Source organism: Durio zibethinus, chromosome 3 (genome assembly GCF_047325235.1).
Source record: "Durio zibethinus cultivar Kanyao isolate XHJ-2024 chromosome 3, ASM4732523v1, whole genome shotgun sequence".
NCBI classification, from domain to species: domain Eukaryota; kingdom Viridiplantae; phylum Streptophyta; class Magnoliopsida; order Malvales; family Malvaceae; genus Durio; species Durio zibethinus.
In genome coordinates, this window is record NC_143164.1 from 3625498 (window position 1) to 3732588 (window position 107091).

General features: G+C 35.3%; 22 protein-coding genes, 1 non-coding gene and 3 pseudogenes across 58 annotated transcripts; 10 read left to right on the forward strand and 16 right to left on the reverse strand.

Annotated features, from left to right (window-relative positions):
* Positions 1-2040: 2040 nt before the first annotated feature.
* Positions 2041-4316, reverse strand: LOC111300840 (uncharacterized). The gene is made up of 2 exons (XM_022896450.2): positions 2736-4316; positions 2041-2598 (listed from the first exon to the last, which is right to left on the reverse strand). Exons 1-2 carry the CDS (start codon positions 2765-2767, stop codon positions 2328-2330), a joined length of 303 nt encoding a protein of 100 aa, XP_022752185.2. The 5' UTR covers positions 2768-4316; the 3' UTR covers positions 2041-2327.
* Positions 4317-4467: 151 nt separating this feature from the next.
* On the reverse strand, positions 4468-6378 carry LOC111300851 (large ribosomal subunit protein bL31c-like). Its single transcript, XM_089757703.1, has 5 exons — positions 6338-6378; positions 5682-5789; positions 5272-5284; positions 5054-5183; positions 4468-4965 (listed from the first exon to the last, which is right to left on the reverse strand). The coding sequence occupies exons 1-5, from the start codon at positions 6376-6378 to the stop codon at positions 4628-4630; spliced, it is 630 nt and encodes a 209-aa protein (XP_089613829.1). The 3' UTR covers positions 4468-4627.
* A 1759-nt stretch (positions 6379-8137) lies between these two features.
* On the forward strand, positions 8138-13275 carry LOC111308879 (glucose-1-phosphate adenylyltransferase large subunit 1-like). 2 transcript variants are annotated; one of them, XM_022907588.2, is made up of 15 exons: positions 8138-8456; positions 8804-9036; positions 9219-9341; positions 9541-9714; positions 9901-9993; positions 10074-10157; positions 10282-10337; positions 10567-10660; positions 10833-11018; positions 11162-11242; positions 11615-11701; positions 11778-11882; positions 12537-12643; positions 12758-12818; positions 12908-13275. In XM_022907588.2, exons 2-15 carry the CDS (start codon positions 8806-8808, stop codon positions 13007-13009), a joined length of 1584 nt encoding a protein of 527 aa, XP_022763323.2. In that variant the 5' UTR covers positions 8138-8456; positions 8804-8805; the 3' UTR covers positions 13010-13275. The 2 variants fall into 2 exon arrangements, with proteins under 2 accessions (XP_022763323.2, XP_089614220.1); XM_089758094.1 differs by having other exon boundaries at positions 8323-8456; positions 9222-9341.
* On the reverse strand, positions 13236-15834 carry LOC111309001 (mannan endo-1,4-beta-mannosidase 7-like). Its single transcript, XM_022907784.2, has 5 exons — positions 15229-15834; positions 14932-15126; positions 14487-14609; positions 13919-14121; positions 13236-13830 (listed from the first exon to the last, which is right to left on the reverse strand). Exons 1-5 carry the CDS (start codon positions 15550-15552, stop codon positions 13377-13379), a joined length of 1299 nt encoding a protein of 432 aa, XP_022763519.1. The 5' UTR covers positions 15553-15834; the 3' UTR covers positions 13236-13376.
* A 3958-nt stretch (positions 15835-19792) lies between these two features.
* LOC111300862 (putative F-box protein At2g02030) lies at positions 19793-21479 on the forward strand. 2 transcript variants are annotated; one of them, XM_089757859.1, is made up of 2 exons: positions 19793-21108; positions 21190-21479. In XM_089757859.1, exons 1-2 carry the CDS (start codon positions 20061-20063, stop codon positions 21225-21227), a joined length of 1086 nt encoding a protein of 361 aa, XP_089613985.1. In that variant the 5' UTR covers positions 19793-20060; the 3' UTR covers positions 21228-21479. The 2 variants fall into 2 exon arrangements, with proteins under 2 accessions (XP_089613985.1, XP_022752197.2); XM_022896462.2 differs by having other exon boundaries at positions 19793-21478.
* A 1251-nt stretch (positions 21480-22730) lies between these two features.
* LOC111309117 (ornithine transcarbamylase, chloroplastic-like) lies at positions 22731-25449 on the forward strand. 2 transcript variants are annotated; one of them, XM_089758095.1, is made up of 5 exons: positions 22731-22871; positions 23299-23625; positions 23804-23934; positions 24749-25037; positions 25212-25449. In XM_089758095.1, the coding sequence occupies exons 2-5, from the start codon at positions 23433-23435 to the stop codon at positions 25229-25231; spliced, it is 633 nt and encodes a 210-aa protein (XP_089614221.1). In that variant the 5' UTR covers positions 22731-22871; positions 23299-23432; the 3' UTR covers positions 25232-25449. The 2 variants fall into 2 exon arrangements, with proteins under 2 accessions (XP_089614221.1, XP_089614222.1); XM_089758096.1 differs by having other exon boundaries at positions 23834-23934.
* LOC111309055 (uncharacterized) lies at positions 24962-31451 on the reverse strand. Its single transcript, XM_022907914.2, has 8 exons — positions 30573-31451; positions 26722-30256; positions 26552-26618; positions 26353-26450; positions 26147-26212; positions 25962-26051; positions 25451-25627; positions 24962-25286 (listed from the first exon to the last, which is right to left on the reverse strand). The coding sequence occupies exons 1-8, from the start codon at positions 30896-30898 to the stop codon at positions 25251-25253; spliced, it is 4395 nt and encodes a 1464-aa protein (XP_022763649.1). The 5' UTR covers positions 30899-31451; the 3' UTR covers positions 24962-25250.
* A 2802-nt stretch (positions 31452-34253) lies between these two features.
* LOC111309295 (proteasome subunit alpha type-1-B-like) lies at positions 34254-36856 on the forward strand. The gene is made up of 2 exons (XM_022908378.2): positions 34254-34795; positions 36195-36856. The coding sequence occupies exons 1-2, from the start codon at positions 34445-34447 to the stop codon at positions 36663-36665; spliced, it is 822 nt and encodes a 273-aa protein (XP_022764113.2). The 5' UTR covers positions 34254-34444; the 3' UTR covers positions 36666-36856.
* Positions 36857-37089: 233 nt separating this feature from the next.
* Positions 37090-40430, reverse strand: LOC111309174 (uncharacterized). The gene is made up of 8 exons (XM_022908151.2): positions 40141-40430; positions 39233-39496; positions 39074-39145; positions 38912-38950; positions 38555-38662; positions 38175-38272; positions 37946-38057; positions 37090-37639 (listed from the first exon to the last, which is right to left on the reverse strand). The coding sequence occupies exons 1-8, from the start codon at positions 40303-40305 to the stop codon at positions 37391-37393; spliced, it is 1107 nt and encodes a 368-aa protein (XP_022763886.2). The 5' UTR covers positions 40306-40430; the 3' UTR covers positions 37090-37390.
* Positions 40431-41506: 1076 nt separating this feature from the next.
* Positions 41507-45193, reverse strand: LOC111309237 (gamma carbonic anhydrase 1, mitochondrial). The gene is made up of 5 exons (XM_022908272.2): positions 45002-45193; positions 44437-44580; positions 43097-43222; positions 42850-43001; positions 41507-42486 (listed from the first exon to the last, which is right to left on the reverse strand). Exons 1-5 carry the CDS (start codon positions 45114-45116, stop codon positions 42202-42204), a joined length of 822 nt encoding a protein of 273 aa, XP_022764007.1. The 5' UTR covers positions 45117-45193; the 3' UTR covers positions 41507-42201.
* A 250-nt stretch (positions 45194-45443) lies between these two features.
* On the forward strand, positions 45444-46898 carry LOC111309370 (protein RER1B-like). Its single transcript, XM_022908472.2, has 4 exons — positions 45444-45582; positions 45693-46073; positions 46251-46431; positions 46571-46898. The coding sequence occupies exons 2-4, from the start codon at positions 45724-45726 to the stop codon at positions 46622-46624; spliced, it is 585 nt and encodes a 194-aa protein (XP_022764207.1). The 5' UTR covers positions 45444-45582; positions 45693-45723; the 3' UTR covers positions 46625-46898.
* A 416-nt stretch (positions 46899-47314) lies between these two features.
* LOC149519539 (uncharacterized) lies at positions 47315-48146 on the forward strand. The gene is made up of 2 exons (XM_089758098.1): positions 47315-47558; positions 47707-48146. The coding sequence occupies exons 1-2, from the start codon at positions 47447-47449 to the stop codon at positions 47904-47906; spliced, it is 312 nt and encodes a 103-aa protein (XP_089614224.1). The 5' UTR covers positions 47315-47446; the 3' UTR covers positions 47907-48146.
* Positions 48147-49516: 1370 nt separating this feature from the next.
* LOC111299490 (putative pectinesterase 11) lies at positions 49517-52565 on the reverse strand. The gene is made up of 8 exons (XM_089757708.1): positions 52479-52565; positions 52062-52163; positions 51313-51461; positions 50619-50810; positions 50471-50486; positions 50067-50254; positions 49721-49954; positions 49517-49583 (listed from the first exon to the last, which is right to left on the reverse strand). Exons 1-8 carry the CDS (start codon positions 52563-52565, stop codon positions 49517-49519), a joined length of 1035 nt encoding a protein of 344 aa, XP_089613834.1.
* A 3387-nt stretch (positions 52566-55952) lies between these two features.
* LOC111309710 (tubby-like F-box protein 5) lies at positions 55953-59921 on the forward strand. Its single transcript, XM_022908749.2, has 4 exons — positions 55953-56797; positions 56884-56971; positions 57119-57251; positions 57335-59921. Exons 1-4 carry the CDS (start codon positions 56447-56449, stop codon positions 57999-58001), a joined length of 1239 nt encoding a protein of 412 aa, XP_022764484.1. The 5' UTR covers positions 55953-56446; the 3' UTR covers positions 58002-59921.
* On the reverse strand, positions 58457-59836 carry LOC111309616 (oxidoreductases, acting on NADH or NADPH). The gene has a single exon (XM_022908645.2). The coding sequence runs from the start codon at positions 59834-59836 to the stop codon at positions 58457-58459; it is 1380 nt and encodes a 459-aa protein (XP_022764380.1).
* An 811-nt stretch (positions 59922-60732) lies between the features above and the next one.
* Positions 60733-64628, reverse strand: LOC111309509 (uncharacterized). Its single transcript, XM_022908574.2, has 2 exons — positions 63221-64628; positions 60733-62301 (listed from the first exon to the last, which is right to left on the reverse strand). Exons 1-2 carry the CDS (start codon positions 64301-64303, stop codon positions 61249-61251), a joined length of 2136 nt encoding a protein of 711 aa, XP_022764309.1. The 5' UTR covers positions 64304-64628; the 3' UTR covers positions 60733-61248.
* Positions 64629-65123: 495 nt separating this feature from the next.
* LOC111309813 (U-box domain-containing protein 5-like) lies at positions 65124-70761 on the reverse strand. 6 transcript variants are annotated; one of them, XM_022908908.2, is made up of 7 exons: positions 70463-70601; positions 69369-69429; positions 69048-69121; positions 68205-68390; positions 67700-67807; positions 66316-67466; positions 65124-66181 (listed from the first exon to the last, which is right to left on the reverse strand). In XM_022908908.2, the coding sequence occupies exons 3-7, from the start codon at positions 69099-69101 to the stop codon at positions 65428-65430; spliced, it is 2253 nt and encodes a 750-aa protein (XP_022764643.2). In that variant the 5' UTR covers positions 69102-69121; positions 69369-69429; positions 70463-70601; the 3' UTR covers positions 65124-65427. The 6 variants fall into 6 exon arrangements, with proteins under 6 accessions (XP_022764643.2, XP_022764581.2, XP_022764871.2 ...); XM_022908846.2 differs by lacking the exon at positions 69369-69429 and having other exon boundaries at positions 70463-70758; XM_022909136.2 differs by lacking the exon at positions 69048-69121.
* Positions 70762-76439: 5678 nt separating this feature from the next.
* LOC111300873 (protein RADIALIS-like 5 pseudogene) lies at positions 76440-78373 on the forward strand (annotated as a pseudogene). Of its 2 annotated transcripts, none has more exons than XR_016338017.1 (2): positions 76440-76928; positions 78114-78373. The product of XR_016338017.1 is annotated as a protein RADIALIS-like 5 pseudogene, transcript variant X2 (transcript). The 2 variants fall into 2 exon arrangements; XR_016338006.1 differs by having other exon boundaries at positions 76454-76938; positions 78114-78367.
* A 671-nt stretch (positions 78374-79044) lies between these two features.
* TRNAA-AGC (transfer RNA alanine (anticodon AGC)) lies at positions 79045-79117 on the reverse strand. Its single transcript has one exon. It is a non-coding gene; the product is annotated as a tRNA-Ala (tRNA).
* A 901-nt stretch (positions 79118-80018) lies between these two features.
* On the forward strand, positions 80019-80729 carry LOC149519540 (uncharacterized). Its single transcript, XM_089757860.1, has 2 exons — positions 80019-80328; positions 80427-80729. The coding sequence occupies exons 1-2, from the start codon at positions 80111-80113 to the stop codon at positions 80545-80547; spliced, it is 339 nt and encodes a 112-aa protein (XP_089613986.1). The 5' UTR covers positions 80019-80110; the 3' UTR covers positions 80548-80729.
* A 930-nt stretch (positions 80730-81659) lies between these two features.
* LOC111300892 (zinc-finger homeodomain protein 2 pseudogene) lies at positions 81660-83619 on the reverse strand (annotated as a pseudogene). The gene is made up of 2 exons (XR_016340794.1): positions 83203-83619; positions 81660-83080 (listed from the first exon to the last, which is right to left on the reverse strand). The product of XR_016340794.1 is annotated as a zinc-finger homeodomain protein 2 pseudogene (transcript).
* A 1760-nt stretch (positions 83620-85379) lies between these two features.
* On the reverse strand, positions 85380-88605 carry LOC111300903 (alkylbase DNA glycosidase-like protein mag2). The gene is made up of 2 exons (XM_022896487.2): positions 87264-88605; positions 85380-85792 (listed from the first exon to the last, which is right to left on the reverse strand). Exons 1-2 carry the CDS (start codon positions 88424-88426, stop codon positions 85771-85773), a joined length of 1185 nt encoding a protein of 394 aa, XP_022752222.2. The 5' UTR covers positions 88427-88605; the 3' UTR covers positions 85380-85770.
* A 707-nt stretch (positions 88606-89312) lies between these two features.
* On the forward strand, positions 89313-95045 carry LOC111310164 (sugar transporter ERD6-like 6). Of its 13 annotated transcripts, XR_016340791.1 has the most exons (21): positions 89366-89707; positions 89932-90014; positions 90093-90398; positions 90510-90572; positions 90660-90749; positions 90834-90893; positions 90986-91051; positions 91139-91204; positions 91318-91393; positions 92069-92133; positions 92220-92312; positions 92472-92552; positions 92670-92754; positions 93136-93182; positions 93285-93347; positions 93436-93495; positions 93644-93709; positions 93788-93847; positions 94107-94292; positions 94370-94484; positions 94671-95045. XR_016340791.1 is itself a non-coding variant. In XM_089758100.1 (20 exons), exons 3-20 carry the CDS (start codon positions 90201-90203, stop codon positions 94781-94783), a joined length of 1467 nt encoding a protein of 488 aa, XP_089614226.1. In that variant the 5' UTR covers positions 89366-89707; positions 89932-90014; positions 90093-90200; the 3' UTR covers positions 94784-94964. The 13 variants fall into 13 exon arrangements, 7 of the variants coding, with proteins under 7 accessions (XP_022765242.2, XP_089614225.1, XP_089614226.1 ...); XR_016340789.1 differs by having other exon boundaries at positions 89313-90014; XR_016340792.1 differs by having other exon boundaries at positions 89313-90014; positions 94144-94292.
* A 738-nt stretch (positions 95046-95783) lies between these two features.
* LOC111310091 (3-ketoacyl-CoA synthase 4 pseudogene) lies at positions 95784-98819 on the reverse strand (annotated as a pseudogene). The gene has a single exon (XR_016340788.1). The product of XR_016340788.1 is annotated as a 3-ketoacyl-CoA synthase 4 pseudogene (transcript).
* A 21-nt stretch (positions 98820-98840) lies between these two features.
* On the reverse strand, positions 98841-102598 carry LOC111310332 (uncharacterized). 12 transcript variants are annotated; one of them, XM_022909879.2, is made up of 10 exons: positions 102455-102598; positions 102210-102281; positions 102050-102124; positions 101735-101818; positions 101238-101318; positions 100539-100608; positions 100373-100464; positions 99653-99694; positions 99478-99558; positions 98841-99056 (listed from the first exon to the last, which is right to left on the reverse strand). In XM_022909879.2, the coding sequence occupies exons 1-10, from the start codon at positions 102479-102481 to the stop codon at positions 98985-98987; spliced, it is 696 nt and encodes a 231-aa protein (XP_022765614.2). In that variant the 5' UTR covers positions 102482-102598; the 3' UTR covers positions 98841-98984. The 12 variants fall into 12 exon arrangements, with proteins under 12 accessions (XP_022765614.2, XP_022765536.2, XP_089614231.1 ...); XM_022909801.2 differs by having other exon boundaries at positions 99448-99558; XM_089758105.1 differs by having other exon boundaries at positions 99448-99558; positions 102440-102575.
* A 1303-nt stretch (positions 102599-103901) lies between these two features.
* LOC111310929 (protein RADIALIS-like 3) lies at positions 103902-105021 on the reverse strand. Its single transcript, XM_022910339.2, has 2 exons — positions 104396-105021; positions 103902-104180 (listed from the first exon to the last, which is right to left on the reverse strand). The coding sequence occupies exons 1-2, from the start codon at positions 104776-104778 to the stop codon at positions 104156-104158; spliced, it is 408 nt and encodes a 135-aa protein (XP_022766074.1). The 5' UTR covers positions 104779-105021; the 3' UTR covers positions 103902-104155.
* Between the last annotated feature and the right edge of the window lie 2070 nt (positions 105022-107091).

Below are 107091 nucleotides of genomic sequence, written 5' to 3' on the forward strand. Positions count from 1 at the left end.
CTCTAAATCTCTTCTTCGAGTTTTAGCACATATGGGTGATGGATAGGGTCCCAATTGTCAATCTGCCATTGACAAAGTACTTACAAGTTAAGAAAAAGGAACAATTAAAAACAAAATACACCTATTTTTCAAGGTAAAAAAAAAAGAGAAAGGATTCATCCCTTTACATGATCCATTTCCTCTATCATGCTTCAACAAATCCGACCCTCAAACTAATCTTAAAGAATCAGTGGTTTTAAAATTTTGACACTCAACCATTCAAAAATCAAAATGCAAAATTTTTAGTACCATCCGAACATTTGATTTAATAAGTAATGTATAATTCTTAACATTCGAAACTCTTCTTTCTCAAATTAAAAAAAAAAAATCATATGTTTTCAAAGAAAAACATGTTTTAAGACAGAGTATATTAATTTGATTTAAAAATCCCAATCTTTCATCTTTGGTAGAGACTAAAGAAAAAAGGGCTTAGGATTGGGAATAAGGATAAAATTTTAATAAAGAGAATAATTTAAGCCATCCTCTTTCCACCTTTATGATGTAGAATATGTACCACATACCCTTTAAACAAGAGTTCAAATTTATTAGATTATCCTAAAGCAAGACTGGAAAGCTAGAAAAAAAAAAATAATGAACAAAGACGCTCTAGTGGTGGAAATTCGGATTTTGAAAAAGGGGGAATGAAAGCCACTTTTCTCTAGAACCATAATTGTTATTATTCATAATGACCATGGTCAAAAGTTAATTTTATCAATGCTTTCAAAAGTAGATGGAAACAAATTATATACAGCTTTCCTCTTCTTTTTCCCTTTTATCTTTCTTGTATAACTGAACTTTCTTGCTGGAAAAAGTTCTGAATTGATCAGATTGGTTGATTAATTTGATGATAATGTTCATGAAAATGACAATTTGTAGTTGTTAATTTGGTAAAAATTTTGAAATTGAAGTTTCAACTACTTTTTCATCCATATCCGTATTCACCTTTTTGGAAAAATTTTAGCATATCAGATTTAGACATGCATGTAGGAAGGATTTCCACTGGATTTTTAATTTGATTGCCCGTAATTAAGGATGTAAATAATAATTTAAAATACAGATTGTGTGAAGGATTAAAAGATGATTGGGCACTACAAAAAAGAAGAATTATGTATGGTCAAGGATGCATGAAAGAATCCTACTTCTTCAACTTTACTAGTAATACTAACAATTTCCATCTACCAAATTCACACCAACCTACAAAAGAGATAACATATTATATTTCCAATTAGATAAAAATCAATATCTAGCAGACAATGGAAAGTTTAATTAGTTCATAAACGAGTCCAATTAATGATCAATCAAATAGTAATATCATTTGAATTCAAAATTTAATTCAATTAATTTATATAATTATCTTAAGAAGTGGTATTCAATGCATTTATAATTTTTGCTACGTAAAATGTTGACGAAAACATCTATTAATATTGCAAGAAAGCCTTCAAGTTACTCTGGATATAGGAATAGTACTCCTGAAAGCAATGTTATCCAAACCACATATACATACAAGGAGACTTAAGTGAAATGATGTATTTGAAGGAGCAACAACTATATAGGTAGTCATAAAACGTAGTATAGCTAAATGGGCTTTAATTTTGTTGAGGTTAGTAAAAAAAAATTTTATTTAATCTAAATTGATATGAAAATCCTGGTGAAATAAAGGCCCATTGGATTTGAATTAGACAATAGACAGTAAGAGGATCATCTCATAAATCTCAAACCTAGTTTCTTAACATAGAAACGATACAAACTTGAAATTTTCAAGTTTCAACTTTAAATTCTATCTAGCTTTGGAAACCATAGTGAATAGAAATTATAGTTTCCATAACTATGGTAATATGTAAATTCATTATGTAATGGTGGAACCACTCTTATAAAACTGGTGTGATTAGTAATACATAAGCTGCCATGGCTGATTGTTCTATATATAGAAGATACTAGTTGAAAGAACTTATAAACAAAACCAGCCTATTATATGTTAACAAATTAAGAGAAATCATTACGTCCCAAAATGGAAGTGTATGTAAATTTCTACCAAAATCACAAATTACATGTATTGATCTAAGACTTGTGGTTTTATTCCTGTACATTATTTTCATCAAGTACTGATCCCTCGATTCATCTCATCAAGTGATGGAATGGACAGATTGGACCAACTAATTGGAAGTGCTGATCAGAAAACGTATGCCTTCCTAGTCATGAAATTTTGTTCCTTTCAGCAATGAAAGCCTCTACTGCATACCTGAAGTCTTCATTGCTCATATCATCCATTGATCTCCATGGCGGTTCTCTCAGTGATAGCCAATTATTTGCTTATCCCTCTCTTCAATCTTCGGAACTCTTAACTGGTTATTATTTCGCTCGAAACTCTCAGAATTGTCCGAACTAACAGCCACAATTTCCCCAACAGCATCCTCTACTAAGATGATATGCTTGTCCACCAAGATCTCTTCCGCTTGTCCCTCCCCCCGATTAGATTCACCATTAACGTCGGGGCTGCCCCGATTAGATCCCACATTCTCGTTGTAAACAACGTAAGGCGGCTGGATCATCTGTTGTTGGCTAGATAGAAAGCAAAGAGCAAAGATGATTAAGTTCATGAAGATGAAAATGGACAAAGGCCTGTTTGAAACAGCGATGAATCCTTGATAAAGAGCTCTAGCGATATCGAAATGGGTGGACAAACAAAACAACAATACCAAAGCCAGGACAATCCTGCACAAGGGAACATTGTTTTTCCTGTTTTTTTGCTGCTTCTTGTATGAGTCTTCTTCTATGGATCTGGGCGCCATCTCAACCTTAAAAAGTTATCAATGGAAAGAGATTTGGAAGCTGGTTACATATAGTACTATATTTTCGTAAGCTTTGGTTTGGGGATCAATTAATGAAAAACTAAGGAAAGGAGTCAAGTTTAAGCCAAAAGAAAAGAGCCTGAAATTGGGAACTGGCTATTTCTTTATATATAGAGAAGGGATATCCATACTTCCTTGAACCTTTCGCATTTTCGAAATGGAAAATACAAAGAAAATGTTATATGGAATTCCTGTTGATTAAGGAACGTGAAGTATCATTTGAGTTTTGAAATTTTCTTGCCGGTTTAATTATTTATGTAATTTTGGTATTTTCCAACAGGTTTCACAACTATATTTAATTTGTATATATATATATACTTGTCAAATATGAAGGCTAAGCTAGGCGGTATTGCTGTGTATCAATTTGACTAAACAAGACAAGCTCAAAACTTTAACTAATAATTTTTAGGCTCCTTTAGTTGCTGTTCATTTTTTTTTTACTACTTTATATCATGATATCCATCGATTTATCATTTCAATGAATCAACCAACCATCTGAAAGATTTTCTAACCCTTCTTTTTTTTTTTTTAGTGTAGTGGAGGGTCAAAGACCCAGACAATTGGCTAGAAAATTTGCTGATCAAAAAGAATGCAGAATCCTCTCTCTTGATTGCAGCTCCGTTTAGTAATCCAATTTGCTGCCATATTTTTTTTTGGCTTGGAATATGATTAAGTGATCAATTTCAGTTCCTAGCCATATTAATAATGCTATACACTAACCTTTTTTAGATTTCCCAAAAAGGAAAAGTTTCTTTGATTTCCCACCAGCATTTTTTTTTCCTTTAATGAATTCATGTGTTTTGATGGCGTAGAACTTGTTGACTTTGAATTTAATTTGGATAATGAAATAGTGAAGGGTTTTGAAAATTGTAGGCCAAACAGGAATAAAAATAAAGAACCAACGGGTTGACAAATGGAATTAAAAGAGTTGTACTAAAAAAATTTTTTGAATTAAGAAAGAGATAATTGTGAAATCTTACTGCAAATTGATTTTCCTTTGCTTGAAAAATATAATCACCAAAAACACACGAAAGGCTGAATTTAGATTACTACTATGAATTTCCTAGCATTTACGTGGAGTTACAAATGACGCTATGAGCTTCTAGAAATACCAACCTCAAAGAATGAGAAAATATAAAAGCTAGCTCCACCGTGAATAGGTACTACCGGATTGTGGAAGTTACAGAAATTAACAAAACATTGAGTAAACGACTGCTTTCAGTTTGGGGTGAGTTGTGTTCGCAGTTCACTAGCCTTTTCTCTCGGTTGTCTTTTGAGTTACTTTAACTAGAAAGCACCCTTTCGGCTTCCGTGTTCATCATCTGTCACAGTTTTCCTTGTTCCTTTCTTTGATATGGGTGCAGAACCTAAAACTCATAAATGGAATCCTATATACAGGCTCATTCTCCATCTAAAATCTCAGTCTTGCGGCCAAAAAAAATTCAAGTCAGAAAAGAAAGAGAAGTAACAAATTGAGCATCTCCATTTGTGATAGGAGAATTACTGGACAGAAATAAGATGATTGTGCTCTAAATGATGCACTCTGCTTAAGCTGAATGATTTGATAATAGAGATTCAATTCAACCAAAGAAGAATATTAGTTTTTGTCAGAATTTCCAGTGTTCCTGTCATATACCTAACCCGATTAAGCATAATATGAAACACAAACCAAGCATTTCAATGCCAAATCATTGACAAATTCGAAAAAGAAAAAGGAAATCAAATTACTAGCAATGAATCTACTTCTTCTTGCCGCCTTTACCAGCCGACTTTCGCTTAGTGGGCAAAACAATCTCACCCTTAAGCACAGGAATCTCCATAATCTCAGACAACTGCCCAAATTTCTTACGGAACTTCTCGACCTGGTCAGCGTCCACAAGAACAGCCGACCTGTTTCCAAGGTAAAACGGATGGTTCCCCGACCAAACATCCACCACGTACTCTTTCTCGTTCTCCCCTGTTGTCATCACTAATTCCCCATTGCAATAAACTTTAGCATCCTCGTAGAATTCCGGGTGGATATCTTTCTTCCGACACGTCACTTGTGGCCTATAGCTTTCAGCCGTTGCAGTCACTGCCTATTAAGAAAAAAATGGAAGTGATTAATTTAGATGATTAAGGTGTTAAAGATTGGATTAGAGGAGGTTTGGGTTTTGGTTTATTTATCTTTCTGGTGGCGAATGAAGGAGGAAGAGACTGTTTGATTTGGAGAAATGTGTTGGAGGCTTCACTGGGTTGCAAAGGGATGGAAAGAGGATGATGGAGTTTTTCGTGATGAAGATTTTGAGATTGGCCCTTTGAAGTTCTAAATTTACAGGAGAGCCCCTGGGCTTTTCTTGTTTATTGGGCTTGTAATGAGTTTCATAAAACAGGTCAGTGGTACCAATGAGTTGGGCCTAGATTTGGTGGAAAAATTAGATATCGGGTAATTTGTATGTTTATATTGTATTTATTTTGTTAATTTATTTTGACATGTTAAATAAAAAATAATTTTTTATTTTTATTAAATTATATATAATTTTTATTAAAATTTTAAATCATACCACTTTGATATTTTCTTCTTTCTTTTTTTTTTAATTAAATTAACTATTTGTGCATTGGAATTTTTCTCATTTTTGGCAAATTGAAGTTTGTATGTTTAGGTGTATCCTTTCAAGGTGGGCAGTGAGGGGTTATGGCACTGAACAAACTTTCACCTTCGATATTATAAAAGCAAAAAAAAAAAATCTTGCTGAAAATTCAAAAACAACATCAAAATTGGTTGGTCCACCCAGCCTCTGCATTTGTGGTTACCAATTTCTATCAACCAAACTTGATTGTGGCAGAGTTGCAATGGGGCGAAATACTATGGGGGCAAAGTGTTTAATGCTCTCATCATTTATTGTGATGGCGACTTTCTCTCTCAAAATCAAAAAATTTTAAGTAAATTATATTATGTATTAATATCATCTAAAATATTAAAATTTATATATTTATATCATTTTTTATTTTAAAACTATATATTATAACTTATATTAATATAAAAAAATATTTTTTAATTTTAATAAATTTATAATTATTATTAAAATTTTAAATTATATTATTTTTATTATATTATATTTTAAATTATTAGATTTACTTTTTAACTAAACACAACGTGATTGCCTTTCCAGAAAAAATTGCATGCTTTGAGGGCTTCATCTAAAGATCAGAATAGTTTCACTTTCCAATCATATCAAACTTTCCCGTCTTCAAGGACTTCATATTTGCAATTTTTTTTTTTCTTTTCCGACGTTGTCACCTAGTGTTTGATCATTTCCCATCGTTGCAATTAAAAAATTTTCTTGGCCACCATGAAAAATATATCTTTTCTCTCAAATTGACAAGACAGAGACATTGTGAAGGTGACAGCCACATGGCAAATGTCAGCCAAGCTTCGTCAGTCCCTGTTTCTCATTCCATAATAACACCCATCTGTCACGCACGTCGCTCTCAATTCAACGACGGCCATTGACGGTTGCGTTCGCCACCACAACGTGGCTATTCCTACTTATGCCAAAAGAATCGCACGTTTGGAATGTAGTCTGTATAAATACAAATTAATCTGAACCGTAGGTTTAATGGATCGTCGCCATTTTGTTCTCTGGATATAGGAAGTGCAAAGACTGGTTCAATTCTTATTATGAAGGATTGGATTCAAGTTTGGTTTCTAAATTTTTTGACATATGAGTCCCCTTCTCTTGGTTGTTCACGTTAGATTTTTATTGAATTTAAGGAAAAAAAAACCCAATTTTTAATATATTTTATATTAAAATTTTAATTTGTTTATAAAATTAATAACATAAAAATATCATGAAAAATAATTTTAAAATATAAAAAATAAAAGAATTAAGTGTTAAAAATACAGTTTCGAAATATAAAAAAAATGGATTAAAATTAAGATGAAAGATATTTGTAGCAAGCCATATTGACAAGGTCAAAAATTTTAAATTATAATGTTAGAGGTCAATTTAAAGTAAAGATCAAAGATTTTTTTTGTGCTTTGTATTTTACTGTTTAAGTAAAAAAAAAATTAAGAAGATAGTAAAAAATTTGAATTTCTATACCTCATGTAAAGAGGACATTTATAGTTGTACCATAAAAGTGTTGGGTATGAGTGACTTGTATTTTAAAAGGCAAGTCAAGACTAACAATATTAATCTAACCTGACTTAATAGATAATGATTTAATTAGAAGGTGACAAATTTTTTTTTATTTAATAAGGAGGCAAAGCTCTACAACAAAGAGGAATGGAAGAGGTTGGGGTCGAATCCAATTTTGATGTCTTTTTAAAGGTTGTTTGATCATTAGATCAAGAAGTTGAAGATTACAAATTAATATTTTTATATGCTTTCAAGTGAAAAATTAAATTAATTAAGTTGATATGAATATCAAAACTTTAGATCATTCAACATATTAATTTAGATCAAAATGATGAAATTATTATTTTTTTTTTTTATGAATTACCTTTGAAAAGAAATAAAAAACATATGATTTTATAACCATAAAATATCTCTAAAATAGTATTAATAATAGCATTAAAATTTTGCTTATACTTTGCTTAAAAAATCTTGTATAAAAATCATGCTTATACAAGATTTTTTTTTCTTTTAATCTTTTGGGAGCATGTGAATTGTGAAGGTGACAAGTATCTACTTAGTTGACTTTATTAATACAAAGAAAATATTCTAAGTTCCAATCTTTCAACAAGTTTGGCAAGGGTGATGTGAAAACGTTCACTTTCAAGATAAGATGGATCAACACAATTGAAATTTCTTAATCTATTAAGTCCACTACTTGTATTTCTAATCGATGATTATAGGGAAAAAAAAAAAGTGAAACAGTAAAAAAATATACAATAATCAAATACAAACATATTAATTTATATATATATATATAAAGAAAATTGTAATTTAAAAAATAAAAAAATTATAAATCATAAATTTTGAATTCAAATTTATTGAATATTATTTTTTAAAAATAAATACATAAATTAATAAAATTAAACCTCAAAATTTAATATATATTATTCTTTCTTACTATCATAAAATTAATATTAAGATACAAGTTATTAGTATCATATTAAAATTTTAAAGATTTTTTAATTATTGGGGCTTAAACAAATTAAACATAGAAGTTAGAAAATGAAAATTCCTTGATTAATGCTCCAAATACACTCAATAACGTACATTTGTTGGTAAAAGATATTATAAATGGAATTTTCATTTTCTGTCAAGTGCCATAGAAATCTGGGACTCTGGAAAATCAGAGTCTCATCAGATTGAAGAGCAAAGAAAACGAAATTATACTCTCATCTCATGTTCATGTGACATTAAAAAAAACCGAAGGAAAAAGAAACAATCTCTGTGCTTCTCGTGACGGCTCACAAGCCAATGTACATGAAAAGTTGAATATCATTACTCATTGCTGTCTAGGCCACTTACTTATTTCCACTTCAACCAAAATAGCTTTCTTTTAAATCTTTGATCACATTTTTTAATTGCCCATTTCTCTTCTCCCCACAAATTTTTGTGATCCGAGCAACTTCAGGTAGTGCGTTAAAAACCAAAAAACAAGGATCAATTTTGCATATGGGTTCTTCGGTTTAGAGTTATTCTCGGATCTGGGTGTTTCCAATTTTGGATCTTTTTATTTTTTTTGTCTCAGCTTTTTAATCTCGTTTTGATCAGTATTCTCGTGGTTATATTTTGGCCATGAAGTTTTGGGACGCTAACAAAGTAGTTTTGCCTTTTGTCTGATTTATTTTTTTTCTTCTTTCTCTACTAAAGATTCCATTTTTGTTTTCATTTTTTAGAACTTGTTTCTTTTTTCTTTCCCTGTTAGAATCTTCGGAGAATCACCTGGTTATTTTGGTTTTTGTTGATTAATTAATTCAGCAATGCAATCTTGCTGCATGACACTCAACGTTAATGCCATTCCAATTAATTTTAGCAAAGGTCGTAGTAATGGAGGCAACGTTTTCTGGGGAGAGAGTAGGAGGGGAGGTCTTAAAAGCAGGGATTTTGGAACACAGTTATGGAAGAGTTTGAGAGCTAAAAATGGTGTCAAAAAAGTTAAGCCTGGAGTGGCTTACTCTGTTCTCACCCCAGATATTGACAAGGAGACTATGGTAAGTAAAAGAAAGCATTTTTAATGTTATGTTTGTTCCAAGGATTAAACAAGTAGCATTAGATTTTTATAGTAAGAGCTTGTGATTTATCTGATAAACTGATAAAGCATCCTTTTGTTTTTTGTTTGTTTTCAATGTGGGCATTTGATCATTATTAAGCACTTGAATCTTTTGATTCTCAGAAGTTTCAGGCACCAATCTCTTACACTCCACAAGCAGATCCAAAAAATGTGGCTTCCATCATATTGGGTGGCGGTGCCGGGACACGCCTCTTTCCTCTTACTAGCAAAAGAGCCAAGCCAGCAGTAAGAAACCACTGCCCTTTGAGAGTTGAAACTTTTTCTTTTTTGAAAGTAAACATTTTTTCTTTATTGAGATACTTAAACTGAAATGAATGAAGTTTGAAAATTAAACCCAATTATTAAATTTGAAGTCTCATGATTGGTAGGACAAACTGCTTAAACTTTTTAGGTTTAAGTATTCTATGATTTTGTTTGGTTTCAGGTTCCAATTGGAGGTTGTTACAGGCTGATTGATGTTCCAATGAGCAACTGCATCAATAGTGGCATAAAAAAGATATTTATCTTAACTCAATTTAACTCCTTTTCCCTCAACCGTCACATAGCTCGAACATACAACTTTGGAAACGGTGTAAATTTTGGAGATGGTTTTGTAGAGGTAAGCCCATGTTGGTTTAGTAATACTGGGAGAGATATTCGAAATTATGTTATATTACTAGTTGAAGTTTGGCATCTCATTTAGAAATGTATGTTTCTGTGTGGATCATGACTTTTTACTATTTTCGTTCTCATGAAATTCGATTGTTTCCTGAAAGGTTTGATGAAGCTATGTTGCCTGTAACAGGTTCTGGCGGCCACTCAAACACCAGGAGAAGCAGGGAAAAAGTGGTTCCAGGGAACAGCTGATGCTGTGAGGCAATTTGTTTGGGTCTTTGAGGTTAGTTACTAGGATTTTGTATATGAGCTGAAATGGTCTGCCTAACCCCTGAAGTTCACCAAATATGATTTTACTACCAGGATGCCAAAGCCAAGGATGTGCAGCATGTACTGATATTGTCTGGTGATCATCTTTACAGGGCAGACTATATGGATTTTGTGCAGGTACTTAGTCCAATTGCTATGAGCTGCAATATAGCATTCAAAGCCTCTTCTTTTTTCTTTCTCATGCATGAATACCGTACCATGAAAAATCATTCTGGCTAATCCACAGTTACTGTTCTTGCAGAAGCATATTGATTCAAATGCTGATATCACAGTCTCATGTTTACCAATGGATGACAGGTATTTATAATGGCTATAATCTTTATAAATGATTCTCTTACCATGACATATGAGCTACAGGGAACTGAAATTTATTACTATCAAGTTTCTGAATATTTCAATGCTGATCCTTTATCTGGCTTTTAGATTCTTTTTATATTGCTTATATGTTTATTTTGCTCAGAACATTAAGAATATATCAATGATTGTTTTCCTTCAGAATTTGGGAATTAACTTTTTTTTTTTCCAGCCGTGCATCAGATTTTGGATTGGTGAAGATAAATGAAACAGGATGCATCATTCAGTTTGCTGAGAAGCCAAAGGGCCCCAATCTTAAAGCTATGGTACATACTTTTACTGCTTATGTTACTTCTTAAATCTTAACCCACATTTCCATAATTTTGTTGTTTTCAAATATTATTTTTTTCCTGATAATCAAAGCTATATGTGTACTTTTACTGGCACCAGTAATTTCCTCTAAAGATTGGTCTTGCTTGTTTCACATTTGTACTACAGCAAGTTGATACCTCCATATTAGGGTTATCAGCACGAGATGCTGCAAGATATCCATACATTGCATCAATGGGTGTGTATGTGTTTAAAACTGATGTCTTGTTAAAGCTTCTGACACGGAGCTGTCCATCATGCAATGACTTTGGCTCTGAGATTATTCCATCAGCTGTGAAGGAACACAATGTACAGGCAAGATGACTTTTACAAGAACTTTTACCTTTAGTTTTCTCTTTGGATGTTTCAGTAGTAATCAGATGATATTATTTGCAATAATGAGGACTTCTAATCTGGTGATCAAACTGCTGAGTTTCTGGCTGTTTGAATATTTGCAGGCATATTTGTTCAATGACTATTGGGAAGACATTGGGACAATAAAGTCCTTCTTTGATGCCAATTTAGCCCTCACAGAACAGGTTGCTCTCACTTTTATATAAAAGTTTAACCTTTTATGTGATTGACTAATCAACACAGAAACTAAATCCCCATTTTCCGCTCACAACAACCCAACAAGTATAAGATCTTAAAAAAGCAGGCTGCAGTAACAAAAGTTTGCATATTTTTTGAAATAGTTCTGCTAAATAAATAAATAAAGATCCTCTGATTAAGATGCTGCCATGTCATTTTTGCATATACATATGCAAATCATTGCATCATTACTTCATCTGGTATGTTGCACTATGGGACACATCACTTATCTCACCTATGTACCTGTACCCCTCATAATCCTAAACATGGCATTTTGTATCCATTTCCTGAAAACTGATTGTTTTGTGTTCTTCATGCAGCCACCAAAGTTTGAATTTTATGACCCAAAGACACCTTTCTATACATCTCCAAGATTCTTGCCTCCTACCAAAGTTGATAAATGCAGGGTATGACTTCAAGCTTTAGTTTATAACTTGATTGATAATTTGGTTGTCTTATCTCATGGCTAATTGGTCCTTGCAGATTGTTGATGCCATAATTTCACATGGTTGTTTCTTGCGAGAATGTAGTGTACAACACTCTATAGTTGGTGTGCGCTCACGTCTGGAGTCTGGCGTTGAGTTTGAGGTGATCCAACATCTTCTCTTTCCCATAAAAAAGTATCTAATAAGGGCTTAGAAGTACATCTTTTTTATGATAATCTGCATTTTAGAAGCAGAGCTCACTTTCTGGTCCTATACTTTTTTAACCCCCCTCTGGTCCATCACTAATTGGATGATTTAGAGTTAGTAATGCCATTCACTACACTCTGAGAAGATCCTAGACAATTCACATGGCACCACAAGAGGCAAATTATGGAGATAAACATATTATGCGAGGAAAAATTTAACTGGGTGTGGAGATATTTCTAGTTGCCTCAACAGTGCTAAATGGTTGTAGCAATTAATTTAGATTTTTCTGCGGCAAAAAGTTCCAAAACGACCTAAATGATGCATAAGAAGTGGAGAACATATCTGTGCATATTGCATGATTAACCAGTCAAGCAGTGAGCAGTAGCAATAAGCCCATGATAATTACTGGCTCTGAAACAAAAATACAGGTGACCATTGTTAGTCTTCATCCATTGTGCCAAGCCAACTAGACTGAACACATAATTTTAAGCTTGTTCTATTTATAACAGATTTCTTTTAAAGGTGTTTACATTTTATTCTATCTAAAAGGTTTACAATTCATCCTCTTATTTCTCAAGTGAAAAATTATCTTCATATGTTTTCTTTGCAGGATACCATGATGATGGGAGCAGACTACTACCAAACTGAGTCAGAAATAGCATCTCTGCTTGCAGAAGGAAAGGTTCCCATTGGAGTTGGACAAAATACCAAGATTAGGTGAGATTTAGATCAAAATATTCTAATTGATCATCTCCATTTAGGAGATATTTTGTCTTCAAAATAATTCTTTACCCCGATAACTAAACACTTCTTGCTGTTGTCTTTTGGAAGGAATTGCATAATTGACAAGAATGCCAAGATAGGAAAAGATGTGATCATATCAAATAGTGATGTAAGTATTGCTTTCCTTGCTTCTATGAATGTCTAGTATATGTAGAATGCTTGTTTCCTTGATAATTCTAATTTGCTTTGACCACTCAGGATGTTCAAGAAGCTGAAAGACCAGAAGATGGGTTTTACATCAGGTCTGGGATCACAGTCATAATGAAAAATGCAACAATTAAAGATGGAACCATCATATAAAATTTTTGAATTCTTCCAGAGGCCCTTCTGTTCAATTGAGCCGGTGACGGAAAGCTGAGAACCCTAGTCTGCCATCTTCTGCTGTTTTGCAGTGAACATATAGGGGTAATGCTTTGTTTATGTAAATTATAAGTTCCTATGCGATTTTCAATGAAATTCATAAGCCATTTGCTTGAAGTTCATTTAGTAGTGCAAAACACTATTGTAGCTTACAGCACAAATTAAGTTGGTTCATCAAATCAGTACTCAAATCACATAATCTGTTACACTTTAGCTTCAATCATTACAATTCATTTCTCGGAGAGAATTCACTTTACTTTTTCTTTAACACATAACTATTCTATAATACCATGACAAGTTTTCTTTCTCAATTTCCTGAGTTACTACTGACATTTTTTCCAGCCCACCGTTCTGCCCTTTTGATATCCCTTGCTTTCTTCCATTTCTCAATGTTCTTCAACCTTACATACATCTTTCGAATCCGATTAAGTTTTTGAGACTCTTGAGTAATGATGTTGACAGTTGAGGTGCCTTCGCTCATGATTACCTCGTAACCATCTCGGAAAGAGTCCATTCCTTCAGCAAAAAGTTGCCAGAATAATCCACCGACGGCTGCACCTCCACCCCTAGCTGATGAGTAAATTGCGGTGTAGACCGTGTTGAACAGCTCGTCTCTTTGGTTAGGACCAGAAATTTTCAATGATTTTCCAAACTCCGCAAATAGCAAAGGCTTCTGAAGGATATTCTGAGCATCTTGGATGTGATTGTACAGCCAATTATTCAAGAAGGCTATTTGGGTTTCATCACTTGAGCTTTGTAACCTGATCAACAAGCGAATTATTCAGGTTCAGGGAAGGATTGGATACAATGGCTTTAGCTTCTAAGTGGAGAATTGCTATTGAATATTACCATTGATCAGGATACGAATGAACTGTAGCAAAGTCAATGCCCGGGATCTGATTGTTTGCAATGAAATCAGTTCCTACTTGAAAGTTAGGGTTATATTGCTGCTTTTGAGACGATGATGGCCCATAAAACCCTTCCAAACCAGCTTCCAGTAAGTGATTTCCATCAATGGACTTCACGTGAGAAGCCATCTCTGTAATCCAGGCCTATTCAACAAACACAATCACCTAATCGGGTTAACCAAACTCAAATAATGACTAGGTTCCCAGTCCCACCACCACAAATTTGAACATGGGAGACAGGTAAAGGCTAATTCATCTAACAAAAAGCCACTTTAATGGCTATCACGGGAAAAGCAAAAAGCACTAACAATACCATTGCATTAAATTCAAGAGAGTAAACTAAATTGTCTCAGGAATTTATCAAAAGATATTGTATTGAAAAGCCATTTTTAGATGGAAAAAAAATAGAAGAAACATGATGAAATTCCGGATATAAATAGGTTTTGGAAAAATGAAACCAAAACGAAGTAGCAGTGAAGCAAAGGGGCTTGAGGATATATATCCCTTGCCTGGATGGTCCGTCCTGATGGATCTGAGAGGCACCTGGGTTCATTCATAAGCTCCCACGCCATTATTGTTGGTTCATCTTTGTAAGCCAATCCAGTCAGGCTGTTATGTCTTGTAAGAACAGCCTATTACACACAAAAAAGATAGATTATCACGAGTTAAATGTAGAAAAAAATTTAGTATTTTTTTTCTAATTATTTAGAAATTAACCTAAAGGCTTGATGTAGAAAAGCAAAGTAAGAAATCAGAAGAGGAAAACAAACCAACTAAAGTAGAAAAAGTTTTAATTTCACCAGCCTGCTGCCATTTCTATAACTGTCAGTCACATTCACAGAAAGAAGAAGAAAAGATGAAAGAGCAAGCATTTAAAACGTTTTGCATCAGAGACAGAGTCAGAGGCAGAGACAGAGAGAGTGAGAGAAAGAGATGGGGGAAACAGTGACTAACTTTGATATGGTTCTTGTAGTATTCCTTCACAACGGAGTTTGTAAAGAAATCATCATCAGAGCCAATGGATTGTCCTTGATTTCTTGCCCAGTTCACATACTGTTTTTTCCCTCCAAACTGATCATAGTTATTCACAAAACTTAAAACTAGCTTAATCCCATATCTCTTTGCCTCAGATACTACAAAATCCAATCCCTTCAAGGAAACAAAAAAGAAAAAAGTAATCAGAACCCAGATCATGGAGTACAAGACAAGAACCAAACTTTTTAACCTGAAAGTTTTTTTTTTTTTTTAAACCTGGAACATTTGCTCATTGTAGGAGCCAGGTGAGTACTGAAGAGGTCTGTCTCCAGCATCACTGAAAGCCCAAGTTCTGGCTATGTTGAGGCCGTGCTGTTTAGCTTGTTGAAATGCAGTTGAGACTTTGCTTCTCTGAGATGAATCAGCAGCCATGTACATGAGCCAATAAGCATTGAATCCATTTGCATAGAATGGGCTTCCATTCAACATTAGTTGCACCCCTTTGGTTTTAACAAACCCATCATCAGCTTTCACATGCAGCAAAATTCCTTGCTCTTGAAACAATAGAAAACCAAACAAAATCAGAACCCAATGCTTCATTTCTCTCTTTTTTTCTTTTTAGTTTCTCTCCAAATGCAGCAAAGAAGCAAATAAAACAATATTAACTCAAAAAGAGACTTTGGAGGTTTATATAGGCCATAGAGGTAGAGTTTCCCTATATTTTACCTCTTTTTTTTTTTAAAGTAATTCTTGTAATAGATATGGTTGAGCTATTCCTACCATGGTTGTTTTATTCAGTAAATTACCTATGAGCACAAAAAAAAAAAAAAAAAAGAAAAGGAATTTAAAAACCTTTAATGCCCTTATTTGGGGCATTACCCCAAAAAAAAGATGGGATTGGTATGTCTTATTGATACTTGGCAAGGCATGGCGGAGAGGACAAACTTAAATGTCAATAATGGCCGTCCATTTCATTTTCATTTTAGCGGTGCCCATTACGTTCTAGATCCCCCTCGTGAACTTGAAGCTGTCAAAAGGCAAACGCTGATAATGGTGGGTAGTTACTGCTGTACTTCAATCCATGGAGACGAAACAACCGCGAAATTTAACACGAACGAATTTAGTTTAACTTGTTTGCAAAGACTGATCAATTTTTATGTTCCCCTGAATCCTCACAGGCCACGGTTCCAAGAGTTCAGTTCTATGATAAAAAAAAAAAAAAGAATTTGCAAGTGACACTCAAATTTGTAAGCCAGATTTTGATGGAAAAAGTAAAAAAACAAAATGGTCAATAATTCTTGGCGTACATCACGGCGGCATTTGGAATCAAACAAAAAGCTTTGAGCGGGGGAAAAATTCTGACCATGCAAAAGCCGTCTATCAAAAATGGTGACGAAGCAACACCTGGCATCAAATCCAGTATCTTAATCATCAATCTTGACTCAAAAATCTAGTACTACACATTCATTCCTGCAACGTCAAGACGTTGGATTTTATTATAATAAATGTTCTTTTACTTGTGGAGGTACTTTTTGTTTTTTCAAACAAGAAATGGAGACAAAAATAATAGATTGGAAATCACGACGAGAACCCAAAGGAAGAGGCAAAGAATAAAGGGAAAAAAAATCTTCCAATATTGAATAAAGAGGGTAAAAAAGAAGGAGATGTGGTCGCTTTTGTGGGTCCTCCAATATTTCTCCATTTTCCCACCCAAAGCTCCATCAAAATGGTTTGGAATTACAGCCTTCGTCACCATCTCCGCTTGCATAAAAATGTGGTTCTTCTTTTTATGACACAAGGCATTATGTTTTCTTTATCAAAATATATTTATAAATGAAGTTTTTTAATTTTATAAGTGGGTAATTTATATTTTTAATGTATTTTAAAAAATAAGATAATATATATATATATATATTATGGCATCTTATGGTCTTTCCTTTTCAATTACAACCCTCCTATTGTTTTATGCTATATTAAGAGAAAGCATTTGATGTTGAAATCTCAAGCACAATAATTATTTAAAAAATTAAATAATTTAATTATTAATTTAAACTTCATTTTAAATCGAAAAGGACCCCCTCACATGCCTAGAGAATAAGAAATTTCTCCATGATAAAACCACTCCTTTTGCAGTCCACCTTAATTTTTAATTAACATCATAAATATTGTTTGATTGATGGGAAAATCTTCTATAGATTTTGACTCACCAAGTTTTTTTTTTTTTTTTTTCGTTTCCTAAGAAAGTTTTCAATTATCAACATTAACAAGTCTTGATATGCCAAAATTACACCATACGAAGTTTCCGAATCCTATTGACATTGTTTTGTTGGGAATCATGTTGATCTTAAAAATGTATATATTTTCATTTTTATGCTCAGAAAAAGAATCTATCTTCTGGTATATGTACCTTTCACTACGATTAAGCTATCCGCTGATTGCAAACCAATGGTACAAAGGATGATTAAGAAAAAAAATTATTGGTTTAATTTCTTGTTGAAGATACCAAGCACCGACGCCGCACCCCGCGTGACGTGATTGCATATTCCAAACATAGTGGCGTGATTTACTGATTCATGGCTCCCAGACCCCCAATGCACTGTTCATGGAAGTCCCAGGACCTCATGCTCTTGTCTGCTTCTTCTTTAACTCATCCACAAACTCATTTCATGCAAATTTTCGTTTAAATTAGTTGCTATGTTATTTGAATCAACACTAATAAATTATGAGTTTAAAAAAATTTATGCGTATAATATCTTTTTTAATCAAATAAATAATAAGATAGAAGTTTATATATCTTTTAAATTGTGTTTCATTTTTCATTCCACTAACAAGAATTTTTCTTTTTTTATTGTAATTGAGATTTCCAAAATTTAAATCTTGATTATTAAAACTTAGAATTTAACATTTTATCAACATATCATATATATTTTTTATAATTTTTATCAATCTATTTTTAACAAAATAATTTCCATGTTCAATCATAAAATTACCTCACATTGCGATGAGAATCTTTTCACCTAACTTTTAAATTAACAGTGTGTTTTGATTGAAGGGAGAGAAAAAAAAAGAAAGTAAAGTAAAATAAAATAAAGAAAACAAAACCCTCATTTCTTTATTTGGATAAATATTTAATTTAAAGAAAGGAAAAGAGGTAACAATCAAATAACCTTTGATTTTTCTTATAAACTCAATTTTTTTAATACCTCAATTTGGAGGAAAAGCTTAGGAAAGAAAAGTTGAAAAAAAAAATTTATAAAAAGATTATTATGTCTATCTTTTTATTAATACTAAAAATCAAATAAAAAAAATCTAAGCAGATCACAATCATCCTATAATTTTTTTAAAGCCATTTTTTTTCAAGTAAGTTTCATATATATCTTTCAATATAAAATTTTTTTATAATTTTTTGATGATTTGATTTTGATGAATGGTTGAATATAAATAGATATATTTTTTGGGTTTATGAGATATCAGACTAACTCAAAATTCATCAATGTATATTTATAAAACATATTTCTGTTTCACTTTATTAAAAATCATTAATATAGTAACAATTGTGAGGTCAAACAAGATAGTAAACATATTATAGTTCAAGAATACTCTAAAATCACGAGCAATGAAAGTTTATAATTGAAAAAAATTATTATAATGAATTATTTTATTTTTTTTACTCTTTATCTAAATAATGATTATTAGAATTTCTTTTATTTTATTTATTTTATTAATTTTAATTATCCAAATAAAAATTACATATATTATTTTAAAAAAAAATATTAATATTTATCAAAACATAACTTAAAGCCTTTTTAAGTTAACTAGCACAAGATTTCTATTTACCTTGGAGCCTTTGATGCTGCAACTGCCACTGAAAGTGTGATGTTTACTAGATATTGTGAAATTGAATCAGATCTTTGATCGGACTACTGGAGAAGAAGATAGAAGAGGAGGAGGAGGGCCCATATGGATATGTTGCTACTGGCAGCTGCTGATGTAAGGGATTCGTATAAGAAACCTCGCACCCTAACAACCCAAATGCATTGAAGAAGGATTGATGGTGAACAATGTTCATACAGGGGCAGGATGGACCCCCAAGGCTGAATATGTTCATTTCTCTAGCTTCTACCTTCCCCATTCTTGGCAAGTGTAGATGGAGAACTTGAGCCCAAATCCCTCAATGCTACACAGGTATGACTTGTCGAAGGGACTTATGGAAAGTTGTTCTGTGGGCGCAAGAATCACATGGTTTACGTAGGAGCCTAACAACTTGAACTCAACATTTTGGACCGAAATTCATCAAATGAGCCCGAATTCTAGCGTTAGGGATTATATCTATGAGCTATGTAGCCCTTTCAATGGGTCTATTTTTCTCACCGCTACCTCATCGGCCTAGACCCAGGAAATATCAAGTGATTCAAGTCACATCTCCATAAAATTCTTTCACCCGTTAACGGAACAAGTGATTTTTAAATTATAATAAAATATTTAAATTATAAATTTATTAATTTATATATATTTATTTTTAATTTAATTTGTTTTAAATGATAATATATAATAGATATATAATTTTTTAAATATTATATTAATTAATAAATTTATAATTTAATTATTATATTAAATATTTATAAAATATTAAATATTATATTTAATATTTTAATATTATTAGTGCTATTCATTGGCATTACCGTAATTTTGATTTAGGATTGATATCGTTAGGTACTATAGGGGGGTCATTTTATCTTGACTCTTTTATTGTCGACCATTGACAGATTGAATTACTTTTTGAATGCCATTTATCGTTTCCCCGTTCAGGATTGTGGCTCTCCATTAAAATTTGCAACTGTCTATTAACAGAGTGGTAGGCTAGGTTGATGAAAGTTTTAAAAGCACCGAACTGGGAAAAAATACAATTCACTTTTTTTTTTTTTCTGCTTTTCTTCGGTCCAACAATTAATCATGTGGCGATCTGAAGAAAACAGTTGATTTCCATTCCAAGTAAACCACTAGTTTAATTGTAATATTTTTTTGTAAATCAAAGTAAAAGAACGGTACTCCCAAGGATTGTGCATGTATAAGTGGGAATAGAATTCCATCGAAAGAATCTTGCATCTATGGCTTCCATTCCAACCCCTATTATCTTTGACATTCTCGTTCGACTTCCAATAAAACCTCTAGCAAGATTCAAGAGCTTAAACAAGCTTTGTCGATCCTTCATCAAGGATCCACATTTTATCTATACCCACTTGAAGAACAGTACTGCGAGTAAAGTTAATGATCTTTGCTTAATCCTTTCATGCGTGGAGCATCTAAATCTTAACGGCATAATTCCCTTCCTCACCGTCAGAGCCGACATTGACGAGCAAGCAGTTGTTGAATTCTCTGCTCCTGTAAGTTTGGACTCCTACCAAGTTTTACCTTCTTGCAATGGTTTGGTTTGCTTTTATGGTCTCCATGGTTGTGTTCATGTTTGCAACCCCAGCACCAAAGACATAGTCAGACTCCCAGATATTGATGCTGAAGGCTTTCGATCTTTGAGCTGCGGCTTTGGCTTTGATGAAATGAGTGGTAAATATAAGGTCATTAAGTTTTTTGAGCCTCTGGAAGCAAACCCTTTTGTTGATAATCTCAACAGGATTGAAATATTTACCATGGGCAATGATTCTTGGAGGACTATAAGGTACCATTCTTGTTTTCGTTTTCTACATTACCAACCACCGGTGTTTGCTGGAGGGTTCTTTTACTGGATTAATGCAGCTGATTCTAATCCGGACGGTCCTTCTAGTTTTTCTATAGTTTCATTTGATATCGGAAATGAAATATTTGAAGCCATTTCTCCGCCAGAAAGTATTTCAGAAAAGAATTGGTTTAACTTATATCTAGTGGTATTGAGAGGGAAGCCATGCTTGGTGGACTTGGATTATGAATTGGATGAAGACAGGAAAAGAATGGACATCTGGATCTTCAAAAGCAATGTTGTTGAGAAGAAAGAGCATTGGGTGAAGGAAACTATTGTTCATCAATCAGAACCTATTGATTCAACTCGTCCGGTGGCGTTTGTCAATGGTGAGGAGATTTTACTCCATGGATTTATCAAAGGCCTGGGTCACTTGAACAGCTACAATCTGCAAACTGGTTGTTTTAGACAACTGAAGATCAAAGGTATTCCTTCGCAATATTGTTACACAAGTAATCATGTGGAAAGCCTTTCCCCGGTTGACCATTAATCCATGTGAAATCCAGGTGGTCTACAGTTAAGCATATATTCATCCAGGGTGTAGAATTGCCACAACAGTTGCAAAGTTGAGGATAAGATTTCTCTCCATCAAGTTTCCTTTTAGCTCGCAACTTAATATTTTTCATCTGATTATAATAAAGTTTTCCTCTTGCAACTTGCAAGTAATTTCCCTCTTTGTAAAGATTGGTCTGTGAAGATTATTTTGCTTTGCAAATTGCAACCTCATTCAAATAGTAGTCCCCCGCAATACTTTTCCTTAATCATTTTTCCCGAATGAAATGTTTTAAGAGTTTATCAATATTTTTATCCCTTAATGGCATTCATTTAAGGGTATTAATCTCCTGAAATAAAATTTTGGCATGAAAAACTCTACTTTTTCTACGTACTTACAGATATTTTTAGAGGAAAGCAGGGTCCAGTCTGCAGTGTGCAAATGGTTGGCTTTGGTCCTACTGGACCCAATCAGTATGGGCAAAACCCACTTCCCACAAGCTCTTGTTCTTAACCTTCAGACATCATAATTTCCATGGCAAAAGTGGAGGTCCCCCCATGGTACAATTATTTCAAAGACGGTAAAATCATGAATTATTCGAAAACAAACGTTACGTGGAGTGAATTTCTAGGTGCGGTGGAACCAACTACCAGTTAACATGTGAGGAGATCCATACTCAAAAGGAAAGTACAGCGACGAATACTATTATTGAATTATTAGTTTGGGCTTACCATTGGCATGTATTAAAGCTTAAATCTGAGGTTTGCATTAGGTTTTGTATGAAATAATGATTGTGAGTCTCCATTTTTATTTTAGTGATGGTGCCTGACTGGCTGTCTGATAGATAGATATGGTATAAAAATTACACGAATAAAATATATAAAAATATGATTTAAAATTTTAAAAATATTATAAATAAATTTAATAAAATTAATAAATTATATTTTATATTTTTATATTTATTTAATTGTGATATAAGATTTTTGTATAAAATATGATATAAATATAATATTTTAATTCAGTTCAATGAGAGTAAATTTTTAAATTAGAAAAATAGGATATTTTCATTTGTTTAAGATAATATTTTTTCTGTCTCAGTTTTTATTTATTTTTTAAATGATTCAAAATTATATATTTTTTACTTTTTAAAACATTTAAATCTCTTATTTTTATTTAAAATTACTTTTAATGATTTTTTAACTTTTTAAAATTAAAAATAATGAAATAATAAATTTATAAAAAAATTAAAAATTTAATCTTATATACATCAAAATTAAATTTTTAAAAAATTCCTTGAAACTCAATGCGAGATTATCAATTTGAGACGGAAAAAGTAGTATATTATTATTTAATTATAAATTTAGAAAATTTTTTAAATATTAGTAACATAAAAAGTATTTTTGATTTATTTAATTTTCGAAAAAAAATATATATATTTAAATACATGGAGAGGCCTGGACTGGCCCTTAGCTTTTTGGCCTTTCCCACCAAAAATAATGGCGGCGATCTCTGGCCACTGCACATTCAGAACACACAACTTCCCACTCTCTGCCACCGGCTCCTTCTCCTTCTCCGGCGGAGCTCTCCGATCTTTTCGCATTTCATTCGCTTCTCCTACGTCAGTCCGCCGAAACCACATCTCTAGCCAGGCCTCCTCTTCCACGTCACCACCTTCTTCCTCCGTCAATGGGACAGGTTCGTTTTTTCTTTTCGCCTTCAGTCTTTTGGCTAACTACCCTTTGTTTCGAAATTGGATAAGCAGTTTCTCACGATTTGTTTGGGAAGTTAATTTGGTGATTGTGCATGGAATTTAGGGTTTGCATGTTGCTATAATTTTGACCTAATAATGGAAATGTTCATTAGATAAATAAATTTTTATGTTTTTCAATAATGTAGGCTTTATATGCTTCTCTATAATTAAAATTTTGAATTTTCCTATAAAAAAAAAGCTTTTGAATTTTTAGTATTTTTTCTTTATTGGCTAAAATTGGTTAGAATATGGAATTAATCAAATACTGAATGTATCAAAAACTCTTGCAAGTTCAAATTTTTGAATGCAAAGATTGCATAGAATTGACATTAGTTTATTGGACTCTTCTTCATTTTGTTTGTTATTTTATAGCAAAAGGGGAGATGAAGGATTTTTTTGCATATTGGAAACGTTGATAAAGCCTCCATATTGAAGATATTAGACAGGGCTGAAGAGGTCAATGCTCTGCTAAGATCAGGTCGTTTGTTCCATTTAAGGGGAAGACTATGGCCATGATTTTTGAGAAGCCATCAATGAGGATAAGGGTTTCATTTGAGACTGGGTTTTTCTTGTTTGGAGGTCATGCTATATATTTGGGTCTGAATGATATCCAGATGGGTAAACCTGAGGAAACTCGTGACGTTTATCTTGCTATAATGACATTATTGTGGCACGTGTCTTTGCTCATCAGGTATGATGGTGAGTTTTTTCTTTCAAGTAATTATATCCAAGGGTGGTGTTATTTGAAGGCCATAAAGGGAAGCAGAGGATTGCTTTAAAGTTCATATATTTGATGCACTTTTTTAATGAGAAACTTTTTAATTTTTGTAAAATTTTATGCTTAAAGATGCAATTTGGTTATCTTTTCTGTCACCAGACATTCTTGATTTGGCTGAATTTGCTACAGTACCTGTTGTTAATGGCTTGACCGATTATAAGTACCCTTGTCAAATTATGGCTGATTCTCGCACAATTATTGAACACATTGGCTGGTTGGAAGGAACAAAGGTGTCTTTACTAACTATTTCACCTTTGTTTGCTGGCTTCTATATTGTGAATCTAATATCCGGTTGTATGATTTAACTGTGGTTTGATATGAATGCAAATTTCATGTTGTCTATGTCGGGGGTGGAAACAATATTGTGCACTCTTGGCTGTTGCTGGCTTCAGTTGTTCCTTTCCATTTTGTCTGCACCTGCCCTATAGGGTTTGAGCCTGATAAAGGGACTGTTGAGAAGGCACAACAAGCTGGGATCAGCAAGATTGAGATTACAAATGATCCAAAGGAAGCACTTAAAGATGCTGATGTTGTATATTCAGATGTGTGGGCTAGTATGGGGCAAAAGGAAGAGGCTGCCAATTGTCATCAAGTGTTTCAAGGATTTCAGCTGTGTTTTAGCAAAAGATTCGTTCAATATATTGATATCAACATTGTCATTAAGTGATAGGGAAGCTAAGTTCATACTGCCATTCCTAATTGATCCCAATATTGGGTTTGACTATGCCATCTCCAACTGCTTGATTCAGATCATGCTGCGAAATTTATAATGAGAAGTTCTCTGCCTGAATTATGATTGAGCTGGTTGTGTGGATTTTAATTAGATTTTTGAATTATACATACCTTAACATGAAGTGGCTGCTTCTCATAGTCAATCATCTTTTTATCTATTATTAATGATTCAGTTCTAGAGTGGAGCAACCTTCTGCATTATCTTACCTAATCTCCATGCCCTTGTTTATTCATTTTGCTCATCCAATTTCTTGCCTTGTCTGTCAATCTCAATCATGTTTACGTCTTGATTGATTTGCATACACAATGCAGATTGATGAAGCTCTTATGAAGATACAGGCCCCAAAGCTTATTTCATGCATTATTTGCCTGCAGAAAGTGGAGTTAAAAGTGACTGCGTCTGATGGTTGCATCGTCTTCCCACAAGCAGAAAATCGAATGCATGCACAAAATGCTACAATGCTTCATCTACTTGGTATGATTTCATGGCAATGTTGCATTCTTAAAGGCAAGTGCTTCAATGTTTGCATGAAAATCAACTACGGTGTGTTACTTCTGGAATTCCACTTTTCAGATCAGATTCGAACTCAAAAACCTTTGAGTTGAGTTTCTAACTTCTTTCATGGGTATTAGGGCATTGAAACTTTTAATTCTGGTTTAAATTTATCAAATATTTTCATCCAATTTCAATAGCAGTACATTGCTAGACTGTCAATAATCTGTTACCAACATCTTTCTCTCTTGGGCAACTAAATGTCCTTTCTTCGTGTACTAGGGAGGGAACCATCATTGTAGCCTCCACGAAAGTGAATCTCTACCGTTCTTCTGCACTAAATTTGTTCCACGCGTCCTGGGGATTAAACAGAATTGGGATCATATAAAAGTTAAATGCAAATCATTTTGTAATGGGATTGTACGGTAAGAATGTGATAAAAACGACTGAAATTTTCTCTTTTGTTTTCTCGTTTCCTTCACTTTGTATAAGAAATAAATTACTTAAGAGTTGAGCCAAACCTTTAGAAGATCAAAAACTTTCTCACAAGTGTATTTTTGCTGTGTGCTTGCACCTCGTTGCTGCAACTTGTCAGGATGAACACAAAGCGTAGCTTTTCTGTATGCTTTCTTTACGGCTGCAGTGGCTATGACATCTGTCAGTGGTATCGGCTGCCAACCGCTATCTGGGCCAAGGATCTGCCGGCAATGTAAAATTTCACTTAAACGAAAAGCCCCTTAGCAGCAAAGCCGAAAGCTTAACTCCCTCCGACGACAATTTCACATACATATATGCCCATATAAATTATCAAAGATCTAATCCTATGATCCTATGATACTTTTCCACAATATTTATTCACACTATCAGAAACTAAACTAAAACTAATAGCAATTGGGAAGGAAAACCTCGGCCAATCCAGAGACCAGGGCCACTGATCCAAGTGTTGTCCTAAATGGATAACGATATATAATAGAAGCAGAATGATTCATGTGGAGAGAAACTTATGTACACAAATGAAAAGCTGTTACATACGTATTGTAATGTAGATAGTAGTGCACGAATATTTCCCTGCTTCCCACTTGACCACCTTTTGACTTCAGCATCCAGAGTTTCCGCTAACCTCTGCAATATAAATTAGGATCCAAACTGTTAGACAAGAACCGAAGCCTTCCTCATAATTGCAAAGGATTTCTAATTTCATTTGAATGGATATTTACATTTCTTTCAGCTTGTTCTTTCTGAGCAAGAATATCACGCTTGTTCTTCTCTGCAAGAGCTTTGGCCTGGAAAAACCCAACCCACAAAAAGAAAAAAGGTGAGCTTTTCAACTATCTGGAAATAATTGTGCTGACATCCTCAACAGGGGTTAGGGGGTGGGGTAAGAAAAAGGGATAGTCGAGAACAAAGAGAGCAGAAGACATACTGCTCGTTCTGCCGTCCTTTGATGCTTTTCCAAGTCAACTTTACATCTTTGAGTTAACTCACCAGTAGCTCGATCCAACCCCTCAGATGAGTTTGAACCTTCATGAAGCAAAATAGAGATGATTCAGGATTCAAGATTTTTTTTCCCCCAAATAAGTAATCTAATATTCATAATTTTTTTCCCCTTTTTTGCTACGTACCACTCTGATTTGTAGAATCAGGATATTTGCCAGTTGCAGGAGGACATGAGCCTTTGTAATGTGAGTCCTGCAAAAGATTCTATTAATCATTTCTTTGCCCTTCCATTCCATCCAAAAACAAGCTCCAAAATTAACAGGAAAGATAAATGCATGAACAAAGAGACACTCACATTAGATTGGAAACTCTGCTTTGCATCAGAGAACTTTTCAGCCTGTTTTCTGGCTCCAAAGGAAGCCTTCTCGGACAACGCTTTCTCTAGGGCACGCTGCCGGGCCTCTGCAGTTGCTCTCTCTACCGCAGCACGCTCAGCTTTAAGTTTGGCTTCCATAATAGTCTTATCATTGGCCCCTGCAGAAGGTTTGGTGGACTCTCCTTGGGCTTCACGCCCTACCTTACGCCGTGCTTCTACATTTGTTCTTCCAGCGACAGCCCTTTCACGGGCTTCTGCAAAGGCTCTTTCACGAGCTTCACGAATTGCTCTTTCAACAGCTATTCTCTCCTTTTCTCTTTCCCTTTCCCTCTCTTTTGTTTCATCTACTCTTCTTTGTTGTTCCTTCACTAGCTTAACTTCTCCCTGACAAGAAATTTTGGTTTCCCTCTCTTCCTTCATCAAGGTTTCATGATGACTCTCATTGTATTCTGCACTTTGGCTTGTTTCAGTGTCATAAGCTACGTGTGTGGTTTCAAGTTTCTCTCCAAATTTACAATGTAGCTGAGAATCAACCAACCTTTCCTCATCAGAGAATTCAAAGTTATACTTGTTCTCTTCTTGTTTCAACCCAAATTCAGCCTCCCTGGCGTCTTCTTCTGATTCACAAACCAGTTCTTCAACATTCTTTTCCATGGCCCAGATTATTTCACACTCTCTGGAATGCTGCTCATATTGGTTTTGCTCAAAAGTTACGTCTGCTGTATCAATATCTATATCGCACCTGTAAAAATCAAAAGCCTCCTTTGTATTTTCCTTTTGCTGCTCAATCTCATTGAGTTTCAAGTTGCTTTCAACCAAGTCAGCCTTATCAAATGCTAGGCTTTCCTCCAAGTCATTATCTACTTCAACTGCTTCTGAATCTCTTCTAGTTTCTTTACATTCACTATAAGCTTTACTTCCTTCTGCTATCCCTCCATTTTCTTCATTTACAAGCAGCTCGGCAGTCATTTCACTGCTGTCTTCATTAATTGAGGGTTCAAGAATTTCACCTAGGTTGTTGATTTCATTGTCATCGTATTCATCATTAGCTGCTTCATGATCTTCCTGACAGCATTCTATAACATCTTCTCTTGCTTCTGTCATCTCATCTGCTTTTTGATCAGTCTGTTTTTGCATCTCTTCAGTTCCCAGCCTCTCAGGAGCCTCTTTTTCACTGCTGTCTTCATTAATTGAGGGTTCCAGAGTTTCACATAGGTTGTTGCTTTCATTGTGATCGAATTCATCATTAGCTGCTTCAAGATCTTCGTGACAGCATTCTATAGCCTCTTCTATTGCTTCTGTCATCTCATCTGCTTTTTGATCAGTCTGTTTTTGCATCTCTTCAGTTCCCAGCCTCTCAGGAGCCTCTTTTTCACTGCCGTCTTCATTAATTGAGGGTTCCAGAGTTTCACATAGGTTGTTGATTTCATTGTCATTGTGTTCATCATTAGCTGCTTCAAGATCTTCCTGACAGCATTCTATAGCATCTTCTCTTGCTTCTGTCATCTCATCTGCTTTTTTATCACTCTGTTTTTGCATCTCTTCAGTTCCCAGCCTCTCAAGAGCCTCTTTTTGTCCCTCCTCCACCGCTTCTATCTGATAAGCATCTTTAAACAAATCTGCATTCTCTTCAGCCTCCATAAATTCCTCATTCCCCATCTGATAAGCATCTTTAAACAATTCTTCATTCTCTTCCGCCTCCATAAATACCTCATTCCCCAATGAATCACTGTTTTCTTCAAGTCTCCTCTTCCTTTCTTCGTCATAATCAAAATCAATATGCCTAAGATCAATTATTTCTGGATTCTCCATTTTGTCTGATATCTGCTCATTGTCTTCTCTATTGCAAGCATCTTCTTCTTCTTCTTCATTGTTTTCTTCTGGTGCACGAGCCTCTTTATGTTCCCTCTGTTCACTCTCCAGTTCCAATATCTCAAAAGCCTCTTCATATATCTTCTCAAACTCTTTCCGTATAGACACATCTTGTAGTAGCATCTCATTCTCTTCCTTCTCAAAAACATCTCTTAAAGCAGAACCATTTTCTTCCTGTTTAAGCATATGCTTGTATTTCTCCTCCGTATCTACCCATTCCTGAGCAACTGCTGGTCTCTCCAGATTATCAGTATCCTTTAATTCTTGCATTTCAATTTTTCTCTCATCTTCTGTCGGTTTCTCTGGATCTTTCAATTTTCTTTCACAATTCTCTTCAGTTTCTTCCCAATGCTCAGAAAATCTTAGTTCAGTTTCTTCTTTCCGATCATCAAACTCTACATCTGGCTTCAATTTGTGCAGACATGCTTCCTTACGGCATAACTCTTTTGATGCATCTGGTTTCCTCTCATACTCCTGTGCATCTTCAACATGTTTTGATTTCTCACCATATTTTTCTGGTTTTTCAATGATTTTCATCTCTTCTCCTTCATAATTATTCAGAGCCTGCATTGCATCATCTTCTCTTTCTCCCTCTTTTACTGCTTCCATTTTTTCCACTTCTTGCCTGCAATCAGCTTGTGATGACATGAAATTCTTAGCATAAGTTCCTCCTGCAGCTTCCCTGGCAATGAAACTTTTCTCCCTCTCTTCTGATTCAACGGCCACTTGGCAAACTTTCATCACATTTTGCTTTCCTACTCCAGCAGAAGTTTGTACAGACAATATCTTTTCACATGTCTCCTGAGCCTTATCTTGACTGAAATTATTTTGTTTGACAGTATCTTTACCCATCGTTCTTTCCTTAGCTTTCAAACTACCATTAAAGCTTGGTTTGCCATGACCTATATGACCTTTTCTTCTTTCCATCATTTCTTTTGCGATTTTTAACCTGGCTTGGGCCTCCTCTATCGCCTTCTTCACTGCAGCTGCAGAAGTAGCAGCAACTGAATTTGCATCCACTTCATCATCAAAGTAAGGGGGAGTCAAAACACCTGCATCATCATCTAAAGAATGACTCCTGGATACCCAGAACTTCAAAGAATTACGTTTACTACCACCCATGTTATTTAACATGCTTGAAGCTCGTGTCACTTTCGAAGGAGGTGTTCTACGGCCAACATCATTAGAACCAAATAATACATCATTAAAATCATATCCATTACTTCTAGATTCGCTATGCAATTCATTAACACCTTTCGAAGTCTGTTTATTAACACCACTAGGTGGAACATTGGACACCGGTTTCTTACACTGCAAGCCTTCCATTACCCTCTCACCAAAATTGTTGGTCTGGCATGGCTCATTTACAACAGAGGGAACTGGCTTGTCACTTGATGGAGTGATTCTTTCATCAACTAAACAAATGTAACCAGGAACAGCATGAAGCTGAGCTACATGTGTTGTTCCATTTGTCCCATTTTTGCTTCCAGGGCTGCTTTTATTAATTGACATTTTGAACTGCTTCACACCATTACCAGATTCATGGTAGGTTTGATCACCCGACAAAACTTGATTCCCCACAGGAATGGTCGAAGGATACGAGAATGACCCCTCTGAATCTGATCTTGTCTCAGTTGGTGTCCTACAAATTCAATTAACTCGGGTTCAATCTTTCCACATATAAAAGCTAACAATAACACTTTCTAATAAATTTAGAATTCCACAATGGGCTCAAATTAAAACTTTTTTTAAAAGAACAAGGCCATAGAGTTCCAATACAGCTGTTCTCAATCATCAAACCTCGTAACAAACAGTTTAAACAAGAAGGGTGTGTTTCGTCTTCGGTAAGCCATGAAAGGTATTACCTCTGCATAAAAAGGTAACTTCTTTCAACTTCCAAACACGCCCTATCACCTTATTGGCTTTCTTAAAAGAAAAAAAGAAAAAAAAAAACTTACTTTTTATCTCTTGCTGGCTTAGCAATGAATTCATCATGAGAAACAACAAAATCAAAGTCTCCAAAACTGCCAAAAATGTTGGAATAATCAAGTTTCGAGCTCGAAACATCGACTGAGAACTTCCTCTCGTTCAGCTCAGGAGCATCAAGAACCGGAATCGAAGAACCGGAACCGCCACCAAATATCTCCTCATAATCTTCAACTCTCGATCCTACCTTACTTTGACCACCAAAAACGCCGTCGTACATGTTTTTACCGTTGAAGCTGTGACCATTACTAAGTTTCTTAGAGAAAGCCGTAGCAGCCGAAGCTCTCTGGTATTCCATTGGAATCAAAAAAAGAAAAAAACAAACTTTAGGGTTTGTTTTTCAGATCAGCAGAGAAAAAAATGGTGTGCAGAGTACAAGACACGGAAAGGAGAAGACTGAGGACGAGAAAATGAAACGAGAAAATGAGGAGAAGAAGAAAAATATATTTATAAAATGGGGTATATTTGTCAGTGTACGACATTCAAGAAAAAAGAAAGAAAGGGCCGATAGTTGAACAAGATGGAGGGAAAGATCAAACCAAAGTGACCGGCAGTAGCCGGTGGAGTGTTGTGAGACTGAGAGGTGAGTGAGTTTACATCTGGCTGTCACTATTCAGTTTTGTCTGTTGTCGTTTTACCAGAATGTCTTCCTTCCAGGTTACAACCTGCCACCAATCATCGACGCCGACCCGGTGGTCAATTAAGGATAGTTTGGGCATTTTGTGTGAGATGACAGAGGTAGTTTTGGAAGTATGAAACTAGGAATTGTGAAAATGGCTTCATGTTCCAAAGCAAACAGCTGTTGGCTGCTCTGGGACAAAATTTGAAAATTTTTGTTTCTAATTTGGTTTGACAATTTTTTTTAACTCATATGATTAATATATATATTTATATAAGGCAATTACTTAACAATCCAATCCTCAATAATGAGAAAGACGGAATCCCCCTGATCCGCTAGATATTTATTTATTTTGGTCGAATAAAATATTAAAAATTTTATATATTTATATGTATTTTATATAAAAATTATAAATTATATTGATATAAAAATATAAAATATATATTTTTATTTTATTAAATTTATTTATAATTTTTATTAAAATTTTAAATTATATATTTTTATATTCTATTATCTTATTGTATTTAAAATTATCAGACATAAAAAGTATCGTGGGTAAAAAACACTTGTCAACCAAGGAATTATTGGGCCCCTTGGCCCCTACCTCAGTTCCCCACCAAGAGTCGATGACGAGGCTTGGTTGGATGAGTAGGTGAGTTTGCCATTCCAAGCTTGTTTGGTTAGACTCGAGTCAAGTATCTGGTAGTTATAGTAGTAGTACATCTCTTTTGTAATGATCTCCAGCTTTCCGCAGTGCTGGCTCCAAATGTATGAAATTACAGCCAACAAGTAGTGTGAAAGCTTATGAAAAATGATGGTTTAGCTGTCTTTTCGAAGAAGATTTTGTGTTTATGAACCCAACAAATGTCCCCATTTGAGAAATAAAAAAGGATAAGAGATCGTTAAAAGATTAAAATTTTGTTTGAAAGTTTGGACCTCTTTAATAATTTAAAGTAAAAGGATCAAATTATGAATAGCTTTTCCCTACTCTTATCATTTTGGTCTTTTATGACTCGTCCAAATAAGATGGCTTAAGGTCGTTTTGCCATTTGAAATTAGCCTCTCTTATTTTGATAGCTTCTATCGTATATTTCTTTCTTTCATTATATTTTAAAATTTTAGATTTGATAAATAATCCATTCGTATAATTTATTTTCGTGTTAAATATGTAAAATATAAATATATTGTATTAAATCTTTAGTTTTAATACAATATATTTATATTTAAGAGTAAAAAAATTTATTCTATCTTTTAAGTTCAAAGATTTACAGATTTTTTTTATTGTTTTAAAAAATTTTGAAACTTACATATTACTAACTAATAAGAGATTGTAAAATTTGAACATAAATATTTTATACATATCTTAAATCTTAACCATTTACGTGAACCCTATTAGCTCTGCCGCTACTACTTTCTCCCAAGGTGATTCAGAAATTTGGTTTAACCAAAGACAATCTTGCATGGAAGGGACATGCACCGAAGATAGAACCCATAACAAACTTCTGCCCGCTGAGTTTCTTTAGAATACATTTGATAGAAAACTAACATGGAATATCTTAAAAAGCTCAAAAAAGAAAATCAATCTTTGTGATCTATGTCTGGAGAATCCGAGAAAGTAAAGTTCTTTATGAATTATGATTCGAGGAGACTAATTTTAGTGAAAGTGATCCGACGCATAAAAGTAGAGAGGCCAATACAAGATTTCTGCATTTCTGCTTTTCCTCTTTTTCTCTTTTGGATTACTGCTTTTGTTCTCAACTAATTCCTCAACAGTGTGACTACCATCTATCAGCTCAGCCATTTTGGCCTTAACAACCATCAAAGAAATAGTATACTATTTTCATCTACTATCAAATTTTGCAAAATACAAATATATTATAAGTAACTATATAAATAATTAAATATCATCATAGAGTGATGCTAAGATATTGATTTGAATCTCCCATCTTTTATTATCTAAAGATTTTATTTCATCGATGATTTGTTAAAGATAAAGTCATTCGTAGTTATTCACCATACTAATATCGGATAAAAAATTTTGATTTTTTATTTAAATGAAGATGAGTATAAGTAATAAATTTTAAAAAAAAGTATAAATTTAAAATATTAGATATAAGAACAAAGATTGGTTATATAATACTTGTTTGATATTCGTATTTGATAAAATTTTTTATTAAATATATATTTAAAATATAAATATTACATTATTAGATTATTGATATTTTTTCTTCACTGTTGGTTGTCTTAAGGGTATGCTCTCTAATAATCAAATCGTAAGTAAATATGAAAATTAAATAATGAGAAAGTGATATAAAAGTGAAAAGAAAGAGAGCCCATAAGCAGTAATCTCATGTAAAAAATTTTATATTTTTATAATATAGGAAGTAAGTGAAAAATCTGAAAATCAGTCTTAGAACGATTAATGATTTGGGAGCATTATACCCAGAGCTGGCCGCTAGACCAATGATTCCAGGCCATTTTCCCAAATATCACAGCCCCATCTAAAGGCGTTCATGGTCATTCATTCTTAATATTAATAGAATATATGTTAAGTTTTTTGTTTAAAATTTTTAATCTCAAAATTTTTTTAAATCTGACTTAAATTAAAAAAATAAAATTTAATTTTATCAATTAAACTTAATTTATATAATAAAAATTAAAAAATATAATTAAATTAATTTTAATGAGATTATATTTAATTTATATACATAAAAATAAAAAATTTATATATATAAATTTAGATTGAGCAAAGTTAAATTCGAACTTTAAATTTTTTGCTCAAAGTTTAATCTAAAATTTAAACAAATTTAAAATTATACCAAAATTTATTTAATAAATTTTAGTTTAAATTAAAACAAATAATTCGATTCTTTAACAAATCTAGGTCTCATCGTGGCGTATTTTACTATCCAAATATCAGGCCTCACAGCTCATTTACAAACTGCGTGAATCAAATACTACAGGCCTGTTTGCCCATTTAGTGATTACGTGACCCAAAATATTACAGGGCTATTGCCCCATCTACTTGTTGAGTGATCCAAGTCGGATTTACGGGGAAGAACCGAACCATCCAAGGGGCTTCGTTTCGTTTTGGTGTTCACTTGAAGAAGAAGAAAAAACAGAAGAAAAACCCTCTTAAAATACAGTCAGGGAGACATAGGGAGAGAGGGAAAGCAAGTTTTGCAGTGGAAGAAACTAGCAATTGAAACGGTGACATAGAGGAAAATGTTCAGGAACCAGTACGATACGGACGTGACTACATGGAGCCCAGCGGGGCGGTTGTTCCAAGTGGAGTACGCAATGGAGGCTGTGAAGCAGGGCTCGGCGGCTATCGGGCTCCGATCCAAGACCCATGTGGTCTTGGGTTGCGTCAACAAGGCTAACTCCGAGTTGTCTTCTCACCAGAAGAAGATCTTCAAAGTAGACGACCACATCGGTGTCGCCATCGCCGGTCTCACCGCCGATGGTCGCGTGCTCTCTCGGTACATGCGAAACGAGTGTATCACCTACAGCTTCACGTACGAGTCGCCGCTCCCTGTTGGGAGACTCGTCGTCCAGCTCGCAGATAAAGCGCAGGTCTTTTTCATTTCTTAAAATCTCCAATCTTTAAACTTTTTCTATAAAAAAATTGACCTTTATTTTTAGTGTAGTTCAACTTATGGGAGATGCTGATTTTTTATTTTTATTTTTATTTAGAAATGGGAAATTGCCTAATCTTTTAAACCCTAATTAGGTCTTTGCTGAATTCTTGACAAGTATGAGGATTTCGAGAAATGCTTTGAAATAAATAAAGCTGCAGAATCGGTTATAGACTTAAATGAAAATTAGCTCACATTTAGGGCTATTGTGTAGGAACCATTGATAGATTAAGTAATGTGGAAACTATAAGTAAATAGCACTACCCATTTACATTATTGCTGAACTTGTCGATGATTAATAACATAAAATATTTTCCGACCGTGCTATCTAGAATAGACGAAAATGAAATGGATAATGAGGATTAATAGATGCAAATACGAAAAGGTTACAACTGCGGGAATTTCCATCTTATGGTCTATATATACCATTAGTGAGTTAGCTTTACTTGGTAAGAGTTTGAGTGTACCTGGCATCAAGTTGTGATTTTCAGGATATAAAACAGGCAATAGATTATGCAATAAAAAGGATAATTTGGCGAGATTATTGGCGGTTATGAATGCCTGCCAATGACCATTTTGCTACCTTGCTTGGGCTTCCATTAATTGAATGATTGAGAGGGTATTAGAATAGAAGCTCGATTTAGGTTAGAATGAGTTAATGGTTTCGGCACCAAACTCAAAGAGCTTGGCATACCTTCACGTGCTCAGGTTTAGTTGCACTGGGGTTATGTGGTCAAGTATCATTTTTCCAACTTTCTCATGATTACTTGATATGGAATCTGTATAGTTGTTGATGTAAGAGTTGAGGTTGTTAGTGTTTCTGCATTAAGTGATGTCAAGCCTTTGAGGTTGGCTAAAGCTAGTAATGGTAAGTTTGATAGATGCTCTATGTTTTCATATGCCTCTTTGATAGTTATTTAAAACGGTGTGGAAGCCTTTGATGTTTATCTTTTCTTTCTTTTCTTAGTATCCTGTGCTTTCCCGTTCAATTTGCTGCTCAAGTTTTGTATATTTCTCAAAAGTATTAGGGGCATGTTCTTAATTCAGTTACATATTTGAAGGTCTAATGTTATTTGTATGTCATCTCAGTATTAAACAAGATTTTTGTTTGATAAATCTTCTCTCAATAATGTAGTGAGTTTTCTTTTTTATTTTGTGTTGTTTTATTTTTAACCACAATTAAATGAAACATAGTTGATGCTAAAGATAGCAATTTCTAGTGGAACACTAATCCTACTGGATTTCTTGAAAGTTAAACAGTTTTATTTTAAAAGAAGCATAATAATGTTATTTGTTTGTGAAATTGAAAAGGGGAAATGCTTGTGTTTTGGTGGCAGGTCTGCACCCAACGCTCTTGGAAAAGACCTTATGGTGTTGGCTTGTTGGTGGCTGGCTTGGATGAATCTGGGGCTCATCTCTACTATAACTGCCCAAGTGGAAATTATTTTGAATACCAAGCTTTTGCCATTGGATCAAGATCACAAGCTGCAAAGACATACTTGGAGCGCAGGTTTGAGAACTTTATGGACTCCACAAGGGATGATCTGGTCAAAGATGCTCTTATGGCAATAAGGGAGACCCTGCAAGGAGAAACTCTAAAAAGCTCAATATGTACAGTTGCTGTGATAGGGGTTGGGGAGCCGTTCCATATTTTGGATCATGGAACTGTACAACAAATGATTGATGCCTTTGAGATTGCGGGAGAGCAAGAAGGTCCTGCCGCTGAACCTGATGCTGCTGCAAGACAGGAGGCTGCAGCTGAGCAGGGTGGTTCTACTGATGAAGGCGTAGCCCCAATGGATATTTGAGGATGCAAGAACCAGGGTCCATCCTTGTCTTTAGATGAGGTTTTCGAGCATGTGTTTGCAGATTTGAGTTAGGCAGTAGGCACTCGTGGACCGTGTTGAATATTTCCTTTTTCTCATTCAAATCATCTTTATCCTTGGTGCAAACATGTCAAAACTACATTTACATTTATACTCAAGATACATTCATTGAAGTTGTCGACTTATTTATGTGTTATTGCATTGAATTATGAACTGTCTTGCAAATCTCTTGGAAGACTAAGGTGGAGTGGGCAGACTTGATGATTCTCGATATGACTCAATTTTGCATCAACGGCGCATGGACACCCATAAACATAAAACTACATATGTTTTGTTCTGCTAGTTCCTAGTTGCACAAACTTTAATTTTGCCAGCCGAACTTAAGATGGATGCAAACCATTGGACATCCTACTGAAACTCGGTAGTTCCATTTAGCATTTCAAGAAAAGAAAATGAACGAAGTAACATTAGACTTTTGCCTCTGGTAACACTGAAAATGAAGGATTGAAATCCTTGCAATGCAGTTTCTACAGAATAATTCAGTAATGACACAACATTGCGTATGTTAATGTTTCTGTTGAAAAAGAGGAGTCGTGTGCACAAGTCAATCCACCCCCAAAACGCAACTAAAGCTAGCCCTTTTCTTTAGAAAAAATAAATCATAGCAATGTAGAGTGAAAATAAATGCTTCTTTTGTCATGGAGATATCAGTTCCGAATATCAGGAAGTGGGAGGCCCTTGATCTGCATCTGCTTGTACGTCCATTGCCAATTCTCCGGTGTTACCTCACCCCCAAGTGAACGAATCACTGATCCACCACTACATGAGCCAGCTTTGCAACATTCCTCAAGAGATAATCCCTTGATCAATCCATATAAGAAACCACTAGCGAAGAGATCCCCAGCTCCTGTAGTATCAACCGCTTTTGCATCCCCTATAGCCGGAACTCGGACGATCTGTCATAGAAGGAAATTTTAGTTTGCCTGCTTTCAACTATGCATCATTTAACGACCAAAACGAGGTAAAGGCCAGTTCATGCATCTCAAATCAAAATATTTATGGAAAAAGGGCACAATTTGGCCATACTTTCCAAGTTGAGATTGGCAACTAGCCATGTTAGAGTAGAAGTGCATCCCTAAATGGAAGCAATGATAAATTGAAATTATCTCTAACATTTGTACCTAGTGAAACACACTTCTAAACAATAAAAACCGAAAAGTATGAAAACCTCCAATTACTCTACAAGGTTGCAAATGACCAACCTCTTGTCCATGTTTCGCAATGCAACCATTGGGCCCTAATGTAACCACTGCCCATTGGCAATATTTAGACAGATATTCCAGTGCAGCTTCAGGATCCGCATTTTCTTTACCCCTAAAGAAGTAAAATGGAAAAAAAAAAATCAGCAACTAATGACTGCAGTTACAGCAGCAATTTCCGAGATCCTGAAAAAACCATTCATTATAAAAAAAAAATAAAAATGACAGCCACCTTATCAATTCTTGCGCTTCATCCTCATTGGCAAAGCAGAGGTCTATATCCCCTGACTCCAATAACTGTAAAAGAGGTACTCTAAAATTCCGAACCATCTGACCAAAGTCACAGACTTTATAAGATAAAATATTCAGACCTAAAAATTTTGATATTGAAAAGCACAATAATGGAGAATTGAGGAGAAGTTAGATGGCAATCATGGATGAGCACTTCACTAGAATATCAACCATAAGTCTGAAGAATTTACTATTATCATCACTTTTAAAATTTCTAAGAAAAGAAACTGTATGAGTTACATATTAATCCACACTAGGTATTTCACACTGTGCATAACATTGCATTCAGCCTTCAGCAAAACATAAAGTTATTCCAATTACCTCAAAACTGGCCAAATCCAAGGAGACAGAAAGACCCTCTTGTTTGGCAATTCTTATAGCTGCTTGAATAACTTCCAAATTGAATATCCCATATCTCATCACCAACCACTGCAATGAAAGATACATCATTAAGTTGAATGCTCTGAAATCCAACCAGCTGCCAAGAGCTGAATGATATAATGTGGTAAAAAAGTGCAAATTCTACTTAGGTAATTAGAAAACCATAACAAAAAGATAAAAAAGATCCAAGAGAACAAGGTCCCCTTGTTAAGAAAGACAGGACAAGAATTTTGAAAAAAAAAAATCCACAAACAAGTAATCCTAATTTTTGTTTTAATTCCATAAAATAGGACTCACCTTAGAACCACTAAAGTCCTCTTTGGTCAATTCATCCCCCTGAAAAGCAAAGGGGAGTCAAATTTATTGTAAGTTTGTATTTAGCAAGGAGCAGACACAAATCCTTTAAATCAATAAAGAAAGAGGTTTAAACTAAATACGAAAACGGATTGTGAAATTCACCTGAACTTTTACGGCAGTTGATAGGCAAGGGCGCATTGTTCTATTACCGAATGCATCAACTAGGCAAACACACTGCACCATACCATTCACTAAGAAAGTTTCAGCACTTAGCATTAAAAACACAACTAAATTCCATAGGAATTGTATGATGAAGATCACCTGAGCTGTCGGTCCCTTCTTCATTCTTAGTCTCGAAATATTAACTCCACTAATGTTCATGTTCCTTACAAACAATTGACCTTGCCCATCATCCCCATAGGCCCCGATCATTCCACAATTAACCCCAAAGCCAGAGCTAAGTCCCCGAATAGTATTTGCAACACTTCCTCCAGCCATAGTCTTCACAGGAGATGGATCATCGACTGAAGCAAGGATGTGCTTTTTCAACTCCCTTAATATATGCTCAAGCTCCACGATTGCCACCTACATAATAGATAAAATCCATTGACCTTAAATAATCACAGAACCTCATCCCCATATATGATTATTCTCATGTCCATCAAACAAGAAAACAACTTAAAATTTTTCAATTCCAAGGTTGAAAACCGTTATTAGTTAGGACCAAACTAGGTAAGAAAACAAAAAAAAATGACAACAGGTAGGAAATAAAAAAGAAGCAAGTTTGGAACAGAAAAAATGGATAGACAAGGCCACGTCATTGGCATTGGAGACTATCAAACATGACAACAAGTAAAGAACAGAGGAATTTGTGCAGGTCAAAGCAAATAACTCTTGTCTATAAGCCATAAGCCGCCCTAATAATTTACTTTTACTGACAAAGCCCCGCACTCACATGCATCAACCAATAAAAAAAAATCTACCCACTTACTCTCAAACAAAAGAAAAAACATATATATTCTTTAAGCCCGGTACACAGAACATTAAAAAAAAAAAAGGAAAAACACTGATTCAAAGCTAATGTGGGTTATTTTGATGATAAAAACCCAGAAATATAGCGAGACAAATTAAAACAAATTGCATAAGTCCAGTCAACAGCAAGTAAGAAAAGGTAGAAAAAGAACAAAAAGCTAGATCGGAAGTTAAGGTATTTAAAAAAACCAAAATACCGGAAAAGAGCCACCAGATTCACCGGGAATTTGATCGACCAAGGATTGATCCACAAGAGCCACGTGATCAATGAGGGCAGCTGGTTGTAGTCCCAGTATAAGAGAAGCCTTCGCCTCCATCGTAACACAAGCCTCCCCGTTTTTTACCATGATTTCTGCTCCCATAGATGGTGCTGTAATGGCTTTTGATTACTCCCTCAAATACTATTTCTAGCCTCCCAAGCTCCTGCAGCTCTCTAAGATTTTTCAATGAACATATAAATATTATATAGGCAGAGACCCGAACATGCGTATTCCGTACTGCAGCATGTGGAGAAGGTCCTCCAGTGAGCGCTCTTCCACTATTCTCCTAGTCAACCTCTTTTTTTATTAAAAAAATACCTTTTTTATTTTTAGTAGTATTTATTTTCCTTATTTGTTTATTATTTTTAATAAAAAATAGGGCCTTTTGGCTCCAAGAATGGTGTGGATTCTGAATTGTGATTAGGCAGCCCTAGAAAGGTGATGAGAAGGCTTTACCTTGTGTTCTGGGTTTGTCGGTTAATGGTAATGAGAAATGAGCTATCCATGGTTGGGAAATTTCGAGGGCTGAGTCTTGTTTGTCAGTAAACGTTTACTCGAACTTGACTTGAGATGTCGGTCCAATAATCTTAATTGAAGTGAGGAGACTTTCTTTTTGGTTCAAAATGGGTCCCAATTGGTTAGAATTTGTAGCATTTTTCCTGAAGAAAACGTTGCAATCCATTTCTCGAAAACAAAATCAATGAATCCTTGCTGTCAATGATAATGAAGGTTTTGACGATTTTGGGTTAAATTTGTTAAACCAACTTTGTAACATCAATTACAATTGCATTTGCTTGTAGCATTTCATGGAAACTCATGCACATGCTCGATCTTTCCGAAAACAGGAATGGATTCTCGAATCTTGATATAATATAGATCATAATCATAAGCACATGTTTCTTTTACTTGTAATATAGATGTGAACATTGCAGTTCGTTTGTGGTTGGTGTCGGCTTGACCCTTGCCCTACCTTAAATATAGTATATACTTAATTCTTGAATTAAATGAAAAAAAAAACTATAATTGTAAGGACAAACAAAAGGATGGCCGTATACTTCATTGCAGGCTTCAAATATTTCCATGACCCAGCCGAAAGTTATATAATAAGCATTTTGGATATAGCTTTCCTCTAGATTCTAACTTAAATTATTTCCAGGCAGGGCAAGAGCCATGACGATGATGGTTTCTTTATTATTGGTTTAAGCTTTCTGCTTAAGGTAATCATTGGCTTCACCACTACCTAATCAGTGGTTAAGCTTCACTCACTGCACTAACATCCTGATGCATAATTAAAAAACATATGTTAAAGAAAGAAAAATCCGATCAACGCTTTAATTATTGCAAAAAAAGATCCAATTACTAAAATTATTTTTATTAACTTGTAATTTGAGCTCAAACTTCTGCCCCGACTGAGTCGAGTAAAGCCTGGAAAACTAGTCCTAGGAATGCCAGTGCCTGCGGATCAACATCAACATTACAAATAGTGTGCTTCCTGATGTGGAAAGCGCCTAACCTGCTTCAGCAGAGTTCAGTGATCTCCGGGAGAGCGGAATAGATCCTATGAGCAGTGAGTTACCTCGCTCGCCCAGGGGCACTTGTAGAATAAAGAGATCTAAACCCTAGTTTGGTTCCTTCTTGTCCTCCCGAGTCCTGACCATGTAATTGAACGTGGCTCACCAACTGCCCACCAACGCAAAGTGACCCATCATAGTCAGAAGGGGCCAAGAATGAGTTTAATGAGTACAAAATCACAATCATCAAGAATAAAAGCATCTTAGTAATACATTCCTCCGGTCTTGGAATGAGTCTCTGAGTGACCATCCAAAGAGTAGAGCATAATGCTAAAAAGGAGCCATGATTCTAGGCTAAAACTTGTCCGGTATTATTGGGAAAGAAAATCATCCTTCAGCCATGTACTTACTTGCACATAGCAACAAATATTCCTTGATGCCAAATCTCAAGGCTTGAAGCAAACAAAAAAATATCTTGTGAAAAGGATCATTTTTGTGAAGACTTCTTTTCTTTATCTGGTAGGACATTATCTGGAAGAATTAGTTCTGGGGGTGTTTCACGTACGATGCCCAGCATTGAGTCATACTCTTCATCCCTACGAGCAAACTTCTTGCGGAGAACTTTCTCAAATTCAATTTCATCGAAGGGCTTTGCATTCTCAGCTGCATGTACCTGTGCAAGGTTGGTATAATTGGTGGCTGACTGAGAAATAAATGCTATCTCTTCATCAGTTAGCTTCCTCAGGAACTTCGCCGGATTGCCTCCCCACACCTGTTAAAAACAAATAAAGATTGAAAACCAGTATCATCCAAAGTAAAACTTTTAACTACTTTTTTTCCAGCATTCTGTGGCTCAAAATAGTAATACAAGCAGTAGAAACCATCTCTGTACTATATTAATCACCAGCAGGTATCATAACACCTATTTATCTTTATGTTTTCTTAAGTATAAGTTTTCTATTTCTTTCCATGTTTTGTAACTTCTAATGCATGTTTCCAGTTTATTTTTTTTATTTATACATGCTAGCATAAGAAATGAAAGTGCCTTTGACAAACAGATAAATCAATAAGTTCATAAAAAATATTCAAGAATATGGCCATAAGAACAAAGTCCAAGAGAGAGAGTTCACACTACCTCCCCGGTAGGGATCTTTGTATTTTGTCTCACAAGTGCTCCAGCAGCAACCATAGCATGTTTCTCCACTACTACACCATCAAGAAGTGTTGCTCCCATGCCAACAAATGCTTCATCCTCAACAGTACAGCCATGTAAAACAGCACTATGACCTGCTCATTTCGAAGTGTCAATTATAGCCTACAAACAGAAGGAACTTCATCACATTAATTCACATGAAATTTAGGGCCAACGCCATTTTACTTACCAACAGTAACATTGTCCCCAATGATAGTTGATAGCACTTTCCCACTTATGTTAGACTTTGCCACATGCACAAGGGAGTTGTCTTGTATGTTAGTTCCGGATCCTACACTAATGCTGTTGACATCCCCTGTTCAAAGAAAAACTGAGGATGATTATCAACAAAATCTAGTAAAATATAATGTCAAAGAAATAACCCAAACCTACACAACCACAATTTAATCTTGTTGAACAAACTCAGATAAAGAAGAAAATTATAGCTTCTTGTACACAGGGTGGTTGAAAGATATTGGGGGTAGGATGTTGATCTCAGAAACCTTCTTCCTGAGATATGGTACTGAAGAGTCAAAATCTACTCCTAGGCATTAAAAAGGTACTACACAAAAGGGGACCTTTTTTTATGATTTATTCAGGAGAGATGCCACAACCCTACATTGTACAAAATAGTGCTTCGCTATGAAGTATGAGGCCTAGGAATGTGAATCAATTTTCAAATTTCTTATTTGAACAATTAGGAGCCTCAGTCACACAAATGGTGCAGGCACTAAATGTACAAGGGCATTTCTTCATTTTGAGGCAAGAAAACAAACATCTAAAATGCCTTTAAAGTAGAATCCAAAAAATTTATCTTCACAATATAATAAACAGCTTGATTTTATAGTTAAGAAGAAGAATTATAAATACTCATAACAGTATGTCCACTGTATTTAGGTTGCACTTAAGTTTTAAGAAGCAAATGATGTTGGATAGGACATGAATAGGATGGAGGATAAGGTGCAAGTTACAAGCATCCTGCTTGTGTGAATCAATACATTGTTTACACAAGCCAAAAAGTTAAGGAAATAGTAATGCATATTAGGAAGACAAATCTCACATCATCAAGAGAAAATAAAATAATTATAATACCAACAACTAAAAGTTGAAACTAATAGTTAAAGTCACTAGCTACATTCCTCTAAACCAATTGTTAAAGTTAAAACAAGTTATATCCTCATTACCACAAGCCACATTTCTATAGACCAAATTGATGAACAAACACATTTGCTAAACATAAAACATTCTGAATGTGCAGAAACAATCAACATAAGTCTAATATCTCTATTCAACACAGTTTTCAAAATAAAAAATAGTGAACAAACGTCAGTGCAGGACTACCATTAACAGTACCTATTTGTTTATTAATGTCACCATCTAAAAGTTAATTAGCATAACCCTAAACCTTTGATATGCTAATTTGTAGACATGAAGTTGGATACCATCCTTTCTTGAATAATTTTAGTTAGACTTATACAATTTATTCATCAAACAAAAACACCAAATTGTGTGTATAAACAAGGATCTTACCCCTTAAAACACACCCATACCAAATAGATGATCCTCTTCCCACCTGAACATCACCAATGACTGACGCGCTAGGGGCTACAAATGCATCCTTGTCGACCACAGGAGCTTTATCAAATATGTTCATCAGAGTCCGATGCCTACAAACTAAGAAAAGAAGAATACCATAAGCGCATAGTCAGATAACGGAAAGCAAGCCAAAGCAACATAAACAAAATCTCATCTTTGAACACAAACCGTAATTATAACAAATAAGAGTAAAACGCAGCCGCATTTCCACATTAATTAGCAAAGTAAACAACCAATTAACCAGTATAATTATAGCTAAATATCCATAACTAGACTTTATGTGTTTATACAGAGCAAGCTAACAGTTTAAGAACAACATAAAAGAAAATTAAGTAACAAAATGGAACAAATACAAATTATTTGGTACAAAATCAGCTGAAAATCCCTATACATTCAATCGGTTATTCAATTTTGCATTAGCAGAGATTCGCTTAGTAATATAAGTTGAAGAGGGAAAAGAAAAGAAAAGAAAAGAAGCAGAGAAATGGGTAAAACTCACGTTGCTCTTGGAATAAGTAGTCGCCTTGGAGGCGGCAGCCGAGGCGATCGAGGGCCTGACCGGTCTCGCGAATCCAGAATCCGACGGCGTATATGGCTTTCCCTAGGGTTCCCATCGTCAGCCTTTCTTTTGGAAAATTTTGATCGGCGATTTTCTTTGCCCAACTTTTGCAGCGACTATGTAATTTCCAGGTCACTGCGTGGCTGGGAAATAAAGCTCGAAATGGAGAAATGAGCCTACAGCTTGGGCCTGGGCCTCCCTCAGGCCAACTTTGGGGCTTCACCACTAGGCCCCAGACGCTTGATTTGAGCTCTCGAGTCTTGAATAAATTGGGCTTAAGAGATTACGTTTTCTTTTTCTTTCTTTATTTTTTTAAACATTATATTTAACCAAAACGTCATCACGACGGTGCGTTTCGATGCTTACGCGCGGAGCAAACCGTGTAACTGTAAACTGCCTGAAATTTTGTCCTTATCTTGTTTCTTATTTTCATGAAAATCCGCAGATCCATAAAAAATTAAAAATCTTCTTACCTTGATTTGATCCCTGTAATTAAACCCTATACTCATCTTCAATCAGAGGTAACCCTAATTTCTCCTTTTTTTTACAATTTATTTCTTACATTTTTATTTAATTTTCCTTTGTTTATATAATAATTCCTAAATCATGATCTATATTTCCATTTTTTTAGGGAATACTATAATATAATAAATTAATTTCAAATGGAAGGATTAGGGGAAGACGCTGCCACGGCGGTGGCGCCGATAGCGAAGTGGAAGAGCGATTTCTCTCGGACATTTCAGTACTATTTGGATCGTTCCACCCCACATGTCACCGAAAGATGGCTTGGAACTCTTGTCATTGCAGCCATTTACGTTCTGCGCGTTTACATTGTGCAAGGCTTTTATATCGTATCCTATGGGCTTGGAATTTACATCTTGAATCTATTAATTGGTTTCTTGTCGCCTAAGGTTGATCCTGAACTCGAGGTTTTGGATGGAGCCTCGTTGCCGACTAAAGGCTCCGACGAATTCAAGCCTTTCATCCGCCGACTTCCCGAGTTCAAGTTTTGGTAATTTAAACAACCCGTTTTTCCATCTGGGAATTTCTTTGTTTTGATGAATGAACTATCTTTCCTAAGATTTTGGCTTCAAATTTATCTTTAAGTATCGTCTCGGAGCTCCCCAGATTTTGCTGGAAATTGTTTTCTATATGTCTATTCTGGTCTTAGTTGATCATGGTATTTCAGGTACTCCATTACGAAAGCTTTCTGCATGGCCTTCTTGATGACCTTCTTTTCTGTATTTGATGTTCCTGTATTTTGGCCCATATTACTCTTCTATTGGATTGCTCTGTTTGTTCTCACGATGAAGCGTCAGATAATGCACATGATCAAGTATAAATATGTTCCTTTCAGTATGGGGAAACAGGTCAGAGGCTCAGAGCTTGGATTTTGTTTTAATGACCCATTTTTGATTCTGCTGTTTCCTCACTCTCCCTCCTTAAAATTTGTGGTAAACTTCAATCATTGAAATATAACATTAACTTGTTCCTTGTGGGTTTCAACAGAGGTATACCGGGAAGAGGACAACTGCCAGTGGCCTGGGTTTAGTGATGGACTGAAGGTCGTCGACGTCCTTTAAAGAAAGAGAAGAAACAAAAAGTTTCATGCTTTTAGACTTTAGAAGGAAGAGTCAATTACATATCGGAAAATCTGTTTTACTTTGTCGATCGATCGACATGCCTGGTCGACTATGTTCGACATCAAATTAGTTATCGTTCTTTCTCTAAGCTTCTTCCTATGTATTTGTCGATACATTATTTTCACTGTTTGAAGTGTTGGCCCGTTTCTCCCATAATTTAGCTAAATCAATGCTCCAAAATTATGTTGCTTTCATAGTTATTTGTTGACCTGGTATTGGCTTTGTGGATGGTATAAAGAAGGGTTGGCCGAAACCAATGTTACATTGCCATCAGTAATCAACCAGCCATCAGGGAAAGCTCCCAGGAATTCTTTTCAAGCTTGATAACTCAATATTTGAAGCTTTAAATTATTGAAGTTGCCAATTATCAGGTTCTCAATGGTAGTTGTAAACCGAGTGGAGGTGTAGCCTTGGGAAAATTGACTTGGGGGATGATATGATATGCCAGATGGATGCCTAATCATGCACACACGTCTTGAATAGCAACTCTCCAACAACTGAACCACAGTAATCTCCACAAGTTTGTTGTTTGTACTTGACTTGGATTAGTTAAGAAAAAGAATATTTAAATTTGAAAATTAATATATTAAGTTTTATAATAACATTGTTCCTTAAAGATGGCCAGCTAATTTGTTAAATGTTTTATCTGTCTCTTTCCCTCGCTGGCTTTCTCCCTCCCAACAAGCTTCCATTAAAGATCTTCAACCACTAATGAAAACTGAACCAGTATTTCCTTAGAAAAATGAGTGGAAGAACCTTTGTTGTGATATTCTTCTTCTGGGCAGCTCTAACAATTATCACCCCTACCCTTGTTCTCTGGTCAGAGTCCTCCAAACCCTACATGGAATTGAATGGTAAGAGCTGAAAATTCTTTCACTCTTTTCTTTACTTCCTCTATGGTGTTCACGTCTGATACCGTTTTCATGTTGAAGGATTGGCATTTCTTCCTTCCAATATTTTGTTCAAATGTTTTGTGGATTTCTTGTGATTTCTATTTTTCAGGTCAGAAAAATGAGGTAATAAAGGCTAGGAAAATGATTGGATATCGAATGAAACAAGTAAGCACTGCAACCATAACTTCCAGTCAATTGGAGGCAGCAGCCACAACTGAGCACCAGAACTGGAGCTGGCTTCAGGAACTTGAAAGCTGTGTCAACAAAGTTTTTCAAAAAGCAATGCGACTACTGATCAGGGTCAGCTAAATTCAATTATAGACTTTCCAAGAAAGCGTAGGTTCGTAATATTCCCACCTTTTCTTATACTTGAAGCAATCCCTTGATACAAGAACTCAAGTTTATGAGGTTTAAGTTTTTCCGGTCATTACCTAAAGAAAACATGTAAAAGAAGATGAGAAAGCAAACTTGCAGATATCTTACCCTTGTATACAGAAAAGAACTGCACAAAATTTACATATTTATTTTTCCCCCCTAAGGTTTCTTTCCAGTGAAAGTTGGTTGGTAGAGGTAGATATATTGATGATGAAAAAACTGAGTAGAATAGGTGAAGGATTCTGTTTGTTTAGAATTCAGACTTGGCAAGCAGCATCTTGTCTCCTGAATATGACAAAATTCACGACAAAATTCATTTTATGAGACTTAAAAACATACTATATAATTAATGGTTAGAAAAAAGGCCTGTTTTACAACTTAATAGGATCTCCTGAGCTGATTTTGTCTTCGTGCCAATTGTCCAACTTTGCTACAACAAGGTTAGTTGAGGAAGCTAACAGCTGATTTCTAAGTTCTAACTACTTATTCGAATTAAGTTTTCCAGATATATTTAGTTAATCAAAGACTATCAGCTGCAATCAGCTTTTTTAATAATCAGGAACTTTTGTTATTGGGGCACGAGGTGCTAGTGGATGAATTAAGATAGCTGCAAAGTTTGTCTTTTGTTCCATAATATGATTAAGGCTAGAACTAAAGTTAAAAGGGGAGAAAAAGTACTACCAAATGGGTAATCACATTATTTTTTTTTTTTTTGAATTCCTAATCTATCTTTAAACCTCTCTTATTCTATTACTTATCTGATTGAAGAAAACATTACGTGCATAAGTTCTCTGGAATCCATAACCTTCAACTGCTAACTCCAATAACATACCAATGGATCCAAAGGATAGTCGGTAAAAGTAATCGCATTATTAAATAAAACAAGTATATGATTTTTAATCTCCCACTTGAAGTGTTCAACTCCAAAACTATTGACAATATTGCAAATCCTTTAACATACCAGTTTCTAAGCTAGATCCATGGAGTTGGAGGATATGTGATAAAAAATGGTTGGTCAAGTTGGTATACATTCAGCAAAAGCCATATTTGTTTCTTCATTTTTGTTTTTGCCCCGCCATAAATGAATTTACCTGAGTCTGAGGTTAATGTCTATCGACCCATATGTCAGGTTCTTTTGATGAGTTATCTACTTAATATCTATGGTACAGACATCCATGTGACGTCTTCAAACCCCAGAATTTTAGCAGATAAGTTCATGTATATATTTTCCTCCTCACGAATGATACAAGGGGGGGGGGGGGGGGATTCGACAGTATTTTGAAATAATTACAAATAAATAAACAATCAATCTAATATGGTTACATTAACAATTTTTCTAGCAGGTCTAGAAACATATGCTTATCAACATCACTACATCAGCTAACAATAATATTCTTTCATGATCAGGCATGTGTAGTGGAATTGTTAGAAATGGCAGTCGAAACTTTCTTGAAATGTTTCAGGGTAGACCCGATCCAACTCTTGCCACCAATCATGTTCCTTGTCAAGAAAAGCTCCGCCTCTTTGACCATCAACTTTGCTGATCATTCAACCCTTTTCTTTGTATTAGCTCCAGGTCCATTACATTTATATTCTCCGTAGAACATAGTGCTGTAGAAATCAAGAAACCAGAAGAAAATGGTTAAGCATTAGTTCAATTTCAAAATTTTACAGTAATAATTGGAAGAAAAGAAAAAAAAGAAAACCGATTGCTGATCTTGCTTGATTTTGTCCGTCTTTTTTGTTACCCTTGCTTGGATGAGTCTCCCCAGTCGTCCCATCCCTGGGGCAGTATCACATTAGACATATAGGTTAGGGCAAAAATGACCCTGGAATATGCACCCCATGGCCTTCCTAGTACAGCAGTCCTGACCCCAGTGATCTTGCAACCCAAGAAGGTAAATCCTGTCTCTTCCGAAGGAGACTCCCTCCGTTGGGCTGTAATAGCTGCATCTCCTTCTGAGAGTGTATGCAAATGGCACCTCGGGAAAAAAAAAATTCCCAAGAGCAATCCATATGTAAATTAATGGTCCAGATAGGCTAGCTACCAATATATAGGATTATTGGTAAGTAACTGATTCCTGAATGTGTTACCTCAAAAAGGGAAACGGCATCCCACAAATGAAGTCAACGGCTCCTTCAATGTAACAATTGCTGTAATAATGTCTTCCAGTGTCATCTAGCAACGTATCCTCGTAAGATAAAATTCTGCATCCAAAGAAAGCTGCCCTATCTCCAGATACCCTTAATGCAACTGCTTTAGCTCCAGGTTCGAATGTATTCTGTTTATCAAAAATAAAACAATAAAGGTCAGCTAACTGGCTAGTTGGAATTGATATAGATCATGATTGATGCTTCTGTTCAAAAAAAGTTCGAGGAAAAACTTTATATGAACCGAAATGGACAGGAAGAAAGTATAGAATCACTGGATTCTATACTTTACATATATAGTTTGAGGATTTCATTTAGTGTTCAATTACATTGGAGATGTTATATACCTGAATTGTGAGGTATCTGCCAACAAAACTCTGAAGCCAGCACAGTCAAGGTAGGAGATTCAAATATATTCCCACTATCTTTCCAAGTTATTATCGTGCCATTTGCCATTGAACCACTTAGTGTAATGAAAGGCTTGTCCGCATGCACAAAGTCTTTTCTTTATAGATGCCAGTCTTAACCAATATGACAACAAGTTCTTTGTTGTTGGATGGCACAGCGTCAATGGCGTCTTGTATCTTCATGTAGTCTCTCTTCCCTGATTGGTCAACTATTATAAGTAGGGCTGCGGAAGTTTCAGCAGCTTCAGCTCGTAGGGTACTAACATAAGCATGAATAACGCTATGACAAAGATGCAAGCGTAGCTAGAATAAGAAGGGGCCATCGTTGCAAAACTAATTTTCTGACAAAAACTAGATATTAATTTGCTTCTTGATCAAGGTGATGAGGTAAATGAAGAAATGAACAATTCTGAGATCACCATTTTATGAACAGAATCATAGATTACGGTGGATATGTTCTTTTATACATATCAGGGGCCAATTTCTTGCCATGGAAGTGTGACATATACATCAATTTCAAGCAGGCGTGTGTACATCAACATTATATCATAAAAGGCTGGGGTAGCCCCTAATAAAAGCAACCGCCAAATATAAATTTTGGAGGAAACTGGATAGGCCGTGGCCGCCCTTTGATTTTATTCCAGCTAGGCTTTCACCGAGTTAGAATTTATATTTTCAGTTTGATTTATTAGCCCCACTTGAAAGGAGTTGATACCTCGGCTACTTGAGAGTAAGGTTAGAAATGTTAATTTGGAAAATGAGTTGCAATATTAAAGTTGCACAAGTCTTGAGATAGCTTAAAAACTGCACTTAGCATGTACAAATTCTTTGTTGCTGTCAATTTAAGATACTTTGCGGATGTTATCTTTTTCTGAATGGCTGAGTCGACCATGGCTCCGCCGGTTTCTTTGCCCCTGAATTGGTGGCTGTCCTATTGTCAGTTGACCTTTTTACAGACTTGGGCTTTGTTTATATTTTACTACTTTTGAGTCAGGCCCGTGATTAAGGTCAAAATCTTGTCATAATGTGAGCAATGGCCTTAAAGAGTTTAAGTCTGAGCTCAAACTTGCTCAGCCCAATATCAAACACCTTGGGCTATAAATTGGAGAGATTACTACGGATTGGAACTTCAAAATAAAGCACTATTTGGCCCAAAAATGAACTTCAATGTCAATTTCTCTTTTCTTTATGAAGCACAAACCAGACCAAAATTTTTTTGTTTAATTTGGTTCTTCAGGCATTGCTTTTGCTTTTGTTTATTCACCTACTTTGCCTTAAAACTGTGCAATTCTAATCTACATTTGACTCAGTGGATGACATTGAAGCAAAAATCAAACATTAATTAGAATCTAGAGGTATAAAAGGAATGACATGACAAAAAGCTTAGTAAAGGACAAAAGTCGGTTTATTTTTCTCCTTTGCTTTTCATTACCAAGAAGGAAAGCAGCAAAAACCAGGATGAGCCAAAACCTTCAATTGCCTACTCATCATTGGTGTATGCATGATCTCATCGCTGTTAATAATTAGTGACCTTCACGAGCTTCTTGTCTTCTTGAAGAACTTTCTGCCCCTTCATCATTGCGAAAAGCATGAAATTTGATCTCCCATGAATATCTTCATCGCCGACCTGGTTCTAGAATTCAACCCCATCAAAATCTCAACGCCAATTATTCTGAAATCAGTAGCTTCAGCTGGGGGCCATATAAATTTATTTGGGTTACCAAACAGAGTAAACTATTTATTCATGTAATCAAAGAGATTTGGTAAGTAGGGACTGGAATTTGGCAGAGCTCCAATTAAACTCTTAGCTGTCATATGTCCTCTGAATTAAAGAACAAAACTTTTTTTTTAACTTCGATGAGAGCCCAACTCCCAAATCTTATCCGGGTCGAATATGCCTATAAAATTCATGTGGATGCACCACCCACATTTGTCCTTGTGGGCAGACCTGTTGGCAAACATCCAAACTGCAACAACAGGCCAATGCCACGTAGTGCATTTTTGAAGAAAAGAAAAGGCCGAAAGGGCTCCACATTTCACTCCCCCGAGGATCATGGATTTTAAAAAGACAATAATATTTTGCTTTGCTTCTACTTGACCTCATTCTAAAGCTTGGCTGTATTTTTTTGTTCTGATATGATAAAATCATAAAAGTAGAAAGTTCATTACTAAAGCAAACAGTTTCCCCTTTTTTTCTTCTTGTATGATACAAACAGACAGGCACCTAACTTAGCACTTTAATTTGCTTGAAACCAATGGAGTTATGCAACTCATTGTAGTTGCTGAGCCCTGAGCCAAGACTTATTTCATTGCCATTGTTGTTGTAAGGGGCTTGTATGTGAGCTGGAGACACCTTTGAGCATGGGCGACATTTTCTGTTCCAAATTCCATCAAATTATGCATAATCTAGTCACAGTTTTGTTATACCTATTTATTCATTCAATTAACAAGGTTAACCTCCACATTCGTTAAATCAATATACATTTAACTCTGACATCATTATGAAAAAAGATAAATATTTAGATTTTTCATCACGATACTCACCTTTACTTTTTGCATGAGTTTGCTCAAATACCATCACTAACATTTCATCAGTATATTATTTCACAACAGATTGATTGATTTTCAATTTGTTTAAAATTATTAAATGAAACTCATTCTAACTATAGATCATTAAATGTAATCCACACTTATCTTATTATCACCCACTTGACTCTTATTTTAGTTTCACATGATCTTTTCATCAAATGTCAACAAACCTAATTACATCACTATCTATTATCTGATATTTAAGATAAAAAAGAGTTTTAGCTACAAAATTTTGAATCTTCTCTCCAAAATTTCCTTCCTACGCTGCAATTTACTTCATTTTTTCAAAAAAAACTCTAAATACTTAACTGATTTGAGCGTTGGATCATGTCTTAAAAAATCAACTCCAACATCCCAAATCTTATTTTCTTACTGCCTGTCCCAACCTTCCTTTTATCACCTTGTTCATCATCATCAAAGCTCCTCAATTTACCACTTCCCAAATCGTCGTCAACAAGCCTGTAGCCACCATAATATAAATCCAACTATACTTTTGATTGTTTTTTCTTTTATTATTTTGATGATCAATTACTTTAAAAACTTTTTCAAACTTTCATTCACTCATAAAACAAGAAATCCAATAAAATGATAAAATCCCATTAAAATACTAACTATTTAAATCACTAGCAGCAGTTTTAACCACTCCGGTCAAGGCTTCTCCAGTCCATTAGGTTCGCCAGTTGGTGAGTGGACCCTAATGTTTGAGACCCACAGCTAAACATCAAGTCTTAATAATTGACTTCGGCTGAAAAAAAGAGAAAAACACCATATTCCTTGCTTTAATTCTAGCATGCGTGACAGAATCATTCTCAAAAATGTTAGCAGTTCCTTTTGGAGTCATCAAGAACACTGCCAATGGAGGGGACAATAATCATATGTACAATTCCTTCATGTCTATCAATATATCAGTACTCCATATAATAATAAAACAATAAAATTCTTGTGGGTCTAATCTAATATTTTCTTTTGCTGTGGAAATGATGAAGAATCAAGGATTTTAAAAGTGTTTGAAGTTTAAACTATCAACCGACGTTCATTAGGCCCCTACATAAGCTTTAGTTTCCTGATGAAACTGGTGCTCTGAATAAATAAAATGTAATGTTCCTTAAAACCTTTCTATAGTTTTTTTTTTTTTTTGGTAATAGGGTGGCCATGGGATTTCTAGTTCGCATGGATTTTCGCAAAATTAACCTACCACTTTCTCACTGAATTGAGAAAAAGATAGGTGAAACTTCCAACCAGCATTAACCCCAAGTTAAGGTTTCATCAAAGATAAACAAAAGGGATTGATCAGATGCTCTTTCTGTCTGCCACCTCTTGCAGATAAGAGATGAGCGATCATTATTAAGAAAAGCTCCCATTGGCTCTCTAATTTCTTAGCTGATTCAGGGTTTGGTTATTGAACCAGACAGACAAATGACTCATGATTAAACCATGTGGCTGTGGCACGTGCAAGCGTGACCTTACGTCTCAAAGTTTAATTCACTGTATCTTATCCATGACCTGACACCGACTCGGTTGTCACTTGTCAAGGAGTCGTTGGGGGCTCCCCCTCTGCGAATCTAGAGGACTTAGCTGATCTAAGCTAGCTACAATCCACTCGTGCGGGGAATAATTCAAGTAACTTTCTTTAAAAACTTGACATAGCTACATAGATCATTTTAAAAATTGACGCACCTTTAATCCAACGATCGACTGGGCTGTTGCATATTGCATTCAGCTTTTTGGAAGACTTGATTTGGAGAATTGGAGCTTTTCCTATGTCTTCACTCTTCAATTTATGTTTATTTCAATCTTGTCAACGCCTTGGATCAACTTAGATTAGGTTTGATTTTATTGTTTTTTTAATGTGATGTAATTAAATTTATTATATTATTAATTAAAATTAAATATTAATTTTAATAAAATTTATTTAATATAATTTTTTTATTATAATTATAATAATTTTTATTATAATTTTTAATTTTATTAAAATCAATTTCATCTATCATCAAAATTAAACTTTAATTATATATATCTCCAATTCTCTTAAAACATTTCAATGAACATATATAGCAAGAACATTAAATACAAAAGTTTACTTTCATGAAGGGACGACAATCAAGTTTATTTCCGACGGATTTCGATCCGATTTTATAAGATCAAATTTTTTTTTTGAATTTTGGATTTTGGGTTGGGATCGGATCGAATAAAATTAGGTAACAATCGGGGTCAGATCGGGTTCGAGTATGCATAAATTCGACCCGACATTATTAAAAAATTATTTTTTAATTAATTAATTATATATATTTATATAATTATATTTTTAAATATTTATATTTAAAAAATAATATTTTTATTAATTTCGAGTCGAATCGGATACGATTTACATAATGTCGGATCGGATCGAATTTAAGTATTAAAAAATTCGGATTGGATCAAGTTTGAGTTTATAAAACATAAAATCGAATCGAATTCGAAGCGAACAAAATTCATCCCGAACCCGACCCGATGACATCCCTGCTTTCATGTTGCATTAATATAATTGTTACAATAGACATGAATCAGCTTTGCCCAGAACTGGATTTTCTTATTTGTTTTAAACAAATTTCTTCATGAATAAATAATAATAATTTATAATAATCTTCTTAATCAAGCAAAATCAAATTAAGGGGCCCAACGTCTCCTTTGTCTGCCACGCCTTCCGAGTGCAATTTCGTACTGTGTGAACACACAGAGAAAACCCGCCAATTAAATTAACGGACAAAAAAGAAAATAAATAAAAACGGAGAAAAAAACTTTTTTTTTCAAAAATTACAAATTGTTTAAATTAGAATCAAAGAGAAAGAGAAACAAAAAGCAGAGCCTTCATCGTGTCGTAATTGCTGTTGCAGAGCAGCTTGAGGCGGTGGAAGCGACGGAGAGAGGCGGAGATTAAGAGAGATGAAAAAAATTAACAATCAAACCGCCAGTCTTAACTCTTTAAATAACGGTTGCAAATTTCTAGGTTTCTCATCCAATTAGATTCTCTCTCTCATTCTCTTTTTTCCTCTCTTTGATTGGAGATTGTGTACGTTCTCCATTCCGATGAATTTGTCTCTCCTTTCTGGAAATTTCTGACATTTTCCAAATCTTCATGTTTAAATTTTAAATTTTTCGAAGATTTTTTGGTCAAAGATTTCTCTTTTCAATTTGGATCCAAGAACAGCAGAAAAATCCAAACTTTCAGTTAAAATTCAAAACCAAAAGAGAAAAACAATTAAAAGTTTGCATCTTTTTTCTTCTCTTTTTTCCTATTATGATATATCTTTTTTTTTAAATCTCCGTTAAGCCTAAATTAAAAAAAAAATGCCATTGAAAACCTTTGTTCGGGAGATTGGAAATATATCAAAGAAAAGTTCAGCGAGGGAGCATAAGCTTAGGCGGGGACGAGCTCATATTGCTCCAGAAGCTTCTTCTTCTTCTACACCAGTTGGTTCTTCAACTGCATTGATTGAGCAAGGGCAATGGGCAAATTTGCCTCCGGAATTACTTTTAGATATAATACAAAGAGTGGAAGCTAGGGAAAAATGTTGGCCAGGGAGGAGAGATGTTGTTGCTTGTGCTTCAGTTTGTAGGTCATGGAGGGAAATTACTAAAGAGATTGTCAAAACACCTGAACAATGTGGCTTCTTAACCTTCCCCATCTCTTTAAAGCAGGTAAAATTTTAATCTTTTTGCCCTTTATATCGAAGAAGTTCGGTCTTTAAGTTACTTAGATTGTTGGTGTCTTTCTTTTGGTTTAGCCTGGACCAAGGGATACTCCGATTCAATGCTTTATTAGGAGGGAAAGGGCAACTTCAACATATAGATTGTATATGGGTCTCAGTCCTGGTAATTTTTCCTTTTCCTTATCATTTTTTTCTGTTAGCGTTTTTTTGTTTTGAGTGTTTTATATTTGTTTTTTGAAAATGGGTGTTTTGATTCTTAAAATTATATGTTTCAGCTTAGTAATATTTATTAGTATTTGTGAATTTACAGCTCTGTCTGGTGATTTGAGTAAACTGTTACTGGCAGCAAAAAAAGTCAGAAGGGCTACCAGCACTGATTTTGTGATATCTTTAGTTGGGGATGATTTCTCTAGATCAAGCAATAATTATGTTGGAAAGCTCAGGTAAGCTTTTAGATGCGTGATATTATTATTGTTTTGAAGGGTTAGTCCGTTCTTTTTGCAATTTAAGAGGGAAGCTTTTGCAGGTCTAATTTCTTGGGAACCAAGTTCAACATTTTTGACAGTCAACCTCCTCCTGGCTCTAATGTTCAATCCAGTTGTCAATCACGTCGGAAAACTCATTTGAAGCAGGTGCTTCCAAGTGTCCCTATGAGTAACTATAACACGGCCAACATATCTTATGAGCTCAATGTTCTTCGCACCAGAGGTCCAAGGAGAATGCAGTGTATTATGCATTCCATCCCCATATCTGCGATTGAAGAGGGAGGAATTGCTCCTACTCCAATGGCATTCACAAATTGCCTTGATGAGGATTCTTCTCCATTGATAGATTCAGAAGGAAAAAAGCCACAAGTTGGATTCAACTCAACTGGCTATGGTAGATCTCCGAAATCAGTGCAAACTGCACCCTTAGTTTTGAAAAATAAAGCTCCTAGATGGCATGAACAGTTGCAGTGTTGGTGTCTAAATTTTAAAGGACGAGTTACAGTGGCTTCTGTTAAGAATTTCCAGTTGGTGGCTGCTGTGGAGCCCAGCCAAAATGTTACAGTAACGGAACAAGAAAAAGTGATTCTACAATTCGGGAAGATTGGTAAGGACATTTTCACCATGGATTATCATTACCCACTCTCTGCCTTCCAAGCCTTTGCAATCTGCTTAAGCAGTTTTGACACTAAACCTGTTTGTGAATAACAATTCTCTTGTTCCCTTTGCTACGGGTATGATCAGGCTAGTGTTCACAACAATTTGGTTGTACATATTCTCTTTGGAGGCACTTTAGATTTTGCCATTTTCTTCGGCAACCGCCTTTGTTACTCGGCATACTTCTTATGTAATGAGAGCTACACGCATGTATTTTAAGTTTTATTATCTATTTTGCTTTTGAAATGCAAGCTCTAGACTCTCCCTCTAAGCATGTTAGATGTAGCTTCATCACATTCTGTGACATATTTTAAGATTGCAGTACAAAGTGTATTTTGTTTTACATAACAATATAACATGACAATACAAAAGGCATTATGGCTCAGGTGCTGGGTTCTGGAAAATATGGTACCCTTATCAATGTATCATAGTCATTCTCTTTATGCTGTATGAATATGCTGTATGCAAACTGGTAGGTAATTATTACAAAGTTGCAATTTATGTGGTCAGAGAGCCCCAGTCTCCTTTTCTTTGTTCTTCTGCCCGCAACTATAGCGACAACCATGCCGTTGAGGCTTTTCAGGATTATCAGGGTCTGAGTCACTTGGTTCTGCAAGAAGCCCTCTGAGGCATCTTCTTCTTACTCTAGGCTTATATATAAGCTTCTCTGCTGGTTTAATGTTCAATTTAGCCTTGGGTATAGGCTCTGCCTTTTCACTAGACTTGGTTGATTCTGGTAAATTATGTAAAAATTTCACATAAACGCCAGGATTTCTTTCGTTCACCGAGCTTTCTAACACAATTGAATTATTGATGCTTTGTGTGTTACTATTGACACATGCTCTTGGTGTTGGATTTTCTTTGGTCATTGAATCATTAGGCTTTCTTCCCCTGGAGCTTCCCTCTTCATCAGTGGTAGCATCAGGGCTATCATCTGGGTTGATCTTATAACCTCGGTGAATGTGGACTGGTCCATCCTTTTTGGTTGATTCTGAACCCAAGTGGAAAGATGCTCCTCTGTTTTCTCCTGCTAGGGTTAGAACGCTGATAACTTTTTCATCTGTAGGCAGCTTTGGTTGCCCTGTGGCCAGCTTAGGAAATAATTTAGAAATATCTTCCCTGATCTCTTTGTGCAGGGGAGCTTGTTCCCAATTAGAAGTGACATGCTTTTGATGAGAATTATTTGGCGTGTTCCTATCTTTTGGATATTTTGAGCTCACAGTTTTAATTTGTTTTTCATCAGTGCTTGAGGTTGTCCATGTCTTCTTTCTTTCAATATCTTCTTGATTTTCCTGGTGTCTTTTTCCTGTTTCAAAAGCAGCCCCCAGAAGCTCTCTGGTTTTTGTCCCAGCTTCTGTTGATGCAGCAAGAAGATTAGTAATTGTTCTCTGCTCTATCTCTTCATGAATTGAACCCTTTGTTGCTGCTTTCCTCTGTTCTTCTGCAACCTTCTTCCCTTTTCCCCTTTCCTTTGGCTTTACTGCTGCTGAAGGTGCTTCTGTAGCTGCCACAGTAATTGGTGCAACTTCTTTTACTTGGGCTGATGGCTCTGAAGGCTTTACTGCAACACCAAATGGTTGAAAAGTGGTTTCTTGTGAGGCCGGTGATGGTGGTTGAATAGAAGTAACCGGTGGTGATTTTTTGGCTGGAGACAAGGTTTTTGGGGAAGCAGCTTTAAGCCGGGGAGTGGCAGCGGCTGACAGCCAAGGGAGTCGAAAACGAAAACGAAAACGTGGTCTCCGATCTCCCATATATGATAAGAAATAGAAACATAACAATGAATAACAATAGAGATGAAAGGTATTTGTGGTTCTTGCTGATGATAAAAGCAAAGTCTGCATATATATAGGTTTAGATTCATATGCCATGGAAAGTCTAGGAGACATTTGCACTTTGTTCTATTCTCAACTTTCTTCTTGCTTTATGAAAGGACAAACAATTTTATGAAATATCCTGGACTGTTTAGACAGATTTTTTCTTGTCTGGCAGGTCTAGCATCTTTTTCTTTATTATTATTATTATTTTTGCCTTAATGCGTTACATGTCTCTTGTTCAAGACTAGGAATTGATATTCTTTTCTTAAAGGCCTTCGAGTTTATACTAGCCTCAATGTCAGCTTAAAGAGCATAAATCATACTTCCACGTGATTCATGGGTTAACTTCCGAGGATCAAAGTGTTTTTTTTTTTGTTTTTTTGAAGTGCCAATTAAAAGCCTTCTTCTAGCGGCTTTGAGGATAAGATAGGGCTTGAATCTAGCAGATGCCAGATTTCTATTATGTTACTCTCCGGACAGTTACCTGGCTTGCTTTAGTCTTTGTATGAAATGATTTAAGCCAGGGGAGAACCAAAGTTGCAAAACTAATTAAGAACATCCATATCTAAAACGATGATACTTGCACCTTAGAATGCTTCATTTCTTCCAAGTTTTGTGCTGTACCTCTTAATCTTGTTTTTTTTTAATCTAAAAATTTTAAACACAACATAATGATACAATAGAAAAAAAAAAAGAAAAGACAGATTCATACTTTATTCCGTCTTTCTGATCCATTCACGCAGTTGTTAGCTTCCCGGTTAAGCCTAACATGAAAGCAAGGAACATTCCAACAAAATGAAGAGCAAATCCAAGTTTTCCTTTTCCTTCGTCCAGTTAATCAAGTAAAGAATTGCTTTAATATAAATTCTTGCTTCTACACCATAGAAAAGAGACCAGGTTCCTTGCTTCATTCCTCGAAGGTATGTAACTTATCACTTTATTTTACTATCATTTTTAAGCATTATAGATCTATATACACACCTGAAAATGTTCATTGTCATGGCAAATATTAAGGGTTTGAATTACATTTAAACAAAATATTTATAACCTACCTTAACGTACCGTACAAGTGCACTTATTTTTTATAGCTATGAACATGGTGACAACCCAGGAAGGAATGCGCAAATTGCCAAATACCTCCTCCTATGTGTATCAGTAGAGATGGAAATGGCAAAGCTGGGAGTCTAGAAAAGCACACACCTGTATTAGTTTAAGGCATTACAAAAGTGAGATTGACAAAATCTGCAATCTAGATACATTAAAAATGCCGAAACCAACAAATTGCATCAAGGGAGAAACCAACCTACATCTTTCCCAAAATTATTACGAAGTACTGTGATTCAAGAAAACATTAAAGCTTGTCTCACCTGTTTAAACAAATTACATCCCACAGGCCACTCAGTGAGTGTGCTAAGATTCTAAATTTAACTATCTAACCTTTGTTGCACGCAAAGGTTTCAGAATCATCACTTCTAATGACCAGGCTATCTCTTTGTGGGTCTTCTCTGGCTGAAAGCCTGAGATGCCATTAGGGCGACCTTTAATTGCTCTGATGCAATAAAGCCCTTGGCCTCCATCAGCCCATGTATCCTTCGAGCATCCTGCACAAAACCACCAGCTATAAGTGCATTGATAGTTCTCTCAAACTCTTTGGGACCCAATTCCTCCTTCTTAGCTTCCAAAACTCCAAGAGCCTGAAGAGCTTTTTTCTCAAATCCAGCCCTCGAGTACATATCACAGAGGCTTACATGAACCTTTAAAGGAGGAACTTCACCCAGTTCAGCAATCTTGCCCAATAGCTGCTCAGCCTCTTCAACCAGCTGCAATTTACCCAACCAATCCACAAGAACAGTATACGTGGCAGTTCCAGGTTCAAAACCATCCTTCTCCAGCTGCATTAGAAGGTTTAAGGCCTTATCCAACAAATTTTTCTTCTCATAAGCTGCAATCAAGCTAGCAGTGCACTTGTCATCAGGTCTGTGCCCAAGTTTTATCATGTTGTCAAAGTTGCTCCTAGCTTGATCAGGATCACCAGCTTGGCCATATGCCTCCACAAGCAATGAACAAGATTCCATAGTCGGTTGGAATCCTGCAAACTGCATGGTGGTTGCAATTCGTCCAGCTCCCACAACATCACCACTATGAGAATAAGACCGAAGCAATGCCATGTAAATCTCCTCTGAAGGTTTGATGTCTCTTGTTTCCATCTCTCTCATCAATGACTCAGCAGACCTAGGTTCGCCAGCATTAATGTAGGCCATTATCATTGAGTTGTAGACCTTCATGTCTGGTTGGAAGCCATAGTTCCTCAAGCTTTCAAATGCTTCTTTAGCACGGGCAACATTATCCGCCTTGCTATACATGTGAACCAGAACCGTGGCAGTTAAAATATCAGGCATTTTACCATTTTCAACCATCTTCTTAAGGATTCTCTCTGCATCTTCTAGGCGATTCTCTTGAGCATAGGCATCAATCAGTTTTGTATAGTCAGGAACGTTTGTTTGGAAAGATTCTTCACCCAAGACAAGTTCTGCTACCTATAAATATTCAACATCATAATAGCAAGTTCAGAATTTATAGCTCCACTATCACAAATGATGCAAATACTCGTATTTACACGCATGTTATTAAAATAGGTCCTGAAGAGAACCATGCATCCAAATAAATATACAACAAATCTATAAAAAAAAAGTATTTATGTTTTGCCATAGCAGCCTAAAATTAGATAAAATTTTATTAAACAAATACGTACTTTCTTAGACTTTGGGATCTCCATGCAAACAGACACCTATAACTAAGGATCTGTGATTTCTCTCTCATTCTTCATATCAATTATCTGTATAGTTACAAATGAAAGAGAGAAATGCTACAAGAGATCTCTTCACCCTCAAAGTTAAATGGCCATGGTCTATTACTAGTATGAACAGGATAAAAATTTATGAAACAAGAAATAGAAATACATAGCCCCATAAACCAAATCCATAGGAACCTTTCCACTAAGAGACAAAAGTCAACAAATATTCTCAAGCTAATGCTTTTCAAATAAATATAACAATCTTATTAAAATGGTCATTCTGAGAAGCACAACAATATCAATGCTAGAGCGACACATTAAAGTGGAAGTTCAGCAGGGAAGAAATTATTATTTTAGGCAGATTCGGTTGTTGTTGGATGCAGATATACTACTTCTTAAGTGTTTGAACAATAACATATAATTATAAATGGAAGGGATAATTTGAAAGAGAAATAAGTAAGAGCAGTACTTCATGATCTCTGGGAAGAAAAAATTCTAAAACTTCTTATATATATATATATATATATATATATGTATATATCACCAACTTGCATAGGACAAGAAAAAATCAGTACTGATCATCAATAATATGGGATGTAATAACAGAAAAGTATCATGCAAAATTTTGTGACAACATGGGCTGAACAAGAACAAAACTATACCTTTAAGTGTATGTCAGGATTCTGTTGTCCCAATCTCTCAAGCAAAGTGATCCAGTCAACACGACTAGGTTGCAAAAGCTCTATCCATTCAGCCAAAATCTGTGAGGGATCATCCTCCTTTTTTAGTGAAAGAATTTTCTCCATGACCAATTTGCACTTCCCAGATATTGGCTTTGGCTCCTGAATTTCCTCTCTCTCTTGGATTTTATCAGCCACTTCAGCCCACTTGGGATCTGATAAATCCAGTCCATAGATCTTATACTTTAGCTTTCCCTTTCTTTTTGGAAGAGATGCAACGCTAGGCTTATCCTCTGCTACAACAGCCTGTTCATTGAAGATCTTTCCATCCTTTGCTGGCTTTTCATCCCTCAGACGATCCAAGCTCCTATAAAAGTCATTCTCCTCCATCTTCTCTTTAGCCCATTTGAACCGGAGCTCCCTCAACAAATCCCCACGAATCCCAGCTTCACCAGCAAACCGACACATTTCTTTCACTTCTTCGGATTGCAAAAACTGCTTCATTTTTTCCTTTTTCCTTGCCTTCTCCATATCCTCCAACACCATATTACTCACCTCCCATACCGTCCTCCACAAATCTTCACTAAAATCCTGTGATGGCATTGCCACTGTGGAACCAAGCGTCTGCTTAATACCACCCTTCTCCATCTCTTCCAAAACCTTCTCAACAATAATCAAAAGCATCCCATCAATTATCTCCTTATCACAATCCGTGTATACTTCGGATAACTTGCCCCTCATTATCCAAAAGAATCGCGATAAGAACTCATTCACTGTTCCATCCTCCTCTTCCTCAGAATCAGACGCAAGTTTTGCTTCAACACTAGCATAACTTAGCTTAGTTTCTAGGGTTGAGTGAACATATCTAATAAAAGGGAAAATGGGTTTAGGGATTTTAGGGTTGTGAAGATAAGCAGAGCTTTGAAAATTACTTAATGGATGATGGGAAGGAGATATTGCGGCCGAAATGGTTGAAAAATATTTGGAATTATTAGAAACTGATTTTCCATTGATTTTTGATAAACTACTGATTGTTTTCCTAGAAATTAAATGCTTCAAGTTCATGTTTATTAAACAATAGGAGCCAAAACACTAATCCTAAATTCCTCAGAAACTTAAAATGAACAAAGAAACAAATAATTATAACTGCAAATACCTTGGAGATAAAAACTTAGAAGAGAAATGAAGGATGGAAATCAAGAGAGTGGAGCCAGTCTGTTTGGTTCTCGGGAAAGAAAGAACGGGAGAGAAAGAACAAGAAACTAGCCGTGAAAGATGGGCGTAAGCAAAGCTTAGATTTGAGGAGTTTTGTGGAGGGACTGCTGACGAGGGAGAGAAATAGGGGGTTTTTGGTAGGGTTCGTTCGGTTCTTTTCCTTTTCTTTTTTAAATATCTATTTTATTTATTACTAAAAAGTATTATTTATTTCTTTTTCAAAATTTTTAGAATTTCATTTGGAAATTCAAATTGTGATTATTATCGTGATTAATATTAATTAAAATTCAAGAATTAAAATGTAAAATTTAATTCGATTAATTTAAAAGATAATATTTAACAATGAAACTTAAATCTCAATATTTACAATATTTTTTAAATTTATATTTATATACTAATTATATATAAACTTTACAAATCACATTATTAATGAATAAATTTTAAAAAATTAAATGTTTTAAAATGTATAAACTCTTTTTGACATAAAATTTGTATATTGTATTTATTTTCTTAAATACCAACATTGTAATTAATTGATTTGAGTATTTGAATTATAATTTGAAATAAAAATACTATATGTATTAAGATAATACCGGACTTCTAATACTTACATTAACTTATTCCTTATTTATTTCGTTCATCAACCATCAATTATTCAAAAATCATCTCATAAAAAATCAGGTTCAATAATCTGAAATAATGTTTGCAAAAAAAATTTCACACATTAAATTACAGATATGAAACAGGAGAAAACAACAAACAGGTAACATACTATTTACAAAACAAACTATGGGAAAATGACTATGAGAAACTACAGCACTCTGACTATAATATCAAATTTGAGCTAACAAATTCATGGCTAATCCCCTGATTCCTACAATGCCATATACACAACATGGATTAGTTGGGTTAGTATCCCGTTTTCTCAATGAAGAAAGCCGTTCAAGCAGCAAAATAAAAGGAAAAAGTCAATATTAGGCATGTGTAAACCTTGATAATTTCTTTCTCAGATATCCAAATGCCTTGGAAGATGATGGCTTTTTGACAATGAAGTTGTTGCTGGAGCCATGTGAGTTTTCTTGACTAAAAACAGTGCTATGAATAGAGCATTGAGCGGCATCACTTTTCAGCATGAATTCGAAGAGGCTAAGCAGTAGTAATGCATTCTCGGATCCTTTAGAACTGCCATTGACAGATATGATGAACAAAGATTGGATTATGCTTTCTGTCATTATCATTTGACAATACCCTGTATTCTCATAGCATAATGAGAGGAGCACATCAAGAGCAAGTTCCTGTTCCTCCTTATTACCGGCTTCCAAGAGTGTGGCTATTGAACTACATAAATTGGCTTCTGCGACTTCAATTCTAACCTCCTCGGTATTGCATATATTGTTTATAATCTCAATGCAATAGCCTGCAACATTTGAATCCTCAAGAAAAGAAACCAGCTTGGGGATATAACCCAAATATGCAATATGGTAACCAACATCACTGCCATTAGACAAATTACATAGGATCTTCAGTGCAAGCATGCAAAATTTTGTGACTGTAGTATCAAGGACTTTTAGGATGGAAGGCAAAACGCCAGATGCCACAATTCTGGACTTATAGTACTGTTTCCAGGATAAGACTTCCAGTACTGCAAGGGACTCTCCAGCTGGCTCAGAATCCAACAATGTTGCCAACAAATAGATAACATCTTCATGACAAGGAGGTAATTGGATTCTGCAGGTAATAACAGATATTTTTATCATCATACAATTAGTGAGAACTTCTACTATCCTAGGACAATGGCAACTTGGTATGATAAATCAATGTCAAGAACAATATATCAAAGGCAGGGGAATATTTAGAGTTACCTGCTACTGCTCAAAATCGCTAAAAGCACCTCTGCTCCATCTTTTTGCATTTTTATATCACATATTTCATTTGCTTCCTTCAAAAATTTAATCACAGGAGAAACATAACTACTTGAAAAAGTCAAATGCTGGACCTTATCATTGTCTTCTAGAAAGCCTTTAACAGCTACAACAGCCTTGCATTGAGACTCCCAGGAATGTTTATCAAGTTCAGAAAGAAAGCCAGCATTGATGTCATGACTACTTGAAGTCATAGAAGAGTGATGATATCTTTGACTATGAGAATCTGCAGCAACCAGAGTTGGCACAGATGTAATCTCATCATTACATTTCCCGTCTAGTGAATCTACAATAGATTCAGAACTTATTGAACCAACTAAAATACTCTCTATTTGAAGTTGAAAACCAAGCACAGAAATGCCAAAACTAGCAATGGAGCAGGAAGAAGGTTTCTGTAAGGAAAGCAGTGAAGGGATTGGTCTTGCATGTTCAGGAATCTTGATTCCATGCCTCAAAACCCACTTTGAAATGAGACCCTTCATTGCTAAATTTGGAGTGACTGACAACTGCTCCAACCTTGTATCAGTCACCGGGCACATCTGATTGCCCTCATTAAACCACTTCTCTATCCAAACTCGTTCAAATGTTATTCCAGAAGCAATAATTACGGGATCATACAGCAGTCTCATAGAGATAGGGCATTTGAATTGCTCAGGATGTTTAGGAATGAAAAAGTCATTAGGTGAAGTCTCATCATCTTCTGTTTTCACTCCTTGCTCCAGCTCCATGGATAAAATAACGTTCTCTTCCTCCAGAGGAATGATGCTTTTAGATTGGAGTTGCCAAATTAACTTTCCATATTTGTTCAGAAGATGTAAGAGATAATTCAAGATTTTCCTCTTTGTTGGGTTCGTATCATGGACTTTTCTAAGTAGTTTCTTGATAGATCTTTGTTCTATCAAAAGGGAAAAAGGAGATGTAATGCTCAGCCTCAAGGCAGCAAGTCGAAGAGCCTCAATTTCTGATTGCATTTTGGAGCCTGATGCAGATCCGTCCTGTTCAAGCAGGGCAAGTATAACTGCTCCAGCCTCGTATTCAGAAGGTTCTAGAGGAAACCTTGCACTCCTAAGTTCATCTATAATTATAGATATCTGTAAACAATAATTTCCCCTGATTACAAAAATGGAAAGCTTCTAAAGGAAAAGGCTAAAAAAGACTGAAGATGGTACATAAATTTAAATCTTAGCCAAAAAAACTATGTATCTTCCTCCACTATAGTAACAATAGCACCAAATAACATGCATTAAAACAAGTAAATCATGCACTTTTCAATTCTCCAGCTAGCAAATTTCAAAAAGAGAAAAAGTCATGAAATATTACAAACCTTTGCAGCCAACAATGGTGGAACCATATCTTGAACCTGATTCAGGCAAATCTCCATGGTATTCCGAATTTTTTCACACCTTAAGAGTATCGTTTTTGCTGTAATTGCCTAAGTATTTCATAAATACAATTATTACCCAAATAATGTCAACAGAAACTTGAACATTATGTGAATGGCTTAATGCATAAATTTGACAGTCACAAACTAGAAGTGGCAATGTGAACTCAAAGTGTCAAGCTATTTGGAATTAAATGCTTACCACAGGGAACAAAATAATGCAAGGGAAGGATGAATATATCAAGAATGTAATAGTGTTCTTAACATTACATTTTGGTTGATTAGAAAACAAAAATGATATGCTGCATGAATGTAACATGGGTATTTATTTCATAATAAAATAACCACCTGGGACTAGTGATATCATTTCTAAATTCAGAAGATACTCCTTTCACATATAGTTTATTTCTTTTGAGAAAAAAAAGTATAAGTTAAAAAAGGAAAGTACCAAGTAGAGTTTGCTGGATTCAGAACAGTGCAGGATTAGTAACTTGGCTTTATCCATTGCCGATTGTAATGAGCATAATGCCCGCAGTCCAGATTCGCATCGGGGCCGAGAAGACTCAAGAGCTGAAAACATGTGCAAAATGCTATCAACGAGTTTCTTCAGCTCCAAGCACATTAAGCGATGCACCTGCATCCACTGGCAATTGTCAAGACCACAAACACAAATAAACTAGCAGTGGTGGCTTCCCTCTCAGTATAGAAAGGGAAAAGCAAGAATTTGAAATTGATGACTGGTAAGGTAAGAAAATGCAACCATTGGATTGCAAAAATGTTCGCCAAAGTGCTTTTTCTTTTTTTTTTTTTTACAAAAACAGAAGTTAAATTTCTTTCAAAAGGGGACCTTTTCTAGCATCTCTATTCTCTTGGACTCCAAGTCCTTAACAATTGGAATGTAGGGATGTATATACCTAATTCTGAAGGCAGCTAAAATTTCTCAAAGCCAAAATGAAACCTTCCATTGAGCTAGAAATTCAATAGCTCAGAGTCCTAATAACGCGAAGGCTATTAAGAAAATCTCAGTGCGATTCTATTATGCTAAAGTGAGGAAAACTATATGTTTTTCATAAAGTTAAAAAAAAAAAATTGATATTTAACTGGGAAGGCATCCAAAAATGAAAAGCCAGTGCCTTTTCTTACAAAGTAACCTATAGATTTTCACTCTTGGATTCAACTAAGGGATGCTATAGGATTTTCAATGAAAGCCTTCAGACTTATTTAACCCCATTCATTTTGGGGATGTCAAAAAATTATGGTCCAAAAGCTGGATAAAGCAGTTGATATTAACCTTAACGGTGCTGTAATATGGAAGATCAACATTCTCAGTAGCACCAAGTTCCATATTATAATAGTATCCTCACTCTGCAAGTTGACCACAACAATTTGAGTCCTCAAATGGTTATATTTGCAGAATACATCATAACAAATTTGAATTACAGTTACATGAATACTTCCACCAATTAGCTCAACATTATCCAGTCTATTAAATAAAATGAAAGGAGAAAGAATCGAGACCAGAGGATGGTTATGGACCAAGCCAAATAAACAGATAAAAAGAACCAATAAAGCTATAGGAGCATTACATATGCAGGAAATCATAAATTCTTACGATTATAGAGCTTTCTTGTTTGAGATTCTTCTAGTTGAAATACTGACCGAAAAAGGCGTCTCTAAACATGAGAAAAATTCCTATGAAGTCAGACGTTGTAATCATGAAAGCAAACTACGGTCACTTTTGCTTTCTCTTAAAGAGCAGTCAGGAATCAGCAAAGCCATATAATTTGCTGATTTATCGAACAAGCCAACGCAAATTTGTTACTTAGAAAATAGCTTCAGAAATTATTATTATTATTATTATTTTTTATGTTGTTTGATGGAAAATTAAGGAGTGAAGGGAAAATAATTTACTGATTAATCGTGACATCATTTTTTTTGAAATTATCTTTTTTTTTAAAAAAAAAAAGATAATTTTTTTAAAATAACTATTTATAACTAAGATCATTTATCAAGCTTTTGATTATAATTCAATTAAAGTCAGATCTTAAACATAACTTTTTAAGTATTAGTTTAATTTGATTTGGTGGGAAATATTATTTTATTTAATTTTAATTGAAATTTTAAAATATTAAAATTAAAAGTCTTTTAATATTTTAATTTAAAATATTTATATAGTTTTAATCAAGCTAAACTTCATATATGATTATTTAAGCTAGAATTTAACTTGATTTTATTTAAAATAGTATTATATTAATAAAAAGCAATTTTGCTTGATTTTAATTAAAATTATCAAAATTTTAATCTTAATATTAATATTTAAAGTCTTCTAATATTTTCAATTTAAATATTTTTATTTTGTATATTATTAAACATAAATATTTTTAATATTTTAATAATAAATAGAATTATATCATTATTTTAATAATAAATAATTTTTTATTATTTCAATAATTAATATTGTTTAATATAATAATTTTTTAATAATAACATAAGATAGCGTCTCTTTCTTAAGTGAAACCAAAATGTAGTCACAAGCAGGGGCTAAAATTCATTGCAAAAGCAAGCTCTCCAGAACTTGAAAATGAAGTAAACAGCATCTATGATATGCATGTTGATAATCAGTTTTTATTCTATATATTTCAGTTGGTCAGTCACTGCTTAAAAGTTAAACGTTAGAGTCTAAATATAATTAAAAAGAAAACTTACGTAATTACTCTACTGGCAAAACTTAGCATGATCTCCACATAAGACCCGATACAGAAACATCAGAATGAACAGCTTATAATTTGCAGTCAGCTTCCCTAACTTCAACAAGTTCCCTTTTTCATTGTACGGTTGAAATACCAACTTAATTTTCAGTTGCCCAAGAGAGGAGCTGTAAGGGGAAAAGATCCTAGCAAAGCAAGACAATCACAATGAAAATATAGGCTAAAGGTACCACATAGCCATCGAAGTGATACATACAAAAAATATAAGAGAAAACAGTTATGAGGAAAATTGTCACCGCCTTCTTGAGGAGAAACCAGAGTTTTATACTAGTATTTGTTGGTCAAACTCGACATTTCCACAAGAAAGTTTCCAGGAGGCGGCTGTTACTTAACTTTTGACCGATTACAAGTCCGCCAAATGCTTTGATCATTAGGTTGACTTCTTCAGAAATGGGTAAGAAAGAAGGTTTAAAAAGAAAACGGACGTTAATGCCACTAACTTAAAATCACCAAAATAAGACTTAGTATTAACTTTGTTATGACTATTATTATATATTATTTACTATCTACTTTCCACTAAGTTTTGTTTTATTACTTGTTATTGAATAGGAAACTATTTCTTCTGCCATTCATGATATTAGCAACCTGAATCTATGATCCAATTGAAACCTTATATATGGTACTAGGAAAAATAAATGTAGAAAGCAAAAGTAATCCTGATTTTCCTAACGCGGTAATACTACTTACGAACAGCATAAGCATAGTATATGGTATACTTATTAAAGTAAGTGTCTTGAACGTGTGCGCTAGCTGCCAAGAAACATGAAGGGACACAAGCTAGACTTTTCAATGACTTTTTTGTCAGGTCGTAGACAAATGTAAATGCAAAACATGAGTTTGAAACGATAGAAGCCAGTGATTCTTAACTATTTAACCAACAAACTGAAGACCATGAAACATCTCGACGACCCTAGAGTGGACTTAGAACAAGAACAGTCACTTGACTGCCTTTAAATCAAGGAAAATTGAAAAATTATAATTCTTATCATTTTCAATCGATATTTTATGATTATTTTTTATTGTTGAGTCTTATAACACACGAGAAGCAGGTGGTATACAATGCATACTATCGCTATTGGAATGAATCTACCTACCCATTTATCAGCCATCAAGTATGAGGTTCTGTTCTACATTTCTAGCATATTGTCTGAAGAACTATAAAACATTATTAATAAATCAAAAGAATTTATGTAAGTATCACCAATTTCATGCAAGAGAAGTACCTGATTGCCAAAGGACACTGTGTAATTGCTGTTTGCACACCATTATTGAGCATTATAATTGAATCGGTCTATAATAATGGTTTACTTGATCATCAATGGAAAGAGTCAAATGAGCAAACTTGCAGAAAAACTTATCATTAGAATTTATAGGATCAATATCGACAGATATACTGTGTAGCTCTTTGGTGACTACTGGAATCTCAGCCTATGCCGCTAATTACTCTTAAGAATTTAGGCGACAATGACGCTATAAGCAGGGTCTGTGCTCTATCATGGGCAGGCAGACGTGTTCTTCTGACTCCAATGCCATGCCTAAGCAGTTACAATGAAATAATACCATATCCAGACTTTCTGGAATTCATAATTGGTAGTATTGTATAAGCAAAAAGTTTCACTTGTATCCAGTAGCAATCCAATAAAATAAACATTGCAGAGCAACGCAATATGTACACCAAAGCAGTAACGAGCAAAGCCCATGAACAGATTACAGATACAGAAAACATTATTGGCACCTTACCAAAAGACACAAACCACCCAACCAAATAACCAAAAAACAATAGGACCCAGTGTTCTTTCCCACAATCCCTCTTGGCTCAAAAAAGCTAGGAATCAGTAAACTAGTTCCAAAGTAAAAAAAAGTAAGTTGGCTATCCGTAATCATTATTGGCATATTGCTTCATAGAAATTTCACTTATTACAGGATAGAATAAAAGCAGAATTCTTGATAATTAACAATGTATTGTTGATTTGATGATATTTCTTATCGAATAATCTCCAATTGCTTCAATTGGAACTAAGAGTGAATCTCTTTGAATATGGTTGAATACTTTCTTTGTCAAAACGTGGCAGTTTATTGTCCAGGAGACAGACATCAAGAAACCCTCGAGTCTAGTATCCCAAACGTGGCCCACGGGAACTTAGAACGACCGCCCAGGCAAAGAATATAACCTCTTTGTTTCAGAACAGAGGATTTGTTGGCCAGGAAGGAAAGCATAGGAAAAGGGAGGCACTTCAGAATCCTTCTCGCATTCATCAATGGGAAACAACACAATTATGCGTTAGTTTAACCAATCACAGATCTCTGGCCTATGCCCATATCTTCTTTATCAGAATAAAAACCAAGCCAAATTATTAAATCAATGTCCAACATGACAAACGAGCTTTTGTCACTTCAAGCTACAAGATGGTGGAATTCCACTCCATTGGATGCTTCACGAAAATCAAGCATCTGCTCCTTTTGGGACATTCCATGAGCAAAACACGCATTTGACGCGTAGATTCCTTCTAAGATTGGTCTTCGGGCTTTCAATATCCAAGTGAGTGGATGGTGTATCAGTGGAGTAGACTACTCCAGTAGCTCAAAAGGCACTGGTCTTTGCTTTGACATTTAATATCCAAAAAGCTACCACGAAAAACCAATAGGACTAGACTTTTTAAGTCCTCCTAAATTTTAGAACAGGTTTTGGCGGATACACAATTATTCATATGAACGCACACGAATTTATCAGTTCCAATCACAGGAAAGGACCACATGACACGGTTTCCACGGAACCCATTAACATAACTTTCGCCTGAGGGGACCTGAGAATTGACATGATAAGGATTCTACATTTCCAAAGATCTAGAGGATTTTGGTGTGGGTTCCTCGCGGATTTACCCGTCATATAATGGCCCATATGGATAAAATCAAGCCAAGAACCAAGCAATTTCTCTAGCCCCAATCATTCGACACCCAACAATGTAAGATGAACCCAAAAAAAAAAAAAAAAGGAAATTTTAAGATAAAAGGTGCAAAAACTAACATTGTTCTTTTAGATAAGCTCCCTGTTACTAGTCATTTTTATATTTCTTAAAGAAGTAATGTGATAAATGATTTAAATTTTAATAAAATATTTAACATAATGTTTAAATTTTTAAAATTTATAATATGATAATTAAATTATAAATTTATTAATTAATATAATATAAATCTTTAAATTTTTAATATAAATTAATATTTTATTTGGAATAAAATTTCATTTAAATACAAATAAAAATAACAAAAAATTATTTAAATACAATAAAAATATAAAGTTTTATTTAAAAATAATTCAGAAAATTTTTTAATATTTTAAAATTTTCAATTTCAAAGAACTAAAATGCTGCAGTGAACGTTAGTCCGCCAGTTTGAAAATTTTGACGCGAACGCGGTCCTACCAAAAAGTAAAAGCTTAAAGTGCGAGAACCGCCTTGCATACTAAGAATCAAAGGCAGGGGCAACGCACCTTCTGTATCAATGACATTTCTTTTTTTTTTAATTTGGAAAAAGGTAATTGATGAACCCACACCTAACAGTAACAACTACTAAATCTGGTTCATGAATGGGTACTTAAAATCACATAGTATTTAAAGGAAACAAATAAAATATATAATTGATCGAATTTAAATTAATATAATATTAAATTTAAATTTGAATTTAAGTATGATTTTAAATTAAAATTTTAAAATTTAATTCAAATTTAATTAAATTTTATTTTTTTAATTTGAATTCAAATTAAGATAAAAATTAAATTATTCGAATTCATTTACTTAGATTCAATTAATATAAAAAAATAAACTTAATTTTTATATTTAATAAAAATTTAATTATTTGTATTAAAAAATAAATTTAAATTCGAAATATTTTATTAATTAAAATATATTAAAATATAAAAATTTAATTAAATTCATGAATTATTCAAATTAAATATAAAAATAATCGAATTCAACTTTATCAATAGATCAAATTATTTAAATTTAAACTCAATTTTATAATAATTAATTTGAATTTAAATTTTATTCGAATTAAATCTAAATAATATATGAATATTAATTTATCATTTATACCTCTAGTTAAGAAATTATAAACATGAAAAGATATCTTTTTCAAAAGGAAAATGAACATTTCATCAATCCAAATCAGGGAAAAGCAGCAAGAAGCCTTAAAAAGGAGAGGAAACCCCAGAACAAACAGCATACAGTAAAAACCAACTAGAAGATACCCACTTGGGTTAGAGACGTTAATCTGGTGATTTATTAAGCCCATGAAAAAGGTTATAATGTCTGCCTTCAAGAAAGAATTGATGAACAACCCTTGCTGCACGAGAAGCAATATAAAGATCAATGAAAGAAGAAAAAGTCAACAATGGTAAATGGACCGTAATCTAAGCAATATGTATCAAAGAAAGACGTTGAGTCAATTCTATGGGGACCAAAAAAAGATAAGCATCAAATGGTGTGAACAAAATTGTTGGTGTTAAAGCCAACTTTCAGAGCCCTAAACTCTGTACGAGCTGAAAACTAGAGTAACAAATTTCCTTTTCTAATATAGTTACCTATATTGATACTCACAGACGGAAAAAGTGATTCAAAACTGACAATCTTCTAAAGCTTCAATTTCTCATCATTCTATATCATTAGATCCTGAGTTCATCGGCTAAACCTAACAAAATTAATCAAATTTCAGCCATCCTATAGAAATGTAGATAAATAAAATGGTAGATGTTCCAAACTGAGTTCTTGAGCCTCTGCAATGCTCTCTATTTGTTCCTGTTCTATTTGTTGTTCCTTGTATCGGTTTCTTCTGGTCGTAATAACGTCCCATTAGGCCCAAAAAGCCTACTTAAATTAATTAGAGAACCCAAATGAGAAGAGAGACAAAGGTCGTGAATATGGAAGGGTAGAATGGTAATTCAAGGTTTTAAAATGGCAGGAAGTAAACTGACACGGGATGTTGCAAAAAAACTGCACCGTTTCGCAATTAGAAAAATACAGACTATCACCGCACGTCTCAGCAAACGTCCAGGCGGGAAAAAAAGATATTTGGAATGTTGTTTGGAAGCCAAATGTCCATCTTCTAAGCTCCCGCACCAACACCGTACTAAATTCAAGAATCATCTTGATCAAAGTTGAAAAATAAAATAAAACGAAAAGTGAAAATATTTCTGATGGTAACCACACAGCCGAAAGTCCAAAAATCATGAGGAGGTCCCCAGCCGCCTTTAGCAATTGAAGGGATATTAATCAAACGTTACGAGATATGAAACATTAATGAAAATGAGAGAAGAGAATCATCCTTTCCCTTTTCAATCTATGAAGTTCATGTTCCTGTTTTACCAGAGCTGGATCATCAGGCCATAAATTGAATCAAAGTCCCCTCCATCTGTAGCTTTCTCAGCTACTACCATTATTTTTCTCATTACTTTTATTAGAAAAGAAGAATAAATTAACCATAAATAACACTCTCTAAATAGAGTATATTTTACCAAGTTGCCAGATAAGAGAACGAAGAAAATCATGTCTTCCCACTCAAAAAAATGGCAGAATATCTTATGGTATATTTTGCCGGTTTCAAAAGGAAGGTCGGGCATCATATTGTTGGAGTATCTATCTAATGGGTAGACTTTGTTTTGGGATCTAATCCCTACCATCTAATAAATTCTCAAAGAAATCAACTTGGTGATGAACTGATGATGATATTATAAAAGACAAGAAAAGGAATTCTATAAAGAGTCAGCCCTATGACACTGGATTCTTGTCCATCAAAGCGTTTGCTTAATTAAGCGAATCTACATCCTGTTGTGGCCCCAAAAAAAAGATATTCGCCACCTTGCACAAACCCACCACTGTTGCTCTTTATAAGTAGCGAGCAATGCAATTTCTTACTCATACCACCCCTTGACTTTGGTCTTCTCCCTTGACTGAGACAGCAATCTCTTTTTCCTTGCTAGTTTCTTTCTCTTTTGTTCGGTGAGAAGGCACTGAACTCATCTCCTCTTTAAGGTCTCATCTTGGTAGACATACATTCCTCTTCTCCAACTTTAGTTCATCTTCACATCCAACTCATCCAAGCTTTATCATATTCCTCTTTATTTTCATTTATCCCCGAAATAATAATAGCATCAAGCTCTATGGCTTCTTCACGTGATTCTAGCTCCCACTGGACTCCAAAGCAAAACAAGCTATTTGAGAAGGCACTTGCTGTATATGACAAGGACACTCCAGACCGCTGGCAAAAAGTGGCCGCTGCTGTAGGTGAGAAATCAGCCGAGGAAGTGAGAAGGCACTACGAGATCCTAGTGACGGATCTCATGTATATTGAATCTGGTCAAATCCCTATACCCAATTACAAAAGTACTGGGAGAAACAGAAGATGAATTGCTGGTGAGCAAAGGTAGAGTATTATTTGCACACTTAATACTTAGTACTACTCTTTGAGTCTTCTCTACTTGAAAACTATTACTCGTGCATCTCTATTTTCTAGCTCAACACCCTATTCTCGTTTAATAAACTAGTAAAACCACAATATCTAAACAGCCATCTTTCTTAAGACTTCCTGTGCAATGCCAAATGCTGTCAACTGATAACAGGGCCGTGGCAGGGCGTGGAACCAAGGTCTTCACAAAGCCAATAGGAATATGAAAAATCTGAGAAGTCTTTCATCTATATTCAACTCCTCCAAAAAGATTATGATTCACTATGTTGATGAGAAGTCAAAAAACCGTAGTTTCTAGAGGACACCCCTAACATGAAACACGGACGTGCCCTTGAGCTCCAAAAACGCAGCATATTATACTAATGAGGGATTTCTTTTTCCTTCTTTCATAATTATCTGACCCTTTCCTACCCTTTTTGGATACTTTGGAAATCACTTAAATAATGTTATCCCGTGTTCTTACCTAGCTAGGAAGGATTCATGGTATGATATTTAAAATCCCATTAAAAATTTTCAAATCTTTAGATTTTAAATTAAAAAAAGGTCTTTCAAAGCGGTTGTAATCATCCATGTTTTCTCTAACATGTCATGCACTGGCCTTTCCTTTTCTGCTAGCTAGAGTTCAAACCAAACACCGATCCTTATCTCCCCACAAATATTTTTTTATTACTTTATGTTGTTTTCTATATAATACTCTATCCATACCCTATTTCAATTTACTAAGATAAAGCTCACATGAAATCTAATCCTCTTTTGTTTAGATCGCATGCACATGGTCCTATATACTATAATTCAAAGAACTTGAACCCAATATCATAAAACAAATAAACTTAAATCAGTTAGCCAGTGCTTCACGTATTCATGTATTAAATAACCTATTTTCCAACTTTAAAATTTCTATTTCCTCTTTAAACCTTCATTAATAATCCCTAGACTTACTCTCATGACACTGCTTTTTCTTGGGTCATGAAGCCAATGTCCAATATTTCAGCTAAAAACAAATAATTTCCATAATCTAACTTAAATGGGCATTTGCACATGCCCCTCCTCTTATAGTAATCCAATTTTCTAGAAGGCACGATAATTTATATTTTAATTACTCTAATGTTCTTGTATTTTTAAATCTTCCGCAGGTTTATGAAGAATCTAAGGCTCCAATGAAGCAAAAGTTTCAGCTAAATTATCAGAGGATCTGTAAAAACTAAAAAAAAAAAGGCATAAATATAAAGAAATTGAGAATCAGCATCAAGATTCTCCCTATCTTTGGCTCCAAAAATATATAACAAAAAATCGAACTCTATAATTATTATTAAGCTTGTAAGTTTTGTACGGGATTTTCTAGTTTTAAATAAAAATATTAGTAATAATTATTCTGTGTTTTGTCTATTGAATCAATGGTCTCTTTACGTTGTTTGTTTTCAAAGAAATACAACATATGAATCGTCTAAAAAAGAGGAAAATTTAAAAAAAAAATAGAAACTATACTTAAATTACTGGATAAATATTACAAAATAATAGTAATAATCAACAGAGAATAATGAAACGTATCCGATCAAAATGAAAATAAACATATAATCATGCCAATTAATCACAAACATTAAAGGAAAATTGTCAGTTTTCATTTGTCTTTTTCACCATTAAAAGCAGGGGAAAGGTTGTTCATCAGGCATAAATTTGAGTTCGAATATTGTGTCGCAAATGGCATGGGATTTTAAAGAATAAAAATCAAAGTTTCTTCATTATGGAATTAAATAACGGGATTGAAAAAGAAGCTTAACAGCTGACCTATTTGAATTCCAGCCACCGAAATCGTAGTCAGAAGAGAGAACCAGTCAAGGCATTAATTGAAAATCTCGGTTTGAATTTTGATAATAAAGAGGGATTTGTAAAAAGGGAAATAAGGTTGCCATTGATTTTGAGAGGGAATCAGAGAGAGGCTAAGGATTTGTAAAACGAAATAAAGAAACGAATCGGCGTGTTTTTAAGGCAGTTGAAAAGGCGGGAAAATTTTTGTTTCATTTTACAAATAAAAATTCAAAAATGCTCCGTTGAATGAAACAATCGTGGAGATGCGGGGTATCGATCCCCGTACCTCTCGCATGCTAAGCGAGCGCTCTACCATCTGAGCTACATCCCCGTGATATCGAAGATGGTTAAATAAATTTTATTAATTACTTAAGAGTAGAATTAAATAAAAAATAATAATATGATAAAAGTATTTCAAATTAGTTTTAATACATATATCCATATGGTACTTGATAAAAGTTTATATTTTTAATTTTAATAATTAAGATCAAATTGTTACATCTTCATTTATAAAAAAATAAAATGTATAAATTAAAGAAATATACAACTCATCTTATTTACATATATTTTTATAGTATGTCACGTAAATATTATTTTTATTCTTACTTGTAAGCATCATTCATTTATGATGTCAGATGTTATTTTTCTTTGATCATAAATGAATGTATTTTGATTTTTCATGAACTTAGTCATTTGTAATTATAGAATATTTATAAATTTAATTAATTATGGATGTATAAATATACTTCATTTTTTGTGGTATTTAAAATTTAAATCTAAATTCATATTTAATATTAATTAATTATGAATCAAATTTAAATTGAATGAATCTAATTATTAATTATTCATAAATTTCATAAATCCAATTAATTGTGCTTAATGTAATTTAAATTTAACATATTTATTAAATAATATAAATACACATAAACCAAATTAACACATTAGATTCAGTTCCACTGCAACATGCTAAATATGGCCTAGTTATTATTCATTTTAAAATTTTACTAAACTAAAATAAAAAAATTCAAATCTCTAGAATTTAACATGGGGTCTAGAGTAAATTATTTTGCAACCATTAAAAACATAAAACACAGGCCTCCTCCGACTGTCACGCGCTATCATCAGCTAAACAAAGAAAATGAAAATGAAAATCACAAACTAACGAGAAAGACGCGGGCGTAGAAAATGTTTGAGAGAAGCAATCTCACGCTATAAATTTTCTTCCGATTTCAATCCTTAAGCACTCACATTCACATTTGTTTTATTGTTCAACAAAATTCATAATTTTTTTTTTCAAGCTTGAACCTTTAAAAGGAACGGCAAGATGGCAAAGATTGCTTTGGTTCTTGTTTTCTCATTGGCCCTTGTTTTATCAATCCAGTCCGTGGTAGGAGACGAGGCATTTTCCCCGGACCAGATTAACAAGGCTACTTCAGAAATCAAAGACTACTTCCATAGCTTTTCAAGTTCTGCAGGAAGTGCCTCGGAGAGTGTGAAGGAGACCGCCTCGTCATGGACAAGCTGGGCTAAGGACAAGCTCAGGTAAAAACTATATGGAAACAATGTTATTTTACTACATACGCATTTGGTATTAATTGCTTTCTTGGTTTATCTTCACTGGTTTTTGCTGCTACGTTCAGGGGTTACGGCTTGCTGTCTCCGAAGGAATCATTGTCATCGGCATCGGCACCTGCAAATGCACCCGCACCAGCATACGCAAGGTCTTTTGGACCCGGACCTGCCGGTGCACCCATGGCTTAAGATGGGATTCGTGCCAAAATAGTAACTTGTCCTTTTTGGTCCTATTCCAATCAATTTGGACTGCAGATTTTTTTTTCCTTTTTCTTCTTAAGTCTGCTGTATTCTGCAGACTTCAACCATGTATGGTTCGATAATTACTCCAATGTATTATGTTGGCAAGAAACTTGAATAATGCTTGAATACTTTCTCTCGTGAGTTTTTTTTTTTTTTTTCCTTATTTTCTCTGCAACGCACCACGGATTAATTTGAAGCAGTCATGTTTTTCTTCCTCCAGTGTGATGATCACAATTCAAAGCACAGATGAGCTTTTACAATAAAATGATCATCGGTTGCTTACCAATACCAAGAGCTTTTGTCCTGGCGCTTATAAGAAAATGCGAAGAACACATCCATGGAAGGTGCTATTTCCAGTGAGGAAAAATTGGATGGTAAAGATTGGTTGCTGAACAATTGGTCCAGGATGGAAAGGGCGCATTTGCAAATTAAGGCGTTTAATTTTAAATATGGTATATAACACCAAAACGATAATTAAAAAAAAAAATCACAAATATGATATGATATATAATTTTAGCAAAATTTATATATGAATTTGATAAAATTAATAAAATATGTTTTGTACTTAACAACATATCATATCGTATGTGATATAATAATTTTTTATATTTTATACATATATGATATAAATTAAATATATATAAATACATAAATTATCAAATTTAGATTTAAATAGGTTTACTTGAATAGGATTGATAATGAGAGGGTATTATTAGCTTTGGCTAACGAGGTCAAAATCAATCAAATGAAATCCACATTGCTGAAATCAAAGTGTAAACGTCTAAATTATGTAACAGTATACAATTAAACCTGATAGAGAAAAGGTTTTATTCTTCGTTTGTTGTTTAAACATGCCACCAAAATTCAAGCACTTTCGTTTTAGGGCAAAATTGATATGCAATTTTTGTTGAAAGTTGAGCCAAGAGATTGTTGTATAATCTCGCAGGTTCTTATAAAAGACAATTGATCAAAGGCAAGGTCTTATATTTGCCCCCAACAAAACAGTCAAAGAAATTGAGCAAGCAATGAACTCACCATTTCAATCAGCAGTAAATTATGAAGAACGAGACACCATATGCCATTTCAATCATGTTTCCTTTTCTGACAGTGTTTTCAGAAATAATGGGGCAGAGAAATGGTGAGAAAGAAACTACCATAAATTAAAGAGAAACAATTAATACAAGATTTTTCTGTTTGGAACAGTGCTCAATGCCAAGAGAAAACCAAGGCTTACAATGAAGAATTATACAAATATTCAAGATCAAGGCCAGCTCCCTCCACACTCTATAATGTCGTCTCTGATTAATCCAGGCTGCCTCTTCTATGCATATCTCACATTTCGCAACCATGAAGAGCTCTTACTCCTGCGGCTGCTTCCTCACATTCTTGTTGTTATGCATCCAAACCTTGAAAACCTGCCTTTTAACCCCAGACTCAGCACAAAACTTCTCCACTTCCTCCTCATCTTGTTTATTGATCCTCCATCCCAATTTCTCCGCTAACTCCAACATCTTATCCTTCTGTTCCTGCGTAAATTTTGTTCTTAACCTCTTCTTAGACAAAACATAAGTGGGTGGTGGTGGCATTCCCTCAGCGTTGGACTGGAACACATTAAGATCCTCGCTTGAAGACTCGGTTCCACAGCCACCTCCGCTGCCAAACGCCACATTCACTGGTGCAACCATTGCACTTGAAGGACTTGTATGAACTGAGTACCTTTGATGGTGGTGAAGCATGGTTGGTGATGGTAACGGTGGAGGCAACTGAAGAGGGTTAAGCATCAAGCTTCTTCTACTTGAATTAGCCCCGAATTGGATCTCTCCATCAACCTCTTTGCGGTGAAAGTTGCGGTGACAGTCACAGGCAGCACATTTCAAGGCCTCGAGACTTCCTTCTTCTCCACTAGGCATGAACTCACCGCAGCCATCGTAAACGTTTCCACCGATGCTGGCTGCGTGGTTCTTGAGACACTCTCGATATCTGATGACACTGGATGGCTTAGTGTTCGAACTAACCGAAATGGGTGCAACAGCTGCACAACTGGCAGTGACTCGATCCAGGCGTGGAGATCTTCCTTGGCCGAGTGACTGTTGTCTCTGCGGACGATGAACATGATCTAGGGTTTGAGTGCAAGTGAGAAAATCAGTACCATTAAGATTCCCATCTCTTCTTCTCTCTACTCCAGGCGAGTTCTGACCAAAGCCTGCAGAGCCTGGCGTTTTATTATCATTTTCTTCACCTGTTACTTCCATAATTTAAGAAGCAAAACCTTTTATCCAAGCTAAACGAAGCTCACACTAATCATGGATCTTTTTTGTGTGTAGCTTAAAAAGTTGAAACGTTTCAAAACAGATGATGCAAGTAGCTTATAAAGATAGATACTTGTTGTTTCCCCTTATCCTCCTCCCTATATCGAGCATTATGCTGCCAAAATCCACCGACCCATGCCGCTAATTTCAACCGTTACACAATCCGTCAACTGAGATAAAGAAGAGAGAGAGGCAAGAGAGTTGTTATGGCAAACAAAAAAAAAAAAAAAAAAAACCTCAAAGGCTCAAATAACAAAAAAAGACATTAAAGCTGAAATGGGACCAAACTCACAGAACTAGAAAAAAGAGAGAAAGAGATGTGCAAACAGCAGGCCACCAGCTTTTACGCCTTAACCACAACATCAAAGTTGCGTAAACATCTGTAATTAGAAAGAGAAAAAGAAACGTGAAAGAAAAGGAGATAGATTTGGGGTTTGAGTTTGAGTTTTAGGTTAAGGAATTTGCGTTGCTTCTGTGTTCCCAACAAGAGACAGCTTGGTTGCTTGTGGTGAAGCCGGGAAGATAAGAATCAATCTTTAGGACCTAGAAAGAGAGAGAGAATCTAATGAGATTAAGGGGTCTTTAGCTGTACAAAACAACCGACAATGTCATGTTCATCCCTATCCCACGCCCTGCCACATTTGGGTCCCACTCCTTACCCTTCATTATTGCCCTCTCCTCCGCTTCCTAATTCTTATCCTGACCCCCCTCCCCAAATGACCAAGCAGATATTTATAGTACTGCTCACCCCTGATGCGACGTAGCTTTCGCTTCTGCCATGATCGTCCCTCAAGCCTTAACTTTTTTCTTAGTAAAAACAGGTTTCCAGAAACTAATAAACTCTCCATTACAGACTAAAAGAAAGATCTTTAACAAGTAATACAGATTCAAAACTCTCAAAAGAGAAAGACTAAGAGACAATGAAAAGTATAAATTTTTGGGGTGGTCCACATAGTGGAGTTGTTGTCCTGTTGCTTAGTGTATTGAACTGAAGCATCAAGGCCTAACGTGCGCATTTCTGCAACTCTATAGCAGAACCACGTTTGCACCCGAGCAATGTCTTTACCTTTCCATGATGGAATCGATGGCTTTATTTGTCTCTCTGCTCTATTCCACTTTGTATTGCTTTGGTACTTGGTTGCTCACTGTTCTTTTTATTCTTTGGGTGCAGGACAGCTTCAACCAATGGCATTTCGAGTTCAAAGAATCCTTCATCAAGGCTTTCTATCACATTTTTGTTTCATCACATCAGCGCCTAACTACTCTGAAAATTTTTCCTTATTCATTCATGTATCATAATTCATAATTCCCAATTCAATCAACTCCCCAGCTCCTTTATTTATGTCTTCTCTTGTTTCCAACCATATTATGAACCTCATTTAGCATGATTTGGCAAGAGCCACGTTTTTAATGCTTCATCTTCATTTAAAATTTAAATTTCAACACTTAAAATTTTTTTTATTTTTATTTCCTTCTTACAAAAAATATTTTATTTAAAAAATAATTATAGTCAAAGGATAATAAATAATAAAAATGAAGTTTTTTAAAAAAATTTTTGAAATAAATAAAACTATAAAAACATAACAGAAAGGACTATTTTGTTAAACCAATGTTGTCATGCAGGTTAATATGAACCATAACGTGTACAAAGATTGCAAATCTTTGTTTTAAGTTACTTAAACAACTATTTATAATATTAATGTTTATATTTTAAGGTTGTTGCACGAAAAAAGTTCAATAGAGTAACTTTCAAAGAAAAAAAAAAGGAGTTCAAATGTTCAATAGAGTAACCGAGGGAAAAGGACTGTAGAGAATTGTTAAAAGTATATGTTAAGCAAAGCCCATATTCAGTAGGTGATTAAGGTGGGGAACTGGGGATAGAGCGCCTGCTTGCATTATTGGATCCATCTTCGGCCCAAACGAGGAGTGGCTTGGAGCTTAACCTAGTTGGCTCGCCCATTTGAGAAGATAGTGTCGATCACTTCTCGCTTAACCATATTTGAAAGTAGTGGCTAGCGTCTTGTACCATCAGTGCTTGTAGTTCCATCGTCCCACCATCTCCCTGGAAGAAAAGGATTTGCTGCAACCTTATCTCACAGTTGAAGATTTCCAAGTCAAATTGACCAACGCAGCCCAGAATAAGCAGCAGGGACAAATATTAACGTCTTCCAATCAAATGGAACCCTGAGGGTTCAGCAGCGGATCACGAGATCTTGATGATCTTCTCTATCTAATGAATGAGGAATCTGCTTTGAAATCGTCCTGCACCCACCTCCGAGTATATGCTTCAACAGGAATCACACACAAGGATAGATTGATACACTATAAACCTTTGGTAAAATATCCCCGTAACCCAACAGACGCCCTGTCTGTTGTATTAATCTTTGAATTCAGATAATCATTCTTCATCTAGATTTTCTATTTTTCCAGTGTTAAAATCAGAAACCACTATTCTATTGTGGCTCTCAATTAAGTAAGTCGGGCTTTATTATAAATGGTCATTGATTAATTAACAATAGAAGGTTCTGACTTCAAACATGTGTGGCTGTTGCAAAGATTTACAAACATGAAGCCAGAAAATAGACAGTTCAAGAGAAGCAAAGCCACATCCAGCAGTGAATTGCATTCTATTAATGTCCTATACGAGACGGTTGACAACTAAAGCTGGTGTCTTTAGAAAGGCCAAAGATATGGGCAGAGTGTTTATTCAAAATCTCAAAGCTGATTTACGACACCAAAGTTGAAAGAATTTACTGGCTTTCAGAACGATACTTTCACTTGAAAGTTTTCCTTTTAACCGCTTGCCCTTCAAGTAGATCATGGATTGTGACAAATCCCAAACATTCTGTTTCAATGACAGTCATTGCCCCCAAGCACAGGCTCTAGTAAAATAACAGACAGAAAAATCATTAAAAAAGCATAGGAAAGAAATGTTAAAACCAACAAAGTTCAAACTTCAACTATAGGAAGGGTAGATCATCCCAAAAAAGGTAGAAGATTGCATCCAGGGAGTATAAGCATGCATTTTCAGAGAGATAAGTGTAGGAAAACACAAGATCATGGATATAACCTCAAGGTAATTTTTGTCATTTACCATGCAAATCTATAGCATAATTGACTCCACATGGAATCCCAATCTACTAATTTATGAGTAAGGTGGAGGGTATGAAATAGGTAGATTACCCATATACGTGGAGTACTTGGCACAGGAATTTCATGTTATCCCTTTTGCCAAAATCAAACCATTTAGGAGTCCTTGCTAGAAGGGGAGAGGTAGGAGGTTTGATCAATTCAACATGAAAGAGAATAGCTAGATTACCCATATACGTGGACTACTTGGCAGAGGAATTTCAAGTCATCCCTTTGCCAAAATCAAACCATTTAGGAGTCCTTGCTAGAAAGGGAGGGGTAGGAGGTTGGATCAATTCAATATGAAAGAGAGATAATACTAAAAAAGGGTAAGCATAAGCTGACGGTCATACCATGAGACATTAATGAATCTAAACTTGGGGTGAATTTTGGAGTTCATCGATAAACCCAAAAGGATCCCAAGCCAACGCTAATGGGCCACGTGTGTCAAAGTTTTCTCCATTGTGTCTTTCAGCAGCAGAGGTTTGATATGGTAGGAGTATCCCAGGTAAGGAATGAACTATCTCTATTGATATCTTAATATCAATTACAACTATGCTCAAAATTACTTATTTAACTAGGATTCCACATGGAAATTAAACTGAATTCTTTCAACAGAGGATTATAACAATTTAAAAAGTACAGAAAGTTTAAGGCATTTGGAAACCAGTACCTTGTTCAAAATTAAAGAAACAAGTTTAAAAAACGAAGAACATTTCCTTAAGACAAATCCTTACTCAGGCATTTTACCTTGAACTAGCTGTGAAAGAGATGCACCTTCAGAACAAATTAAGTATACAACCAAAGGGGTGGTGCTAAACTGTAGTCAGCGGTAATATTATCTAAAGTTTGCATGGAATTTTAACTATTAGAATTAGAATCCAAATCCTGAAGACTCCAAGACCATCAATATAGGAGAGCTACAGCAATGACCAATATGGAACTTGCATCAAGCCTAATAAATAGCACTAGAAATAAATGTAAGATATGCCTCTTAGTTACTATCAATTTCAAAGCATAACTGTTCAAATGAATCTTCTAAAAGGCACAAAAAGCAACAACAGGCCAGTTCTTAAAATAGATAATGCCAAATGCCTCTTAATTGGCATCAACCCAACTCAGAAAAAGACAAATCTTTTCCATGAAATGCAACTAATACAGATAACACCAAAATATGCAATAAAGCAAACATTTTCTTTTCTAAGAAAGAGGTCATACTCATACCCAAGGTTGAGAATGCTATTAATGGGGTCGAGAAGTCGGGGCTGCTGCTGCTGCTGATGTTGTTGCTGCTCCTCTAGCTGCGGTGGTGGAAGACTAGCAACAGCGACAGCACTTGACGGCGCTCCTTTGGACTCCACAAACCTCCAAAGATAACACGAAGCAACTGATCTGTACGGTCTCCACTTCTCACACAACTGATCCATCTGCGAAGGCCTCGGCAACTCCTCCAAATTGTAGAGGAATTGAACCCCCTTTCGAACCCCGAGATCATTAATCGGCAAAACATCGGGTCTATGAAGCGAGAAGATCATAAACATATGAACCGACCAAGAACCGATCCCATTGACCATAGTAAGCATGGTAAAAAGCGATTTATCGTCCATATTGACAATCGCCGAGTCCGATAATATCCCTGTCCGGTATTTTCTCCCGAGATCATGAAGGTAACTCGTTTTTCGTCCCGAGACACCAATTTGTCGGAGCTGTTGAGGGGCTATGGAAAGAACAGTTTCAGGAACGACACCATTTTCGCCTCCGCAGAGAGCGATGAAGCGAGTGTAGATGGAGTTGCCAGCTTTGAAAGCAAGCTGTTGGTAGAGAATGCTTCGAGTGAGAGCGAGGAAAGGGGTGTGGAAAGTGTCGAAGGTTGGAGGTGGATGGAGATCGATTAAGGATGCGAGGAGGGGATCAGCGTTACGGAGGTGGCGTATGGCGTTTTCGATCTCGCCTTCGCAAGAGAGGGACCGCGCCATGACTCGTGGAACCACCGTTAGGGCTCGATGTGGAGTGAGCTTTGTTTTGGGAGTTTTGGCGACGGTTTTAGGCTGTTCCATTACGGATGTTGAGGAAATCGTAGCTTGTTGGGAGCCATTAGGGTCGGAGTTCGAGTCAGGGGAGAGTTTCCGGATTTTACTAGGCCGTAAAGGGATTTTAGAAGGAGAGGACGAGGTAAGGGGAGAAACATTGGTGAGTTCCATTGGAGCAGAGGTTACAAAGGCGGTAACGACGGTGGTGACGGAGGAAACAGCGGCGGTGGAGGCATTTTTCGGATTTCGAGTTTGCGTTTGAGCTTGGGCTTGGGTTTCGGTTGGGGTGGCAGATGAGTCTTTTGGGGGCTGAGATTGAGCCTGTGGTTGAGGCTGTGCCGGGGTTTGTTCTCCCATGTGAGATCGATAAAAATCTGGGTTATAATCTAGAAATCTGTGGTTGACTAGGGTAACGACGGCGTTATTCACGTTGACGATTGGCGGTGCGTGGCGGGGTTATGGGGAGGAGTGGATGTGGAAGGAAGACATGAGTGAGCAGAGTCACTATAGGAAGACTCGACAAACCTCCAGTGACTGACTTTTAACTTTTTTTATTTAATTTATATAATAAAATTTTCAATCTAAACTGTGTTTTTAATTCGCTTCTCAGTTGTTTCTTCCAACAAGCGTTGCCGCCTCATTGCTTATTGATATTCCACGCTCGGTTACAGCGCGTGCTGTAGCTGCCCACAAAGGATCTATCGACCTAGCCCAATTAAAGAAGGCCGAAGAGAAGCCCAGTTCAGAAACAGGCCACAGGGTCCAGAAGGCAATTCTTACGGGTCCATGTTGTTGGAGTTTAAAGTTTTGAGCCCAATCAGCTAACTTTTTAAGGATGGCAGCCCACCCAGCGGATTTAATCCGATTCATTTAAAATTTTTTTTTTTATAAAATTAAATTTAAATCGAATTATAATTAAAAAATTTGAAATTTGATTAAAATATAATTAAATAAATTCGACCTTAGATTCGATTTATATATAAAATTATTTTTTAATTATTTATATAATTATATATTTATATTTATATATTTAATTTTTATTTATATTTAAAAAATAATATTTTATTAATTTTAAATCAAATGCAATTTTATATAATGTTAAATGGAATTGGAATATAAAATTTTCTAAAAAATTTAAATCAAATTAAATTTAAATATTATAAATATAAAATCTGATTGGAACAAAATTTGGTGTCAATCCGACCCGTTGCATTTTATAGGCAATTGGAATATTGAACCGACCGGTAAAGAACATTTGGCGTTCACATGTCCCACACCAAAACTAGCAGTCTGCTCGACTGCTTTTTTCATTATCAACGGCGGCGACCTCGTTTCCTCGTCAGTTTTTTCATTCATAGTTATCACGTGGATCTTTTCTAAATTACTGATGCAAAGATGACAAAATCAGACAACCTTACCTCAAACAATGCCAACTTCCAAGTTTGTGTTGATTCGCTGAACAGCGAGGGCTGGTAGTTGGAGTTCCAATCAGACAACCAATGTTTTCACTTTTCACTTGTAGACATGGATGGAAGAACATAAGAGTCCAGACTGTTCCAAAGAGGAAAAAAGGAGAAGTTACAAACAAATGGGATTTTTGTTTTCAATCATAGGAACCAAAAACCTTGTTCACTTGTGGTAAATAAAAACCCTTTTTTTTTAAATAAAAAGCTCCTTGATTCTCAAACGATAGAACTAAATGAAGGATTTGAATCAATAACTCTCTCTTTCTCCTCTTGGACATCAGTCTGGAAGACCCCGCAAGAGCAATAAAAACAAGTTAAATTCAGTTCGAGTGAGGTCAGGGGTGACCACATTTATGGTAAGTTTAAGCTGGAACTAACGGTTCTCTTCTATTACAGCAGGGCAAATGGGCTAGGAGACATGATATACACGGTCTGATTCACTGATTCTGATTCACTGATTCTGATTCTTTTTTTTCTTGGTAATGTTATATTATAATCTATAAGTAGTATTTACTTCCTTCTTCCTGGCTTCCAGCTCATAAAATCTTCTCTATCAGGATATCCGATCTACAATTGCTGACAAAAAGGCTCCTTTTCTTCTCTCTGGGTGATCCGCGAGTGTTTGCTTATTGAAAGAGACTGTTGGTACAGAGAAAGAGTGTCAGATGAGTTTCAGGGACGATTATGATTATGGGAGGGGGGATCTACGGAAGCCGTTTCTACATACAGGAAGCTGGTATCGGATGGGTTCCAGGATGGGCTTCAGTGCGCTGGGCTCATCTCAGGCTATTCGTGATAGCTCTATCTCTGTTGTAGCCTGCGTTTTGGTTGTTGCTTTGGGTCCTATCCAATTCGGTTTCACTGTAAGTTAACTTCATTTTCACTTGTTTTGCTTCTTTTCTGATTTAGCTTTAAGTTTACTGTCATTTGAAATAAAAAATGGGAGTTCTGAATTGGGTTTAATTTGTTTGTAGTCTGGTTACTCTTCTCCTACACAATCTGCAATAATCAAGGATCTTGGACTAACAGTCTCAGAGGTAAAATTATTTATTTATTTATTTGGTTTGGTTAACTGAGTGTTCTCTTTGATTTAACTCAGCTAATAAGTCGTATTTTGGGGACAGTTTTCTCTATTTGGTTCTTTATCAAATGTGGGTGCCATGGTTGGAGCAATGGGCAGTGGTCAGATAGCCGAGTATATGGGACGAAAAGGGGTAATCTAGTCACTGGTTTAGCTTCTTATTTTTTTTCTTATTTTGATTTGGATTACTAAGTTTAGCTTCTTATTTTCATTGCAGTCTTTAATGATTGCTGCTATTCCTAATATAATTGGATGGCTTGCGATATCTTTTGCAAAAGTGAGTTCTAATGATTATATTATACAATCTTCACTCGGCTACTTTGGTATAAGATCATTTACACTTACAACAAAGCTTGCTGCATTTTGCAGGATTCATCTTTTCTTTACATGGGAAGGTTTTTGGAAGGTTTTGGTGTGGGAATTATCTCTTACACGGTAACATGGAACTATGCTTTGTTTATTAAAATCGAACTTTTGTGCAAAAACAATGCTGAGCTTATTGATTGTGTTTGTCATGTATAGGTGCCTGTGTATATAGCTGAGATATCACCTCAAAACTTGAGGGGGAGCTTGGGTTCAGTTAATCAGGTTGGCTCTGCTTCTGGCTCTGTTTATCATGACTTCATGAGTGTTTTGATGAATATTTATAGAAGGCTTTAATCATTTCTTAGACTACTCAAACATGCATGTTATCTATGTAGCTGTCTGTCACACTTGGAATAATGCTGGCCTATCTGCTGGGACTTTTTGTTGAGTGGAGGATACTTGCAGTTTTAGGTAATAATCTGACAGCTTACTTCTCATGAATGCATCATTTGTTGAAAACAGTTTCTTTTCTTCATCTTCTTGTCTTGTCAAGATCAGTTAACTGTTATTGTTGGAAAAAAATGGATTTCTCATGGACATCAGTCCTGGTAGACAGTTAGCAGCTTGGGAGAGCTGTTCTGGACACTATTTCAATGTGTCGAAAAATTCATTCCGGTTTAGAGTTGGTTGACGATTGAAATTTAAGGCTTGTGTTTGACTTAGAAAGGAAAGAATTCCAGTTGGTTGCTCACTTGTTTCATTTTTTAGTTTTTTAATAAAGATTTCAAATTCAGAGAATGGTCTCATATGGCTTCATTTGAATATTACTTCTCTAGCCACTTCTTTTGTTGTGATAATCAACTTTCTCCTGCACATTGCATAGTGGTTTTTGAAGCCTTGACCAACAAAGTTTTTGAGATTCGAACATTCTAAGCCTGTTACTGCTCATTTTCAGAGGAGGACACCTTGCATCTCAATTAATTGTTATATTGCTTTAAATCACTACTTGAAGTCATTCCTTCCTCTAAAAATGGGAAAAAGTGAAGAAAAACTTTAGAATTTAAAGTTACTCGATGATGGAAATAGGAAAATATTCACAATCGACTATTTTTACTGATGGAAATTTCTAAATTCATTCTTTGTCAGGAATACTTCCATGTACAATTTTGATACCCGGTCTATTTTTCATTCCAGAATCTCCTCGATGGCTGGTAAGCTTGAGAAGTAGGTTGTCACTCAAGCATGCTCACATAGATAGTTATGATCACCTGATTCAAGTTTCCTTTCCTAAGTTTAGGCAAAAATGGGTATGACAGAAGATTTTGAAGCTTCTTTGCAAGTTCTCAGGGGTTTTGATGTTGATATTTCAATTGAAGTGAATGAAATCAAGGTAATAATAAGAAGTTAAACAGCATTTTTTCGATTGCAGTGGTCTGCCATTTCTATGTTTGCAAGTTCTTGCTCAAAACTTCTAATTGTTTTGTACGTTCTTCTCCTCAAATGACTACTTCAGTTATTTATTATTATCATTATTATTTTAACTTCACAGAGGTCTGTAGCATCAACAACTAGAAGAACTACAATTCGGTTCGCAGAACTCAAACGAAGGAGATGTTGGTTTCCGTTGATGGTATTTTAATTGCTCACAAGTTTTATTCTAACTTTCCATTAATCTGAACTGTCCTAGGTCTTGATAGCACCAGAAACAAAAGGAACCTAAGTGGTTTCATGGGCCAATATCTTTCAGGTTGGAATTGGAGTACTTATGCTGCAACAGCTTTGTGGCATTAATGGTGTTTTATTCTATTCCAGTACCATTTTTGAAGATGCTGGTAAGCTTAAGCTTGTTTCTCCTCTTATAGAAACATTTGCCAGACAATAATTGTTGAAAATTTTTATCATTAGTGTTGGTTATTTCTTTATACAATTAGCAGTACGTCGATATGCTTCCCCTTTATCACTAATTTTGTCTTTGCCGGGGTTGTGATATTAGTAGGCCTTGTTTTACTATATTGTCTCCTCGGTGTGTTGGCGTACAAGTCTGCAGTTTGCTTATGCTTATGCTTATGCTTATGCTTAAATTTTTAATCCTTCTGTTTGCAATTTTGCTGGCTTTACCTGACTATTCTTTTTCATCTTCTTTTTATATCACAGTACATACCATAAGTTTGATGTTCAAGTTAAAAGGCTTAACACAATTTAACCTTGAGCAGGGGTTAAATCAAGCAATGTAGCTACCTTTGGAGTTGGTGCAATTCAGGTATAGCTTGAAGAAATGCCACACCTTTTTCTTTGCATCAAAATTTTCAGTCCATAATGAGAACTTTTGAAATATTATGATCATCGGAATTATGCATACTAGGTCATTGCTACTGCTGTAACCACATGGTTGGTGGACAAAGCAGGGCGCCGTCTTCTGCTTATAGTAAGTTTATTCTAATTTCATTTTCCATACGTTGTTGGTAATGACCTAGCACCAAAAGAGATTATTGTTTGCCCTTTACTTATTTCAGGTCTCCTCTTCTGGAATGACTCTCAGCCTCCTAGTTGTGGCAGTATCATTTTTTTTAAAGGTAATAATATAGTGGATTCTGTTGACAATAACCCCCGCGAAAAAAAAAAAAAAAAAAAAGAAGTAACCTGAAATCTCTATATGATTCAATTGTATTGAAGTTTCTATTTGTTTTACCAAAATTATCACCATTTTGATAATTGATCCAGGATGTCGTATCTAGTGACTCTAGCCTTTACAGCATTACGGGCATCTTGTCAGTAGTTGGAGTTGTGGTATGTTACTTTTCCTTTTCTGATACTGTGTTATTGCTAAAATGCAATTGTAAATTGTCTAATTTGTTCATCTTTCAGGTCATGGTGGTTGCCTTCTCTCTCGGAATGGGGCCCATTCCTTGGGTTATAATGTCAGAGGTATCAGATGTTACATTATTTAGCATCATCTTTCATCCAGTGAATTGATAGACTATGCTTACTTTTGTCAAATCTGCTGAAATGGGTGGCAGAAGTGCCAATCATCTAACTCTAAAAATCTGCAAGCTGTACGTTGCTAATAACATCATCATTTTATCAAACACAAACCAACTGTTTAACAGTAAAATTTTGGTTTCTGATGTTTTCACTCAATCTGGAAAGTGGTCATTACTGTTTAACCCTGGTTAACTTTGTATAGTTGAACTCCCAAAGAATGTGTCGCTGTTAAACTGCAGACTGCAGTCCAGAACTTTGACTACTAAAATTGAAGTTGACAAAATAGCTTGGTGATGTTGGATGTTTGCTGGTTATGAAATTACTGTGGATCCATTTCAATCATTTTACTGCTTGAACTTGCTCTTTTGGAAAATCTTCTACATGAGTGGTGAGTATGGTAGAAAATGATAACCATGATCTCCCTTTTAAAGTTGCATCTCCTAATATATGCTCATTTCCCATCAGATTCTGCCGATAAATATCAAGGGTCTTGCTGGAAGCATTGCAACACTTTCCAACTGGTTCATTGCTTGGGTGGTTACAATGACTGCCAACCTGCTTTTAGATTGGAGCAGTGGAGGTACCTCTCTCTCTCTCTCTCTCTCTCTCTCTCTCTCTCTCTCTCTCTCTCACACACACACACACACACACACACATCCACATCCACACCAGATGATTGACAATATGACAAAAAGCAAAAACCAGAATATCAAAATTAGGCAGTGTTTAGAAGATCATTAACTCAACCTCCCTTCACCTTTGACAGGAACCTTTACGATTTACATGCTTGTCAGTGCTTTCACTATCGTATTTGTGACCCTTTTTGTACCTGAGACAAAGGGAAGAACACTGGAAGAAATCCAATGGTCTTTCAGATGAGCTTTTCTTCTCCTTATTTCATTTTTTTCTTGGAAGAAGCCCATTTCCTGCAGTTTCCATTTTGTGATGATCTCACAGATCTCTAGGTGTATAATTTTTGTTTGCAACCATCTTACTTTGGCATAGAAAAGGAATATTCTCTAGCCAGCATCTTCTGTTCCTGGCTTGTGTTCTAGATGGCTCATATTTCATCCTCAAACAAATATCTGTATTGTCTGCTTATTGGAATGATTAATTCATTTATATTCTTTCGAAGGGCAAATTGCTTTCGCTCTCATTTTGACATATAGACAGAGAAGGCAAGGTAATGGGCATCAAGGTTTCGAAACTCAGTCTTTAAACAACGGATACGATTCACCAATTGCATGTGGTCATGTTTTCAGTGTCAAGAAATCTGATATTTGTACGTGTCATTGAGTTTTTCTCCATCTTTTGATATGAAGATATGAAATTGTTAAGTAGGAGAGTAATTGTCTGATAGTAGACTGATGTGAAAAGACTGAGCAAGATGGGGAATCATTCCTTGAACGAAACTGTTGCGAAATGAAGGTGGTAGATGCCCTTCACACTAAACCTTAGTAAAGAGTAACTATGGTTCAATATGGTCTTTTTCATGTTTTAAATTTTCTTTCTTCTCCCTCGTCCCCATCCAATCACAAACCTATAAAACCTGACAGCAACCCCAGATATCCTTCCCCTGGTTTGGTCAAATTTTCTGTTATTATTACGGGCATGGATCGCAGGCCATATACAATGCGTTCAGCTACACGAGTACCTTGGTCATTATTGCTTCATTAAGAATACATGTTTTGACCCAATAAGAATCAGCAGGAAAGCAAGGACCACTTATCAATTATTGCCATCGTGATGCTTTCCACTTTTAGCCACAGCACAATGGTCTGCATAAATGAAATCTGTAAAAAAACCTAACATGCACTCACCAATAATTGCAATAAATATTTGTCCCTACAGTAAAAAATGAAAACCTTGAGGGCAAGGATTAGTCTGGAAATGCGATGATGGCACATTGATGAAAATTTCAATAAATGTAAGTCTCAACGAGGTGAATGACTAATAAAAACATGGAGAATATAGTACAAAATAAGCTAGTCTCACATGATGGTACTCCAGACATGCATACACGTGCAACAGAACGACACACAAAGGTAACCTGTCTGAATGTAGAATCTAACTCAAAATGTTGCTCGGCTAGGTGGTTATTTTCACAGGATAGTTATCAATGCAATCTTCCCAAGGACCATTACTAGATGGCTTGACATTCCGAAGTGCTTGCCAGACTGCACTATTACATTTGAAACCACTTCCAAAAGCAATTTGCCAGACACGGTTGTGCTTCCGCATCCTCCCCTTGGCCTCAGTATATGCCAATTCATACCAAATGGAGCTTGAAGAAGTATTTCCAAATCGATGGAGAGTCATTCTAGAAGCCTCCACATGTATCGGTAGCAGCTGCAGATTCTTCTCCAGCTCATCAATCACAGCCCTCCCACCAGCATGTATACAGAAATGATCAAATGCCAACTTGAAATCCGGAATATAAGGCTTGACACTGGAATTGAACAATTTCTTCACTAACAAAGTTGTGAAAAACAAAAGCTGCTCACTGATTGGCAGCACAAGAGGACCCAAAGTAGTGATATTTGTTTTTAGTGCACCTCCAGCTATTGCCATCAAATCTTTAGACAACGAAACACCCGTCTTCCCTGCATCATCCTGTTCCTGATACACACACCTAAATGCCTTATCATCTGCTCCACGATGAGTCCTCACCACATGAATAAGCTTATACTTTGCCCAGCTCCTATCCTTAGACTTATTCGAAAGCAAAACAGCTGAACCCCCAACGCGAAACAAACAATTGGGTATCAACATAGACTTCTTGTTCCCAAAATACCAATTCTGAGTAATATTCTCAGTACTCACAACAACAGCATACGTATTCCTATGCACCTGCAACAAATCCTTTGCAAGATCTACCGCGATCACCCCAGCGCTACACCCCATCCCACCTAGATTAAAGCTCCGAATATTTCCCCTTAGCCTATACTTATTCACAATCATAGCCGACAAGGAAGGCGTTGGATTAAACAAACTACAATTCACAACAAGAATACCAATATCCTTGGGGTTGATATTTGTGTTCCGGAAAAGAATATCCAATGCCCCAAACATAACCTCCTCAGCTTCTTCCCTCGCCGCCGCCATGGATGGCGTTGGAGGAATATTATGCATTGCTTTTGGCACATAAGTCTCTTCTCCGAGCCCCGAGCGCTCCAATATCTTGCGCTGGAACTCGAGAGACAATTCATCGAAATCACCGGTCAGCCTGGAGTGTTCCATGAAACGACCATGGGGAGCTTTAAGATGGTCAGGAGCATGATAACAAGAATAATCGACAAGGTAGACGGGTCGGGGTCGGGTCATGATATAGACTGTTAACCCGAACACTAAAATAGCAGAGCAAATGATTATGCTGACTAGATTGTATTGAAGGTGAATCCATAAGTGGCGTAAATCATCGAGATTCATTTGAGAAACTTCGATCGAAATCACCGCGACCAGAGGGATAAAGCAGAGGGTCAAAAGATTGGAAATTAGATAGTGGTATCCCAATTTTACGTACTTGAGATTGACACTTTGAAGGAAATCCGGTAGCCTTCGAGGTTGTTGGATCTGAACACCGAATGACCCATTTCCCGATCCACCATTTGTGGTGGCTACGCCTCCTTGGTTCATGGTGCCGACCTGGTCTGTTAATAATGAACCGAGGGGTGTGACAGGGTTTTGACGGTTATGTAAAACTCGTAAATTTTCAGAGTGGTAACAGGTGTTTTTTGGGACTGACAAAATCTAGAACTAAATTTCCAACCGGACTCCAATGTTTAAACTTTGTTCTGAAAACTGGAAGCTTTAGAGAAAAGAAGGGTAAAGATGGGAATCTAATGCAAGACGTGCGTGTTGAAGGTGGACTCCTTTCCTGTGGCGTGGTTTTCATCATTGCTAACAGGTTACTATTATTAAAGATTGGTTTTTTTTTTTTTTTTCACATATTTTGTTAAACATCCACGTGAATTTTCATGGCTTGGAATGATTCTGTTTTTAGTACTCTTATCAAAATGCCAGCTCTGATAATAACTGAGGCTGTAGTTAAATTACTACTACCAAACTGCCAACCCCGCTTGGGAAAGGTACGTTAATGGAAATATCGCGGGCCAGCTGGGTTGCGTCAGAGAAACAGCCGTCGAGGTTTATTACCAAGAAAATTGTCTCCGTCCATCGACATTGTTGCTAGTATTATTTTTTTTTTCTTTGTTGTTAAATCATACATTGGTATATTGATTCATAGGGCGGCGAAAGTCGTTCTTCTAGATTTCGCCTTACGTCTATGGACAGGAAATATGTTTGATCAAGTGACGGAAGCCTGGAAAATTGTCAAAGATTGAGATAATTTGGCACAAGAAAACCTGCTTGGACATTGACTTTGCTTCCTGAATCTTTGCCCTACCTGGGAAAAGTTCACTATCAAATTAGATAACTTGGGTCTGCATATTTCGCTCTGTAATCAGCTTTGACACTGATTTGATTTGACTATGGCGGGCTTTGACGGTAGCATCTGGTTTTAGAAATTGGAACTATGGAGCTGACAAATAATTATGCAGACCAGCCTTGCTCGATGTCCACTGGCTAGTGAATCAAACATATTTCACTTGCCTGGGATGCGATTGGCTTCTAGTTTGTTATTGGTATAGCTCGCAAAGCCAATGTAACACGATCAGGAAGATGCTGTCCCTTCAGAAAGCCATCCACCGGCTTTCTTAGTTCTCTTTTAGTTTTTAATCCCTTTTTTTTTTTTAATTTCCTCTCATTTGTACTTTTTATTCTTCATTGTAGTGATCGAATTCAACTAGTAGTCCAGTAATATGATCATACGATCAGAGAGCTTATAAATGCATCTCAAGGGGCATTGACAATATGTAGCCTTTCTTTACACAATGTCTGCCCTTCGACAACTTTTGGCGTCAAAAATAGAGCACAATTGAGGTGGGAAAAGTTGATTTATCAGAAGTTCAGAGCAGTAACACATTTGTGGGCTGTGGCAAAGTAAAATATCAACACACACTATCAACTGAACAGAATAAATGCGAAAGAGCTCCAATAATAGAATCGAATGATGCAGCTGCTAGAGGGCTTCCTTTATGAGTTTCTGCGTGAGAGCTTTGGGCAATCCCATCACACTGTCTGTTGTCCCTACCTGCAAAGATACCAAACGAAATCTTATCTACCTCTGATGTCAAAATATAATTTTTCAGTTAGTGAAAATCCAGTAGCTACCAAACTAAAAGATGCTGTTCAGATTGGATGCGCGGACAAACGGAATCCAATCTAAGATTACTACGTACTAACTACTTTGAGAGTTTTGAAAAAGGCTTGTGGGGGCTATATATCAAGGCATTTTATCAAGCTATTCGTTACAGAAATATTCATGCATTGCCCAAGATCACATGTTTAAGTAGAACATGTCGATTTTGCAAAGTACAGACAACTTGAAGCAAGAATCATGTTCACTAATTCTTGCCTCCAGTTTTACAAAGTTGCACATCCTACACTAACGTAAATTATTTGCTAATTGGTTAGTTCGTTACCATGTGATTCACAGAAATAATCAAACTAACCACTTGTTTAACATATGGCTTTATCAAAGGATGCTCAATAATCAGTCCTCCAGCAACATGTAATACGGTCCCTTCCTCAATCTGAACAACGAGAAAGAAAACAGATAAAGAAATTCATTTAGCTCATGCAATAAGCAAAATGAGGGGGAAGAACAAAGAAGAAGAAAACTCTTACCAGTTTCTCAATGATCTCATCTGGTATTTCATGGAAATATATCTACATGGCATCAAAAATGAAATTAAAAAATATGTTAAGCCAAATTATTAATATGCTTTTCTCACCCTTACAATAAGTATCAAGTGCCTAAATCAGCATTAGCATAATTCAAGCTTCCGATTCCTACACAGTGCAGATCTCTCTAATGACTCTGTTTTTTACCCCTTCAGGTACATAATGAATATGGTGACATAACATGCAAAAGTAGGTAGAGTAAAAGGCATCTTTCATTACTATTTCACATGCATTTGATGCTCTTTCTGTGGCTACCATAGGTTGATGCAACTACTGATAATTTGACTAAAAAGCCTGAAGAAATATTGCCAACACACACACAAGGATCGAAAGGATGTTGGAACAGGAGTGGCGTTTCAATCCAAAACATTTTCAGTCTATATATTCCTACATGAAAACAGTGTTATAATATATTCGTCACACATGTTAGGGTTCTTAAAAGACATTGTTCTCCTGATGGAACACCCTTCACTAGGTACTTGACACAGCAGGGGAAAGAACATAAATACATGAAGAAATTACACAACTACCACATCATTTAGTTTATGTTGCTCAGATGTTCTCCGTTCATTAACAACACAAAAGTTTGGTAATTATTCAAGCAGGTGCCAAGATTTCTTGTTTGGCCAAAATATTCAAATCAAGAATGAAAGCCATTAATACCTCCACTCTATCCCATGCTCCTTTTCTGAATCCGGTTTTAAGGTTCGTAACAAGAACAGACCCCACAGTTGCAGCATGCCCACCCGAATAGCCTGCACAATGGTTAATCATTAAAGTTTTGAAAGCGTAGAAGAGTAGCGATTGGACTGAAAATATTAACACAAACCTTGTATAAATTCACGTGCTTCTTTCTCATTGGCTGGTTTTTCCCTCACAACACCTTCATAGATCACCACCTCGAGATCATTTAACAATAACAGTAAGGAATAAAAGTGGAAGAGTTATTTTTTCTACAAGATGAAAATATTAAATATGTCTATGCTTACAAGCATGAATTTTCACCAATTGCCATCTATATTTGAGGATACATTGTGCAAATATATTTAGGCACACAAAACATCAGTGCAAGATATGTCCACACAGTAGTCCTGCATAATTTACAAATTATCTGGTTTCTTTCACAAAGAAAGTACTTCTAGCTTAAAGGCAAACGTAAATCTGATTAATTGTGAGTGAGACATTGGTTTGAAAATAGTGGGGTCAAAGGAATCCACACTAATTAAGCAAAGGAAAAAATGCCTTGCAGCATTCATATAAAGAAGCATTAAAATTATAAGGACCCACTGAAAGGTTGTAGGGTGGATTTAATTAACCTACATATGATTTAGGCTTTAACTCCATTCCAAAGAGCCAAATAACATGTGTCACAGAAATAAAATAGATTTTTATCATTAAAGAAAGGGTTTATGGTGGCAATAGATAACTTATAAACTGTTCTTCAAAAGTTTGACACATGCAACACAGACTGTATCCATAATTAAACATGTCAGGAAGTTTGAAGCATATCAAAGGAATAGATTTATACTTGGTCAGAAGTAATTAGCAACGTTGGATCTGCTTCCTTTATGTAATCACCAACGGGGCCCCTGTGTAAGATGGCTTCTGCCTGAGACATTTTCACCAGCTAAGCGTATACCAAGACAATACAATGCAGCAAGCAACAGCAGCAGTGGAAACAGTAAATATAAAGAGCATGCATGTAAGTGAATCAAACAGGAACATAGAAAAGCCGCACTTTAAATGTGTATGTTTGTAGGAAACTTGAATAGTCCCTTATTAAGGCCCACTCTTATTCTTTTGCAAAGATGAGAAATATGATTCAACCTAGGCAGCCCATTAGCCTTAAGTTGCAATTAAATCATGAAACTGGAGCCCTAAATAGCACTTATGCCATTGATATTGAAACAGATGATTTACTTTGTCCAAAAATATATCCTCGGACCATAGATGGCATTTGGTGAAACCATGGCCAATTGCCTAAAAGGGGAGCACGGTCGGTAACTAAACAAAGTCAAGACATACTGTGTCAGCAGCAATCAAAATAGTTGGTATCTCATCCTTCTCTTGATTATCGATAGTTTGTAGCTTTGATAAAATGGAATCAGCCTGAGATATCATTCACAGTAAAATCAATAAAAGAAACTCGAAAAATCCCATCTCCAATTTGACATCCTAAAACAAAGAACTAGACAATAAACACACCCACAAGCACATAAAAAAGGATAAAACACTGCTCAAAGCAAAGAAACATGACATCAATTTTAGGCTCTAAAATTTTTCTGTCAATCAAAACAATCATTCCAAATAAGCACTCCACCATTAAGTAAAAAACAGAACCTTTGCTTCAGCAAGAGCCATGACCAAATCTTCCGGGTTCTCCTTTCTGATACCCTTCTCATCAACATCTGCACTCTATAGAAACAACCAAACTGAAACTTTTTAATTGTTCTAATAAATTAGTGACATTGAAATTTCCTACAGATATGAAAATTACTACCATTAGTGTGAATTCATATCCCATTTCAGCTAATATTTTACGACGAGCTATGGAGGAAGATCCTAATATTATCTGCATTACAATAACAATTAATCAGTTAAATTTTCAACAGAGTTCCAAAATTTTTGGAAAGCAATATTTCTTCTTCTTTTTTTTTTTTTGGATTTAATTCTTGATATAAAATTTTTAGGACAAGACAACAAAAACAAAGATACTTTCGAGTAACCGACCGGTTTTCCTCGTACCTTGAACGGACAACTTTTGTCTTCCATTTTAGTTTTGTCTTCACAAAGATCGAGCGAACGAGCGATTGTAAGTAGAGAGAACAGTCAGAGAACGAAGCAAAGAGGCGGCGTGGTGGGCGTGTTTTGTACGCGGACTGAAATGGGACCCTGGACTCGACCCCTAATTGTCCGTCCAGGGCACAGATTATGGGCCATTCAGCCCACTAATAAGGCTAATTGACAAAGCGAAATTTGTTCTTCGTGGAAGCCCAAGTCCAAGCCCAAATCCATTAAGACAATTGGCAAGGAAAAATGGGGAAAATTTTTTAAAATTTTTTTTATTTATTTGACTACTCAATTTTGAGGAAAAACCAAAATACCCCAATGAGAAAATTAAATAAAAAAAGCTTAAAATGGTATCAATATGTGATAAGCTTAGAAATTTACGTTAATTCTTAATAAAAAAATATGGTTTTTCTATAAATTTACATAATTAATTAGAAAATAAAATCCATCTCTCAGGAATTTGTAAAGAGGAGTTGAAGGATTACGTGTAGCTTAAAATTTTCAATAAAAAATTAATTATCAAATTTAAAACTTCTTCAAATGAACCACTTTTTAGATTGAATGCTATCAGACAATTATTATATCAAATTATACATAACTTATTCACTAAGTTTAATTAATTGGGCCCAAAGATGCATCAAAATGCATGAATCATAGCCTCTAGTTTCCTTAAGGCAGGATATTACTGCTCCATGGGATAATATCTTTGTTAATTAATTTCTAAAGCATCTAAAGCTAATAAAAATTCCATTGAGAGAGGGAAAAATAAGAAATGAAATACATGAGTAATTCGAGATTTAATCTAATTAATTTATATGATCATTCTTAAATGATAACATTCAATATTTTTTATTTTTTTTTATCTTTAGATTATTGCTTGTTTAATATAAAATATATATTTATTATACTTGCAAACGTAAAATTATCTTTAGATTACTGTCTTTTTTATATAAAATATATATTTATTGTACATGCAGACGTAGAATTCTACGTGTGTATATGCAGCAGAGAACTTCGATGGCTTACCAAAGTTGAACCAATTATTAATGGAAATGATTTAACCGAAGGGGAAATGGATTTTGCTTAGATATGACAACTCCCCGGCCTCTTTATTTCTCTTTAAACAAAAAAAAGTGACTTTCCGTATTTCCCACATTGGACGGTATTTAAAAAAAGATTACTCTATGTTTAGGTTAGGGCCAAGGCCGTCTAAATTTTAATATTTCAACCTTTTTTGTTTCTGTTTATGGATATGAATATCTAAGTATTAATTTTACACAAAGCCTATGTATTTAATTATATAATATAGTTTTTAGAATTCAGTTCTGATTATTTCTGCATTAAGGTATTGCCGGATACGATCTGAATGTATCTACGTATGGTCAGATAGAAGACAGAAACATTAACCAGAGGATAATATATCATTAAAAACAGGAGCATTACATAGAACTTTGAGCCATGTACCAATGCTATGATCAGTTATGAGTCATACTTGGTACATATAACGAAGCACATATATAAAACAAGTACAGGAAGGTACAACTACGATCAGGAAATGAAAGAGAAACAAGAGCAATAATATATCTGCTTCTTGTTGCGCGGGGCTGCATTTGCTTTATTAATGGTTGTTTCCACCGGCCGATTCTGGTTCATGCTTCACTGAAGCCTGAGATTCCTCATCCTGCAGGAGAACAGAAGAGATATATATCAGTCATATGGCCATGTGGAAATACTAAAATTCATACCAAATAATGTTTGAAACTTGTCCTTTTGACTTACGTGGCTCAACGCTAGCCATGCATTTAGTTAGTATTGCATCAAGTATAAGTGAAAAAACCGGAGAAAAAAGGTCTGAAGAGCGGGAATTAAGTTAATTGGTACTAGTAATGGTAATACCTTTGTTCTTCATCCATGAAATTGCATCCTTTGTTCCCTCCTGCTTTCTTATAAGGGGGTAAGGGCACATGGCCTGCCTCAATCTGCTTGATGTCTTCGACAAGATTCTCATAATGCATCTTCACTTCCTCCACAGTTTTCCCTCCAACTGCCTTGGCTAGATTGTGCCAGCGGTCTGGAGTATCCTTGTCATAGATAGCCAAAGCATTCTCAAACAACTTGTTTTGCTTTGGTGTCCAGCTCGAACCAGAGGCCATTGCAGAAATAACTACAGTGATAATAATTACAATAATAACAATCAAAAAGGTCAGAGAAAATTCAAAAAAGAGAAAGAAATACAGAAGATTGTATGCGCAGAAGAGACCGTCAATGCTGCTCCTCATATAGTAGAGGGAGGAGAGAGAAAAGGAAGAGAGAAAGGGAGGTTTGGAAATGGTGGGCCTGTGGGCTTCTGTCTGGTACTTGAGCTGTTGCTTTCCTTGCAAAACAGCTGGACTTTGTAAGAAACTACGTGGTTTTACTTTTGTTTCCGAGTTAATTTCATGGATTCGCCCTAGACTAAACCTCAAGAAACATAATTCCTGTCCTGGTCGGTTTTTATTTATCAAAGAATATTTCTTCCTATTTCAGTCTCTTTTTTCCTCGCACATTAATAATCATTACTAACCATACATTATCAGTTGGCTAGCTATCTGGGATTCTGTTTATATTCATGGATGAATTCAGCCTTCGCAGTCGCCACAGGCTGGAAAATTTTACTCATTAGTGCCACGTAATGCACCAGACTCGAAGTTTCCCTCATGATAAATGTGCTCAAACTGATTTTTTTTTTTTTTTGCGGGGGGGAGGGGGGGGGGGGACAACATTTCACAGAAAGGATCAAAATACATGTATTTATGGTGTTAAATCTGCGGCTAAGGTTAGATTTTTTGGCTGAATATTGTGTCCAAATCCCAAACCCCTTTTTCCCAGATATGGTACTAATTGATTCCTTATTTAAACTTAAAATATTGTGTACAACACTTCACACTTGAATTCAAAGGAATACTTACTATAAGGTTCTCAGATTTCCAAAGTCAGATTTGCATGAAACTTGTTTAAACATTCAAGTAAACGTATCTATATCAAGAAAATCTCTTCCAAGTGAAGTTATCGAAAGTACTTTCACTAAGCGATCAAGTTAAAGTACCAAGTGTATACAGAAGTAAGCAACAGCCTTCATCAGGTGGGTCCAGAGTTAATCCAGCGGCTGTGCTCTTCAGCATTCACGGGTGCACCATTGCTAACCAGTGAAAATCTTCACGTTTGAGAGTGCTGTCGAGCTGTATTCAAAAAAAAGTCCCCTTTTTAGTTTTTTCTTTTTAGGTGTTTCTCCGTTGTGAATTAATCTTAAAACATGACACTGGCTGCCCTTATTTTTACTCGTTAGTCTCTTCTCAATAACAATATTCCAAAACTTTTTAGCTGGCTGCTAGATCTTTCCGTACAATTTTGTACTTTTTTTTCTACTGAAAAAAATCAACAGGTGTATCTCTTTTTACCGTGTAAAACTTTGCAGCTCTGCTGTAACAATCTGTCAGTTCTAGATATTGTGGTAAAATTCTTCTTCTTTTTTTTCACTTTATTCAGTTGTTTGTTTGTTTCATTAATTTAGACCAATTATTAAAGGAAAAACAGCGTAATTATTGAAGGAAAAGGAAATAAATTCATACTGATCCTTGGAATCTATGGGTTTTTGGATTCTGGAAGGATAAGCATTGGAATGCTAGCTAAGTTTCATTCAAATTAGCATTTCTGTTTTCATAGGCTGCAATCAAATTTTTTGAGCAATTAAAATGTTGGTTAATTTAAAGCAGTCTCTACTTCTACACCGAAAATCAAAACAATCTTCGCATAATTATTGACATTTTCTTCTATCTTCTAATACAAATTAATGTGGATTCTTACATTGTAGCAGCTATAGTTTAGCTGTCATGACTTGTCGATTTTAAAAGAACTTAATTAAGCATTTGAAACTCGATAGTCCACTATCTCCAGCTAGCTTTTGGCATATGGGTCATAAGCCTAAGCTAGCAAATGATTGTGTCTGACAAGATAAGAGTCATAGTCTTGTGGTGATTATACCAAGCATGTCATGCATTTTACTTGACAGTGTCAATGCTGGAAGTAAACCTATTAGAGTCGTGGACAGATCTTGTATCTAAACTCCCTGGAAACCACCATGTTGTCCCATAATTAATCACTCATGTTCATGTACCCTAAGGGAACAAAGGCTAATCATAGATTTGATCTCAAGTAAGTTCAGTAATTGCTGGTAGTGGGCCAGGCAAATGTTTCACTTTTGAACAACATGATCCTAGAGCAACATAAGAGCAGCCGAAAATAGCCACTGGATCATATGTTGAATTGATCCAGGATGGACGTAAGCTAACTGATCATACTACTATATACTAGTCCTATAATTAGTTTTAGCTTGAGTCATGATTTATACGACCATTATATGCTGCAGTGTTATCGGTCATAGAGCCATGCTTGCACCCGGTACCTCTTTGACGCTTACTGTCAAACTTTACAGGCTGCTAAATATAGCACACTTTCGTTATAGCCCAACAAATATTTTAAACATATAGTAGAAAAAATTCTTGAAAAACCAGTTGATCATAAATGAAATGGTTAAAATTCATTAGTGCTCTTTT

Coding starts and splice junctions, on each gene's coding strand:
- LOC111300840 (XM_022896450.2), bottom strand. CDS start 2,767: ATGTTCCCTTGTGCAGGATTGTCCTGGCTTTG. Junction 2,599..2,735: donor GCAGGATTGTCCTGGCTTTG/GTATTGTTGTTT, acceptor CTTTCTATCTAG/CCAACAACAGATGATCCAGC.
- LOC111300851 (XM_089757703.1), bottom strand. CDS start 6,378: ATGGCCGTCGTTGAATTGAGAGCGACGTGCGTGACAGATGG. Junction 5,790..6,337: donor GCGACGTGCGTGACAGATGG/GTGTTATTATGG, acceptor TTTGATTTTGAG/AGAGAAAGTCGCCATCACAA. Junction 4,966..5,053: donor TTCATTCGCCACCAGAAAGA/TAAATAAACCAA, acceptor TTTCTTAATAGG/CAGTGACTGCAACGGCTGAA.
- LOC111308879 (XM_022907588.2), top strand. CDS start 8,806: ATGCAATCTTGCTGCATGACACTCAACGTTAATGCCATTCCAATTAAT. Junction 11,243..11,614: donor ATTTAGCCCTCACAGAACAG/GTTGCTCTCACT, acceptor TTCTTCATGCAG/CCACCAAAGTTTGAATTTTA. Junction 11,883..12,536: donor AGTCTGGCGTTGAGTTTGAG/GTGATCCAACAT, acceptor TTTTCTTTGCAG/GATACCATGATGATGGGAGC.
- LOC111309001 (XM_022907784.2), bottom strand. CDS start 15,552: ATGAAGCATTGGGTTCTGATTTTGTTTGGTTTTCTATTGTTTCAAGAG. Junction 14,610..14,931: donor ACTACAAGAACCATATCAAA/GTTAGTCACTGT, acceptor TGTGTGTAATAG/GCTGTTCTTACAAGACATAA. Junction 13,831..13,918: donor CATTCGTATCCTGATCAATG/GTAATATTCAAT, acceptor CTTGTTGATCAG/GTTACAAAGCTCAAGTGATG.
- LOC111300862 (XM_022896462.2), top strand. CDS start 20,061: ATGGCTTCCATTCCAACCCCTATTATCTTTGACATTCTCGTTCGACTT.
- LOC111309117 (XM_089758095.1), top strand. CDS start 23,433: ATGGCCATGATTTTTGAGAAGCCATCAATGAGGATAAGGGTTTCATTT. Junction 23,626..23,803: donor TTTGCTCATCAGGTATGATG/GTGAGTTTTTTC, acceptor TTCTGTCACCAG/ACATTCTTGATTTGGCTGAA. Junction 23,935..24,748: donor GCTGGTTGGAAGGAACAAAG/GTGTCTTTACTA, acceptor TACACAATGCAG/ATTGATGAAGCTCTTATGAA.
- LOC111309055 (XM_022907914.2), bottom strand. CDS start 30,898: ATGGAATACCAGAGAGCTTCGGCTGCTACGGCTTTCTCTAAGAAACTT. Junction 26,052..26,146: donor AAGAACAAGCTGAAAGAAAT/GTAAATATCCAT, acceptor TTTATATTGCAG/AGGTTAGCGGAAACTCTGGA. Junction 25,287..25,450: donor AAGTTTTTGATCTTCTAAAG/GTTTGGCTCAAC, acceptor TTTAATCCCCAG/GACGCGTGGAACAAATTTAG.
- LOC111309295 (XM_022908378.2), top strand. CDS start 34,445: ATGTTCAGGAACCAGTACGATACGGACGTGACTACATGGAGCCCAGCG. Junction 34,796..36,194: donor AGCTCGCAGATAAAGCGCAG/GTCTTTTTCATT, acceptor TTTTGGTGGCAG/GTCTGCACCCAACGCTCTTG.
- LOC111309174 (XM_022908151.2), bottom strand. CDS start 40,305: ATGGGAGCAGAAATCATGGTAAAAAACGGGGAGGCTTGTGTTACGATG. Junction 39,497..40,140: donor AATCTGGTGGCTCTTTTCCG/GTATTTTGGTTT, acceptor TCTATTATGTAG/GTGGCAATCGTGGAGCTTGA. Junction 38,663..38,911: donor AGGACTTTAGTGGTTCTAAG/GTGAGTCCTATT, acceptor CTTTCATTGCAG/TGGTTGGTGATGAGATATGG.
- LOC111309237 (XM_022908272.2), bottom strand. CDS start 45,116: ATGGGAACCCTAGGGAAAGCCATATACGCCGTCGGATTCTGGATTCGC. Junction 44,581..45,001: donor CTACTTATTCCAAGAGCAAC/GTGAGTTTTACC, acceptor TTCTTTTCTTAG/TTTGTAGGCATCGGACTCTG. Junction 43,002..43,096: donor TGGGGACAATGTTACTGTTG/GTAAGTAAAATG, acceptor CGAAATGAGCAG/GTCATAGTGCTGTTTTACAT.
- LOC111309370 (XM_022908472.2), top strand. CDS start 45,724: ATGGAAGGATTAGGGGAAGACGCTGCCACGGCGGTGGCGCCGATAGCG. Junction 46,074..46,250: donor CTTCCCGAGTTCAAGTTTTG/GTAATTTAAACA, acceptor ATGGTATTTCAG/GTACTCCATTACGAAAGCTT. Junction 46,432..46,570: donor CTTTCAGTATGGGGAAACAG/GTCAGAGGCTCA, acceptor GGGTTTCAACAG/AGGTATACCGGGAAGAGGAC.
- LOC149519539 (XM_089758098.1), top strand. CDS start 47,447: ATGAGTGGAAGAACCTTTGTTGTGATATTCTTCTTCTGGGCAGCTCTA. Junction 47,559..47,706: donor ACCCTACATGGAATTGAATG/GTAAGAGCTGAA, acceptor TCTATTTTTCAG/GTCAGAAAAATGAGGTAATA.
- LOC111299490 (XM_089757708.1), bottom strand. CDS start 52,565: ATGTGGAGCCCTTTCGGCCTTTTCTTTTCTTCAAAAATGCACTACGTG. Junction 49,955..50,066: donor ATGCCGTTTCCCTTTTTGAG/GTAACACATTCA, acceptor TTTTTTCCCGAG/GTGCCATTTGCATACACTCT. Junction 49,584..49,720: donor GGAGACTCATCCAAGCAAGG/GTAACAAAAAAG, acceptor TGATTTCTACAG/CACTATGTTCTACGGAGAAT.
- LOC111309710 (XM_022908749.2), top strand. CDS start 56,447: ATGCCATTGAAAACCTTTGTTCGGGAGATTGGAAATATATCAAAGAAA. Junction 56,972..57,118: donor GTATATGGGTCTCAGTCCTG/GTAATTTTTCCT, acceptor GTGAATTTACAG/CTCTGTCTGGTGATTTGAGT. Junction 57,252..57,334: donor AATTATGTTGGAAAGCTCAG/GTAAGCTTTTAG, acceptor AAGCTTTTGCAG/GTCTAATTTCTTGGGAACCA.
- LOC111309616 (XM_022908645.2), bottom strand. CDS start 59,836: ATGTCTCCTAGACTTTCCATGGCATATGAATCTAAACCTATATATATG.
- LOC111309509 (XM_022908574.2), bottom strand. CDS start 64,303: ATGAACTTGAAGCATTTAATTTCTAGGAAAACAATCAGTAGTTTATCA. Junction 62,302..63,220: donor ATCCTGACATACACTTAAAG/GTATAGTTTTGT, acceptor GAATATTTATAG/GTAGCAGAACTTGTCTTGGG.
- LOC111309813 (XM_022908846.2), bottom strand. CDS start 69,101: ATGGAACTTGGTGCTACTGAGAATGTTGATCTTCCATATTACAGCACC. Junction 67,808..68,204: donor AATCCAGCAAACTCTACTTG/GTACTTTCCTTT, acceptor TGAAATACTTAG/GCAATTACAGCAAAAACGAT. Junction 67,467..67,699: donor CACCATTGTTGGCTGCAAAG/GTTTGTAATATT, acceptor TATTGTTTACAG/ATATCTATAATTATAGATGA.
- LOC149519540 (XM_089757860.1), top strand. CDS start 80,111: ATGGCAAAGATTGCTTTGGTTCTTGTTTTCTCATTGGCCCTTGTTTTA. Junction 80,329..80,426: donor TGGGCTAAGGACAAGCTCAG/GTAAAAACTATA, acceptor TGCTACGTTCAG/GGGTTACGGCTTGCTGTCTC.
- LOC111300903 (XM_022896487.2), bottom strand. CDS start 88,426: ATGGGAGAACAAACCCCGGCACAGCCTCAACCACAGGCTCAATCTCAG. Junction 85,793..87,263: donor AATAGCATTCTCAACCTTGG/GTATGAGTATGA, acceptor TTATTTTACTAG/AGCCTGTGCTTGGGGGCAAT.
- LOC111310164 (XM_089758099.1), top strand. CDS start 90,201: ATGAGTTTCAGGGACGATTATGATTATGGGAGGGGGGATCTACGGAAG. Junction 90,894..90,985: donor TTGCGATATCTTTTGCAAAA/GTGAGTTCTAAT, acceptor TGCATTTTGCAG/GATTCATCTTTTCTTTACAT. Junction 91,394..92,068: donor GAGGATACTTGCAGTTTTAG/GTAATAATCTGA, acceptor ATTCTTTGTCAG/GAATACTTCCATGTACAATT.
- LOC111310332 (XM_089758105.1), bottom strand. CDS start 102,481: ATGGAAGACAAAAGTTGTCCGTTCAAGGTACGAGGAAAACCG. Junction 102,125..102,209: donor GATATGAATTCACACTAATG/GTAGTAATTTTC, acceptor TTGTTTCTATAG/AGTGCAGATGTTGATGAGAA. Junction 101,319..101,734: donor TTTTGATTGCTGCTGACACA/GTATGTCTTGAC, acceptor AAAATGTCTCAG/GCAGAAGCCATCTTACACAG.
- LOC111310929 (XM_022910339.2), bottom strand. CDS start 104,778: ATGAGGAGCAGCATTGACGGTCTCTTCTGCGCATACAATCTTCTGTAT. Junction 104,181..104,395: donor TTCATGGATGAAGAACAAAG/GTATTACCATTA, acceptor GTTCTCCTGCAG/GATGAGGAATCTCAGGCTTC.